Consider the following 114,341-nt stretch of genomic DNA (forward strand, 5'->3'; position numbering starts at 1 on the left):
GCCCGTTGACTTCCACTGGTATACGGAGTAGGCTGTCGCGAGGGCGGACTAGCTGGTTTATCTGCGGTGTGGCTGCTTCCGCGGCGGGTGTGGGTTGGCTCGGGTTACTCGGAGGCGCGGGTTTTACCGCCGTGCCCCCGGGTGGGCGTTTCCCGACGTGTTGGTGAAGGGTGGTGTTTGCCGGCGTGGGCAGTCGACATGCCAGTGGAGGGTACCTGCGGGGCAGCCCAACTGGCATCGCGGTAGTGGGGGTTCCTGCTGTGTCGATGACCCATCGGGCCTACCAGGTGGTGGTGCGTCCTCAATGGCTCGTCGCGGGCGGTCGGGTGGGTAGCCCCCTGCTTCCCGGTTCTGGACGCTGGCTATTCTCTGACCCATTGGGCGTCTGGCCAGGTCCCGGTCGGTGTTCGGGGGGTCGTAGTGTCGCAGTCCCCGGATGTTCCGTTCCGTGTCTATGGCTTGTCGGACGTAATCCTCGACTTCCTCTGCGCGGTAACACCGCATGAACGGTTGCAGTTCATTGTGTAGGAGGGTGGTAATGGTTGCGAGCGCGGTGGCTGGCGCGGCGCCGGGTGCTACTCGATTGAACAGTTGCATTTTCTTGGCCAGAAACTGCTCGACGGGTTCGCCGTCGCGTTGGCGTTCGCCATAGAACTGTGTCGTGCATTGGACCAGTGCGTGTTCCGTGTCAAATCGGCGGTTGAATGACGTGGCAAACTCCTCCCAGGGCATGCCGAAGCGTCCCCAGATGTTCCACCATTGGCGGGCGGTCCCCTTCAGCTGTTCGCTCGCTCGCCCCGACCATTCATCGGTCGGTATTCCGGACCGTGCCAGTCTAACCTCGCAGTGTGTTAGGAAGTCTCTGGGTACTTCGTGCCCTATTCCGCTGAACTCGGGTAGTGCTAACTTCCCTGTGTAGCACGGGTTGCGTGTATGCATCCCCGTGTTTGGTCCGGTGATTGCGCTTGGTGGTGGGATGTATTTGGGTGCCAGATTGGTCCGGGCACTCGTGAGGCCCATAGTCGGTAGTATGCCTCCCAGTGTGACGTTAGCTTGTGCCTCCGTCTTAAGCGGTGCCCATGACCACGGTAATTGGGTGTGCGGCTCGCCGGGTAACGTCTCGCTCCAGGGCTTGCCCCAGGTCTGTTCGGTGACGTTGTCCCGGGTGTTCGCGCATTGGCATGTCCTGTACCACGGCAGTGATCCCGTCAATAGGTCTATTTCCCTTGGTAATAGGCAACGCGTGCACACGAGGTCTGTAGGTGGTGCCTGCATGTTGAGCTGTATGTTGTACGTTCAAGTTCGCCGTCTGTGACGGGCTGTTCGTAGTCTGGGCGCGTGTTGTAGCGCGCGGGTTTGAGATCGGCGGCGGGCAGGTGCCCGGACAGCCGCACAAAGAGGAGGCGAAAACGGTCCGCGCGGAGTGGGGGTATCAGGATGGTTGCCCGAAGCGGAGAGCGTGAAGCGGGGTGACGAGGTGGGGGTAGGTGCCCGGACAGCCGCACAAAGAGGAGGCGAAAACGGTCCGCGCGGAGTGGGGGTGGTGACGTCGCTCCGTTGCTCGCCTCGCCGTGATGACGTGCGGGGGTGGGGGTGGTTGGAGTGTCCTTTATCCGCTCGCCTCGTCGCGCCGGTCTGTCTGGCCTTCGACCCTTCCTGTGTCCAAAATGGCCGTTTCGTGTCTCCGCTGTCGCCTGTTGGTGAATTTATCTTGAAAATGTCCAGAAGGGGGAAAAAAAAATTTTTCACGTTATTTTCTGCCCCACGCAGCGGGCGCCAAATGCCGTCGTCCGGGGTCTCGGGCTCGAGTCCCGGTGTGGCTCCTAGTGGGAAAAGGCGGTTCTTGATCTGTGTTGTCCGGGTGGGCGCCAGACTAGCTCGTTTCTAGTCGTGAATTTGGGGTCGTGGATGTATGTGCCCCTGCGTGGCCCACTAGGGCCGGCGGCGGTGTTGCGTGAGATGATTTTAAATAAGAGACGTGGAGTTGAGGTGGCGGTGTCGTACCTTTTATTCAGAGGGTCGTACACAATACAACACTCTACAGAGGTCCCCGGGGGGGTTTTTACTTGTTATTTCGTGGCGCCGTATTGTCTGTGTTCCGCGTTACGTGGCCTCGGATGCTGTTATGTCTCAGACGTCTCACTGGGTACGCAGGTAACGTAATTTCGTAACACAAAGGCGGGACACAAAATACACTGAATTAAGGGGTGCGTGCAGGTTACGTGGCACTCGTTACTCGGGTAACGTAAGTTAGAAATACACAATACGGGATACAAAAATACACTGAATTAAGGGGGTGCGCACAAGTTCCGTGGCACTCGTTACTCGGGTAACGTAAGTTAGAAATACACAATACGGGATACAAAAATACACTGAATTAAGGGGGTGCGCACAAGTTCCGTGGCACTCGTTACTCGGGTAACACAAGTTAGAAATACACAATACGGGGTACAAAAATACACTGAATTAAGGGGGTGCGCGATTGGAGACGGCCAATCCCGTATGCAAATGTCTCGGCGCGGGTGTTGTGCCCACTGTGGTGAAACACGCACCGCAATTAAGTTTGTCCAAGTTCCCTTGCGGGTTTGTGGTCAGCGCCGTGCGCGTGACCTTAAATAAAGTTCTGTACGTTGCGGGAGACGGCCCGTGCCGTATGCTGAAGAGCAGCCCCGTTGACCAAGTGTGGTGCGGGGTGTCCTTAAGTTGATGCGGCCGGATTAGGTCCTGGACCGAAAAAAGGGGCCGGGTACTCACGGAGAGGTTAAGCAATAAAAGGGGTTTGGTTAATTAGTGACTATATTTACCGGACGTTACTTTCGATGTAGACAAAGGATGTTGCCTCTCCGTGGGACGTAGGTCCGCCCCGGCCCGTGAGCTGCGCTGAACTGCCGAACTGGCATGGCGTCCGAGGGAGGCTCGGCCTCTCTCGCGCCAGGCGTGACCTCATTACGCTAGACTCCAAACGGGTGTGTCTGGAAGAGATTTTATTGTCGCTAAAATCCTAATTTAATGTTTTAGGAGGAATGGGTACGGTTCTTCTCTTGTCTACTCAGGTTTCCGCGGCTTTGTCTTTAATTGCTGTTCGGGTCGCCTGACTCGGGTGGGCCATGGCCAGGGGTGTGTTCCGTTAGCGGGAGCGTATACTGGCGGGTGCAGGTCGGGCTCTGGGGTGGTCGTCGGCCAGACGACGTCAAAATTGTGGTAAAGAATTGACAGTAATTTCTATACCACTTATATGCATTATTTATTTGTGGCCCTGGATGGGGACTGGCTTTTTGTTTTCCAAGTAAGTTCACTGAAAAATGAAGAGACACAACAAAATAAAATGTTTCACATACACCTATACGAATCCAGAAATGAAATTTATTATTAATTTTATAATATGTGTAATATAAAGTTAATACATAAAGTTCCAGTAATCAACATACTTAATGGGAATGCATAAAAGAAAAAAAAATGATTTAAACCCCAATACTTACAGTTGCCCAGGTGTTTATTACATACAGACCTCAATAAGAACACCCAGGTAAATCATCAAGAGGAACTGCCAGTACTTCACTGTCTCCATCTACTTGCTGTGTCGTAACCTCAAATTCTTCGCTGTCACTGTCTTCACTTGAACTATCCTCGCCGAGGTGGATGATGAGTGGAGGAATGGTGCCGCTGTCTATGTGGACTTCTCTCTCCCAGTCTGCTTGAATTAGCTTCTCCACGTGATCCACACACCTCGCCCATCTAAAAAAATTAATGTATACAGTAAAACCTCTATATAAATGACCTGTTTATAGCAAAAACCACTCTATAACAAAATATGTTTGTTTCTGTCAAAACGGCATAGTAAACAATGCATGGCATGCTCTTTATTACATACAATTTTGAACTCACTCCACAAGAAACTATTTTTAAACACAACAAAACTCATTTAATGTGTTTTCCTCAACTATCAAAGCTATTATTTAATACTTGAAGTAACATGTTTTGTTTTATGTTATCTGAAAAAAAAAAAAAATTTGAGTGGTTTATTCAAGATATAATAAAGCTGTAAATATTTTCTGTTATCAATAAAGGCTTAGAATGCATATGATAAAATATTTATTTCATAACTTTTGTGTTTGTTTTTGGTTAAAATTTGTCCCAGACAAAAACAGTGAGATATAGCGAAAATTTAATTTTTTGAATAGTTTTGATGATTTACTGTATATGTATTTCACTATAATAACATAACTTTTGAAAATACTAATGTGCAAGAACTACATGTGTAAATACCTATTCAAGTTCGCTAGATGAAAATATTCAAAATTCTCTACGTTGAAATTTTATCTGAATATTGAAATCTGCCTACAGCACTGAACCAAATACTGTAGAGGGAGAATACAGGACAGCTCTATACTAATAGCACAGCCGCGCGGGCGAAGAGCGTCAGTGCTGCTACCTAGCGGCTCGGCGTGATAACAGCACCCACGGCCATGCATTCCAAGCCTAAAATGTATTAAATTCAACTCGTCATTGCACCTAGACTAAGGGCGCGGTTACACGGGAGTCTGAACTACTTCAGGTGAACATGTTCAGCTGTTGAGTGCGGTTACACACAGTCTGAACATGTTTCGTTCGAGGCCATTTCCCATTTAACTTAAACAGGTTGGCAAAGTAGTTCAGATCGACATATCTTCTACATTAGCCTCTGATTGGCTGTTTAGAATATAAACAGTCTTTTGCAGAAATTCAAGATGTTAAGTGTTTCTGGCACAAGTTCGAGTAATATTTTATTGAATGCAACAAAAAAATCAACAGATAATTATATATATATATATATATATATATATATATATATATATATATATATTTTAATTGATCCTGACCTTAATTTTCTTAAAACTTAGATAGGTACTTTCGCTCAAAAAATAATAAAAAATAAGTTTAAAAATTTTACTGTGCATGTTGTTTGCATTCCCGATTTGTAAAAAAATATTGAGCAATATGTAAACACATTCCATTTCTGCTGATAATGCTGTATAAACAAGTGAGAAAATCCCGCGTTTTCTGGATACAATTACAAAATAGAGATCAACAACACAGTCATTCGTTGACAGTAGACAATCGGTTTTAGAGCTAAACACACTTTTCAGCAACTACCGTGTAATCGTACACTTTCGCGTTTGTAAACGTGTTTACTTAAACATGTTCACCTGAAGTAGTTCAGGGTCCCGTGTAACCGCGCCCTAATCAAAAGATTCTTTTGAAAAAAAATTGTGTTGACCCTCGTATTCTTTGCGGCCATGCAGATGTAAATTTATTTGCTGAAAAGTTAGTTGCTTTCGATGTGAAAAATAGTTAACAATGAACAGCATATTTTCAAGGAAAATTTAAGTAAAAATTTTCAAAGCATTCTCTTGCTAATCATCGTTCATTTAGGGAATTATCTAATGAATTAATTAAATCATCCAAAATTTTTAGCCACTAAATACTATTGATTTTCTATCGTTCAACGGCCTATTGGTTAAAAGTTTTTTTATAAATATGTGCAATATGAGTACAGTCGTTCATATAGTGTATAATACGTATATAATAATTATATGTACAGTTAACAGAGATTTGAACACGATATTATGAAATTAAATAACATGGACATTATATAATATTGAAAATTAAAGGGAGATGAAAAAATACATAATTTCAGTATGACATAAATATGTAGAAGTACATAGCATTTGACACAATGTAAATAAACAATATAATCCTTAAATTAGAACTTACAATTGCACCATCTTAATAAGCTACCATAAATATTAAATATGTATTAATACCTCGTTACTTTAAAATAATATTTAAATAAATGCATTATTACAATGGTACGTACCAGAGCTAGAACCAGTTTTACAAGATTCACTTTCATTGTAAATGAAAAAGGCAAATAATATACAAGAGACGAATATGCTTGTAAAATTTTATCCAGCTGTACCTAAATAGGTAGCAAGAAGTTTATTTTCCCCGATCATACCTTATTATAACCACTGATATGCTAGATATTCCATACAATTTACATGTGCATAACTTTTGCTTTTTTGTTTTCTTTATTCCGGGTTCTCCCACATTCATCGTAAAAAAAATATTTTAATGTCATAATCAATTGTTTTATAAAAAGTGTAAACGATGCTTTTGCGAGGAAATACAGCATCTGAAAAGGAATTGTGTGAAAATAAGAAGAAAAAAACAAAGCATAAAATCACTATAATATGAACAAAACAAGAAATAAGGCATATTTAGTTAACAATGAAAGCGGGAAGTGGGAAATATTACAACTCACGATAGTATGTTTTTCTAAAATAAATATTTTGACTTGGGGAAAATTTTTACGTTCTTTAAGGCAATAGAATTAAAAAAATATATATATTTAATAATAATTCCTTTCAATTCTGACGGTTACTCTTTGTACTTCAGCGAGTTTAGTTTCAGAAGTTTTCGTATGGCGCGGCCGTGGTCGCGGCAGCTAGGGGTAGTCATCACGCCGGGCCGCGAGAGCGCAGCACCGTCGGTTTCTCGCGAAAACGAGCGAGCTGTCCTGTATTCTCCCTCTACAGTATTTGACTGAACCCACCATAACTTTAAGGTCATTGACACAAGATTAAGCATAACATAAAGTAATATCACAATTACTAATAAATACAAAACTATTTATGGAAATGAAACAATTGCAAATGGACTGCAATTACAAAAAAAAAACCTTGCAAATAAGTCACCACTGATAGATCTAGAAACTACACAGATATGTATGAATCACATGGGAATAAAATTACAAACACAAACACGAACACAAACACATACATGCAACACATTTTCAAAACGACAACTACACAAATTCAAACCACTTATTTTTACCAATTGTTTTAAAACTGTATTACTGGTATATGAATATACACAAAATGATAATCACACTATACACACACTGCCGTCGTCCGCGGTCTCGTGTTCGAGTCCGGGCGCGAGTTCTAGCGGGGTGGCTGGTCTGATTAACGTTTTATGTTCCGGGAGGGCGCCAGGCTAGCTCGGTGTCTAACCATGAGGGTTCGTGGTTCGTTGCCCCAGCGTGGTCCGCTATAACCGTCGGCGGTCTTGTCTGGGAATTTACGTTAAAGAAGAATGCGTGGGATTGCCGTAGTAGCGACGTGCCTTTATTCAAGGGATTGACGTCACACCATACAATTACTGAGCACAGACATGCCCCTGAGGGCTACTTGTCCGTTGCGAGGTGCAGGCCGGTACATGTTCAGTGTTTCGTGGCACTGGTTTCTCGGGTAACAGTATGCAGGCCAAGTACACTTGGTGCAAGAGAGGCGCGCACAGATGACGTGGCGCAAAGTTACATTAACAAAGTACACTTAATGAAAATTAGGCGCAGCACAAATGACGTGGCGCAAAGTTACGTTAACAAGTACACTTAATGAAAATTAGGCGCGCACAAATGACGTGGCGCAAAGTTAGGTTAACAAAGTACACTTAATGAAAATTAGGCGCGCACAAATGACGTGGCGCAAAGTTACATTAACAAGTACACTTAATGAAAATTAGGCGCGCACAAATGATGTGGCACACAGAGTTTGTGGGTGACTGGAGTCGGCCAGTCCCGTAAGCGATTGTTTCTACGCTGGTGCCGTGCCCACTGGGGTGGTACACGCACCGCCACTAAACTTGGCGAAGTTTTCCTTGCGGGTTTGTGGTCAGCGCGAAGGCGCGTGGCCTTAAGAAAAGTTCTGTGGTTTGCGGGAGACGGCCCGTGCCGTATGCTGAAGAGCGACCCTGCGCACCAGGTGTGGTGCGGGACGTCTTTACGTTTACGCGGTCGGATTAGGTCCTGAACCGTAAAAAACGGACCGGGCACGCACGGAGAGGTGAATAGAAAAAGGTTTGGTTTATGCTAAATGACTATATTTACCGGACGTTACTTGCGATGAAGACAATGGTTGTGGTCTCTCCGTGGGACGTAGGTCCGTCCCGGTCCGCGAGTCGAGTAGAACTGCGGAACTGGCATGGCGTCCGGTGGCGCGTCGGCCCCTGCCGCGCCAAGCTTGACCTCATTACGCTAAAAACTAAATGACTGCGTCTGGAAGAGACTTTAAGGTCGCAAAATTCGTAATTAATTGTTTGAGGGGGAATGGGTGTCCACTCGGATTTAGTGTGCTTTATAATAATAATGTCTGGTTTGGCCGTTCGGCTCGGTGGCTCGCTCGACTCGGGTGGGCCACGGCCAGGGGTGCGTTCCGTTAGCGGGAGAGTATACTGGCGGGTGCAGGTCGGGCTTAGGGATGGTCGTCGGTCGGACGACGTCAAACGCCCCCCCCCTCGAGAAGCCCGACCTTGCGCCGCTTATGGTCCCGCCACGTGGTAGCACCCCTAGCTCCGGCAGCCCTGTCCAGTTGCGGTTCGCGGCTCTGCAGCTGATAGGCCCCGCGTTCTGGAGCAGGTGTGCGCGCCCGTGGGTCGGCAGCTGGTAGGGTCGGCGCTCTGTACCTGCTGTGCACGCCACCCCGGCTGCCGCGGTGGTGGACCGGCCGGAGGCGGCGTCGTGGCGCCTGTGGTGGCCAGCGGCTGATATGGTCAGCGCCCTGGATCTGATGTGCTCGCCACCCCGGCTGCTGCTGTGGCAGGCGGGCCGAGGGGCGGCGTCGTGGTGCCTGTGGGGGCGGCGGCTGATAGGGCCAGCGTCCTGGTCCCAGGTTGTCCCACGTCGATTGTACGGGTGCTGGCCTGTTGACGTAGTCCCTCGGCACCTGGTACGGCGTGGATGGGTACAGCCTCCTCTCCCGTTCCGGTGTGCCGGGCGGGTTTGGAGTAGAGGCCTCCTCGTCCTCGTCGTCCAGTTCCGTCACCATGGGGTGGTGTCGGCGTGGTCTTCTGCGGTTGTGCCCTAAGCACCTCCCCGGACTCGTTCTCGGGGGTGACAGTGGTTCCGAGTGTGGCTGCGGTGTCTCGCAGCGAGCGGCGTTGCGGTGGTGGCCAGGGTGCCGGCCGGCAGGGGCGGCGGCGACCAAAGTCCGGCGGTTCTCGGCAGGCGGGCAGTAAGCGCGGGAGGTGCTCGGCACGGCCCGGCTCAGCCTTGCCGACATGCGGGCGTTTCGCGGCCCGTCGTGCCAGACGGTTGACAGGTGTCATCGGCCGAGTGGCGGTCACGTGCGGTGGTGGGGCGGTCGGGCGTCCAGGTGCCGTGGCGTCGACCTGCATTGCGTCAGGCAGATGCAGGGAGCTCAGGCGACCCGGTAGCCGCGGTGATGTCACGGTGTTGTGGCGCGGCGCCTGTGGCGACTTGAGCGCGCGTCGTCTCGGCGGCTGCTGTGGCAGGCTGACCGAGGGGCGGCGTCGTGGCGCCTCTGGCGGCTTGAGCGCGCATCGCCTCGGCTGCTGCTGTGGCAGGCTGACCGAGGGGCGGTGTCGTGGCGCCTGTGGCGGCTTGAGCGCGCGTCGCCTCGGCGGCTGCTGTGGCAGGCCGGCCGAGGGGTGGCGTCGTGGCGCCTGTGGCTGCTTGAGCGCGCGTCGCCTCGGCAGCTGCTGTGGCGGGCTGACCGAGGGGCGGCGTCGTGGCGCCTCTGGCGGCTTGAGCGCGCGTCGCCTCGGCGGCTGCTGTGGCAGGCCGGCCGAGGGGTGGCGTCGTGGCGCCTGTGGCTGCTTGAGCGCGTGTCGCCTCGGCAGCTGCTGTGGCAGGCCGACCGAGGGGCGGCGTCGTGGCGCCTCTGGCGGCTTGAGCGCGCGTCGCCTCGGCGGCTGCTGTGGCAGGCTGACCGAGGGGCGGCGTCGTGGCGCCTGTGGCGGCTTGAGCGCGCGTTGCCTCGGCGGCTGCTGTGGCAGGCCGGCCGAGGGGTGGCGTCGTGGCGCCTGTGGCGGCTTGAGCGCGCGTCGCCTCGGCGGCTGCTGTGGCAGGCCGGCCGAGGGGTAGCGTCGTGGCGCCTGTGGCTGCTTGAGCGCGCGTCGCCTCGGCAGCTGCTGTGGCGGGCTGACCGAGGGGCGGCGTCGTGGCGCCTCTGGCGGCTTGAGCGCGCGTCGCCTCGGCAGCTGCTGTGGCAGACTGTCCGAGGGGCGGCGTCGTGGCGCCTGTGGCGGCTTGAGGGCGCGTCGCCTCGGCAGCTGCCGTGGCAGGCTGTCCGAGGGGCGGCGTCGTGGCGCCTCTGGAGCACAGAGTGCGTGTCGCCTCGGCGGCTGCTGTGGCAGGCTGACCGAGGGGCGGCGTCGTGGCGCCTCTGGCGGCTTGAGTGCGCGTCGCCTCGGCGGCTGCTGTGGCAGGCCGGCCGAGGGGCGGCGTCGTGGCGCCTCTGGAGAACAGAGTGCACGCCGCTTCGGCAGCTGCTGTGGCAGACTGTCCGAGGGGCGGCGTCGTGGCGCCTGTGGCGGCTTGAGGGCGCGTCGCCACGGCAGCTGCTGTGGCAGGCTGTCCGAGGGGCGGCGTCGTGGCGACTGGGCCTCGAAGCCAGGCGGGCACCGCGGGGCGAATCCAGGCGGCGGGGCCTCGCACAGGCGTCTCGGCGTCGTGGCCCTGGGCGTTGCCTTGTCCAGCGTCCCTTTTGAGACCGCGTACTCATGTGGCAGTGAGGACGGCTGCATGACGTTGAAGCTAGGCGGTGGCGACGGTGTGGCGCGACGTGTCGTTGTCGAGTCTGGTGGCGTCCCGGATGAGGCGGGTGTCGGAGACGATGCGGGTTGCGTCGGAATGGTCCTTCGCGGCACGGTGACGGTGGTCAGGTGCGGTGGCGAGGCCATCCCGGCGTCGTGAGTTGTCTCCGACACCAGGCGGGTTCGGGACGTCGTGACAGACTGCGGTGGGACGGTCGGCGTCGTGCGTTGTTCGGTCGGCTTCGGTGGGTCAAGCGTTGTCACAGTCATGTTGAGTGGCGTCTGGTCTGCGAGGGGTGTTGAGGCTGGTGGCTTTGGGCCCGGAGGTGGAGGGAGCGGGATTGGCGGCGAGAGGTTGACGAGCGTCGGCGTCGGGACGGAAGGCGTCCTTGGTGAGGCGTAGTGCGTCGGCGTGAGTGGCGTCAGGTCTACGAGGGACGCCGAGGTTGGTGGCTCCGGAACAGGAGGCGACGGGAGCGGGATTTTTGGCTGCAGGATGACGGTCGTCGGCGTTGGGACGGTTGTACGTGACGGTGCGGATGTCGTCGGGGCGTGCGTTTGTGATATGTCATGCGTCTGCGTGAGTGGCGTCTCGATGTCGTGAATTGTCGCGGCGTATCGTAGGGGAGGAATTATTGGCGTTGCTTCCGGATACTGCACTTGGGTGGCTCGTTCTGCGGTACATCGCGCGCACGTGAACGTGAAGGACTCGCGCCTCAAAGTCCCTTCACGCTCGTTGGTGCAGTCACGATGCCATAGGCTGGCACACTCGTCGCAGTGGTAGCCCCTGCTACTTCCTCCGGGACACGACAGGTTTCCACACATCGTCATCCCGTATGTGCGATACTCTTGACAATAGCCACACTCGTACCCCGCGGCGATCCTGCCGTTTAAGTACCATCTCGGGTAGAGGTGGTAACACCCGCTGCATTCATCTGCATACATCTCTTGTTATCGTGCGTGTTCAGCTGTGTCGATTCGTGTTTTTCACTCGTGGCTCTGTGCGCGCTGTGCAAGTCTGCGCGTGGGGTCGCGCTCGCCGGCTGGGCAGGTGCCCGGACAGCCGCACAAAACAGAGGCCGAGAATGGCCGCGGCGCGGGCGGGGTTGCGGATGGGTTTGCGAGGCGATGGCCGAGAGCGCCCGGACAGCCGCACAAAGCGGACGGGTGGAGGATTGAAGCGGGGGGGGGGGGGGGGAGGGTGTTCGGTCCTTCACGCGAAAGAGAAAGCGGGATGGTGCGGAAGTGGAGAGGGGTTGGGGGTGGCCGCTGGGCTGTGATGTTCGCCTGCGTCGCACGCTCTGCTGGAATGTCAGCGCTGGGGGTGGGGGTTGATGGATCCTTTGTCCGCCGCTCTTGGTCTCTTGCCCTTTTGATCAATTTTCACGTTTTTTTGCTTAAAATTTTGCCACACGCAGGGGCGCCATTTGCCGTCGTCCGCGGTCTTGTGTTCGAGTCCGAGCGCGAGTTCTAGCGGGGTGGCTGGTCTGATTAACGTTTTATGTTCCGGGAGGGCGCCAGGCTAGCTCGGTGTCTAACCATGAGGGTTCGTGGTTCGTTGCCCCAGCGTGGTCCGCTATAACCGTCGGCGGTCTTGTCTGGGAATTTACGTTAAAGAAGAATGCGTGGGATTGCCGTAGTAGCGACGTGCCTTTATTCAAGGGATTGACGTCACACCATACAATTACTGAGCACAGACATGCCCCTGAGGGCTACTTGTCCGTTGCGAGGTGCAGGCCGGTACATGTTCAGTGTTTCGTGGCACTGGTTTCTCGGGTAACAGTATGCAGGCCAAGTACACTTGGTGCAAGAGAGGCGCGCACAGAAGACGTGGCGCAAAGTTACATTAACAAAGTACACTTAATGAAAATTAGGCGCAGCACAAATGACGTGGCGCAAAGTTACGTTAACAAGTACACTTAATGAAAATTAGGCGCGCACAAATTACGTGGCGTTAAGTTAGGTTAACAAAGTACACTTAATGAAAATTAGGCGCGCACAAATGACGTGGCGCAAAGTTACGTTAACAAGTACACTTAATGAAAATTAGGCGCGCACAAATGACGTGGCACACAGAGTTTGTGGGTGACTGGAGTCGGCCAGTCCCGTAAGCGATTGTTTCTACGCTGGTGCCGTGCCCACTGGGGTGGTACACGCACCGCCACTAAACTTGGCGAAGTTTTCCTTGCGGGTTTGTGGTCAGCGCGAAGGCGCGTGGCCTTAAGAAAAGTTCTGTGGTTTGCGGGAGACGGCCCGTGCCGTATGCTGAAGAGCGACCCTGCGCACCAGGTGTGGTGCGGGACGTCTTTACGTTTACGCGGTCGGATTAGGTCCTGAACCGTAAAAAACGGACCGGGCACGCACGGAGAGGTGAATAGAAAAAGGTTTGGTTTATGCTAAATGACTATATTTACCGGACGTTACTTGCGATGAAGACAATGGTTGTGGTCTCTCCGTGGGACGTAGGTCCGTCCCGGTCCGCGAGTCGAGTATAACTGCGGAACTGGCATGGCGTCCGGTGGCGCGTCGGCCCCTGCCGCGCCAAGCTTGACCTCATTACGCTAAAAACTAAATGACTGCGTCTGGAAGAGACTTTAAGGTCGCAAAATTCGTAATTAATTGTTTGAGGGGGAATGGGTGTCCACTCGGATTTAGTGTGCTTTATAATAATAATGTCTGGTTTGGCCGTTCGGCTCGGTGGCTCGCTCGACTCGGGTGGGCCACGGCCAGGGGTGCGTTCCGTTAGCGGGAGAGTATACTGGCGGGTGCAGGTCGGGCTTAGGGATGGTCGTCGGTCGGACGACGTCAACACTAGCACACAAAGTTATCAAAAGGAATGGTAGGACCAGGCTGCTAGGCAACAATACTTACGTATTATGTAAAAATGTATGGTAAGGGTTTTGCTGAAGCTTGAGGAATGTTCTACAGGAAAATAAAACAATTTCTACTTCAAAAGGAATACCCCATTGGTCATGCAACATGAAAATACCTCTCTGGTGTGGAAGCATCAAGAGCCTCTTTCCAGATGGCTGCAACTGCATTATTGTCAAATCTCTTGGCCCGCCCCACGTTACTATTGTAATGGTGTTTACATTGAGCCCAAACTAGTTCGATTGCATTATAGTGGCAGTGATAGGGTGGGAGTCGTAGAATTTCGTGGCCATAGTTACGAGCCAACTCGTCTACCTCATATCTGAAAAGTGTGTTAGAACAAGGCGTATACGTCATTTTTTGCAACTATCTCACTTTTAAAGAAATGCTGTAAAAAAAACGAAATAATATACCGTATTCGGGGCTTGTTTTGTTTAGCTATTCTCAGCAGCTCCACTTTCAACAAATTATTTTCATGTTTTATCTCATTCTTCTCCAGCCACGCGATCAGTGCATCCTTGGTCCAGTTCGTTGTAGGTGTTTTCTCAACCTACGTTATGCCAACATTTAACTAAATACTCAAGTAGCTGATAAGAATTCATGACAGTAGAACCCTGTTACAATTTTACTGCTTATAAAGTTTTCCTGCCTATAATGTATTATTTTTCAAGTCCAATATTTTCCCTATAAGGACAATGTATTTAATTCCTGGATATAATGTTTCACAAATTATGCGTTTCGTGCTTGTAATGTTCACTTCATAAAATTTTAGAAGACGAAAAAAATTAAAAGCCTTTGTCTATACTGTCTATGTATATGTGTATGTTAGCAGTTAACTGCCTGTTGACACCCTTGGAAAACAAATAAATTCATAAATTTTTAGCCATTCTGTGTGTTTTCAAATGTATTCACTTAAATCACATGTTCAAGTGGCAAAAGAACTGGACTTAAGCATTTCCATTGTAAACACTGTCGTGAATTATGACAATTATACAGAAATGAGACAATTTTACAGCAATGAGACAATGTGTAAGTAAAGACAAAGCAGATAGAAGCTGGAAGCACCATGATGTTAAAGAAAAATTGTTTTTGGCTTGCTACAAGCAAATTGGAGCATCAAATATATCTTTATGCAGCTTGTTGAGTCCATTGGCAATAAATCCACACTAAAAAGTACTAAATTGAATTTCCTGCTTATGTTTTTTTTTTCTTGTAGCCCCTTAAAAACAAATTATAACAGGGTTCTACTGTACTTATGCAAAGCAAACATGTGTTTTGGCATATTGTCGTAATGAATTTCTAAATTTAACAAAGCATGTTAGTTTAGTGACTAGAAATTTTTTTGAAAATATTATTTTAATTTATTAAGTAGGGCAACAGAGCATTCATAAAGTGGGTCCTTTTACCAAACAAGTAATTATGTCATTTTCAAATGCTATTTGCAATAAAAAAAATTTATTTGGTATTTCAAACCCTCTACTAAATTAGTTTGCACTATGATGTAATTCAATTACATTATATATATATATATATATATATATATATATATATATATATATATATATCTGTGTGTGTGTGTAATCAATTTCAGCTCAAACATTATAGTTTATAAAAATGTAGTGTAGGCATACTATTAAGATAACAATTATTGCTGGCAAAATGTATTACCTAGTCTCGAATATTCGTACTTATACACAATAATAAATACATGTAAATTTTTCACATTACAATTTGAGCAATAAAAAGACACTGCTTTACCATTGCACATACCTGGGTGCTGTGATATGAAGCATTGTCCATTATGATGACACTGGGTTCCTCAAGATGCACCAACATGTCTTCAAACCACATCAAGAAAGTTTCCCCATTCATCTCGCCATGGTAGTCTGCAGTCTTCTGACCTGAAACAAAAAGTAATCCTGCTCCTGGCACAAAGCCAGTGCGCCCTCCAGCATTAACAACAATAAACCTTTTACCATCTCCAACAGTACGTCTCTTCGCAGATTGTAGACTCTTGTCCTGCCATGACTTTGATACAGTTCCTGAAAAATATATGAAATGGAAATGAAATACTTTGTATTGGACCACAGAACAAATTTTCAAATAAATTAATGCCTTGCCTCTCTGGAAAATCCATGTTTCATCAACAAATATGAAATTGGCACCTCATTCTTTTTCTTCTTTATACTTTCTCAAGAAATCTATTCGCTTCAATACTATGTTTTCATTCTCTATCAAAGCTTTTCGTCCATCAACAGTTGTCCATGAAAATCCCATCTTCTTTAACAATTTATGAAGACTTGATCTTCCACCATAATAATCTATTTGTCTTTCCCTGATTTCTTTCAAAATGGTGTCGACTGTAACATTCAAACCTGTAAATTTATTGCATACATTAACAAAACATGAAATAACAGAGGTACACAAAACTAAGCGAAACCACAACCCCGTAGAAGATAATTTAAGTGCACAATTTACATTTATTAAATAGTTTTAATAAACTTACATTTCAAAAATACTTTTAAATTAATTTAAATTTTGTAGTTTGCTTAGAGGAATTCTACATTGCAGTATTTTTGTCTGCAATGATATGACGATTATATTGCGCGTTTGTATTGAAGTTGTGTAAAACATTAGTATTTCAGCATTCAATTTAGCAATCAATAAGTTACAAGCTCTACACTGTGTTATAGGTAAATGTTTTGTATCGTGTATCCCATGTGATCCCTAGATCTTTATGCATGAACCTGTACATCCTATTGATCGTGTGGTGCATGCTTTTTTTCATTTATTCAGATCAAAGATCCTGAACATAATCAAATATTGTGGTATAGCAAGAATAATTATCATAAGTTTAATAAAACATATATGTTTTCATTATTATTCAACTTTAAATCATAACTCATTACATCATCACAGGTTTTTAGTTTTGGTTTTGTACAGGATTTTTAAACGTAATAAATTAGAAAAGCAAGCATCATCAATCACAGGATCAATATTTGCAGGATCATGCGATCAGGATCAATGTATCGAATCGGATACGCGATACTAAACTTTTACTGTTTTATAACCTTCTGTTACTTCATACACTAACACACAGTTTTTCTGGCTAAGTTGTGTTTTCATATGATACTTCATTACAATGAAGTAGGCCTATTGTTTATAAAATAACAATACCCCTATATTTTCTAAAGGGTTAGGCGGGGCATGACACTATTTTGCAATAGAATATATATTGTACTGGACCCTGCCACACAGTACAATTTAGCCAATTAAGTATCCCAATTTTTTTTTAATAACCATGCTTGCTTAGACCACAACTCACTAATTTGTAACCAATTACTGCTAAAGCGCACAACTGGATATTATTGATACTGGAAATAGTCATTATTTAACCTTCTGATACATCATAAAAGTTGAGGTTATTTAATATGTATACTGTGTATAACGATATAAACATTACTTGTAGTTTTAGAATGTAACAATTTTCTTTCTATCTTTAACCTAACCTTAAAAGGACGTGTACCTATTTCATATGTTGCACAATATTCTATATATCAATACCATATCAATAAAGAAACCTAACAAACCACCCAAAAATGTTAAGTATTTTTAAAGGACAGATGATATCGGGAAAAAAACTGAACCGGTCAATCTGCATATGGATATATGAAATGAATACAATTAAGTAGGGCCTACCCCAGTGATATTGAAACTACTCTTCAGTATCAAATTTTTACCTTCAGCGTACATCCTGTAAATTGCATTCCTGATTGCATTTACTGTGAAATCGTCGACTGTGTCAAGTGACTTTCCTTCCTGTGGCCTTTTTTTTCCTCTTTTTTCCTGGTGTTGAAACTTCTTCAATGTCTTTCTTGTAGTACCTAACCAAAAAAAAAAAAAACATTTGTCATAACACTTTTCCGGGGACCCGTTCACAATACGCAGTTAGGCAGTGTTCCAAATATGGCATTTTGTCACAAATATTTGCTTTGTGGTCACTAAATGGAAACATGACAGACTTTGTCCACGAAATTAATTAAGTGTTTTTTTATTTATTTTGTGATCTCCCAAACAGATGAAAAACTAATTAAATGCAAATTATAAAATCACTCCCTTATGTTATAGTTAAACCTATCATAAAGTTTATAAACATCGTTATAAACAAACGTGTATCACACCCATAAAAATACTTGAAAGTGCCTATATTGTTATTGTTAGGACCTGAGTAGGCCTAATATGATTTTAGGTTAACTTTTCAACAGAGACGCCACATGGCGGTGTTGTCTCACACCAAAAAATATAAATTGGAAATAAAACACAAAAAACCTCGTGAGTTAAAACACAGGCCGACAATACTTAGGACACAGTCGATATTTTTTTTACGTGCATGAAAACGAAAAAAGCCTACTTACTTGAGAACAGTTGACTTTGCGATGTTGAGAAGAAACGCGGTCGTCTGCGTAACGTCACATTTCTTCAAGTCGCCTTTCCTAATTAAAACATATAAGTTCTGAGCGACGTTAATGATGTCCATCTGACGCTGCGAAGAAGTAGCTTTCCCCATCCCGGAACCAATTACCATTACAGCAATCACAAGAACCACACAAAATATCAAAACGATAACAAATTCCATCATTACAATAGTAGATAATAAATAATATAACAAAGTTAAAATACACAATATTAACACAAAATCCTGAAACACAAACTGTACGTTATTTCACGGTCAGTAATATATTAAAACACACTGCAATATGGCGTAATCTGAAAAGACTGCAAACGGCTGAAAGAGAAAACAAACAAGTGACTATTAACATTATTAATGCGCGACCACGGTTTCGGCACGTAATATTTTTTTACCGTTAACATAACGTTTTTATTTCACCAGAGATTTAAAAAAATGTTCAAACTTAACAAATACCCACACAAATTCTTAAATACATGCGGAAAGTCAAAAAATATATATTTTGGCTATGGAACTATTTCGTTCTAATCATTGCCAACACACCACTTCTCTCACTGTTTCATTTACACACATGCGAGATCATTAATATTAATAATATTGTACATAGATAGTTACTTTTTTTGTAAAATTTTATTTAACATCATTATACGGTAATTTAGTGTTAATGCATGTTTAATATGCATATGATGGAAAGTATTTTTGCAAACGAACCAAACATGCTGCATCCTGGTGTGTTTTTTCAAAGGTTCGTTTAAAAAAGTAGGAGGTTACCGTGGATGGACTATATTTAATATCTGTAATTAATAATTTAATTTTGTGAGAAATAGTAAAATAAAAATTTAGAAAAAGAAGGTCCTAACAGTAATTGAACCTAAGCCTGTAGATTATCAAACAATGCATTTTAACACTATAACACTGTTGAGATAAAAATTTTAACAAAGTTATCGGTGAAATAATATCTTTGCTCAATGAAAACTTTAACTCTCAATTGCGGCTAAGTTACAATTTACTGTGATGTATTCAGGGGCGCAACAACTAAATTTTCAAAGGGGGGGCAATATACTTTTTTATAAAGAATCATTGATCCCCCCCTATTGTAGCGGGGGGTCCCTCCCCCGGGAAAATTTGTATTTCAAGGTAGAAAATTGTGCTATTTAAGCAGTTTTATTATCTAAAAATTGATTACACAGCTAGTAGAAATAACATAGCCGACTTCTACAGCACTTTCTTTGCCCCCGTTTGCCCCCACTTCAAGGTTTCAGAGGGGGGGCAAAATACTCTTGCCCCACCCCCCCTCCCACTCATGTTGTTGCGCCCATGGATGTAATCAAACCCCTCAAAGCTTCTAAATATATTTTAAAAGGGTGGTTGTCTGTAAAGTCGGTTTACGAACGATAATTGACATGATAATGTCATAAGAAAACATTGATGAAAAATTGCATACTTTTTAATTTTCAAATATTATTTACAGTTTTTGCAAATTTAATTTAAATAATATGTTTAAAAATAATCACAAACAATTATTTATAGAAATACACTGAAATCAAATTAGTGTCAATAAAATTGTTAATTTGAAATGACGAAATAGGACAAATAAATCGAATTTTTTAAATGGCTGCTTTAAAAAGTCATCCTTAACCTTTTTTTATATTATGGATGATTTTCCCGCACGGTGGTTGGCCGGTTCTTGCACGCTTAGCTCAGGCAGAACGTGAAAATGAGTCATGGTTTTTCGTGCGTGCAGCTGGCGTTCATCGATATATAAAACGTTATCATGTCAAAAAACCTGTGTTCCTAATGTAAAAATAGTTAATGGATTGGTCACATCAAGCGACATACGATTTTCATTTTCACTCGAATTTTTAAAACTATGTATATACTTTAAAATTTAAATACCACATTTATTTTCCTTCCGCCATATGTTTTCCATTCACAAAATTTAATAAAGATACTTGCTGTATATAGAGTTTGTAAGATTAACGTATAAATATATACCACTTCTTTTGTGGGCTTGGCACGATGCGATACTGTTTCTTAGTCCTCGCAACGCCTCTCCTCAGACAGTCTACAACAGGCCGTGGTCTGGGGCAGATGCGTTGTCCTGCATGAAGTCATCACCATTGTTTCTTTGATCACATTTTTTTCTGGTAATAATAACTTTTCAACCTAAACCTTTTTACTTATTCCTTCCGCGCATCCCCGCTTCACCCGCCATGTGACCCTTCTACCACTTGGTTTTGAACTTACAGCACTGGCCAGCTCCAGAACAGAACTTTGCTTAAATCAGCCACTCATACTTCTGCTGGCTTTTTAAGTAATATTGTTTCAGCCAAGTTAAAGTATAGCTTCTGCAGCCACTACAGAGACAAAGCTACGTGTTTTAACCACCCTCGTTTATCAGAAAAGACTGCCGCAAGGACTAAGCATAGAGTATCACTGTTGCTAAGTTGTGATTCGTAATTTCATTCTGTCAATTGTTATAGAATTTTGCTCACATACTGTAAATCTGTAAACTAAGTCACGTGTGATTAAAACCATGTTGTTTCTCAAGATGATCCATTTTTATTTTTCCAGTTTCACAAGAGTGTACCAGTTAAGTACCAGCATACTGGGCTGAGCAGGGAGTGTGTAGCTGTACCGCAGCTAGGGACAAGCACTCAGGTGTTTCAAGTTTAGTGGACCATACTTGGGGCCGACGACCCACACCACATCAGTGGTTAGATACCAGAGATGGCCTGGAGTCCTCCCAGACAAAAAATACCATAACTTCATTCCAACCTCCACTAAGCTCACCCTTCGTCTCAGTCTTATGACTGCGGTGATGGCATTTACATAGTCTGCACAGAAATGTGAAACACGGAATGTTAGATGTGTGATTACAATGGTGGAAAATGCAGTTTCCTTGCTGAAGCCTGGGTAGAGGTATCCTGTAGGCACGTCCCTCATGTGATCACTGCACAGCCCACCCAAAGTCCCAGGTAAAAGATTGCACCCGGCCTCTGTAGAAGGCCCGGGAAGTACCTGACAGGCGCTACGGGCGTCGCGGTGCTGCTGTTGTCTGGGGGGGGATGTGGGGTTGCCAAGCTAGTAGGACACTAGGCCGTTGGTGATGGGTCGTGGGTACTCTGCCCCCGCGTGCCCCACCAGGTACGTGGCTTGAAATATATCCTGAACTTCCCTACTTGGCTGTGAGGACGCTCGGCTGTGTGGAGGATGGAGTGGTTCGAAATAATCGTAAGCGACACTGTTTATGTTAATTGCGTTTAATACACGGCTTTCTCCGGTGGTACGCATGGGTACGCGGTACTCCTTATGCATACACTACGCAGTGTCAGAACCACTACAAAAACTATGAGAATGCGCTATGCGGCGTCTGAGCCGTTGTACAGTTACAATAAAACACACTGATAACAGAACAAAACACAACACTAACATAAAACTATGAATTTGCCGCGGCAGTCTCGCGAGGCGCGGTTACTAGGGCTCTGGAGACGGCCAGTACTGAAAGTTAACTGTCTTATGGGGGCTCAGTGAGCGTGATCCTAAATTACACCTTACACTGGTTTGAGGTTGCAGCCGGCAGGCGTATGTGCGGCGGTCTTGGCGAAAGCGAGTTGGCTGGAGACGGTCAGTGCCATAAATTGCATGGTCCGCAACGCGGTGCGGAACCACTAAGGAAAACGGTCGAGATAAGTCCGGGTCCACGAAATACATGCCGAGTCAACGTGAGCAGCAAAGAAGTAAAAAAGGTTTGAATATTAAAGCGAGTACAGAATGAATAGTCGGTGGAACAAAATTGAAGGCTGCTCACGGACACGTCTTGGCCCGGCACAGAGTGGTAGGAGACTGCCGAACATGGCCGCCTTGCATGGAAGGGAAACTTTCACCTCCTATGTGAGTCGGCACCAAAAACTTACATTGACTTAATTTGCTCTATTATAAGCTAAAAACACGTTCCAGGTGCCCATTTAAAAGTTAGCAACTAGTCATTGGGTGCTTAAGGCTTAACAATTATTTTAGAGTATTTAATTATTTGAATTGTGGCATCAAGTTGGCGACTGTAAATTTATTAACATTTTGTCTCCCTGTGAACTGTATAAGTGGGATTTCTCCAAATCTGACTTGATCATTGTCACAGGCACTTTAATTAAGGCCAGTGGCCGCGGTGACTGTTAATGAGGTTCGCTGTCTGCTCCATGCATGCAGTGCTCGGACAGAGTGGCTACGACGCACTTGTTTAATGCATGTGAATTAATAATTGTGTCCTAATGTCTTGTTCCTTAATTGTTTTATGGGGTCGAGCCCCTGGGGTTTCATGCCCTTAAGTTTATTTAAGTCTAGTGGTGTCACACCCGAGGCGTTCGCCTGACTCATTCCCGCTGAGCTAGGGGTGCGCTCCGAAAACGGGATCTGGTACTAGTGGTGCGGAGCGCGGGCTTAGAAGCCATGGTCGGGACGATGTCCAGGTGCATTATGGTTAGTTTACACTGTTATAAAATAGGCAGCCCAGTGTAGGAAAAACCTCGTGGCTGGTCCACTTTATATGAAGGCAGATCCACACCTCGTGGCCCATCTGAACACAAAATAATTACATCGAACGAAAAACGTGTCCTAAGTCACAGATAGTTTTGTACCAGGCCTATAGAGGCCGGCCATGGAGAAAGATGTCAATAGATTAAATAAAACTTACTCTCTTGCATCTAACTCAAACGAGGCAAGATGATGTCTCTGTGGTACGCGAACACGTCTGTGGAGTAAATACAATTACTGTGGCCCTAGAAGGCGTCATGCTGCCAGGGCCTCATTTCACACGCAAAGTTTGCAGATAGTGGGAGACAACTCATGCTAGGTTTCAAAACTAATTGCTTAAGAACAAGTCTCATTTATAAATAAATAGAAGTTGGCTACAAAAAACTTTCTTTGAATTGTATTTTAACCAATATTAACCAGCAGAGCTACGTACATGGAAATTACAGTCGGCAGACAAACACATGCACTTGACAACTGCTGATAGCCGCGTGTGTGGCTGTCGAAATATCGATGGCAGGGGCCACTGCACTGCATTGCATTGTGGGCACATTCATTGCACATGCAATGCTGAGGTGCCGATGAGGCATAGTGGCCTGTGCGACCAGAGGAAGCACCGATTAATGGCATCAGAATATGCGGCTATGATCTGGGATCTCTATCTAGTGACAGGTAAGGTAACTGGAGAAGATGCAGCATAGAGAGGTGAGGTAGGTGATATTTAATATGCCAGAGGTTGTGAAGGGATGGCTAAGGAGGTTGACGCCACTCCCGCTGCTTGTCTAAGTTTTTTAAGTAGTTATTATTTTGAAAAATTATCTCAGGGGTTTTAATGAGGGTTCGGCCTCGTGGCTGCAGGCAGGAGCACATCGTGAATCGAAACCTACCCGGGCTGTTCAGGCCATCCAGGAAGCCCTATAAATAAATAATAAACTGGTTAACACGACACTGCACTTTATTCAGAACCGATACACCTATTGGTCCAGGTACTGGCCGCGTCTGTTGTCTGACCGCTGCGACACGCGTATCTCTCTGCGTAAGCGGTACGCGCGACCAGGATAGGGAGCAAATTGGTGTACACGGACTTATACAGTGGCCGATTAAAAATGTGAAAGGTGCGGCGGATAGTCACGGATCTCCTGTGCTGCAATAGCTTCTACAGGCAGTTATGTTAACATGGAAAACAGCACATACAAACGGACATTTCAAAGTTATTTGCAATCTAACCTGTGGCAAAATATTAGGTCCCGAAAAGTACGTAACCCGGTAAGCTGGAAACATACACATTACAGTCACTTATTAATTAGAAATTAGATTGCCCGTTACAAGTTACTCATTTACAGACGATGAAAGTTAAGAGTCGTAAGTTAACGAGTATGAACTCGACACACGTTGCTAAGAGTCTTCGACGATAACAATTAATTGGCTGTGGAAGCCGGAAAACTGCATACCTCAATTACGCTGTCCTTAGACTCTGGACATGGAAATACATAATGAATGCAAAGCTCCCTGTTGGGATAAAATTAATTAGTTAATGAGTCGCACGAAATATCTTGCGACTGAGTGGGGTCGGCGCAGAGCTGGTAAAAAGGATTTTAAGAACTTACACTATTGCTGAGACTTGGATGTAGCGCGAAAGTTGATGGCTCTGCGTTCGCGGAGCGTCCGACCCCTGCGAGCTCCCGACGGTAACTGGCGCGAGACCGCACTGCGGCCTCGCGCCTCGACACGTGAAGCACGGGAAAACATCTACGACCAGTTTTGGACTTAAATGACATATTTCACAATATATGGTTATGGACAATTGTACATAATTTCCCTTGAATTAAATATCTTTTAAATTGTTATTAAATTGGTTGTTTTTGATTTGAACAGAATAATTACATATTTAATTAGGCGCATTGCCACACCCGGTCGGGCTCTGTCGTCGCTTTGGTGTTCGTCGCAGCGCACTTTTACACACTCGGCGGACATCACGCTCGGGGGTGTTCGATACACTTAAGAGTAAGTGTTTTGTGACATAACGGCCTGTGCGAACCACAGGGAGCACCGGCGGTCGGCGTCAAGGTGAAATGCATAGTCCAACAGAAATGATTAAGGTGTTGGTGTTGCCGTCACCCGACCTCTGTGAAAGGTCCGGGGGGTACCTGATGGGCGCTACGGGCGTCGCGATGCTCTTGCTGTCCGGAGGGGCGCCAGGCTAGCGGGCTGCTAGGCCGTTGATGTTGGGTCGTGGGTACTCTGTCCCCGCGTGCCCTGCCAGGTACACGGCTTGAATGTAACCTGAATGGTTCTCCCTTGGTTGTGAAGGCCGCTCGGCCGTGTGGAGGACGGGAGGTTACGGAAAATGATTGTATACGAGTTGGTGAGAATACATTTAATTTAGGGGTTTCACCGGGGGTCCACGTGGGTACACGGTACGCTCTATGAGTCCGCTCCACGGTTCAGTCCCGCTACTAAAATTCTCACCAACACTTGCTGACGGCTAGCGGTTACTCAATTAACAAGAAAAAACACAACACTACGTGACACTAAAATGGTTACCGCGGCAGTCTCGTGGGACGTGGGTCGATGCTCGCTGGAGACGGCCAGCGCCGAAAGTTAACGGGTGCAGGGGGGGGGGGGGGTCCGATAAGCGGGCTCCTAAGTTCGGCGAAACACTTACGTGAGTGATACGATACGCAGCGCGGTATCACGATGAAGACGGTCGGGATAGGCCCGGTTCCGAAAAATACGCGCCGAGTCGACGTGGGCAGCGGTGAATTAACAAAAGGTTTTAAATTTAAAGATTTAGTACAGAATAAAAATAATCAATGAAATAAACTTGAATGCTGCTTACGGACACACGTCTGTTCCCGGCGCGGAGTGGTTCGAGACTGCCGAACATGGCTGCCTCGCAAGGAAGAGAAACTTTCTCTTCTTTGTGAGTCGGCGTCAAAAAAACTTATATTAATTGAATTTACTCTATTACCAGTTAAAACATGTTCCAGGTGCCCAATTAAAATGTAGCACCTGGTAATTGGGTGCTTAAGGCTTAACAATGGTTTTAATGTATTTAATTATTTAAATTGTGACATCAAGTTGGCGACTGTAAATTTACTAAAATATTGTCCCACTGCGAATTATTTTAGAGGGATTTCTCCTATTCTGACTTGATCATAGTCACGGGCATTTTAATTAAGGCCAGTGGCTGCGGTGACTGTTAATGAGGTTTGTTGTCTGCTCCGTCCGTGGTGTACTCGCCCGGAGTGGCTACGACACACTTATTACATGTCGGTTAATTAGTAATTTCGTACTAATGGCTTTTCCCTTAATTGAATTATGGGTTCGAGCCTCCAGGGTTCCGTACCTTTAAATTTCATTATGTCTATTGGGGTCACGCCCGAGGCGCTCACCTGACTCAATCCGGCTGGGCAAGGGGCGCGCTCCGAAAATGGGATACGGTACTGGCGGTGCGGAGCACTGGCTTAACGGCCATGGTCGGTACGACGTCAGTGTGGAAACCACTACTTAGGGTAGAGAAGGGGGGGGGATAGTTAAGTTAGGCTGTTTAAGGTTATAAAGCATAAGGGGGGATGTGTACAATTGGGAGCTAGGGTAAACAGATGTGTTTATAAAGGTGAAGAGATTTAGGGTGAAAGTTACAAAGGGTATGGAACTGATTGGAAAAAAGGGAGCTTTGCCTTCCCTGTGTAGACAGGGAGGGAGTGAAATGGGCTGGAGGAAGGAATCCTTGGGGGTGAGAGATGCAGGGAATCTGATGAGATTACTAAAGGGGGGAGTGGTGAGTGAGAGAAAGGGAGGAACTTATTGCCACTGGGTGAGTGTAAATCAATCAAAGTAAATATGTGTGTGTTTTTAGATGTTTCTGAGGTAATATCCGAGGCCATTGAAATGAGGGAATACCTACATGGTTTTTGAGCCCCTCAACCCTTGAAGTAATTCTACACGATTGGTAGATTTAGAAACCTACCCCAAACCCTGGAATTGCACTACATAGTTATTTGGTAGATTTGAGAATATTGCCGTGTCCTGCACTTGGCCTCGACCTACTGGTGCGAGTGCTACATGCTCCTCCCTCTGAAACCTACATTGCCGCCTCTCAAAGAAAGCCGTATCCCACAGGCTTCTCTACACCAGCCTTGGGGTATAGGCGACGAGTAGTGCCGCAACCCAAACATAGATGGCATTAAGCATTATTGACATTTATTACAGTGCATATGTATTGTATAATTAATGTGCAATGTAAGATGTGTGTCAGTGCTATGTGTTCATAATAATTAAATAGTATCCTTAATTGCGGGTTACTGGGGAGGACAAATGATGACCTGTGTGTAGAATATGTATCGCTTGTATCAGTAACCATTGTATGGAGGAGTTCTATTTAAGCTAAGTATAAATTTACCTAGCCTATATGGCTGGCTGGCAGCCTGGCGGGAAACGACGAAAGTCTCCCCCTAAAAACAAGGGTAGTCGTGAAACGACTGCCCTTAGCAACAACACCAGAAGAACTCCAGGAGCAGCTCATCAACGATGGTTACCCCGTCTCATCGGTGGTCCCGCTGAGGATCGTCCCAGACGCGGACACCAAGCCATTCTTGGTGTCCAAAAACAAACAGGGGAGGCAACCCAACTTCTGAAGATCAAGAACCTTGGCGGCTGGGTGGTCAAGGTGGAGAGGTACCGCGGATCAGGCCGAGTTCCGCAGTGCTATCGATGCCAGAAACCCGGCCACCGCTCCATCAAGTGCGACCGTGTCCTCCGGTGCTTCAAGTGCGCCGGAGAGCACTGGTCCCGGGATTGCACCGCCGGCCCCGAGAAGAGGAAATGCTGCCTCTGCAGCGGAGGCCACATTGCAACGTCACCCGAATGCCCGACCCTCATAGCCTACACCCGACGCCACCCACTCCGACCTACAGCTGACACTCCCACTCCCGCCGCTGCACCCCCCCCCCCCCCCCGCCCAGACACATCCTCAGCCCGAACCTTTCCACCCCTCAAGGGAAACGCCTGGACCAAACCACCCACCACCACCACGCCACCACTCTCCCCACCAAGTACAGCTCCCCCTGTCACAAACTACCCAACCACCCCCGCAGAAGCTACCTCCCTCACCGAAACATTCCACACCATCATCTCCTGGGTAAAAAGTTACCTTCCCATCATCCGCCGCACCATGACTGCTCTCTCCCAAGCCCCTACCAAAACTGAAAAGTTTGAAATCCTCCTTCAGGCCCTTCTCTCATTCTTCGAATGAATCCTACACCACCCCTCAAGATCCTCATCTGGAATACCTTTTCCCTCCTCCCCAAGCTCCCAGACCTCCTCCACCTCATCCAGACCCACTCCCCCGATGTCGTTTTCCTTTCAGAAACCTGGCTCTCTCCCACTGACCTACTCCAGATCCCCGGCTATGCCACCCACCGCTCCGACCGGAATGGAAGGGGCGGAGGGGGTGGCACTGCTCCTCCACTCCAGAATCTCCCACCATCGCCGCATCACCCATACGTCCCCCGCGACCGAGGCGGTTGCTGTGCGACTGCACGGAGGTCCATACGCCCTCACCCTTGTATCCCTCTACCTCCCCCCACAACACCCCTTTCCCACAGCTGACATTGTGGCCCTCGGCGGGCTGGACGCGCACGTCGTGCTTGCGGGGGACCTCAATGCCACACACCCATTCTAGGGCTGCGTAACAGCCAACAGGAGGGGCAGTTCTCTCCGTCAGCTCCTCCGCACCTCTCATCTCTCTCTTCATGCCCGCCCTACTCCCACTTTCTATCCAGCTCAGCAGAACAGGCACCCTAGCATAATAGACCTCGCCCTCTCCTCGGCACTCCCCCTCATCACTGACCTCCGCACCATCACTACAGGCACATCCGACCTCATTCCCGCCATCGGTTCACTCCATTACCTCCCCCACGCCAACCCCCACCTTCCACGCTTCGACTTCCCGAAGGCGAACTGGTTCGCCTTCCAAAACTCCCTCTCCGTCTCTCTCGATCTCACGACCCCCTTCAACTCCCCTGCCGACATTGATGCCAATACCCTCACCCTCACCCGTGCAATATCGGATGCAGCCTACACCCACGTCCCCCTAGCCCCCCAACGCTCCCTCCTGATCCCCTTCCCGCAAAACATCAGAGACGCTCTGTCCCTCCGCAACCGCTTTCGCGCTCCCTGGCAGGCCAACCGGACCCCGTTGAGCAGAAGGATCTACCTCCTGCTGCGGGGCTGGTGCCACCGGTTGACGGCGGAGTGGAGAGCCCGGCAGGAGACACAGCACCTCGCCTCCCTTTCCACAACCACAGGCTCCCTCTGGTCCTACCTCAGGCGACTCAAAGCCACCCCATCCACCATTCCACCCATCACCACTCCCACAGGGGTGGCGGAAACGGCCAAGGAGAGATCCGAGGCGGTGGCCGCCTACCTGCAAACCACCTTCACCTCAGCCACCACCAACTCCCTGTCCTCAGACTCCTCTGATGACGAGGCCTCCTCCCTCTCCCGCCATGTCACCCTCCCCCCTCTCCCTGACACCCCTACCTTCCCACTTGTCACCCCCAGGGAACTGCAGAATATCATATCACACTTCCGCCTCTCTGCAGCACCCGGCTCAGACTCAATCCCCACTCCAATCCTACGCCACCTCCCCCGGAAAGCCATCGTCTTCCTCACCAAACTCCTCAACGCCATGTTCCTCCACTGCCATTTCCCCACATCATGGAAGACAGCCATTGTCTGCCCCATCCCCAAACCTGGCATACCACCGACCCTCCCCTCATCTTACAGACCAATCTCTCTCCTTCCAATCCTATCCAAGGTCGCGGAGAGGGCCATCCTACAACGCCTCCTCCCAGAAATCTCTGCCCACAACCTTCTCCCCAATCACCAGTTCGGCTTTCGGCCCCACCACTCCACCTCCCACGCCATTGCCTGGGTGGAGCTGCTGGTAGTACAGGGTTTCTCCCGGCGGCAACACACGGGCATGGAGCTCCTCGACCTTGCACGAGCCTTCGACTCCATCCCACACGCACAACTCCTTCACCGCCTATCTGCTACTGCAATCCCACCACACCTGACCCGCCTTCTCTGCTCTTTCCTGGAGGATCGCTCCTTCCGGGTGCGAGTGGAGAACATCCTCTCAGACCCCTGACCCATCCAGGCTGGCGTCCCACAGGGCGCCATCTTGAGTCCCCTCCTCTTCACACTCCACATCTCTGACCTCACTCCCCCTCCCGGTACCTATCTCGTTCAGTACGCTGACGATACCTGCCTCATCGCCTCCTCCGTCTCCAAGCAGTTGCTTGGGGACCGCCTCAGCCGAGGACTCACCTCCCTCAACACCCAATTCCTTGCACACGGCATCGGACTAAACCACACTAAAACCAAAGCTATCCTCTTCTTCCGTTACCACCCACACCACGATCACCCCCCCAGAATCAACCAGCACACCATACCTTGGTCACCCACGATCCGCTACCTGGGCGTCACATTAGACGCATCCTTCACCTTCCTTCCCCACCTCAATAACATCCGCGCCAAAACCAGGGCAGTCATGGGGCAACTAGCCCCAGTCATCCGTCCCTCCTCAGGCACTTCCCTCCAAAACCGAATCACCATTTACCGCACCCACATCATCTCCAACCTCACGTACGCTTGCCCCACCTGGTCTCATTCATCCCTCTACAACCTCAGACCCATCACAAGAACATTCTTCCTTGGCACCAGGCTAATCCTAGGACTCCCCCGCGCCACCTCCCGACAAGAACTCCTACAACAAACCCAACTCCCTCACATCCATGACATCATCTCCAAAACCACCACAAAATTCATCAAAAAATGCTCCACCAGCCTCAACCCCCTCATCAGACAGATCACCAACCTTCCCCCCAACTCACCTCACCCCAGAAGACCACTCTTCACGACAGACCATCTCCAGGAGGAGGACTCCGCTGAAGAGGACATCGACCCAGCGGGAGGGGCCGGCGGCTAACCCTGGGGACCCGCACTCCTACGAGAAAGCACTGCGGAACCAAAGACACCACGGTACTCCACCACCCTCTACCTGACCACCCCACCGAACGAAGATCCCAACACCGACCGCAAGAACCAGGCCCGAGCCAACGGACCCGGCCTCACCATCACTTCACAACCACCAACACCATTTAATGTAAATAAAACACTCACATCACACAAATCACCTGTCCCCAAGGACTTTAATGTTGGAAGGGGCAACGTATGTATGTATTTATCTATGTTTATTGTAATTCTCATTTGATGTAAATGAATCAAGTTTTTCCCTCCATGTAATTACCCTTGTACACTCTTTTTAAAATTGAGTCATTTTTTGGCGGGGTGGACCCCCTGGAGTGGGTCCCCCATTTAAAAAAAAAAACAAAATGCGGACAGAAATGACCAAGCGCCCGCCCTTGCTTAGTAGATATTTTCTACTCTTCCAACTCTTCTTCCTGAGCCATCCTTCTACTCCCGTAGCCAACCCGCATGTAATTAATGCATGAATTTTGCATCCCGCATGTAAGTGCCCAGGGTTTTCCCTGTGTCTATGCAGGTTTTACCTGGGCCCAACTTATCTAGTTTTAGTCTAGAATAGTCAGTGAGGGGAGTTAGTCATGGCGCCAATCGCTGCCATCGCTGGCCAATCCTGTCCTAGCACACGATGCATGCACCCTCTCCCGCATGGCTACCCCTGCATGATTAGAGCGTATAGGCTTCGGCCTGAGACGCACTTAGAGTCTGTCCCTAATCCAGACCCCTCCCAAACACACTTAGTTTTAATTTAGGTTAGGAAAAAAAAAATAATCCTAGCCTATCTTCGCTCGGTAGCTCTCGTGGTGTACACATCACTGGGGAACAAGTTGACTGCTCTGCCTGGAGGTTCAATGCCTCTGACAGCGCGGAAAGTGTGTGAACCATTTTGTGTGCATGGCGAGTGCCGAGAGGCAGCGACCAACTGCAATCGAACGCGTCCTGTCGGTGGCGAATATAACGGTCCAGCTGTGATGAGCAGCTGGATTTGTTGGAAATACATAAATACCAAATCGTGGACCGTCTGGCGGGAGGGGCGGTTGCTTTGGTGACTCGCCGAGGATCGAGTGTCGGCGGAACTTCAAGTTGGACGTCGCGCTAGTCCTGGAGTGTTGGCACTGCTGGCGATGCAGCAGTAATCGACGAGTCGGGGCGTTACACACACTTCTAAAGCTGCACATCGTCGGCAGGAGGGAAAGAGGAGTAGTGACCCTCGGAACCTCGCGCCATGCATGAAAGGTCCCGGCGCGTCGGCTGATGGAGAGAGAAACCTGAACGATTGAATCGGTGAGGGACTGGAGCAACAGTCAGCTTCGGGGGCTGCGCAATCGCGCGGGGCACTGGCTGTCTGCGGGAGCGGACTGACAGAATCCCGCGTGGTTGCATGCTTAACAAACCTCTTTCCCACAGCGGAACTCTACACTATTCACGATTATATGCCTCCTCGGTGACTGGCCGGGCACATACCTGTTGGGGGGTCACTGTGCTGCCGCGCGCGGCCTTGGATCTTAACACTACACTCACACAACGAGATTAACTAGGCCACTTTTGACACTACACTTTACAAGCCTCTAAATACAGACATCACGACACTTTCATACATCAGTTAGCTCACCTAACTGAGGGGGAAAGGGCGACCTTCCCCCCGCCTGACATCTACACTAAATAAATTAAAGCCAAGCACCACAGCGACAGCTATTTAATTACTTGCAGGACCGTGAGCCACTATTAATCTTAAAATCGCACACTTCGCGCCCCGCCGTCGTTTCTAATCATTCGAATAAAGTGACGGGGTCGCAATCTTGAAATGACTTCCCACATAGCGAGTTATGGGAACATAATAGTTCCTGGTATCGCTGTCACATGCTCCCAGCCGAGCATATGAAGAAACGGCGAAACCTAGCCTATCAGTGCCAGCTGCTACCGACCGTGTCCCGTGGGTGGCGAATAAGGGAGTCCAGCTTGAAAGTTGCAATCTCGCTGGGGTGACTGTGAATAACCAATAGCAGTCAGTGGACCAAAGACCAGCCTGTGAAGTCGTTATTACAGCTATCGGGGTGAAAAATATCCTGAATGTAGCTCGGCGCGTGACAGAAAGCAGTTCTGTCGGTGAAGGCACCGCAGGGAGCTCGATGTGCCATAGTAGCGAAGTTTAGACGAACTGCGGGCTGGAACTTGCGGAGCGTTGGACTGCTTGCGCACAATGGAACTGAAATGCATCAGAACTCTGAAGAAGACATCAGGGACCTTCAGCTGGGGCTACTGTAGTTGTGGCAGTAGTAGCCTCAAGCGGCACGACCTTCAACCGTCTCAGGGATTTTGGGTGGCGAGGTTGGTTCCCTCCCCCCACCCTGGCTTGAAAGGTACACTGCTGTTAACCTGAAGAAGTAAGATGAAGATAGCGCAACATCAGGCTGCCTTTCGCTCCGTGCGCCTGCAGTTCGAGCCGGTTTACTGGCTCGTCTGCCCACTTCTGTTTTAACTGTGGCTGCCTGGGCAGCTGGGCTGGGCTCTCGAGTGAAGTCACCCGCCCCTGGGGGCGCATGCGCCCCTGTTTAATAATAACCCAGGAGTTCCCAACCTTTAAATGCGGGCCGCAAGGTCCAAGCACCCAACTCCAGCATGGTTGATTTTTCAGGCCCTCCAACTCTTGTTACCTGGACCCTTCTTCCCTCTTGTCCAGTAGTTACCTGCTTGCTTAATGCATGATATTTGATCCCCGCATGACCCGGCCCAGGGTTTTCCCTGTGTCTATGCACGTTTTACCTGGGACACATTAGCTAGCTTTTAAGTTAGGCGACCAATGGGGCGTCAGTCATGGTGCCAATCGCAGCCATGGCTGGCCAGTAAACCCCAATAAGCACATGATGCACGCGCCCTTGTCCTGCATGGTTTAAAACCCTCATGGTAGAGTGTATAGGCTTCGGCCTGAGACACACTTAGGTCCTCCCCTAACCTGGACCATCCCCTACACACTTATAATTAACTTAGGCTAGGAAAAAAAAAAGCTAGAGCTCTTCACCAAGTAATTGGTTTTTAAATTTGGTACAGTGAGAATATTACAGAGGAAAGATTTTGCTCTCATTCCCTTCTCTATTCCTTTTCTGGAGCGCACTTCGGGAGCTCGCTCTAGATTCCCTCCCCTGGAGCAGCCCCTCGAGAGCTCGCTCTAGGATCCCCACTTCCCCCCTTGGAGCAGCCTTCGGGAGCTCGCTCTAGGGCTCCGGCTAACTTCCCTTCCTCGTTTCTTACCTTACCCCTTCCCTCCATAGCCCCACTCAGCAATGGGCAATACCCGCCTGCAGGAGCTGTTCGGCGACAACATGTGAGCGCACTACGCCCAGGGGGTCTTTCATCACACCTCACACCACTCCAGCACTGGATGCTGTTGCCGGGACACGTCAATACTTTTGTATCTCTATACATACCTATGTGTTTCGAACCCTTTAAACAAATGACTTCTAAAGCAATTAATGTTATGGAGAAAGTTAAGAAATATTATAAAAAAGTTTTATAATGACATATGTAATCAAACATTTTTTAGGTTATCATTTTTGATGGCGAATTTCATTAAACTCTTTTTCCTTGAGCTTCTAAAAAAAACGGAACTCGTCTGGGAGAGGAAAATAAGGGGAAGTTGTACAGAACAGGGATGGGATAAAGCTAACATGAATATGCGATCATGTGAAGCTTGTGAGCCTTGACCTTAGAATTTACTTTAAAATAAACATTTTATATCTTTAATGGTATTTTGTTAATTTTCTTTTAGTAATGTTGGCGTCACTAAAAATATGGAGGGAAATCTCATTGTTATGGATTGGTGACATTTTTTGTTGTTATTATTTTAATTAGTTTTATTGTTGAAAAGATAATAGAATAGCATTGTTTAATGAGCATTAATGTCATCACCTAGGTTTAAACGTATAAATTGTAAACATGTGGATTTGAAAATCAGTTATGTCTGTTCCAAACGTTGAAGGTTATACAATTGTCGGGAAAATTGGTTCAGGAACTTATTCAACTGTATACAAAGCATTTAAAAAGGTATTGCGCCATGTACTTGAAATTTGTAAATACATAGATCAGTCCTTTTTCAAATTCACTAAGGTCATGCTCCAATTAGCATTTTGTGTTGAATTTTTTAAGGCTTTCAGATTAAACTAAATATTGTAGCAGAACTATATAGGAAAGACGTAAAAAAAAAAAAAAAAGAGACATGCAGCGCATTGTAGCGGCATGGCCTAGCGTTATGCGCACTTGAGACAGCGTTATTGAGCTATTTTTAATGTATTTTTTTCTAAGGTTTCTGTAGTTCTAGTTATTTTATGGTCGGAAAAGTTCGTTCGTTCGCGAAGGCTGGGTCCATGCGAAGGCTGGGTCCATACGGAGTGTGCAGGACTAGAGGAGGGGGAGCTGGGTAGTCTGGGGCAGGAGTGGATGTGTAAGGATTGTGACAAGGATAACAAGGGTTCAGGAAGTGTAGTGGCAATGGCAAGAAGCAGTGGTAGCCAGGAGATGGTAGGTGGGGTGTCAGGAACTCAGAGGGAAGGAGGAAATGTAGATGTGGGTAAGGACTGGGCACTCAATTTCATTGGTGATATTCTGGGAGGAAAGATTGTTGAGGGTCTGAGTGGGACAAGGAGGGAAGTCGATTTGGAAGAAGGATTAGGTGAGGTGTTGTACAGGAAGGAGATGGAAATAAAACATAGATTAGAAAGGGTAGAGGAAGAAGTAAAAAGGGAGGATGGGTTGAGAAGTGTGTTAGTAAGGGTCGAAAGGCTGGAGTGCGAGCTGAAGAGGACAAAGGAGGAAGTTGAGAAGGAAAGGCAGATGAGAAAGGAGGCAGATGTGGAGGTAGATAGGCTGCGCAGGAGGGTGGAGGAGCTGGAAGGGAGGGAGAAAGTAAGGACTCAAGCTGTTAAGGCCACATATGCAGAGGCATGTACTGGGGAAGTTCAGGAAACAGGTGTCAGGTTGCAGAATGAAGGGGTAGCAAGGAGGGTGCGGGAGGAGGCCGGCAGTAAGGCTGTGGGTACAAGCAACGTAGATGTGAACAGGCATGAAGAGGGCAGGGATACGAAAAGGGGTACAATAGTTAGACAGGAGCCCGAAGTGATTTTCCTGGGCAGCTCTATTGTGAAGGGGGTAGAATTGCAGGGGGTGGGGAAAGGAAGTATATATAAAGCTGCGTTTGGGGGTGCAAAGATTAGGAACTTGGGGGAGAGGGTAGGCTGCATGAAAGGAAGCAGTAAAGTTAAGGTGGTGGTTGTTCATGTAGGGGGATATGATGTGGCTGGTAGAGTGGTGGGGAGGGAAGTAGAGGAGGATATGAGGGGGCTAGTGGGCAAGGTGAAGGAGAAGTTCCCTGTAGCCAGAGTTGTGGTCAGTGGGGTACTAGTAAGGAGGGGTATAAACTATGTCAAGGCTGCGGCGGTCAGCGAGGTGTATGAGAGGGTGTGTAGGGACTTGGGAGCCATGTTGGTAGATAGCAGGAAATGGGTGGGGCAGGACTGTGTGGGCAGGGATCAGGTTCACCTAACAGAGAGGGGAAAATGGATGCTAGGAGACCTGCTAGGAAGGGAGACTTCTGGCCATTTGGAAAGGGCAAGGTTTGAGCAGCAGGGAAGAAGATAGCAACTAGATAGTGAGGAAGGTGGAGAGAAGGGGGGTGATTGTGAATATAGTGCTGATAGCAATGCTAGGGAGGAGGTGACAGCTAAAGTCAACAAAACTCAGATTGGTTGGACGGGGAGCGAGGAAGGAGGAAAGAGGGGGGTGGAGTTGGATAGGGCTGCAAGAGTGCTGGAAATCGGGGTTCTAAGGGGAAGGGGCACTCGTATCAGGGCGGAAGGGACAGAGGCGCAAGGGGGAAAATGCCAATATGTAAAAGTCGCAGTTATAAACTGTAGAAGTATATATAAGAAGGTGGAGGAGTTCTGGGGCAGGGTGGAAGCCTATGGGGCGGATATCATTGTAGCGGTGGAGACATGGTTGGACGAGGAAATTAGAGATGGGGAACTGAAGAGAGCACACTTTGAAATATTTAGAAGGGACAGAAACAGGAATGGAGGAGGGGTAATGGTGTGCATGCGAGAGGGACTCTGTGGTAGGGTTGTATGGGTTGGGGGGAGAGCGGAGTTATTGGAGATGCAGTTCCAGGTAGGAGAGAAAAATGTACGGCTGATTGCGGTGTACCGGCCACCAGGGCAAGGGGATGAAGCCATACGGGAGGTGCAGGACAGGTTGGACATGCTAGGGGAAGGCAAGTGGGTGATAGTGGCGGGGGATCTGAACATGCCAGGGGTGGCATGGGAAAAGGGGCCGGAGGGGATGGGGTCAAAGGAACAGAGATGGGCATCTCAACTGGCAAACAGAGGACTGGAGCAGGTGGTGACTGAAAGCACCAGAAAAGGTGCCAGGAGAGGAGAGCAGGATGACGGGAACCTGTTGGATGTGGTACTTGTGAGACCAATGGAGGCGGTCAGGGGAAGTGTGGTAATGGAGGGCATCAGTGACCACAGGATCCCAGTAGTGGAGTTAGACGTGGGCTAGAGGGAGAAAAGGGTAAGGAGGGGAAACGTGGTAAACTGTTGGGGTAAGGCTGATAGAGTGGGGGCAGAGGCATTCCTGAAGGGGAAATACAGTAGATGGGTAGATATAGAGGACCTCGAAGGTAGATGGGCTGCCTTAAGAAATATTCTGCTGCAGATGGCTACACGTTTTGTACCTCAGAGGAGGGTAGGCCAAGGAGGTGACCCTCCCTACTATGGAAGGGAGTTGAAAGTGTTGAAAAGGAAATGTAGGAGGCTGCATGCGAGGGCAAGGAAGCTTGGGGGAGAGGAGATAGAGGCGGAAATGAAGGCGCTTGGGAAGGAACTAGGGAGGAAATCGCGGGAAGCAAGGGATGCTTACATGGAACAGCTGATGGGGGAAGGGGGGACGGTAAATGGGACAGAGCTCTACAGATACATAAGAAGAGTAAAGGGTGAGGAGGGAATAGGGGTTCTCAGAGGAGGAGGGGGGCAGGAATATACAGAGGACAGGGAAAAGGCAGACTTACTGCAGGAGCAATATCTGGCAGTATTTACAAAGGGGGAGGCATGGGAGTGTAAAGAGGACGACAGTTTAATGGGCAGGAAGGCCTTTGAGCTGCGACTGACAGATGTAATTAAGGTGATCAGGAGGTTGAAAGGGAGAAAGGCAGCTGGGCCAGATGGTATAGGGAATAGTCATTTGAAGTTGGGTGATAGGGAGATTGGGAAGTACCTGTTGGAGGTTTTCAAGCAGTCTCTGGAGGAGGGGAAACTACCAATGGAATGGAAGGAGGCAGTGGTAGTTCCCATCTACAAGGGGGGAAATGATAAGGCGGAGCCAGGAAGTTACAGGCCGGTCAGTTTGACGTCCTGTGTAGGAAAAGTGATGAAGAGGTTGGTAGGAAGGTACGTAAAGGGGGAAATGGAAGATCTGGGGTGGGTGGATAACAGGCAGCATGGATTCAGGATGGGGTTTTCATGCGAGACCCAGATGGCTGGGCTGTTGGAAGACCTGGTGGAAGCGGTGGACGGGGGGAAGCAGATAGATGCAATCTTTATAGATTTTGAAAAGGCGTTTGATAAGGTCCCCCATAGGAGGTTAATGGAAAAGGTTGAGTTGCTGGTGAGGGATGGAAGGGTGGTAAACTGGGTGGGTGATTTCCTGAGGAATAGAAGACAAAGAGTGAGAGTGGGTGAGGAAAGCTCCGAGGAGGGGGAAGTGACGTCAGGGGTGCCACAGGGGAGTGTGCTGGGGCCTCTGTTGTTCTCAATTATGATAAACGATCTGGGGGAGGGCATGAAAGCCAGATGGAGGCTATTTGCAGATGACTGTGTAGTGTATGAGGTTGTGGGGGAAGGGGGATGTTTAGCAGAGGACTTGATAAGGTTGGAGCAATGGACGGAGAAAAATGGAATGTCCTTGAATGTTGGTAAGACAAAAGTTGTCAGATTTACAAAGAGGAGGAAAGTCACACGAAATGTATATTACTGGAAGGGGCAGGAGATAAGAGAGGCAGCAGGATATAAGTACCTGGGGGTGACACTGAAAAATGACCTAGGATGGGCGGAGCACATAGAGGGGGTGGTCAGGAGGGGAAGGCAGGCGCTGGGGTTGCTTGGTAGGACCCTGCAGGGAGCTGGGAGGAGGACAAAGGAGAAGGCATACTCCACATTGGTCAGGCCAATGTTGGAGTATGCGGCGGCGGTCTGGGACCCCTACCTGGTGACTGAGGTGAAGGAGCTGGAAGGGGTACAGCGCAGAGCGGCTAGGTGGGTAATGGGAATGTGGAGAAGGAGGGAGGGGCAGGATGGGAAACTGCGTAGCCCAACGGAAATGATTAAGGAGTTGGGGTGGGAAACGTTACAGAGGAGAAGAAGAGTGGAAAGGTTGGTCAGGATGTTCAAGGTGCTGAAGGGGGAAGGGGGATGGGGGCAATTGGGAAGCAAAGTACATAGAGGGGAGTACAGAGGACGAAGAGACCACAGATGTAAGCTCCAGAGGGTGTGGAGGCGGACAGAGAGAGGGCGGAACACCTTCCTGGTGAGGACGGGGAGGGAGTGGAATGGGCTGGGGGAGGAAATGGTGGAGGTCAGGGATGGGAGGGAGCTGAGGAGAAAGCTGATGGAGGGGGGAGAGGGGAGTGAGTGGGAGTTCCTGCCACCGGGTGAAAGCCCAATTGCAGGTTAATAAGTAATAATAATAATAAATGTTTGGTTGCATCAGTTACGATGTAGCTGTTTGCTCGTAGTCCTTTTTGAAGTTAAAATTGGTTAATATTCCTTACCCCCGTTGGTGCCAAAGTCGTTTGCGTGCGACGGCATTATCCGAGGGTCATAACAAGCATATTCGTGCCAAGAAATTTCTGTGATAGCAAAAATGCATAATTATCAGACTTTAGAACAGAAAGAAAAAAAATTCGGAAACATGGTTTTCACACACTGCACACATCCTTAAATTTCCTCTGAGGGGATGGTATTGTAATTCCTACTAGTTTGTGAAAAAATTAAAATTTTATGTCTTACATTACAATACCTTTGCTTTTACCCTGCTTTATTATTCATTGTTTACCAGCGATAAATAGTTTTCCACATACTCAGGGCCGGCGCGTCCATATAGGCGAACTAGGCAACCGCCTAGGGCGCCAAGTAGCTGGGGGCTGCGCAGCACGACACACAACAGCTAATACAATATGTTTAACGATTATTGAAACTAGATGGAAATGGATTTTTGTAACAGTTTGGAATGTTTATATTGATATAAGTAATTATTTAAAGTCCACGGTGACCTGTTCATGATTTGTAATAAGTAAAATAGTAAAAAAAAAACACAAGCCTGCTTACATTTGATTGTTGACAAAATCTTAGGCTTACGTGATGTATTTTGAGGCAAGGAAAATTTTTTTTTTGGGTGTCCGGCCGGAGGAGGGGGGGGGGGGGGCATTAAAGTTTTTCGCCTAGGGCGCCAATTTACCTTGCACCGGCCCTGCATATACTAGAGAAGTTCCTGAATTAAATCTGAAAGGAAGGTTTCTTAATTACTACTGGTTTGTGAAAAAAATAACCATTTACAGCTTACATTAAACTACCTATGTATTTATGGAATTGTCAACATTAATTTTTTACCTGTTTGTGTTTTTTTTTTGAGAACTTTAGTTAGTGTAGGTGTTGTAATAATGAAATTTGTTGAAATAATGACTATTGCATATGTAAGGAATTTTTAATGCATTTATTTCATGATTGTTGTTTTATTAGAAAAAGTAGCCTAATTGTAATACAAAATGTTTGAAACTTTAATTGTTAACGTCACTCATTTTCTGTGAGGAATACGTGTTGTGCACTGAATTAACTTACACATTGAATTTTGCAGTTAATTCAGGGAATTCTTTGGTTAGTCGTATATTGTGTGTTAGATATGGTTGGTGTTTCGTGTATAGAAGTTTATCCCTGCATCCTAAAGGCCGATCCTTATGTTATGATCCTGTGGCACATGATGCTTGAGTTTTAATTCAGTACGATGAAAGAGCTTGATGGCATGATCCTGTTAGTTTGATCCTGTGGTAGATGATACTTTCTGTTTTACTTCAGTACCATAATTCTGTTGGCTTTTCCCTGTTTCCCTGTATACGTGATGCTTGCTGTTTTAGTTCAGTAGGTACGTCAGAAGATCCTGTACATGAAGGAAATTGCAAAATAAGAAAGAATTATGATTGTAGGTTGAAAAAAAAAATTTTATTCTACTTTAGATCATAGGTAATTCATTATTAGGGCCTATATGACAATAATTTTTATGTACAGGATCTTCCGACATACTGAACTAAAACAGTAAGTATCATGTACCACAGGATCAAGACAACAGGATCATGCCATCAGGATCAAGCCTTTAGGTTCCAAGGATAAACTTCAATGTATGAAACTGAAGAATTAGCGTATTTTTAACTCTCCACAGTGGGCTTCATTTGTGCTAAGCAAAAAGATACACAATCGCAGGTAACAATGACTGCAACAGCAGTGTGAAAATAGAGGTATTGTAATGTAAGCTTTAAACTTTTATTTTTCATGAATCATTAGGAATTAAGATACCATCCCTTCAGGGTAAATTTAGGGATGTGTGTAGTGTGTGAAAACCATGTTTTACAATTTTCTTTTCTTTCCGTTCTCAAAAGCTGTGATGTATGATAATTATCCAAAAATGTTCTGGAATACCGTTTATAAATTTTAATAGTCACACAAAGAAATGAATAGCAACTTAAAAATACATTATGATTTTAATATTACTGCATTAATAACACAGTGTTTTACAAGTTACAAACGATGTGTTTACTAGACACTAGTGTTTACTTATGATGTACTCAGGATCGAAACCCATAAATTTCTGTGTAAATTTTTACATTTTCATATATGACTCACTAAGTATTACTTTTTAACTCCACAGTTACAGAAAATCATATTATTACTTGTTATTGTTAAGGAAGTGCTATAATAATAACTGTGTATGCATAGCCCATTCCATTGGTTTGGCTATTTTACACTAGGTATGCATATAACATTTATTTTTTAGTTACAATAAAATTAAATCTTATAAACATATTCAAAATGTTTGATTGGGTGTACGTGGGTATGTGTATGTACATAAATATAAAGAAAGTTTATGTGTGTTTGTTTGCATGTTTTTTATACAAATTTTAAGTTTTATTCCGAGCTTGATGAAATGTCACAGCCTACATGATATTCCTGAAAACCACTCCCATTACCCTTTAGCACCCCTTAAAGAAGAATTATGATATACTTTGCTTTTTATTGTAATGATTTGCTGACTTTGTGGTAAATAAACCCCTATCTATATCTTATATTTACGTGTTGGGTTGTTAGCTTATGTTTTTGTGTCTCTTAACATAACTTTTTAAGTATTGCTTGTGTTTCTTGGTTCATAAATAAGAATGGTGACGTTCTTTTTTTTTGTAATTTTTGTTCCTGCCATGAATCTTTGTTTGAAAGATCTGGTGCAATAATGTAGCCAGTGGCGCGAGCAGAGGCGCACCCAGGAATTTTTTTTTTGGGTTGGGAAGGGGGGGGGGGGGGGGTTTTGAAGGGGTTTTTTTATGAAGGAACACTGGTTTCAAAAATAAAGAGGGTGGTCCGGGGGTTCTCTCCCGGGAAAATTTGGATTTCTAGGTGAAAATTGGTGCTATTTAAGAAGGTTTGGTATATAATTATTATTGAATATACTGCTGGTAGAAAAAAGAATAATTTTTAGTACAGTACTAAATTTTGTTTTAGATAAGAATCAAACAAAGATAACTTTATCAAACCCAGGGTCTCGTCCGCTCAAAATCAGTATTATTTTAATACCATGAGAATCATAGGATGCATTAAAGTCCACATTCTGTGCAAATTAAATCACTGACAATGATGGTTTGCTTTTTACTGCATTCACACACACAAATTAAGTTCACTCTACGAGTAAAAACAAAGGGTATAAAATTCATGCATATAATTTATATTTAAAACTGCAAAAAATACAGTCCAAAATTATGCAAAAATTGAGATAAACGTAGCGCACAAACAATTCTTAGTTTTTATATAACACAACCTAATTTGTAAAAAAATTAAAGTAATTCACAGTAGCAGACTACAAATGTAATACTAACACCATAATGTATACACTGATGTGAAAACATCTCACAAAGTTTGGTAGATTGAGCGCTGTCCATAGACCATCGTACCTATTTTGCTGGGACTGGGAATGTTTTTACTTTTTCCATTCTAGATTTTTTCTTCACATTTTCGGAGGGGGTTTAAACCCCCAAAAAACCCCTCCTGGGTGCGCCACTGGGCGTGAGATGAGCGAAAGTGAGAAAGCCAGAGCCCGGAGACCGTGGGAATAGGCACTAGTGTTCATCAGGCCACTGTTGCCATGCACCATGATTGGCTGGTAGTTTTAAATTGTAAATTTTGAGATTGGTTAAAAAAATGATGTCACTTATTAATATGACTTTCATTGTGTAATCTTTGTCAAAAAATAAAATGCTTCGCTACAAGGGGTTGTAACAACCCAGATTACAGCCTTCCAGCATGCAATCCAGTAATAATGATTAGTTATAAATTTTTTTGTCAAATTTCAGGTTGGATGTAAAGTTTTTTCCTTTTAAAAGTTATTGTAAACGTAATTTCTGGGTTGATTGTTTTTATTTTTAAAATTCGTAAGTTAATTTTTTTTAATATATTTTTTTTTGCGGTCTTCTTTGTGTGGGAAGGCGTGCTGACGTAATTCTCCTTCGTTTTTCCACGACCGAGGCTTTGTTTCACACGCTAGGCGTTTGAGTCACGGTCACGGGAGTGTGAGAAAGAGACAAAATCGCTGAGTCGTGGGAACAGAAGTAAGCATTTCGTGGGAGCTTCTGTTGCTATGCTCCGTGATTGGCTGAAATTACGTCGCCGAGCCCAGAACACTGCCCGCACAAAGGGAAGGAAGGCTGTAAAATTCAGTCATTGTCTGAGCACCGGGCCGAGCGGTCGTTGTTTGGGCGGTGGGCCGAGCAGGCCGTGGTCGGGCGATGGCTCCGTGTATTATTTTTTGTATTTACAGTTAGTTTTTTTTCTTGTGTTTTCTGTTGTACGGAATATGGTGTGATTTTTCCATGAATTAAAAAAAAACAGGTAATATATCGAACATTGTGTATAAATTTCTTCTTTCTTCGTGACCTTCTAACCTGTATGTTCCACTCATCACCTAAATTGAGCTAGCCGGAGGTGGTGAGTGGTAACAGGGTAAGATATTGTATCCTGATTAAGGTTTGATGAGAGCTGTGCTGTGATTGGCAGGAGAGGTGCAAACTTGCAGCTTCAGTCAGGCGGAAGCGACTGCGTAGCCTCTTTCACTAGTATTTGTCTGGATGAGGTACCGAGTAGGTCGTGGCCAGGCGAGGGCTCACAGTTATGAAAATATGTGATTTTATAGAGCATTTCGCGGCTGTGGTCCATGTGCCACCAAGTAAGATCAACCTATTTTTTCATGTTTTTGGTTTTTTTCAACTAGAATCTCGATCACAGTCGTTGGTGTAGCCCACAACAAGACTTTTAACTTAGTTTTTCGCCGTTGTTAAAAGTACAGTCTTTTGGCGGTACCGTTAGTTTATGAATAACCACAGGACATCAGTATGAACTTTCTTATAAATTAACCTGCATCTTCCGGTACCTGCGAACAGTCAACGTGTTTGTTGTTTTGAAAATGGGGAAGAATTTAAGTGCAACTTGTTCATAAATTTTACATGTAATGTTTTTGTGTGCTAGCAAGATGGCTGATAATGACTGTGAATTTTCTTCAAGTATCCATAAAAATACGTTAAATTCAGTTTGGTGTCTGGGAAACATTATTGCAGTATTTAATCGATGACAGTAACATTTTATTTTGAAATTTAAAGTATTTTCGAACCCAACAAATTATTCATGCACATTTTTTAGGTTTGTCCACTTCAGACCGAATTTTGAGCTAGCTGAAGTGGTCTGGGGTGTGAGTAGTTTACCAATACCTAGTTTACTGTTTTGAACACTTGATACAGTTAGGTTAGCTACATTTAAAATGCTGTAAATTGTTGTAAATAGTTATTATTTTAAGTTAGTCACATTTAAAACACCTAAAAAGTGTTTTCGGGCACAAGTATTAAAAAAATACAATTTTCAAAGTTTTCAATTTTTTCCCCCAGATCAGCACCTATTCTAAGAAATTATCATTTTTATCATGTCGCATGGAATTATTTACGAAATAAACTATTTACAAAAATTCAGTTTTAAAGTTAAGTATGTTTCATTGTTAAAAGTTGTATGATATTTGTCCTTTTGTCATTATGTTTAACTCGTCATTGGTCGCGCTATGAGCATTTTGCTCACCCTCAGAAATAATGTTTTACTGTTATTGTTTTTATTGCTGTGGGGAAGTGTCCTTTTTTCTAGCTGAGTTTTGAACCTTCCTTTTTAAGTCACTAGGTGGCTGACAGAATGTAACTAATACTTGGTCTTGATATAAGATATAGTTTACAGGCATGCACGCCGCATGAGCAGTTTGCTCACAGTGCGACCAGTCGCGTTGCTACAATTGTGACGACAGTTCGGTTTGCAAAGTGCTGTGTTTAGTCTTGGAATATATTCTCGTGAGACTAAATCTAATGATTCTTGGTATTATTTATTGAAATGAATTGGGAGAAGAACATTGTGGCTTTGGCTCTTCAACAAATTGCTGAATGTTCCAGAACAGGTAAGTTATGTTATAATTATCAATATTTTGATTGAAAATACAAAAAAAAAAATTACATAAAACATCAATTTTAGTAAACCTTATCATTTTGTTACAAAATTGTTGATTTTTGCATCAAAATAAGTAATTACTTTTGAATACGTATGCTGAAAAGCTGAATTTGCATAGAAGTTAAACAAGATTTTATAATTTTGAAAAACTCTTAGGAATTCCAGAGGAAGATATGTTATTATAGTCTTTCCATAGTTTTATGAATCTATTTTATTTTTTACTAGAATTTTCAGTAATGTGATATATATTCTGTGCTTTGTATTTACAGAAGTTCCACCATGGTTGCCGTAGAGTTTACCACCTGAAAACCAAGCAGCCGCCATTGATAAAAATTTTGACCAAAATGTTGAAAAAACCTAATAGAGTTTATATGTGTTATAAAAAGTAAATTTCCATGAAAGCAGTTAATTTTGAAATAGAAATTCTCTATTGCATAATGTGTGTTCTATTAGTCATAGTCTCAAATGTATAACATAAATTAGTGTGCCCTCAAAAGACTCAGTAGATTTAATTTTTTTTTTTTTTTTTTTTTTTGCTATAAAATGATTAAGTAGTAAATAATGTGTGATTTTCTGTTTTGCTTCCAAAACTATTGCATTTATTGTTGATGTATTCATAGGCCGGACGAAGGAATTTCAGTATACAGCCAAATAGTTTATTCTGATGATGATTTATGTAAAAAAAAAAAATTAAAAATTATGTGATAATAATATTAAATATTATTTAAAAAAGCAAAGTTGTTTCATTTGCAATAAGTAAAATATTTGGCCTTTTAAAAGTGGTTAAGCACGACTCTAATCGTAAAATTAAGTCTATGAGCAAAATGCTCATGCGCGACCACTGGTGTAACATTTTACAATGCGACCAATGACGGGTTAAAATTAGGTCATTTTTTTATGATCTTTAAGTCAATATATTTTTGTAGTTTGTGAAAACATGTTTCAATCATGAATACACTCTTTTAATACAGATATTTGGGCAGTAAATTCATTTCACAATGACAGCAAGATTTCAAAAGATGAGAGAAAGTCTGTGCCAAGATCGCCCATTTTAATACACAGAAATTTCAATATCGCAGGTGTTCTTCAGGCCAAGCTGCTAGGATCGCTGCAGTCAGGTGTAGCCAGCATTCGCCATGATAAAAGACATGAGTTTCCTACATTGTTCTACTAGAATATTTGATAGAATGCTTCAACTGTCACTTTTGCAGCTTACACTGCCACTTAGCAAATACAATGTGAGTTCAATAAAATTTAAAGTAATTACATATTATAAAATAAGAACACCATAACTCATCAAATAAAATATTAGGTTTTTAGGCATTGTTGTCACGTTATGAAAGCCTAAACTTATCAGGATTTTAAAAGATTTAAATTATGTATGTATTTATATTGAAAAGGTTCTATTAATTAAACAACTGCTATAATTTATTCATGACAAATTTTTCATTTTAACTTTAAATATAAAATTTATTTTATTTATCCAGTCAGGGTAAACTAAAATGGTAATTATTTAGTAGTTGGCAATTGGTAAGCTTTGAAATTGACAAAATCTAAAACTTAAATTACAAAAAATTTTGACAGATTTAGTTGAAACACTTGGGGTTACTTTACCATTTTTTTTGTACAAAACATGCCAATGTAGCAAAACTGTCTGAATGCAATATTCTCAGTAAAAATTAAGTATTAGAGATTTAATGAATTTAAAAAGAAACTTGTGTTCAGTGCCTTCAGGCATGTCAGTTTCACGCACCATAATTTTTATTGTACAATTAATTTTTTTACTGAAGGGCAGTTACTGAAATTTTAATGATACCTCTCTTTTGTTACGTCACTATAATTTTCAAAATATAATCACTAAGTGTGGTATAATTGGTGTAAAAAGTGGTGCAAAGGTTTTTAATTATTATTACTTGTGTCACCTTGACACCCGTGATATTACACTTAGTAAATAGCGTTTGAAAATTTGAGACTGAACAACTAATGCAAGGTATTATTGTAAATTTCAGAAAGAGCCCTTAAATAATATTAATTTGATCTCTTTTTTTTTTTTTTTTTTTAAAGCTGTTATTGTCAAAACTACGATATTGTTCAGCAATATGGAATAATATTAATTCATCTTATACTGACAAAATTGAGAATATTCAAAAATAAATTAATCAAACTAATTTTGTTTTTTAAACTGTTATAGTTCCAAAATTTATAGTAAATGTGCCCTGGATACTACTGGTTAAAGAGTTCCACAATTCCATAATAGTTTAACATGTACCTACTTTATGTGCACTTAACTGAAACAATAATATTATTTTTAGACTAATAAATAACTACAATAGTTTTTATCAACTTGTAAATAAAGTTAATTATAATTGTAGTTTTCTTTCCAGTAACTTATTTAGTCATTGCCAATAGTGACTTTGACTTTTTACATAAATATTTATTTTCAATACTTATTCAATAGATATGTATGTAGGCACTTATATATTATAAAATTCATATTATTCTCAATTAACTTTTCCTGGCTGTTTTAATGATCTTTTTTGTCCTTGTCCATTAATTTTTTTAAATGTGTTTTTTACTTTTATTTGTGTTACTGTTATTTATCTGTCATGCACACCCCTGCAGTCTCTTGAATGAGAGTTTGTGTATATGTTACAATTGTAATAAATAAATAAATAATTCTAAAAATCAAAATAGCGTGTGAGATCGAGTCTTAAAATACTGTAATAAAGTACTAGCAACAGCAAAAATACGTTTATTATTTGTTCGCCTCAAGAGTGCATTACTGTTGCAATGGATTAATGTGTAACAATGTTATAATTAAACCAACAAGATTTTAAGATACCAACAAAATACTACAGTAAAACTAACCATAATTATTTGTTAGGGAACAACTGGTTTTTTCTAAAAACGTGATACCGGTGAAAATAGAATTTGTTTTTGCGGGAGGTGTGTCTGTCAGTTCATTTTCTTTTCTAAAGAGAAACAGATTAAATGTACTACTACTCTTGGCAATAAGCTACACTAGGATAAATAATGTCAAGATAATGACTGCCAATTTTTTGTTGTAAGTTCCTAAAGGACAAGCTAAGAAGTTGGGGTTTTGTGCAGGGCCTACGAAGTAGGCTTTCATTATTCATACTAAACAACTTCTTTGGAATATTTGGATAAGATGTATGTTTTGCAAAGTGCATTAGGATGGATGGAAGCCTGGTTTCACTTGTGTTTACCAGTTTAAAAAGTTCACCACTTTACTTCAGAGTTAGTTATTATTCTTCTGACACTGACAGCTAGATTATAGTGGACAAGTCTGTATTTGAGTGAGAAGGTTTCCTATAGCAAAGCATCATTGTTTATGTGTAAATTTTTTGGTTTCCACCTTCATAAGTTTGTCCACTTCACGCTGGAAGGTAGTTGTTACTGTTCAAATGTTGCAAGTAGGTTGCAGTGTGTAGACACATTTGTAAATACATCTTGCAAACAAATTAAAGTCAAGTGTATGTATCGATTTGTTGTAAGGTTGGATGTCGAGAGGTGGTCGCTATAAAGTGTGTGGAGAAAGCCAAGCTGTCCGGCTCGGCAGCAGACAATATGGTCACCGAGATAATGCTTCTGAAAAAGCTGAAGCATCAGTTCATCGTTGAAATGAAGGACTTCCTGTGGGACGACAGGTGAGAGAATGAAAAGTTCAACTTTGGATTTTACTTTACTTGACTGTGCCTTGAGGTTCCAGCCTAATATTGTGCAAATTCACTCGCAGCACTTTGACCAATTTATTATGTCATTATTTCTGCATGAGGGCATCCTATTAAAGGCATGAAAAGACTTTTCAATCTTTATCCCTGCAATCCTCATCAAAAATATATAATTAGGCTATATGTTAAAAATTACATTATGTAACTTTTAACACCTTCAAAGAGAAAAAATATATATACGTGGTTTTGCATCATGTGGGTACATTATTTCATAAAAATTAATATCAGTAAGAAGCCCTAGCTTAAAAAAATTGCCTGTCTGGACTGCCACCCAATGACATTTAAAGTTTCAACTAAATATGCCTTTTCAAAACCACTCAAGATTCTGCTAAAGTGTCTGATTATGAATAAAATTTAGAGCCGTTACACCTGCCTGTAAAAGTTTCTATTTTTAGTTTAGTTTTGCATGGGTATTTTTTTTGAAAGTGAATAATTTTTAATGAGCTTTCCTCAGGTAATTTTAGATAACCAATGAATAAATTGGTAAAATTTGTTTTAAAGTGATATAAGCTAGTGCAGGGACCATTCATCTTTAATATGCCACCATCGAAATATAAGGTCACCCATTAAAGTCTCTGATAAGCTTATAACTAAAAATAAAAGGCATGATAGTGTGCGTATAAGCAGAGAAGCACCTAATGCATGAGCCAAGGTTGTTCCCTTATCACTCTCATGCTTCTGGACCTTGTGAGCCCATCCAAGAGCCCATTATCATGTTTCTCCTCTCCCCAATTCCATTTACACACTTTAAATTACAATTGCATATAAACGTATTCCCTGGCTGTCTGTGTCAGAGTATCCATGTGATGATGGTTGCTTAGTATTCGTGTCCAAGCATGGTGACCCCAGATTTTGCCACAGTGGTGGAAGTTGCAGTGCACCAGGTGTTTACCTGCCAAGGTGAATCGGCGATGGTTCGACATTGCCCTCTGCGATACGGAGGTGAAGGGACAACACAACCCTCCCTTCTGGACCCAGATGTAAAATTCCTCGACCCGGTCGGGAACCGAACGCAGGACCTCTGGCTCACCATCCAGAAGCTCTTGATTCCCGAGCCGATGGGTCGGGCGATGCACCAAATAGGGCTTCCTAGTGTCACCCCTAATTAACTAACACTCGAGACAACAGGCCCGCCCTTGTAGTGGGGCTAGAAACCACTCAAGTGGCACCTTGCCCCGTGAGCCTGAGTGCCAGTGGGCATGAAGGTTACCTTTAAGAGACTTGGGTTGCCGAGGGTGTATTTGTGTTAGTGAGGCGGAATTATAAGTGCAACGCTCGCAGGGGTCTCTAGCGCGGTATCTCCTCTACGTGCAAGGCTCGGAACTGGCGTGCAGTCTACTTGTGTCTCATGTGAGATTTGAGCAATATGACACAAAGTCAGGATCTCATCTTAATATTTATATTCATACTTTGGAAGGATTTTCTGGCCAGATAAAATCAAATGCTATAAAAGTATTTAAGGAATTAGAGGGGAGCTCAGTTTGAGTCAGTTAAATATTTCAAACAGATACAAACTCCTGTTGTAAAGTTATTGTGAATCATTTATTAAGTGGCTTGGTAACATCAGAAATCATAAAATAATTTATTTTTTACGAACAATGTCTGCTTATGTTCCTGTTTTCAATTTGGCTTTATGGAAGAGTCACCCAATTTGAAAACAAATTAATAAGTTCACACAGGAATAACCAGTCTGTCTGTAGTTTATTACTGGTAATCCATTGAAAGATAAACAAAGAGTGTCATAAGTACATTTTTTTTATTTGTTTGTTGAATAAATTAGGCTTACTAGTTGAAATCTATAAAGGCTATAAAAAAAATATGAATGGCCGGCTGATGTACAGTCATATTGTTACTTTGCATTGACTCAGATTATTATAATTATATTGAAACAGATAAACAAATAGAAATTGTACAAACTAAACTCGACCATGATGTTCTTGATAATTATTTTGAAGCAATATGTCCTCACATTAGGTAGTTGCTAGTGAGAGAGGGTTATGACTTTACAAATTGTGTTACATGTTAGTAGAGACATTGTCTCCCTGCCAGCTTTGGGGAGAAGAAGACCGTTACACTGAGATAAAAAACAGGAAGCTGATGATGAAAGAGTCCAAAGGAAAAAGGCCCGGAAATCGTGGGTTAACAGGAATCCACTCCAAGATGGAGAATTTGGCTGCAGGCCCGTCGGAGGAGGTGGACAATTATGCCATTTGGAACATGCTTAATCTCTGAATAAAATATTAAATTCATAACAGGTAGCACTATCTATGCGGAAATGCAGGGACTATCTCAACAGTGCTCTCTATGTTGCTGGTTGAACAAGAAGGAACGCGAGCGCGCTGGTAGCAAATATAAAATTCATGGTATTCCCAGCTGACTGTATAGGATACCTACATATATTTTCTGAAACAAGTACATTCGCACACACATTGTGTTATTCTTTCGGTAATCTAACTCTCTCGTTTCTATTTTTTTTTTTTTGGGGCAGGGGACAAAGAGGAGAACAAAAACAAGCCCAGCAACATATATAGCATATTGCTTTCTTTATAATTCTTTGGACAAATACCTGTTCTCTGTCCTTTTCGCATCATATACGTTTCACTACAATGTTTCACGAAAATGTTGCATTAAAATTTGACCTTGTAATTTTACTCTCATCGGGCCCAAAGAAATTTCACTTCAAAAAGATATTCGTGTAATATACCACATGTTACTATGTAGGCCTTTTATTTCATAAAATATTTCAATAAATAAAAACTCGGTTGTGAAAAAATAATTTTAGTGTATGTGAAAAGTTGATAACAGAGCAGAGGCATGTGTATTGAATAGCTTACACTGGACTATAAACTTTGGCCAAATCCATTCATGCATAGGTAGCTGAAATTTCATATAAATTCCCTATCGGGAATCTGAATTACATTAATGTCATTTCTGTAACAGCTTCGTCAATTCATTTTACAGTCATGAGTGAACAAACTAAAAATAATGCAAATGATTATATATTATTTAAAATATATATATAATATATATATGTTTGTACATTATACTGGATTGTTATATGTTGTCCACTTCAGATTGTTTTCAATTTAAGGTGATCAATTTTCATTAGTTCATTACATACTTTAACTGTAATGCATTGAACCATAATTTTCCTGCAAATTCAGCAGAAAACTCATCTAAACAGAGTACCGGTTGCAAGTGGTACTTATTTAATTCACCTCTTCCGCAGGAATATTTACATCATCATGGAATACTGCAACGGAGGGGATTTGTCGTGCTTCATCCGTAAGCGACGCAGGCTGCCAGAAGCTGTGTGCAGGAAGTTCCTGCAGCAACTCGCCCTAGCTCTCAAGTTCATGCGCTCGCACAATGTCTGCCACATGGATTTGAAACCTCAGAACCTTCTACTCACTACCAATCCTTGTCTCACCCTTAAAGTTGGAGGTGGGTTGTGCAGTATGATTCATTATACTATGCTTTTTGTGTTTCTGCTATTTAAATGTATAAATGAGAGCACTTTATATTGACAGGTTCATGCGAGGCACTTAACTGACGTTCAACACAAATTATTTAATAAAATAAAAAATAAAAATTTTCCCTAGAGAACTAGGCCAGCCAAATATTTACCAGTGTGTTTCTCATAAATGATGTAAAAATATTCTGCTCTCAAACTAAAAATGTTGATAAAGTTATCTGGCATATATAAGTGTACTTGTTTGTAGGATAGTAGGTTATAACATAATTGGTTCTTTCTGTGCTGCGTTTAATAAAAGTTTTCATTTCAACAATTTTAGTGGGGGAGGAGGGGGGAAATACCCTGTCCATCATTTAGATACATCTTTATTAATAAAGCTAATTACAGTAGATACTCAATTGACTGAGGTAACGTATTATCTGAGCCAACCTAAAGTGCCATTACCAGCAAATACTGTTGAATATATTTGCTTGAGAGCCTAGAAAATGATCTAACTGTTGTAAAAAGCCAAAAGAAAATTAACTTAAAAAATGCCATTTAGTGGTTAGGCAAATAAATCATGGAGTGAATCTGTGTTATCCCAGATTTACTCGGTTAATTGAGACTCTACTTTACTATTATAAACTAAATTTGCATGCAATTAAGCTTCGACAAGTTCAAGATAGATATCACTACTGTAGCCCACCTCATCAATTAAATTGCAATGGATGTAAGATTTAAGATCAATTAAATTAGATGTTCTTATAATATCATAGTATGTTGCAAGCAAAATTATTATTTATACTAGCTGCTTGTCACAGGAAAAGACTGGGGGTTCCAAACAACCTGAAAATGTGTAAGGTTGGATCAGGTGGGTTTGGAGTAGTGTGATGAAATGCATTTGATTTGGTTTGGGGGGGGGGGGGGGGGCAGTTCCCCTGGCTCTCACTACAATGTCCGCCACATTTCTGAACTTGAAGAAAATCTGGGTGTGATTCAGCCAAGATTCCACTTGAACATTGTGACCTCTGGGCGTGCATATAACGTATGCAAGTATTTCCTTCTCTCTAATGACCTGAAATGAAGAGATGTAGCAGTAATGCTCAACTTAATTTAAATATTGTTTCGATTGTTTCAAGTTGGATTTTAATTCCCCCCGCCCTTACATATACATATATAATAGGAATATATACTTACATTCTTTGTACTGTTTTAACTGTTTTAAACACTTCATGATAAATTATAATAATATAAAATGTTAGTGATCACAATGCCATATAAATATCATAAATAATTGAAAACTGCTAGTTTATGACTTGCCAACACATATTTTCATGCTAAACCAGTGGATGTCAAACATTTTGAATTTGGGGTGCATTTAAAATAAAAATAAAATAATTGTAAATCAAAAATTTCTGAGAAACATGCTATATAATAATTAATGCTTCACAGATATAAACTGATAATCAACTCAAGGCTTGTTTACAAACAGTAAAGAGCAACGACAGCACCGCACTGAACTAAATCACTGTTCGAGTAAAACGTGTGTGGTTGTTCAAATAACACATAATGATGTGCTAACAAAAAGAGCAACATATCCGTAGTGATATGGTTTAATAGAGGAACTATGCTTATTTTTATATCTGGACACATATTTCTCTGGAATTACACAGGGCACACCCGGAAGTCTTTTAAGGCACACACTTTGAGAATCACTGTACTAAACTAACAATCAAAATTAAATTATATTATACTTAGTGGATTGCGTTTGAATAGCATATGAAAATATCATTTTTAATACTGGTCCAATACATATTGACTCTAAAATAATATTATAATGTGTACTTTTTTCGTGGGAGTTTATTTTCACCCAAAAATTATGAATGTTAAATGTTAGCTGTAGTGTAAACACCTTTCAGTAAATGACTTACTTATAAACCACCAAAAACCTTTTACATTGAGCTATTTTTCTAAGTTTTCAGTCAATAAGTTTCAAGATACGTGAATAGATTACAAGTTGCAGTTGCAATCTCATCCAACTTTAGGTTTTTTTCCCTCCACCAGAGAACTTCATAGGCTCCATGGAGAAACTACTCTACTCTTCAGACCATCCCATCATGTGTTTATAGTCTCTCTGTCACTCTCTATCTCTCTCTCTTGTGCTGTCTCTCACTTGTTCTCTCACACTATCTCTCTTGCTCTCTCTCTCTTTTGCTCTCTCACTTCTCTCTTGCTCTCTCTCTTTTGCTCTCTCACTTCTCTCTTGCTCTCTCATATAAATTTTATTGTAAATGCGTAACATGATTGGCAACAGCTCATAGTTTATTTTATGCTACAAAATTTTTCTTTTAAGAAATGGAAATTGTGTACCTACAGAAGTTGACCAGTTGAAAGGATTATGTATTTGATCTGGAAGATTTAATGCTAAAATTGGATGAGATCGTTGTTTGTATGTAAGTTGGGTTGGGTGCTTACGAAAGCCTTGAAAATGTTAATGTTTAACTCAGATGATCAATGAAGACAGTATGTTTGGGAACATTCAGACAACCCTGGAAGTCAGCACACATGAACACAGTGAGACTGCCTTCGAGGAAACAATAGTGATGTTTCAAGAACTGAAGTCTGTACCCGTCCACAGGCAGTCTGCCATTTATTCTGTGGTTGGTGTGTGATCATGTGTATATACGTGCATCTTGTGCGTTTTTGCAATTTAAAACAAACCCATAATTTTCCATTCAATCAGAGACATTGTTTTGTTGTTTAATGATTTCATTTATTAGTAGAGTTTCTCCGATGAGTGACTGTGAAGCAAAGGTTGTTGTTTCTTTCAGACTTTGGGTTCGCCCAACATCTCTCCCCTGACACGTTCATGAGCTCGCTGAGAGGCTCTCCGTTGTACATGGCTCCGGAAATCCTGTTGCAGCAGCATTACGACTACCGTGTCGACCTGTGGTCGGTCGGAGTCATCATGTACGAGTGTCTGTTTGGCCGCGCTCCTTACTCTTCAAACAGTTTCAGCGAGCTGGCCGAAAAAATTAAAGCTCGGGCGAAAATTGAGGTACGCTTCTCATCGGTGTGATAGTCGTAAAGGTGGAGTCGAGTGGGAATCAACATATTGCATGCCCCCCCCCCCCCCCCCCAACTTTAATGGTGTTTTACATTACATTAATGTCATGGAGAATAAATTTGCTTGCATAAATACAAATAAAAAATTATCTGCCATATAAATATTTTACCTGAAATATTGCAAGAAAAGCTCATTTAAATTACAATATATTTTCCCTTCTGCAATTTGAAATAAATGTCTTGTTACACTCCTGAAGAGGATTCACATAATTTGTCAACCAGTAGAAGTTACGAGATAGCTTTTAGGTTCAGACTAGGACAAGCAATAAAATAACCATTTAAAGGCATGCATCATATCTTATTCCTGGCATCTGCATTTGTGTGTAACTACGAAGAGAGCAAAAGGAGGGGACAAAAATATGTTGGTTATCACGCTTCTCCACACCATTCATGAGATGAGAGCTTTTGTTCCTCCTCCGTGCCGGCCTGATGGAAGGCTAACCTTTTCGGATGCTATCGACGTGTTGATAAGCAGTGCGAACCACGGTGCTACGAACGCATTGCAGCAATTCACTCACCAGTTTGTCTTTTTTTAAATTATAATACTAAGTATAGTCTATGTTACAGATGTAAACATAGTGGTACAACACTCTCCATTGAAACAGTTGTGATGCGGAACTGGGAACTGGTAACTAGAAACCAAAACATAGTAGAGGGTATTAAAATTAATATTATATATTTTTTTGCTTATTTTTTTTCATAATCATTATGCACCAAGCAGAAATACCACAAATAATTTTGGCTTAATAAAGAAATTGTTTTCGTGATATTGTTGTTTAATAAGGTGCCTAATTTATTTCCTGGAACCTCAGTCATGTTTTATCATGAGTTCTTTTATCATTCCCAAAGTCTTATGTGTTTATCAATAGTTGTGGGTGTTGGCTCGGTTTGCATGTGAAACTAGTCATGAAATAGAAGAAAAATACCATTGTCATTTATGCCTAGTAGTTTTAAGCTCATACTTAAATGTATAACAATTTATGAGCAGATGTATATGTTTTAGCAAAAATAAATTGATTTACTGCATTTCTCGAAAGTAGTAAGTGGGTGTTACGTTTTATGACCAAATCATCAAAAAAAAATTGCAGTAAGTGTCAAGCCACATAAATGTTTCTAAGGATGCTAAAGAAAAATACTGTTTGAAACTCACAATGAAAATCTTTATTTTCAATAAAATGTTTAAACCGTTATTATTTCTTAAATCCAATACATATTTAATGTTTGTGCAACAAACCATGATTATTCATGTGGGCCATCTGGATTTGTGAGTCTATCGCACAACTACTGTCAAAATCTAGATAGTTAAATAAATAAATTGTTGAAATTTCAACAAATTTAGCAACACAACAGATATGTAGTTGAGTTTCCTGTGAAGTATGAAGTTGCCATTTTGCCTAACGCAGGATTCTTCAATTTACACAACAGCATGCATACATACATACAAGTACTTATTTTACTGTGATATTAGTTTTACAAACTTAATTGATATTTTTATATAGAAATATTAAAAATAATCAATTAGTTGTGAAACTGCTGAGAGACATAGCTGCTAGATACCTGTATTTGTGTAAAACTACAGTTATATAGTGTTTTTTTAAAAAAACAATATTGTACCTTTTAACCATTAGTTATAAGTTATAGTATCACATAAGTTGCATAAACGTACTCAATAAAACCATTTATATGAAAATAAAATTTGTTACAGAAATCCTATTTGAGGTTCAGAAATAAATATGTTTATATTATAGATATATTGAACCAATAATAATGTATACAGAAACTAATACAAACACGAAAGAGTTTTTTTAATTATTAATTTTCGCATTGGAAATGTGTATCAGCTGAATTAGTGCAGAAATAATCCCCAAAAGATTACATTTATCGACATAATGTGCTCAAATTATACTTACTAAATCAAACAGTATTGAAACACAGTCAAATAAATTATTTTCCATAAGAAATTTGTGTGCTATAGAATTACAACCACACATTGCTTTTCTGTGAATGCCATACAATTGTTGTGGTAGGTTGCTTGTCCATAGCATTTTACATACTTTTAAAAGTATATCCTCACATTTTCTTTCATTTTCACTGCTAATTTTTTTTTTTGGTGCTTCAATTATATGTCATATCTATATGATTGGCATTGTTTGAGGCTGCCTTAGATCAACCAGTTTAGGTAGCATGCAGGTTATGTAACTATGAATAAAGATGGTTATTCATATTTTCTAACAGACCTGCCATCCCTCACAGTATTAACAACGTTTTTACCTAAATGTTTCAACATGCCAAACAGTCAGTAATTACATCTAGTAACATGAAATTGTCCCTTCACCTTGTAGTAATATTTATGAAAGTTAAGCTGGTATATTCATAGCTCTTCTAGCTGGCGATACCCAACTCATAAGCACATGACACCAATGACAGTTCATTGTCAGGTGAGTTTAATGTAGACATTTACTTTGTATATTAATAAAATTACACACATTGCACTGAAAGGTGAATGTAGATATTTTCGTATATTTTTGTTCCTAAAATATCTATATTTTTAAAGTGCTCGCAAAAGGACAATTATCAATCACCTAATTCTTTTAAAATCTGGGGAGAAAAAAGTTGGCATTAACTATTGGGTGACTTGATAAAATAAAAACTGAGCTTTGTGCCTTTAATTTAGTTCCCAAATTTGGCATAGTTTTATTGGCTGTCAGGGCCATGGTGTTTGAATGGTTTAATCTCTAACCTCCCATGAATGTGATCTGGAGTCAAATCAGAATTTTTGTAAGTGGGAAATGTGGTAGTCGTTGCCTTTTGCTGGTAGGTTATTTCAAAACACTCCCGTCTCCCCCACCCATTTATTTCATCAAGACTCTATTCTCATATTCCCACCCTCATTGTCTGTAAAGACTCCCAAGTCAACGAGACATTAAGTCTTAATTTATTTATTTATTCTTTAGCAGTCACTTCTGTGGCATTAAACTGTGCTTCAAAATTTGTTTCCTTTGGCTCATGCAACAATTTAATGACTTTGATACATTCTGCTCAGTAGGTCTATCATTAGTACCAACATGATCATGACTTTCACTGTTTTCTCTCCAGCCGCAATTTTAGTGATATGCATCAACTAGATCTACTGCTGATAAATACTCCAGATTTTAGTGGCATGAAGCAGTATTGGCACTGCTTTGAGTTGTGTCAGCTGTCTCAAAAGCCAGACAACCATTTACTTTAAAGGATATTTAACTTTTATTTACTGAGGAAAACTAAGTCACAAGATCCTGACTTCTGGAACTGAAATGTAGAGTAAGATTAGGAATGTAGAGAGTAAGAATGTAATTCTCTTTGTTTGTCTTTATATTATTTAAAATAGTCTGTAATGAAACCTTGGATCAGTAAGAAAACAACTTCCTCCCAACTTTTCAAGAATGTTTTTAGCATTTAGGCCCCTAATTAATATTATTTAATGTGTAGGAAATATTATGGTGGTATTAGCAAATAACTTCCAATATAAAAATCAAAGTTAAATATTTCTTGTATAAAAGTGGCAAAACATAAATATGATATTGTTATTCCTACAAACTTATTTCTGCCTTACCAACTATATATCAATGCTTTTGCAAAATTTAAATATTTTCTGCTCATTTGCAAATTATTTTTACTGATGTTATTCCAACCTATAACTGCTGTTATAACAAATGTATAAATTCCTTATGTTTATAAACTTATAAATACTAATTAAATGTTCTGTAAATTAAAGTATAATGATGGCCCGTTGTTCATATTCTCTAGTACATAAATGTTTTGTTTTAACCTTTTTTCCTCCAATCCTCCCAAGTATGAAAGTATTTTCCATTTTCATGTTTAATAGCTTGAAAATAACTCACTAGGAAGAATCATAAATATGCCATCATGTAGTGAATATTGCTAAAGAACCATAATACCACACTTCTGCAAGAAATTAGGGTTAAACTTCATTATAACCAAAAATTGTTTTGCTATGCAGAAGTAAAAAAGGAGTTAGAGGTTGTCCTCATTTTGATTTCAATTATTAAAATGGCAAAGATTGTATACACCAACTCTTACTTCTTACCTTAGATCAATCTAAAAAATTCCATGTTTAAAACACGAGGAAGGTCACTGTTCAGATGAGATTTCAATAATGCCAACCCTTAAAGCAAAAATTAAGGTGGCATGTGAATAGTATCAGATAATTACCAGTAAATACTTTGTCCGTTTCTATTTGGTCCAAATAATAATGGTGGCGTGCAAGTCGAGAAAGAGATAGAGAGATAAAGTGAGATATATATATATATATATATATATATATATATATATATATATATATATATATATATATATATATATAGAAAGAAAGAGGGGCAGAGTGGTGGGGTGAGATAGAAAGAGTGATAAAGAAATACAGAGTGATGGAGATAGCTATAGGTACAGTAAGTCCTCGGTTTACGTCGGGGTTACGTTCCTGAAAACCGCGACGTAAATAGAAACGACGCAAAATGAGCCATGTTTCATGCCACCGGCCGACCACGGCCCAAGGTCGGCCGGAAGCGCTGGCATACAGACGTGACAACGGGCAATTTTATCAGCAAATGACAACCGACAGCGTGGAAACAAGTCCAACTAGTACTTCTCAGCTTTATAGAATGGTTATTTAACCAGCTGCTTTATTACCTTTATTGATTGAAATATAAAAACAGATATATAGTCGTTTGGAAGACATCTTATGAAGAAAAAATCATAAATTGCAGTGAGCTGATACTGTAGGCCTACTACAAACGCATTTAATCACGATAAAGTTAACAACGGCACGTTTAAAACTCCGGCCAACTCAATGATATCATAGCGACTGAAGTGTAGAGCTGTAGCAAACCGTATGTATTCGTTACTGAGTAACGGGTGCGGCATCTAGTAACGAGTAACGAAACGTTACACACGAATGCATTTCGTTACTCGCATTTTTCGTATGTTTTACGCATGCGCGCGCTTTTTCGTTACAAAGAACGATGTTTGTTTATTAAGACAAAGTAGACAAAGTTTGAGATTGGAACAGAAACAACGTAAGAAAGTATTTTTTACAAATTATAAATATGTATGTTTTTGTTTTTTATTATCGCGTATTTTCACGTTTTTTTGTTCTTATCTTAAAAGAGATATTATAATAAAGCTGCTCTAATGAGATTTTATTGTTTCTTGGTTAACAAAAGCGGTTAATTATCAAATACTTTTAATTGTTTATATTTGATTTATTATTATTTACGCGACGTCATACTGTACGCGTACGAAATACGACTAGATTCGTTGCTGTTACATAATATAGAATGTTATGCGGTATCAGAAGTCACGAGTAACGATACGATAGTAACGAGTACTAATTGTTATAGTAACGAATACATACGGGTACACTTTTTTTAGTTACTTTTACACCTCTACTGAAGTGCCAAGGAGTTGGACGAACAGGGATAGGAGAAAATGCTGTGTCGTTGCGGGAAGTAGATAACACTTCTACGTGCGAGATACGTGGGTGGCCGAGCGGGCGGGCTGGTAGTATTGCATCACCGCGCGGAGAGCAGGAAGCATCCCTCATGATGTATGATAAGATAAGGCGGTGAACGTGTAGCGTACGCTACATAGCATAAATTAACTACCGAAGGAAACAAAGAATTATAAACGAATTATATTGTGCCGAATCAGTGCTACTTTAGGCACGATTTTTTTTATTTTCTTATTTTTACAAAATTTTAAATTTTTTTATTACTTCAATTTTCCTCCTTCACCCGCTGCTTTCGCCCCCATCCAAACTTGTTCGGTCGAGTGTACCGGCAGGTTAGCTTGTTGAGCAGTATAGTGCTCTCACCGCCGTTTCCCACCAAATTTGCTGGGTCTAGCCGACTACAGGGCTACCATCAGCAACGGTATCCACTGGCCGTCGCGTCTCGTCACGAGTTTAGCGCTACGCGTGACGAAAGTAGCCACCCTAAGCTTCCCATGGTCACCCCCACCCCTTCTCGGAGGTGTGCTGAAGTTTGCGGTCTCTAACACGTTTTGGTGTCCTTTTTTTTAAGCAGCGACGCACGTCCCGACGCCTGGCCGGCGAAGTCTCCCAGGGCAGGTCATTCACCGGACATACCTCCCCACCCCTCCCTGGTCCACAGCGGTCATCGGCCAGCCGCGGCAGTGACCGATCTCAAGGCCAAAATCCCCCCCACTTGCAAAATGGCGGCTACCAAGTGCCGCGATGGTCTCTGCTAGACTCCGATCTGCATGCCCACGCCATCTAGCGGCGAAAGGACGAACCAGCTGAGAGCGAGAGTGTACTACTGACCATCGTATCCCCACCAGGAGAAACAGTCGACCTCACACTCAGTCGATAGGTCGCCGGAGCCCTTTTTTTTCTTTCGGAGCCCTTCGGAGCACTTCGGGTTTCCCGATCCCCTCCTCCAGAGGAACAGACGACCGGACTTAATTTTAAGTTAGCGTCCCGGCGCCATTTCAGGGATTTTGAGGGCAGCTCTAGTCCAGCGCGCATCTTCGCAACAGGTCGCAGTAACGACCAGCAGCTATCGTGATCCGCTTTCGGCAATAATGTAGTTGCTTTCTGAGCCAGGCCATGTCGCCTAGCTTTTTTTAGTTTCTTTCGTAGCTGCCCAAATAGTTAAGTTTAACTTTAGTTTTTTTTGGTTTTCTGCATAATTATTTCTTCTATGGCTACCACGAGCTCCCGCGATGCGCTTCCCCGGATCACCCCCAGGGACAGCCACTATCTACTTCACCCTGCCAGCTAAGGTAAGCTGCACTTCGTCCCACACAAACCTGTTAGGTTGCCTTTTTTGGGGCTTAACTTCGCCCGGCATAAACTGCCTGCTAACCAAGCTAATCCAGGTGGATTATTGGTTATAGGCAGGGTTCCAGAATCCCAGAGGGTTCCAGAATCCCAGAGTACTCAAGAATTCCAGAGTGCTTCAAGGACCCCAGACCAGTTCAAGATGGCGGCCCAGTTCCGGCGCCACATTTTGCACCTCAAAATGTAACTCGTGAGCCTCTATAACGGAGTCTCCCTCCATCTTTCGGCACCCCTCAAAAAGAAGTGAAGAACAGCTTTATAACTCCGCCAGTTTTAGGACGTTTTCCTTATTATTATAAAATATTGTATTTTAAACACATATATTTGTTTTATGAGCCTGCGAGCTCAATGTTCCTAAACAGTTGAACTTAGTATAGCATGAAATTGTGTTCCTCCCCCCCCCAGCCCCCCTCCTTTTTTTTATATTTTATTCGTTAGTGTACTCAATGTAATGTATCAAAAATAAGACTCTGACATTGTTACCAGTTTTGTTTGTAATGGCTGTAATGGCGTAAGATATTTTCAAATGTAAGAAACCGGCAATGAAAAGATACTAAACTACTAATCAACAGTAAAAGCCTCTAATGAAACCAAACCATACGATTGTTTTCATTTGCTGCTACTTGAAACCACAATCCACGTAACCTTTCCTTCTGTCAGGGAGGTTAATTTTAAATTGTGTTTGTAAGTGGGCTGTGCCCCTCTGGCAAGTCCTTTTAGATAATTAGCCTGACGCTTCCACCGGACATTTATTATTAATAATTATGGTTTTATCCTGAGCACAGCACCACAATTACAATATACGGTGTTTTGGTTAAAATAAAGATTTACGGTCATTGTAAACGACTATTGTGAATCGGCGACAACTTAAATTGAAACATGAGTACTCAAACATTAGCGACGTTAATCCGAAACAACGTAAATCGGTACGACGTAAATAGAGGACTTACTGTATATAGATATGTAGAGAGGCATGGGGCCAGAGAGATATAACCTTGATTAACCGGGGTAATAAGGGGGAATGTTAGCACGGATAAGCAAAAATCACGGATAATCAAATTCAAATGTATTTAGGTTATTCAATACAGCAACATTTCATAAGTACTTTATACAAAACAAATGCACAAGTATTACTGGCACTAATTATTAATTTTTCAAAATATGTATAAATGAAATTATTTTTAATGAGTGAGTGTGCCAGGTTTCACGAAGGGCAGGGAGTGATTCTAGGAAGGAAGGGCAGTTGTTCCTGCCTTGTAATCCAGCTGAACCCGGACTAGTGTTTCTTCTCATGTGCAATTCTAGTCCGTTTCTTTGTCTGTTCATTTCTACTTTTAATACGTAGTATTTAGTTTTACTTTTCTATCTTGTCCCTTTCCTAATGAATTACACTTCGCAGACTCTCTCTCTCTCTCTCTCCCCCCCCCCCCCCCACCAGTTTAGTTTAATTTTTAGTTGAAAACCCTGTTAACCGAATACCCGGTTAATCATATCACGGATAATCAAGACTGTACTCTGTATTTAATTTCCAACACTGCAACACCGTGCCAACATATGAACAGAATATATATCATAAAATAAATATTTGAATTTAAAACAATATTCATATTTCTTAGAAGAAATATTTTGTTGTACAATGATGGCCAAACATAAATTATAGGTCAGTACCATTATGAGCAATATTTTAACTATATTGTTATAGCAAATTTTAAAAGTTTCCAATGCGATTTTTGGATTTTTTGGAGTCATTCTCTGGGGTTTATTAATTTATCTTAACAAATTTTTGTGACAGAAAATTATTTTAAGAACATTACATTTTGTTGCGCCACAATCGTACTTAACGTACATATTCCAAACCAACATATGGCTATTATTTGCAACCAATTACTAATTATCAACTGTTAGGCCAACTTAAGTAGCTACTGAGGATTTAATTATTTTAATCTGTTTTTTAAATGAGTTGGTTTGTGCCTTATGATGGGAGCAGATACCAGTTTTCGAAATGTTGTAACTGTTTCCTAGTATAAAGCCTACTATGCTCGCCTTCACTGTCGTTGTGTCGTCATGATTATCTCTAGTTTGATCAGTAGGTTCGTCTGAGTGTCGCTATGTTGGACAAAGCTATTTTTCTGTACTTTCTGGTCTGGTTGCAACTGTCTTGTCATTGTCAGCCAATTGTCTTCGTTTATTCTTTATGTATTCATCAATGTTGTCCACACCTGAGGTTTTATCCATGACAACCAGCACAATTCACCATTGGTGTATGTCTGAGAAAATCAATTTTCCTCATTGAAAGTGTAATTCAAAGAACACCATATCTTCACTATTTCTTACTAATTCTAATAATAAAAAAGTTAAAAAAAGATCAAAATTTTATTTTTAAGTTTAGTGGCAATTGTGAATTATTCCTACTAAGTAAATTGAAATGGACATTTTTTTTTAAGTAGGATATGTCATCAGTGAACTTATTGTAGACATTGTAAAATAACTATTTAATTACTTTATTGGAGATTGCATTGCCCATATGTATACTAATTACAGCTGTAATGGAGTAAATGTAGTGTGTTTGTAATGTGTGTATTAGCTATGGTAATCAGTTAAAGAAACCACATATAAATAAATTTAGCACAGCAATGTGCAACAAATAATTCATGCATATGTGGAACTCCTTGAGTTTATACAACTAAAATTTTTCCATATTTTAATATCTTATCTGGATCAACATTCTGCCTTTGCTTTTAATAATAGTTATATATGTACATTAATTACTAAGAAAAGACTTATTATATGAATGAGCATACAATTCCATATATCTACCTAATAAAAAAGGGCACTTCCTACGGCATTCTAATGATATATCCGCATAATTACTAGAGCATTTATGTAAATATATAATTTCATGCCTTGCAAGTATTGTCTTAGTCTGAGAAGTGATTTTTTTTTAAGTTTTGCTTCTTATTTATGTAGTTTAGGACATTTTTTGAGTTTTGTCAAACATTTTTTCACTCGCTCACCTTGTCACTGTTACACATTTCAAACGTGAATCGTTACAAATTAATACAACAATTTCTATTTTAATCCAGAAGACTCCCATATAAGTAGCCTACATCTGCAACGGCATTTATCTGCATGCTTTACAAGAGCATGAACCTAAAGCCTCTTGCACGGAGAGCCAGTGTGCACACGACTATGCTATGAAGGTTGAAAAACACAACTTTGTAAAATTCACAAACAGATTACAAATAGCTAGTGATTCTTACAGGTCCACAGCAGAAACTTCACAATATGTGGAGTGCTATTCAGTTTTGTCCATCATACGTAGGGGCATGCCAATTGATGTTTTCTCAGTATGAAGTAACCGTGTAACTAAGGACATCAATATATGTTTAGAAGGAAACAACTCTGAGGATAAAATGTACGTCTACTTCAAAATAGATGCAAGCAGTCAAAGCAACAAATGAAGAATTATTATTTTAACACAGTGTCAAAATATTGTGTATTATATTTAGCTGTTGTTATAAAGTTATCCTGGTGCCAGTTTTCTTTTTAAATGTGCAGATGAATGAGTATGTATGGAGTGTGTAGGTACTTCGTCGTTATAGCTCTCTCTTATCGCTGCAGTGGGCGAGGGAGGTAACATGAGCGTTCTTTGTCTCCTCCTTGGAGCTTCTTCGTATCCCAAGCCACGAGTCTCTTTTTGTCTCATCCTTACACAGACATGACAGTCCCACACGCCCAACAGTATGCTATAAATGTGTGCAGTGTCTTAGTAATTGGTAGATTTTTCAAAATTTGTTGTGGTAACAGTGGGGGCAAAGCGGCAAAGTTTTGGGTGAGGAATTACACTTTGCTCATATTAAAACAGAATTATAATTTGCGTACAGTGCTTATATACAAAATGTTTGAAAATGGTAAAAAATTAATTTTATATGCTCTTTTAAAGAAAATATTAATTCTTATTTTCCCAGTGTTTTGTAATGAAAACATTCATAAACACTTTAACTCCTTTAATGCTTAAACAGAAATGCTAAAAGAGCAAAAGCATTGGCATAATATTCTGAATCCTGGTTGACTGTATCAGAAATTCGAACACCATGTGATGTACACTCTTGACAAGCTGTAAATTAACAGAAACCAAATTAGCTGCCTACTTAAAACACTCACATGTATGCATGGTTAATAAACTGACTAAACAATTGTTCATTCCTTTCACTATTTAGATTCCTCAAGGAAGTGCTATTTCTTCAGATTGTAGAGATCTGTTGACAAGGCTACTGCAGCATCAGCCTGATAAAAGGATTGACTATGAGGAATTCTTCGACCATCCATTTCTGGACTTGGAACACTACCCTTCACCTGAGTCGTTTCAACGAGCTGTTGATCTCATCAAGCAAGCCGTCCAATCCGATGCCGAGGGACTTCATGTAGAAGCATTGTGTCACTACTGCGATGCGCTCAGGTTTTTTGTGCCTCTAGTCACTGGTAACTATCTGATGAATTGTAGTCATTCTTCAATAGTTTCTTGATAAGGATGCATTCTTGTGAATGTAATTGATGGAGCCAAGATTTTATGGTGTTTTTAAAAAAGCTAATTTGATCATTAAAAAAGTGGATATTGTCTTTATCATTAAAAATTAAAACACACATAGTAATAAGTACATATCAAGCACAATTACATTGATCAATTGCTTCAACAATTTGTAATAAGACACTTAAAATATTTACATAAAACAATACTACATATACTGATTAGAGTGAGTTCAACAAAAAAAAAACATGCCCACCAACAGCCGAGGGCTTTAGCAGTGGGTACAACACATATAGACAGATAAAAAACAAAATCAAAGACAATACAAAAATAAAACATCAAAAACAAAAATGGTTACTGCAAATACCTGGACACACTCCCTCGTCGGCAACAAGGTAGACAAGCACTATCTGAAGAGAAACTGCAGGTAGGCACACTACAGTTGGCCAACACACAAAGACAAGCATACCAGATACTTAACAATGATCAACAAAAAGACTAGTACAACAGGAACACGACACACAATACATTATAAAAACATAAAAATTAAGGATAGATTAAATAGGACATAAATAATATTAATCATAATAACAACAAAACACTAAAAGGAAAACTCTCAAAGGAAAAACCCTCATAGCAGAAAAGACTGGCAACTCCAGTCTGTACGGTTTGACTGGGTTGGGAAGTCAGAGCGACCTCCCTGTATTTATGTACATTTCCTTGTTATATTTTCATGTAGGCCTTAACCTGTCTTTATAATATCGGCTATCGACTGCTTTTATTTATTATTAGAAAATCATAGATAGAAACTAAATAATAATTTTTTACTTACTACACAACAGTTTAGGTTTTTAAATAAATAAAATCAAACTAAAGATTTATGAAATATATTTTAGTAGCTTAAATGAGGTAATGAGGTGAATTTTGCTGCATTCAAGTGTTATGAAGTGTTTCTGACTTTCATTTTGGTTTTTGGTAGTGTATTGCCTTCCATTTGTGTGTTTAGCATTGTATTGACTTAATTTTGCTGTTATTTCTGTTTTATTTCTAGACACCATGTAATCTTGCCTCTAGTAATTATTGACTAATACACTTTACTCAAATCCTAAATTAGAAAATCTGAAAAAACTTCAAAACTTTATTTGTTTCAAAATTTTTATTTTTATTTTTGATGCTCTATAGCAGGGCTGTCCAAATATGGTCACATGTAAAGTCCGATTGTTTGGAAGGCTGCATCTATGAAACAAAATTGGCTGGTAAATGAAATGAAACTGAGAAACATGTTCTGTTTTCACTTTAATTGACATAACTTGATAATGGTAATAATAGTAAATAGTCTTATTTTTTAAATTTGTTCAGGGTTCACCTTTTAGCCTAGTTTGTGTAAACTTTTGCACATGGAATTTTGGTCAATACTTTAAAAAATTATGTATATGAGAATATTAATAATTATGAATTACAAAAACTAGCATTTTATGGGATATTTTTAATGACTTCAAAAATGTTAATCATATCAAAAATTTATTTTGTCTTTATTTTTGTTAGATTCAATACCCCTCAAATATTAATAATTATTATTTTAGTAACAAATAATTGGGAATTTGTACTCGTATGTACTTACATATTTATTTTAACCACTTTTGCCATTTGCCAAACCAACTTGGGAATTACTTTTTTAAATTTTAAATTTGACAAAGAACTCAAAAATGTTTTAGTATCCTGAATAATTCATTATATTAAAGGATTATAATATTTGGGACTACCATTAGTTCGTAAAATGTTTTAATTTATATCAGTATTCATTTTTATTAATTAACCATTTATCTGTAGACTATAAAAGTATTTTAACATTCTAAGTAATGATTATTTGTTGTACTTATTCTTTTTAAAATACCAATCATTTAACTAAAAACATGAAACAATAAAAAATAGAGAAAAGGAAAAATGAATAAACTACTTTCTAAAAAAATATTGTTAAACAGCATTTTAGACTAACTAATAGTTTCAAATACATACATGTGATGTAATTATTACATTTTAACAAATATTATTCACATACTTCTGGAAGTTTCTTTTTTTCTTTTTTCTTTCTTGGACTTCTTTGAGCAAGCAATTATGCCATAAAATATAATATTTTTGTGCATTTTGTTTATTTTTCATGTAATTAAGGTAAATAAGATAGGTTTCAGACCTTTCTCATTTCATTAGTTTTGTTTTTCTCCCGTGCAGCTGAGCCAGATGTCAAAAAGAAAGCTGCATTAAGAGCTAGAGTACATGATTACATCAAGAGGGCAGAGGAGCTAAAACGTTTGGTATACAAGGAAGAAAATCCTGGCTCGTCAGAAGCTTCGTGTTCGCAAACAAAAATTTCTAGCGATAATTCAGAACTTTGTAAGTACTATAGTGCAGAAATTAGCATTTTTTATTTTATTTATTTATTTATTTTTAATGGAGTAGCATTTTGAATGTTTTCAAGAGTGAAATGAGGCCACAATAGTTTAATAGTGTCCAGATCATTCAACCCCCCACAAGGTGATCTGAGTTTGATACCTGAAGAGGTCAAATGCTGACATTTTGCACTTAATAAATATTAGCAAATAGTGGTCAAATTTTTGCTTAATAAAGTCAAGTTTGTAACTGTTATACATGAAAGAGCAAGAAGATATTCAGTAACTCCCAAGATCAGAGAGTAAATATTGGTACGACTAGAGACTGCCAGTCTACCTGTTGCGCGAGAGACTCGATGCCCCAGGTGATTGCTCAGCGTGCTACACTGGCTGCCTCTTGGATACTGTACCCGTAGTGATCACTGTACCCTTAGCATCCCAGCTCCTGTTCGTCATCACGCAGCAGCGCCCGCGCCTCCACATTTCTGGCCTGGAAAGTGCAACCTTGAATGCTGCGCTATTCAGCAGTTTCTAGGCCACTTATGAAATAAATTTGCGACAGCACAGTCGGAAAACTTTGAGATCTTTCTTCCGCCACCCCGACAGGTTTTATATATATATATATATATATATATATATATATATATATATATATATATATATATATAAAAGTGCTTCAGCCAACCAGTTGAGTCAGCCTTTCAGTTTAGCAACACGTAAAGTGACGAGCGACTGTTGGGCTTGCAAGAGTGTCTTGGGGGGGGAGGGGGGGGGTTTGTATAAGAGAGAACGGCAAAGTAGTGGTGTTAGCAACATGACATGCAAATGGGTAGTGTTGTGAGAGTGTTAAGGGACAGTAGTTCACGGACTAGAACCAATTAGTATTCCTTTTTTGGACAGACCTTGGACTGACTAATATATTTCAAGATGTAGTATAGCAATGTAGTGAATGAATAGACATGGACTTTGACTATTGGGCTATCCTTTGAACCTCATATTCCTCAATCATTACTATATATTAGCGCATCATTTTTACAAGTGTACATTTACCATTTTGATGATAAAATGTCCAAACAATTGCACAGTAACCATTTCATTACTCTACTCAATAATAATTGTAATGAGAAACGGAACATTTTCTTTGTGATTCTTGTTTGTATCCGGGTGTAATAAATGGAACACGATTTTGCAACACACATGGAGAAACAAAACATTTCATAGTAGAAACTAAATTAATTTTATAACACATTAATGGAAACAGAACCATTCCACTTCTAGTTATTGTGTTAATCACATTTTATTAAACTCCTATGTTATCCTATTAGGCTATTAATCAAAATACTTAAAATTGTAATATTAATGATGTATGTTCCTTTTCTTTGATAAAAGTTTTTAATTTTCTTAATTTGACTACATGTTTTCTACTTATGTTAAAAATTAATTGTGATAGTGAAATTCTATAGCTTCTATACTATAGCTTGATTTTCTTCATTTAGGACTGTCTCACATACCATGTTGGAAATTTGGTTTCTTGTCGTTGCTGTTGTTTAAGCAGGGGCGGTTCCAGGGCATGGCAAGCCGGGCAATTGCCCAGGCCCCGCTATTGTCTAGGCCAGTGTCAGTATTTTTCATTTTTATTTTACTAGTTTGTCTAGTGTCCTGCTAAAAATATGGACATTAATGTGAAAAGGAAAATTAAAATTTTAGTAGCACATAAACTGAAGTGCTGGTGTATACATTTTTCAATTCATGATTTCGTATTAGAAAAACTTGTAAAGCATTTATTGCCATGTACAATAAAGCAATTCCACCAGATTGTAAGCATTTAAAAAACTGACGGGAGGATAATTTACCAGGAAAGTATATCAACATTTCTTAAGATAAATTATCAAAACCATCATCAAAATTTAAATTTGAAGTTGTCTTAAAATTTTCTTTGAAAGTGTTAATTTTTCAAAGTTTCCAGGGGAGGGCCTCCATAAAAGTAAATAAACCAGGGCCCCACGAAGTCTAGAACTGCCACTGCCTGTAATTTTTTTGTGATAGCTCTCTTGCAAATTATGTTTCATCACAAATTTCATCATCTGATATTTTCTAAGTATTTGTCTAAGAGTAGTAAAACTTTGTACAAGTGCTCATAATTATGGCTACTCACATAACAATTTACAGCTATCAAAAAAAAAGTTTAGTACGTATCCTGTGTCTAAGTTTTCCACCAAACATCATACGCAAAAGAGATATTGTGATAGATCGACAGGAACAGCACTTGAACTCTAGTGCAGTGAAATGTCTTAAATCGGGCATGTTCTGGACCACGGCCGTGCTGGATTAGTAGTTTTTCCTGATTGTTGAACATTGGTGTAGTTTTAAAGGCAATATCAAGTGTGAAAATTTGAAATGTGACCTACTAAAAAACTGAATTGAAAACCCACAGTAATGATAAACTGTGAGCAAACTTAACACGCCGGCATCGCAGTGACGCGACCTGGCCGCTAAGGTCAACATCTGAAATCCGCATGAAAAATCTGAAGAGGAGCCTCACCTCTCCTCAGGGTATTCTTAAATGCTTTTTGTAAACATACCCCACCCTGAAATCTTGAGCTGTCCATAAATTGCATGTTTCTTTCTGAAGCTCTGCGCACCATAATTGTGCCCAGGTAGGCGGGGTCCCATTTAAAAACTTGCCCCTGTAATGACAGTAAACTCAAATAACCAAAATGGCATAAGAGACATAGTCTTAAGTTTGAGTTGCAATGCCTATTTCCTGCAGACAGGCTGTGCGCACCCACTCCCAGCCTGATCACGGCACTGGAGATTGGCACGGCCGCACAGCAGTACTTGGCAGAGGGTCAGTATGGAATAGCACTGGAGAAGTTTCAGTCTTGCCTCGGGCTGTTGATTCCTCTTCTCCCGCTGGAGCCGAAGGGAAGACGCAGAGATTTACTGTACCAGCAGGTAAGGTTGACATTTATAACATCTCTCTCTCTCTCTCTCTTTTAATATAGGCTAAAAGAAATGTATTCTGTCCAAAAATTGTTGAAAAAATTTAAATAACATTTTCTTAAATAAAGTTATTAATATGTAAGCTCTAAAGGCAACATTTGTCATTCTGTTGATGCAAAAGTTGGAGAATATGAACATATGTGTAATATTTCGTATAGATTTAAGTGTTATGTTAGTTAATAGTTATTATTTATTGATTTTAATTTGATAATTTGAAAATATATTAATGTTTTAAAATACTATACCAATGACATAGAGATATATAGACTGCTAGTGGGAAGCCATCTTTGATTCCTACTGAACCATTGCCGGCGGCTAGGTTAATGACGCAGTTTGACAGCTTGGTGGGCAAAACAGTGTTTTAATAATAATCCTTGCCAGCATAAAAGAGGCAACCCCGAGCAGATAATGTTTGTAAAAATTTAATTGTGGCAAGTTGATGAAATAAATGAAAAGATAATGTTTTTAAGTATTTTGATGATTTGGATCATGTGACTTTTTGTTCAGGGTCAGCTAAAAACTTTAAGAAAATACCAATTTCTTACGTGGCATACAGTTGCATAATCAGAGCATCACATGGCAATGGACTTCTGTGATAAATTTTTGTAATTAGGGCTGTGTGCACAGGATTATGTAGTGTTACTGCAAAATATTGGAATAAAGTGTAGTTTCTTTTGGGAGTTGTTATATTATTTTCAGAAGTTTGTTTACATTAATAATCAACGAATGTTATCACAGCTCTTTACGAACGACAATATTGATAAACCAACAGTAATCAAAACAACAATGATTGATTTTGGCTGCATATACATAATTAAGCTTTATTTAAATATTTGTACGTGTGTTGAAAATTAAGGATTTGTATTAATAATGATATGACAAGTGCGAGTGTTGGGGTCGTGAGATTATGTACTCAAGCGAGTGTTCAGCAAAAGGAAAATTGAGTTCAAAAAATGTGCAGTAAATTTTATTTTGCTATAGATAACTATAATTGGTGCTTTACAATATCAGTTAAAAATTTGGACCCCTTAGTGATATATATATTTTTAAGATGTAAGCCAACAGTTACTTTTTTCCAGTAAAAGTTCTGTTTTTACATACACTTAACATAACTACATTGTAGCTTGTGTAGTTTGTGGATTTCAGAAACAGGAGCAACATCTGAGGAAGAGGGATGGTGGGAAACACCTCCCCCCCCCCCACCACAAAATCCTTAAAGAACTATAAAAATATCTATAATTTCCACCCTATCCATGGCCCTTTTCCCAGAAAAAAATTGTCTTTTTATGCTTCTGGTCAGAAACTATCTTGTCATGGTTTCTACCAACAAGTCCTTGGTAGAATCTAGAAGTATGCTAATCTGTTAGCATAGAAATATTCAGTTCCCAAATGTGATTGTTAATTAGAGATATTACCCAATGTGATTACAATTGAGTATGTAAGATAAATTACTCAGTTTGAAGTATTTACAACAATTTATTGTGTGGCAAGAATAACTGTTTTGATGTAATATTGGTTGCCTTTAAAAATAGAATTCACATAGATAAACAATGTTGATAAGATCATTAACACTGTCACCAAATTTTGAAATATCTATGTAATTGCTAGAATTACATTAACACATATAAAAAACTTATGTAGGAAAAAAGAGTAAAAATTCTGTATCATGTATATAAGTTTATCCCTTGATCCTAATGGCTTGATTCTGTGGTACATGATCCTAGCTGTTTGGTAGATTTATAAGATGTACTCTTTATTGTAGCCGTTACCATGGTGCGACTTCCAGAAAATTTTTATATAGTTTTTAGTTTCATGGTTAATAGACCCCAAAACCATCACCAAATCAAAAGTTTATATATATCACAAATTTATGGACACAATAACTACCAAAAGTTTTCACAAATCACTTCCAAACTGATAAAAAAAACCTAGTAGTGGAAAATCTCGGTTGAGTTTGTTAATGGGCATCATCAGACCAAAGGGATAAAATTGGGGAAGGTTTTTTGAAAAACAGAAAAATTACTGTTACTCCCATAGTATGGAAAACATCACATCCGTTTGAAAGTATTATAACTTGTAGGAGAAATACCAAAATCTTTCGTCTGAATCTTTTTGATACGACCAAACATAACTGCAAGAGGTTGAAAAAACAAGGGTTGGAGGGCAAAAAAAATCATATCTCCCTTCATAGGCACAACATAGAATTTGAAAAAATTTTTTGTTAATCTTATAATTTTCATCCAATACTTTTGTCTGAAACACCTTTTTGATTAGACAAACCATTGCTGCAAGGGGTTTAAAAAATGAGAGGTAGAGTTTAAAAAATAATCATATCTCCCTTAGTGTGTAAACTATCAAATCCATTCAACTTGTTTGTAAAACTTGTAATATTTATCAAGAACTTTTGCCTAAAACAATATTTGTTAAGACGAACCATTGTTGCAGGGGGTTGAAAAAATAAAGTTATATTTTTATAAAATCGTTATTTCCGTACCATGTACACTATTAGATTTGTTTTGTTTTATGTTAAAACCTTAAATTATCATCTATAACATTTGTCTGAAATAATTTTTTATACGACCAACCATTACTGCAAGGGGTGGAATAAATAAGAGTTGAATGAAGAAACAAAATTCATAGCTCCCTTCATAGGCACACTATCAAATCCGTTCAAATTGTTTGTAAACATTATAAATATTATCAAAACTTTGTTTGAAATAATTTTTGATACAACAAACAATTGCTGCAAGGGGTGGATAAAGAAGGGTTAAAACAAAAAATAAAAAATAAATCATTCTCTTAGTAGGTATACCATCTAATTGTTTGTAAATCTTATAATTTTTCTCTAAAACTTTTTCTGAAACCATTTTTGATAATACAAACCATTACTGCAGGGGTTGAAAACCTAGGGTGGAAATAAGAAAATAAATAAACTTGCCTACCATATACTCTATCAAATTAATGTTTATATTAGTTTAACTTTTTAAATATTGCTGAAAACTTTTGTATAAAGTAATTTTTATGTAACAAACCATTACTGCAAGGGGTGGAAATAACAAGGGTAGCAAAACAAAAAAGTCATCAAATCCATTATAATTCATCTGAAAGCTTTGGCTGAAATAATTTTTGATGAAGCAAACTATTACTGTAAATACAGAAGTTGAAAATTTAAAAAAATTAAAACTTCCTTAGTATTAAATTAGTCAGAATTTATTTTTACCCGCAATATAACGGAGAAGGTATGTGCATTTAGGGTGAGAGGTTGTGTGTGCACAAAACAAATGTTGCCATTTATCTTCAATTTTGATACGGTTTTCTGTAAAAGGTTTGTGATTCATCGGTGATGGTTCTTAGATATGTGTTATGGTGTTAACTCGCCAGCAAACGCTGTAATAAATATTTTATATATAAAATTGTACGTTGGTATGTATGACGTTGATAAACTCTGACACCATTTGACTAATCGCTTTAATAATTGGCACATCGAAGTGTTTTTTTCATGGAGAAGGTTTTTATGCTAACCATTGTAACTCATCGCTAGATGGCAATGCAGCACATTAACTTCTAAACAATTCAACCGATCATCATAAAAACTAGCATACATAAATATTTGAATACTTAGAATATTTTCGTGATATCTATTTTTCTATAACACACCACTAGATAGCACTGCAGTGCATCAACTTCTAAACCGTTCAACCGATTGCCTTGGGTAAACAGAAAATCATAAGTCATAGACATACAAACAGCTATTGTGTGTCATTTCTCTATGTCCACCACACTATCCATTTTGCTTTAACTCGTGGACAATATATCACCCTGTGTTCAGCCCGGAAAACACAGTGTACTGCAGCTAGTTTATTATTATGTTGTTCATACAATTATATATTCTTACACAAAAATATAAAACGGTTGCAGTTTGCGGTATCTTAAAAGATATTGTGTTCATCAAAACAGTAATAGGCAATTCCTGATAGGTAGTCCAAATATTATATGGGTGTTTTTGCCTGTAAGCATATTCAAAATTAGAACTTGTTAGTGTTTTTTTTCATTAATTCACAATAGTTTAATAACATAAAGTTACGTATTATCACATGATACAAACTTTTACCTCAATTTTGTTGCTTTAAACTGGTGCATCGACCTGTGTTTAATATGGAATTTGTATTTGATTCATGATTTGGAAGGTCCAAATATGGATGAGCCAGGCAGAGAACACTAAATCACTTATAATGATGGCAGAAATGGACGAGTCCGACACACCAGAAAGTCGAGGTATGCTTTTAGACACCACCATCTCACATCTGGGCAATGAGCTCATACCAACCTATCACATATGTTTTGTCAAAGTCCCCAATGTATGCCCCCTTAATTTTATCAATATTTGTAGTAAAGATGATCAGGCACAAGTTAATGTGTTCAGAAATAATTCATGTAAACTGCAACATTTCAAGAATTTGCAGCTTAATATCGGATATTCATTCATCACGAATTAATAAAAAAAATTAAAGGTAATATCTGCTGAAATGATAAAATAATCTTTGCATAAATAAAAGAATTTTATTAAGTTAGTTTATATTTGACTTCTTGTTGTACTAGATTTTTGATGGCTTATATTTTGTTTCCATAATAAATAATTTCAGTATACTTAATCACATATAAGATTAAATATATAATTTATTTCCCTCAACATCTTTTATGGAAAAAATAAATAAATAAATTCACTCCCATTATGAGCAAAATTACAATCAACAGAATTATTGAAATATGCAAAACCATTGACAAAACATAATTTAGTGAAAAAGTTAAATTATTACTGGAAAATATAGTCATCAAAACCCTATTCACCTCTTATTACCCATGAGATGTAGTGTAATGATATATACTGTTCCTTATGTTCAATTAAGCTTTAAGTTAGCCATCAAAAACATTTTTGACTTAGCAGAAGTTGTTTCTAAGTTATACAATTACCAATTGTGCAGCCAGACAAATAATTTTATACTTTTACCAGTAGTGTATATTAATGGCAAGTCAAGTCAAGTACTGTAACAAATGTAGTACTTTCAAGTCACGTAGTTAGGTTTGTTTTCTTCTTCTTCATTTTTCTTTCAAGCTCAACAAACAGGATTTTAATAATTCAAGTGATGGCATTATGTACTCCATGTTTTTGAATCACTGTTATTGTACCAGTCCATAACACAGTATTTATATTTTCGAATAATGTTACAACTTCAATTAACACTTTAGTTTTTCCTGTAAACTAGGCCATTAGAATTTACATTTTCAAAATATTTCAACAAGCTAATATTAGTAAATGTAAAATTAACTCTTTAAGTGTATTATGAGCACCAAGAAAACTAAAATACATTTGTGCAGTTGTTTCGAAGTTAAAAACTTAATTTAGGGATTTGTAACATTAAAATGGAAACTTCCATACTACTTTCATTTCATCATACAAATATTGGATAATACACTAAAAACAATTATTGTTGCATTATTATTTTTGGTTTGGTGGATGCTAAACAAAATATGTGTATTTTGTACGTCTTTTTTCTTTTATGACACACTGTTCAACTAATGTCCGAGTAAAAATAAAGTATACTGTAGCCCATTTTAAGGACCATTTATTACTACTGAAAAATTTACCTAATTATGGGTACGAACATAAAGTTTACAAACAAATTAAACTTTTGTGTCTTTAAAATTGGTTATAATAAACAAAATAAATGTAACTTACATAAACTGACTGAAACTACATCTCAAAATAAATAAAACTCATAATCACAGTACAAGATAGTAAAAAGAAAGCAGCCAAAATATTGCAGAAAAATAATAATATTTATTAAAGTAAATTGTAAATAACAATAAAAATAACAATGAATCTGAAATACTTAATTTGTAACCAATGTATATTTCTGTACCCCAGAGATAAAATACACCATGTTCTTGTTTTCTTACTAAACGTTTCAAACATTAAATTATTATTTTCATCTAATAAGGAATACCAAGAATTATGTTCTTATTATTAGCAAAAAAAACCTAAAAATTACTTTAAACAAATCATAAACTTTCGCTACTGAAAAAAAAATTACAATTTTGTGAGATGGTCAATTTTACAAATTTAATAATTTTAGTATCAACTTATCAGTTTATCAGGTTTTCTACTGAACTTCATTGTTGGAGCTTTACAATCACAAAATAGTTAATCTCATGTCACTCCTGGATTATAACAAGGTTTCATTAGTGTTTTTCAGTTGTTTGCCTGGAGCAGATGTTAAACTACTAAAATTTTTCTAGCTTTAAAATCAGGCATGAGTCAAGTATTTAAAACTTGACTCAATTTATAAATTTGTTCGTATCTACTCGTTCTACCTTTTGTTTTTCTCTCTCCACCTTTGATTCCTTCATAAAATCTATCTTAAATGTATTTTGGGAAAATTATAAAATTACAAAACAAATTTCTGTTTGATGCACGCATGTACACTTCCCCCGGGCCACACACACAACACGACCCTCCCCCTCTCCTTTTCCCCCCTTCAGTTTGAAACGATTTGTATTTTTCATCCTACAGTACTTTTCTTATGTTGTGCTGGTGGTGATTATTTTTTTCAGAAGTATGTGTCATCAGTTGATTACAAAAGGAAAGAAAAATTCTCGAGAAACTATTCAGTGAGCTTTGTGCTAAAACATTTTGTATGCCAAGCAACATCGAAATGCACTTACCTACATTGTATTTTAACATTTGTTTAATCTGGTTGTGTGATTATGTAAGTAAGTTAGTAAAAGCATTTTCTTGCACATGGTCAAGTTCCTATATAAGTTGTTTATATTTCATATTTTTGCTTAATATTTAAAACTACAACTACATACAAACAATGATTGGTTGTACTAGTAGGTTGTTTTGGTATGTAATAAATGTGTGTGTGTGCATGCGTGTGTGTGTGTGTATATATATATATTAAGTTTATTGCTGTTTTAGTATGATTCTAATTGCATCTACTTTGTTAATTGCTTTACATCCACTTATCTAAATCAAATTATTTAATTTTGTGCTGTATGTGTAAAAATCAATTTTCACACAGTTCTGTTTTATATGCAAACAATACATACAGCTTGTGTAAAGTATTTTTTATGTTTTTATTGGATGGATTTGTTGAAAGTCATAAATTAAATATTGTTACGTGAGAGAAACAGAACATATTTGGTATCTTTACTTCACACCCAGACCTGAGTATAGTTTGAAGCCTCAAAAATGTCTGTATACAATTAACCTACACAATAATTAATATTAATAAATTTGATAAACTTTACATGGAGTCTTTTTTCATTCAACTCAAAAATAAATAACAAATTTCCAATTATCAGTGAGATATGGCTTTAATGTAAGTTCTGCTTTAAAATTTAACTGTATGAACTGTAAATATTGATGTTATGGTATGTTATTCTTAGAGATTAATTTTAAATTCAAAGTTTAGGGTTCTCAAAAAATATCCCTACAAAATACCAGTAATAATTTAATTAGTTCCTTAAAAACCATATATTGTTAGAAAAAAACATTGAGACTTGGAAAATATAGTTCAGTTTATTTGATTCATTATGTATGTATTTGAATTACCATGGGCATAAAGGGTAGAGCATATCAGGATATAGCCCTTCGCAAATTTCCACAAGTATAGGTGCTCTTAGCTTTTGAAATCATACTTCAAATACTGGCACTAAAAAATTATGTTGAAATAAAAGTATTCCGTCCCATAAGAAAATTCTGAAACAATTTTGTGTTCATTGCAACATTTTTTTTTGTGTTTTTGGCAATGAACTTAAAAAAAAATATTGTGGTAAGTTTACATTGACTATTAGTGCTTATCAACAGTTCCAGAATCACTTAATACACATAACAAGACTGGAAGTGATTTAACTAACCCTCACATGCCCTTTTATGTACATCTGTACTTAATTTACTTGCAGCACGTTGGTAGTTCTTGCTCGTCTGATACCTGGGTGCTGCAGTTAGGGCAATGCAGGCACTTGTACACCTGAGTTTAGGGTTAGAGTTTGCTTATTACAAGAGGACACTTGAAACAACTGATAGCAGAAAAAGAATACAAAGAAAAATTTTTAATAGTATAATGTTATGTTAATTTTATATTTTCATTTTTTTTGCATATGAGCATAAAGTTAAACGGTCATATCTGGGTATTTTTTCAGAATGCACATTGCAGGAAATTAAATTTAAAAATAAATATTAAGTATAAAAAAAGAAACCATTTTAAAGGTAATACAAATCAAGTGACATGCAATAAATTGTAGTCATGTTATTAATCATAAGACTTTTAAATGCATCTGACTCAAGTCTGTCACAGTAAAATGCTTTTTTTTTGGACACATTTACAGTTTTTTAATATACTACTTTCTTAAAAAACAAGAATGGACTGTTGCCAAGACTACAAAAGGAGGATGTCTGGAAGCCGTACTAGTTTGCTTGAGGTACTTAAAGGTTAAGCAAACTGAATTCTTGATGCAATCAATGCTCTGCCAATTGGAATTCCTCCACTAGTAGGTAACCAATGCAATGATGCAGCCTCAGGATATTGGAAAAGCAATCTGCATAACTAAAGACAAGATTATATGGTGAATTGCGATGAAATCAAAAAGCACTTAACTTTTAAATCATAAAAAAAGTAATTGTTTAGTATTTTAAATTCAGGGAATGTCATTTCAGGACAAAAAAAACATACCAAAGTGCATGGAGCAAAAAAATTAATTTAATTTGATATATTGTGCATCTCTTATTGAATCACTTTCTAGCCACAAATGCTTGCTAATATATTTTTCTTATTCTGAATGTATCTATTGTAGACAAATTTTACTTTTGGTAAAAGTTCAGCATATAAGTTTTACCACTATTTTGGCAGAGTACATATTACAAAACAGCTTTTATAAAAATAAAACTAGTAACACCAAAATTGTCTGTTTTAAAAAACTAAATTGGACTTAATGTAAAACAATAAACTCTTATCTCTAGCCATAGCATATCGTAAAGAAACCAGCCCAGCATTTGTCTGGAGCAATTTAAGGAAGACCAAGGGAAACCAAAATCAGGATTGCTACACTGGATTTTAACCCAGGTACCACCTCTGTCCCAAGTGCAGCTCCAGAGGAAGAGGTGGAGGGGGGGGGGGGGGGGGGGGGGGGGTGATGCCCACTTTCAAGTGGGAATTGTATTATTCTGTTTTTGCAGGTATATTTTTTACATTCAGTTAAATACTTAAGTTCATGTGTTAAACATTTTTTCATCAAATTTATATGGAACTATTATAGTTCAGTGTTTGAAAACATATTCCAAGGCCAATCTCAGACTTATTTAATGTCATGTTTTGCAGCTGCGTCCTTTCTTTGTACGACTGCCCCTTAGGAAAAGTCTTCCTGTAGCTAAGTGTGGCTCAGTCAGAGGGTCGTGACTAGGTGACTAGGTGGAATCAGTGTGTTGGTTAAGAGAACCAGATTTTACTTGAGATGAAAACAACAGCATCTTAAAAAGCCTTTTTTTTTTTTTTTTTTTTTTGCGTTGAGGTAAATTTTTCTGCTGCAACTGAAAGAATTGTTTAATTATTATTTTTTATTTAAAAGAAGGCACAAAGAATACAAATTTTGGGATCCCACGCCTCTGTTTAAATCAACTCTTGTTGATTTAGGAATGTTTGTTTTTTTGAAAAGTATTTTGATTTTCCCCCTAATAAACAACATGCCTTAACATTTGTTGTTTTTAATTTTATTTGGTTCTTTATACAGGGTGTGGCAGAGAGGATGGACGTTTTTGAGATGGGTAGTACTCTCCCCCTCCGTCTACGAGAGGTGGTGAGGGTGCCGTTTGACTCGTGAGTTCCTAGCATTGTTTTACCAGTTGTCGTCATGGAGCTTTGGACGGTGGAGCACCGCGTTTTCACCTATGATTGTTTCGTCCGAAATAATGAGTCAGTCACTGTCGTACAGCGTGAGTTTCGTCGCCACTTCAACATTTATCAATAGAGTGTTCCCTCTCGAAACACCATCCTTCGTTGGGTTGAATCACTTTGCAGGCATGGTGAACTGATCAACAGAAGACCAAGAGGAGCTCCGCGAACAGTTCGAACTCCATATGCGATTTTTTCTTATGGGGACACCTCAAGGCTAGAGTATACGAGAACAAGCCCCGAACTCTGGACGAATTGAAGGACGCAATTCGCGTGGAAGTCGCCCAAGTTGAGAGAGCGATGTTGGAGAGAGTCTACGCGAACTTCAAAGAACGCCTCCAGCACTGCATCAACAATTTCGGCCACCACATGCCTGATGTGATTTTCCACACTTGACTGTCTCAAATGCTATTTTCTTGTGAACCTGATTGCATCAATAAATTTGTTTTTGCGTAAAAATTAACTATTTTGTGATTTTTTTAAAACCGTCCGTCCTCTCTGCCGCACCCTGTATTTCGTGGACAGCGAGAGCAGAGAACGGACACATGCCATGAACACAGGGCTGGCAAACTAAGGAAGGTATTGGCCATGCCCGTTGGCCATAATCATCACAGCGTTTGATTGGAGTGCAGGGTTGAAAAAAAAAACTTTTTTTTTGCATTAAACTAATTTTTTTATTATTATATTATTTTGGTCCTCACCAATTAAAACTGAAAGCCATACAACATCCCGCTTTCTGCCACTCATGTTGAACCAGGAAAGTTATAACATCAAAAACTTGAAGTTCAGCAAATCTGCACATCTGACTGGGACTTCACTACAGAAAGGGTATTTCCCCACAGGAGGAGGTTCTCAATAGAATAGGGATTTACAGTCCTACAGAATAAGATTTTTTTAATAATAATATATATATATATTATACTTTGACGAAAATTCTCAAATTGTGTGATTCACAAATATGTGTGATAAGCTGAGAATGGAGAATTGAAGGAATTCATTATTGGGGATGCGAGAGTACCCCAAAAAAACACATGGGCTCGCAACATCAGCTACGTTTCCAACTTTATAAGAATACATTCATGATACTTGCATCCTTACTATTCTCAACTATTATTTCTCGTTATATTAAAAAAATATATTAGTAATTTATCTCTATAACTAATAAGCAAGAAGTTTCACTTCTGTCGCACGTGGACTCCACGCGCACATTTTTTTTTAAAGGATTTTGAAGCACTGGAGATTAATTTTCCCCATAAATCTGTACAATGATTGAAAAACATTGTTTCCTAACATAAAATAGTCATTTACGTTGTCAAAATATTGGTACCAAATGTATTAAAGAGATATATTTTTAATGTTATGTAGGTAAGAAGTACCGTCATGGATCATACTGGGCATGGAAGTGTGCCATCTATCTTACTGGAGTTGTCTGGTATTGGTCTCCAGTGTATTTGGCAGTGCTGTGGCTAGCATTGCTGCCAGCTCCCGCACTCTCTCGCCCGGCGTGTTGTGCAGCTTGGGGCGTCGACATCTGCTGAAATGCTGCTGCTGGAACTGCTGTGCTACGCCTCTGCCTCGATGGGGCTGGTCACGGCCCCGAGCACCTGAGTGGCCTCTCGGTAGAGGCAGTATTGCGCCCTGTTGCCCGGATGGTGATGCGCCAGCACTTCTCCGGGGGGGTGTCCAAGGACAAACTAAGTAGTGATGTGTCGTTCGTGAACGATTCGTTCAATACGAACTAATCTTTGAGCGAGCGAAAGTATATGCTTCGATCACGATGTAGGGAATCGGTTCTTCGAGAGTCGATTACTTGAAAGCTGGACACGATTCGGGAGAATATAAAAAGCAGAACGAGAGAAGTGAACCGGCCAGTCCGATTCGTTCCTAAAACGACTCATGACGTCGAGGGCCAGAGTAATCAATCAGCTATCGCAGCTTGTGCGTGTTCGCAGAGCAAGCGATAACCAATCAAAGAAAATAAGTTAATATAAAAACGGATGGTAGTGGGGTTTAGCGACCCAACAAGTACCGCGTTTAATAAATTGATCTGTGAGAGCTTTGAAATATGTTCAAGACATTTTTTTTGTAACAGTCAGTGTAAAGCTAAACGTCTGTAATTTCAGCTACCTGAGCCGACGATATTACGACAAGGCAATTCGCCCAGACCAAACGATTACTCGAATGAGAGAATCGAGTCATGACTCTTTGAGATGTGCCAGATCCCGTTGTCGGTGGTCAGAACTAAAAGAACAAAATGAACGAATCTTTTCAACTAATCGTTAATACAGAACTGTTTCAAATTAATCGATTTAGTCAAGTGAATAGCCCTGCCCAACACTACAACTAGGTGCCAGGTTCCCCCCCCCCCCCTTATTTCCCCCTCTTCTGCTTCTGCTGCCGCCGCCGCCGCTGCTGCAGTCGGTTGTTTCTCTGCCCGTGCAGCTAAGACCGTGTCTGTGTATTCCACAAGGGCGACAGTGGCGCGCGTCTCGGGGCTCGATTCTGAGTCGGGGGTAGGCGTGAGTGTTGTCGGGTTTCCCAGTTCATTTGTGTGGCCAGTGATTGTAGCCTCGTGCACAGGAGCTTGGAAATAATTGACGAACTGTTGTCATGAGCGACGAGCTACAGTCGAGCTCCCGCCTGTGGCTTGTTTCCCCTTCATAAATACTCAAACTCAATGTCGTGAAGGAACATGAGCAGGGTGGTACGAGAGAAATCTGGCAGTGATTCGCCACTATTCACTTTTGCTAAAATTATATTTGTGAATACCACGATCGGCCCACAGACGGAAGAACCCGTCATCGCTTCCGCCGAACCGAAGTCGTCAACAGACTGTATGTAATGTAATAATGATGTATACACAAAATTTAAATATTAAATGCAATGATAGGGTGTAAAACATGTCTTGGCTTTCATGTTTCGTTCATTGGCACCGTTTAATCACAAATTCTTAAAGTTGTGTTTATATCATTTAAATTATCTAAGTTATCAAAATATATTCATTTGACACCAATATTTTTGGTACGTTTCTCGATGTCCAAAAAACCCGAACATATGTGGTTGCGTGCTGCCACTAACAGTTACAGCCATAGGCGTGCGCACGGTAGGTGCCACAGGTGCCTTGGCACCACCATTAGGGTTAACGTTATTTTGTTTTTTACAAGCAGAAATAATACATACTTACAAAAATCCGTATTATTTCCAAAAAAAATATGTTTTCCAATCGTGTCGAGTTACAGATATGTGCTCATAACACTATCAGTATATCAGTTATCAATCGAACCAACTATACACACGGAAACAAGCCAGTTGCAATTACTTGTGTTGTACACGCGGGCCGCGGCAACGAAACTTCTGAAATGTAAATATTTCTCATAGTTCTCCTCGAATTACATAGAATGCGTGCTCGGTGTCCACTGTTCACTCCATTCGGCAGGCGCACGGAATAATAGCCGCCGTCCGCCAGGGTTTATTTAAAAAAATAGAGAGTTTAGTTAGTTAAAAGGATAGGCTTACTCGATGACTTATATGCAGTCGCCGACAAAACATTTTTGATGTATTCCAAAAGTTAAAACTTTTGCCCACTCTTATTTGTGTATTTTTATTATTTTAATATTTTACATATTTAAGGTATGTTACAAAAACTCTCTTGATTTGTTGATTTTAAAACTTAACATTTGAGTTTTTTTTTCTAGCTTTTATTTGGCATCTTCAGAAAACATGTAAGTACGGTTTTTCAAAGCCACCAGCATGAATTCCGTGCAAACAATTTGTGCAATTAACTTTATGGCTCAACAAAGCTTAAAACTGTAAATAGTTTAGTAGTTTTCCTGGTGATTATAACGTTCAAAGCCATAATTTGTCATAAAAAAAATTTTAAAATTTTTACATCTGTGTATTTAATGTTTTTTTTCGGAAACACCTTAAATAGCACCATTTTGGGCTTTCAAATCCAAATTTTTCCGGGGGAGGACCCCCCGGACCCCCCCCCCCCCCCCCCCCCAACACTTTAGGCTCGGGGTTCGTGAATGACAGGGCTGTTGTGTATCTGGCACCACCAATACTTAAGTCCTGCGCACGCCTATGAGTTACAGCAGAATGTAATAATGCTACTTCCCAGCATTCAACACTTGTGGTACCGCCTAGTAGTCCGCACTGCTCAGAGGCTACAAGTAGGCGTGAGTCGTGATGTCGTCTTCCCGTGTGTTTGTAATTTGAGAATACGGATATTGTCGCAAGGCGGGTTGTCGTGAGCGGCAATCACAAAACGAGGCTAGTGCATTTCAGAATCGAGCCTTTGGTCGCGCCACATAGTGGCGTGGAGCTTTCTACACGGGCCACTTTCGGTGGCGTGTCAAGATACTACTGCTCTGACGCTCTCACGTTCTTGACACGCGCAAATTGTTTTACAGTGGCTTCTTTGATTCACGCAATGTTATCTCAGCAATTGGGATTCAATTATTTGCAAGAATGCCAAAAGAAAATTCTATGTAGCGTCCTGCTCGCGAAAGTCGGTAATTGGATATTGTTAAGAACTGGGAAGTAGCGCCCTGGCGCATGCCAGGTACCTGGGCGGGTCTTCCAGTGGTAGTCCGGCCCGGGCCTTGCCCGCGCTCCATCCTTCCTCCAGGTACCTGGGCGGGTCTTCCAGTGGTAGTCCGGCCCGGGCCTTGCCCGCGCTCCATCCTTCCTCGGCGCTGTGATCTATCCCTTAGCGGCCTGTGAGTTCTGCGGGCTTACTGAGGCCACCGCGTGGAGTGGAATGAATAAGCGCCGCTATTCTGGATGCTTCGAGCGTCGGGTCGGCCCGGGATGACGCGACACGTCACAACGACTCCAGTCCGTTCCAATAAGACTGCAAAGGGTATAAAAGCGGAGATGCTTGCTTCCGCGGGAGTTCCGAGAGTTGAGTGAAGAGCGAGTTCGGTGAGGACGCGAGAGACACCCTCCACCCCCCCCCCCTCCCTTCAGCAAGTGCGACCGTGTGGCGCGAGACTGTGTGTGTGGACAGGCGCGAGGTAAGGGGCGAACCAATGTTGAGCTTAACTCCAGTTAAGAGTGCGTACTGTGGACTGGACAGATATTTAGTAATTTGTGAGTAGACATTTTGTAAGTGCGAGTGATTTGTGAAAATGAAATTAAGTGTGGTGATTTACTTAGTGATATAAATATTATAAGTAAATAAAAATGTATAAAATTAATTGGCTTATCCTTACGAACCTGTTTCCCCCACTCTTAACAATATTTTATTCCGTGTGAAAGATTTTTTTTATCGCCATATTGTAACTGCTTGTGGGTGGAACTGTCCGCTACGCAACCGTTCTGATGTAAGTGCATGCGTCCATAGTGATCGATGTTGCCCAGACGATGCCGAAGACGTACAAGGAGAACAAGAAGAATATTTCCTCGTCGGAGTCCGTGACTAAACTCAGGGTCCCGCAACTAATAGGCGGAATATTTCCACAAAAAACTGTGCTGTTGAGAAATGCCTACATCAAAAATTAAAAGAATTTTGCTAAACATAACTTTAAAAAAGGGGGTTGTCTGTAAAGTCGGTTTTTCGGACGATAATTTTACGAGATAACGTCATAAGAAAACATTGATGAAAAATTGCATACTTTTTTATTTTTAAATATTATTTACAGTTTTTGCAAATTTATAAAATAATTTGTTTAAATATAATCACGAACAATTAGTTAAAAAGCCCGCCTTAACCTGTTTGATATTATAGAAGATTTTCTCGCACGGTGGTTGGCCGGTTCTTGCACGCTCGGCTCAGGCGGAACGTGACAATTTTTCGTGCGTGCAGCCGGCATTCATCGATTTATAAGACGTTATCACGTCAAAAGTAATTTTACAAACATTCTTAGTTCATAATTTATGGGATTCTGTATTAACTTAGTGGTGTATTGAGTATAGTTACAAACTATTATATGTACTTTGAAATATTTTTTCAATGTTGAATTATCTTGGTAGCAATGAAATAAGCATGGCTGCCATGTGCAGACGTGAGCACGTGTGTATTTTTTGCAATTGAAACCGCGGTTATAATTTTCAACACTTATAAGTAGGTAATTATAGTATGTATGGGGACAGGGGCTGGGGGCTGGGGATTCGAGGCGGCCATCTAGGATTACGTCACTTCCGGCGGCCATCTTGTATTACGTCACTTCCGGTGGCCATCTTTGATTACGTCACTTCCGTCGGCCATCTTGGATTACGTCACTTCCGGCCACCATCTTGGATTTGACCTTTGACCCCTGTGGCCATTTTTTTCATCCGCCATTTTGTTTTCTAGATCATTCCGCCATTTTGAGTTTCGTCTACCATCTTGGAATCATTTATTTATTATACGATTTTAATGGAAAAAAAATTAAAATTTATAAAAATTTTAATAATCAAAAATTTTAAAACAAAATTTAAAAAATATATTATTTAATAAAATTTTAATTTAAAAACCTGCACATCGAACACCCCACTACTCTACATTATGAATACACCATCTAGAACCCCACTCCTCTGTTACAATGACATCATCATCGAACACCCCACTCATCCCCGTTACAATTTTTGGTTACACCGCATGCTTTAAAATAATTTATTATCAAAATAAAAATATATATACCATCGTCTGCCGGTAGCAGCCATCTTATATAGTGGAGACCACCATCTTGATTTCATCTGATGGTATCATCAAGTGTTTTAAAGTACGCCAGTGTATGTAAGGCCGAGTTCCTATCCCGTACCAGCATTATTATGACCCTTATAGACAAAAACCACAAAATCCACAGTAATTTTGCTGTTGTAACCACCAAATTTTCTTAAAGTCCTATCATTTATAGGTTTTAACTAAAATATATGTTATCAATACTATCGTTGTGGATGTGATAGTTAAAGTAATGATAATTTAAAAAAAAAACATTTATTACTCCATCTTAGCAGACCAGAAATTTTTCAGAGTCCTAACTCACAAGTAATATTCTCTTTTATGTTTGCGTACTAGTGTTTAAAAAGCTGCATGGAAGCAGATATTTTAATGCCTGCCTATAATTACATTCCTAAACAAGTTCATGTTTGCATACTCGTTTTTAAAAGCTGCATGGAAGCAGATATTTAGGTGTTTGTGTCTAATTACATGATCATTTTACGATATCAAATTAAGTATAAGTACCTTGAGGAATATAAGGCATGAATTAAAAAATAATAAGTGGTATGTAGGTAAAATTATATTTATTGAATTAAAGAAATATATTGTACAAAACAAAACCCTCAAGGAGAGAAAAATATACTCGTCAAACAAAGCTATAAAAAAAAACAGAAACTATTCAACAAAAAAAGAAAAGCTATACCTACACGACAAAACAGAAACTATATACAAAAACGAAAACTGTTTACAACATAAGGACTGGAACTATACAACAGATAATTCATCTCCAACATAGCCATGGGGGACCGTATGGATTCCATCCTCACATATTCGGCGCTTATCGTCCTCCCACGTTATGGCCAGCTTATTTGTGCTCTGACTATAGAGCATGTGCTGCCTCGAGCGTATGGCACTAACTGCTACGCGTCGTGTGTGGTGATCGTGCAGGGCATCCAGGTAGTCACTAAATGTTATGCGGTTTTTGACCACGCACCGCTGGATACCCTTGGCCTTCTTCTCAACTTTGTCACTACACATGTATGCATACAGTTTGGCCCGTAGACCGACAAACTCACTCATCACTTCCCCCCACACACTCATCCTTAAACTTTCCGACAACCTTTTTGTTGATGGGGGAGAAGCAAGGGTGGTCGGAAGGGTAGCAACTGGTGTCGAACTTCATCAGTATAGGGTCGGCTTTGAGGTCATGGTAGAAATCATCGGTTTGTATCTCGTATACGAAACTATCGGTGTCCATGTATGCCAGATGAATGTTTTCAGAATATTTAGGCTTCATGGTATTGTAGTGGAAGTCGTACATGAGAGTCCTTGATAGGTCAAGTACTGCGAGTCTGGCATAGATTGGCTTATCGAAAATTATTGTTTCATGATTAAGGTGGACAAGCGTCAAATTCGGTTCGTACATTGTGCGATCCTTGAAGGATGGACGACACACCAACTTCTTGAACCTCTTCTTGGAACATACCAACTCCATTTTGAGCCTCCGCCTCTTGTTTTCCATCAGTTTCCCGAAAGTACTGTTTACAGAGATCTTAAAGAATTCCTTCTTGAATTCGTTGGCTGCTACTTTGCGCTTATTGGTGTTGAGCTTAATGTATGGCTCCAACCATGCCGACTGCTCAAACTGGAGGACTCTGTGTACCTTAGTAACTATCAACCCATGTGATACTGCTTGCTGGAGGTTTCTGTAGTGTACAATGTAATGTTCCTTAATTTCTAGTGTTGTCATGAGCTTTGATTGTTTGGAGCCGGGCGGACATTGATTGATAGGGAGAAACGGAAGGTCTTTGTGACTTTCATGGAGTTCAGTAGGGTACTCCACATCACATTCGATAATGTACCCGATAGGAGAATTTTCTGGAATAGTCATGACATCAATAGATGTGTCTGAAGTAGTATATAATAGTATTTCCTAGATCAGGATGCAGGATGTGGATTGTGATTGTCGGTCCGCCATCTTGGATTTGTGTCGTCATGACGGCAAAAAATCCTCAAAATTCCTCAAAAATGACTCAAAATTTCCCGTTTTAAGAAAAAAATTCCCGTTTTCGAGGGAAAAATTCCCGTTTCGAGGGAAAATTTCCCGTTTTAGTCCTTAAAAATCCCAGCGGCTAGAAATGTCCTAATAGAGGCTTAAGCATCCTTAACTCAAGCCTCAGTTAAGCCTCTATCAGGATGTGACCTTGACCCCGACGGCCATCTTGGATCCACCATCTTGGATGACGTCATTTCGTTTTCTCGAACATTCCGGCATTGTGTTATCCGCCATTTTGAATTATGACGTCACCGTTGCAATTTCCGTTACGGCCGCCATCTTTAAATTTATTATCCGATTTTAATGAAAAAAATTTAAAAATTATAAAAAAATTAAATAATAAAATTTTTAATAAAATATAAAAAAATGCATAAATTTCTGGCTTGTACAAGAACTCTATCTTTGCTCAACAATGATAAGTTTACAAGCTAGCAGAAACTGTTTATGCATTTTTTTATTTTTTTTATTTATTTTTATTTTTATATATTTTTTCTTGTAATTTCATGATATCAAAGAAAACATGTGGTTTTCTCTGTGTGCTTCCGATTAATCTGGCCAATATTATGATGGTTTTCTCCGTGTGCTTCCGATTATTATTGTTAATATTATGGTGGTTTTCTCAGTGTGCTCCTGATTATTCTTGACAATATTTTGATGGTTTTTCCCGTGTTCTTGCAATCATTCCTGTGGTTTCTTCAAGTGTTTCTGACTATTCTGAGAAACCGCTCTCTGCATGGATTTTTTTTGTTCTAATGAGACATGTCATTTTATTTGGAGTTACATTTAATTCGATAATTTCTGCTACTAAATCAAAACTTGCAATATTTTTATCAGGTGGAATTAACAAATATCATTACTCAGTCAAATTAATATTACGCCATGAGACATCTGTGGAGCACCAACATGCAAGACGAACTTCCTTTTCCTTGGAGTCTAACGAAGCCATCCTTCTTTTGCGATCGTTAGTGAGCATCCCGCATCCCGCATAAAATAACTAAATATTATTTACCTGCAAGCAACATGTGGCGACATCTGTTGTTGAAAAGCAGAACTACATGCATAAAGAACTTTTGCATGAGATATATTAATTCTCGCTGATGAAATATGAAAAAATTTCTATTTAAGTATTGAATCTAATTTAAAACACTCAATTGGTATCTGGCATTAGTCTCAGTAACTAATATGAATTCCGATTTGGGATCTGACGCTGTATCGAAAGAACATAGGTGTAAGTTTTGCAGTAAAGAGTTTATCTTGAGAAAGAATAAAAGACAACACGAGAAGAATGACTGTGTTAAAAATACACTGCGCAATATGATAAGTTGTGTTCGATGTAGCAAGTCGTTTACGCGGAGAGAGAGCCTAAAAAGACATGGCAGAACTTGTAGCGCCAAGCCTGCGTACAAGCTAGAGGACAACGATGAATCTACTAGCCTAAGGAAGAGTGATCTGCATTACGACAATAATTTTCTTGGCTCTTCCGATCTCGACAAAGAACTTAAATTGAAGAAGGTTGATGATTTACGGAAGAATGAAGACAATGGAAGAATCCTTAACGTGAAAAGTGAGAATATATTCCAGCCGAATTCAAGTAGATCTTTCCTACTTTGTAAAAATGATGGACTCCTAAAAAGGAAGCATGAAGACGATGAAGACACTTCAACATCATCAACATCGAATTATTATGGTAAATTGGGTGAAGACGATTCCTTCTACGGTGATTGTTACAGTGACTCTGAGGCTGTTGACAAAGACATAGACTATGATGAAACACCTAAAGCAGCCAAGATCGAAGAATGTGGCGGTGTCCTGAGACCGAAACGATGGAAACGACGTGATATATTAAATAAATCTGATCAAGCTTGTGATGATCACCGTCTCAAACATGAAAGTTACCCTGAGGTTGGTGGTAAAACGGAAGACACCAGAGATCATAATATTTATTATAAAGGTGCAAGGAAGATGGTGGTAGAAGAGAATGATTACACATCATGGAAAGATCCAAACATATTGGATGACCGGCTAAGACTTCTACATGGTTCGCTTTGTGCAGGAAACTATTCGTGCATCAAAGAAATATCCTTCATACTCAAGGAACTGAGGAATGCTGGCTACATACAATATTGACTTGTTTTACTTGCATTTGTATAATGTAAAGCCTAAAATAAATAATTTAAATTATAAGAATGTAATGTTTTTATTTCTTGTATTATGATTTCTTACTAAGACTTTGATCTCGTAACTTGTGCTTCCTTTTTGCCTTTTTTAGTTGATGGAGCTTCCAAATGTGCTTCCTTATTCGATGATGCATCCAAAATGTGCTGCCTTTTCGTTGTCGGTGCTTCCAAATGTGCTGCCTTTTCGTTGTCGGTGCTTCCAAATGTGCTGCCTTTTCGTTGTCGGTGCTTCCAAATGTGCTGCCTTTTCGTTGTCGGTGCTTCCAAATGTGCTGCCTTTACATTGTCGGTGCTTCCAAATGTGCTGCCTTTTCGTTGTCGGTGCTTCCAAATGTGCTGCCTTTTCGTAGTCGGTGCTTCCAAATGTGCTGCCTTTTCGTAGTCGGTGCTTCCAAATGTGCTGCCTTCGTTGTCGGTGCTTCCAAATGTGCTGCCTTTTCGTTGTCGGTGCTTCCAAATGTGCTGCCTTTTCGTTGTCGGTGCTTCCAAATGTGCTGCCTTTTCGTTGTCGGTGCTTCCAAATGTGCTGCCTTTTCGTTGTCGGTGCTTCCAAATGTGCTGCCTTTTCGTTGTCGGTGCTTCCAAATGTGCTGCCTTTTCGATGACGGTGCTTCCAAATGTGCTGCCTTTTCGTAGTCGGTGCTTCCAAATGTGCTGCCTTTACGTTGTCGGTTCTTCCAAATGTGCTGCCTTTTCGTAGTCGGTGCTTCCAAATGTGCTGCCTTTTCGTAGTCGGTGCTTCCAAATGTGCTGCCTTTTCGTTGTCGGTGCTTCTAAATGTGCTGCCTTTTCGTTGTCGGTGCTTCCAAATGTGCTGCCTTTTCGTTGTCGGTGCTTCCAAATGTGCTGCCTTTTCGTTGTCGGTGCTTCCAAATGTGCTGCCTTTTCGTTGTCGGTGCTTCCAAATGTGCTGCCTTTACGTTGTCGGTGCTTCCAAATGTGCTGCCTTTACGTTGTCGGTGCTTCCAAATGTGCTGCCTTTACGTTGTCGGTGTAAGGATCACCTAGTTTGTTTCTTCTGGTGCATTAATCACGTAATTACCTGTTCTTGCGAACTCGATGGCATCTTTACCGACTTTAACGACGAATTCGATGGAGGTTGCACCATCGACTGCGGGAACCATGACGTCAGCATCGACGATGGTGGAGCAGATCCCGTTGGCAACGTCGATGTCAACACTGGAGGAGACTTCAACAGACGTGGTACCGCCAGCAGAAGAGACTTTAATGCCGCTAGTGCTGGCTGCACAGGGAAACTCGGCGAACGCTGGTTCGCCATCAATCGAGACTTCAATGGATGCCGAATCGGACAACAACTAACGAACATCGGTGCTGTTACTGCGACAAGATTTTCTCAAACAACAGCAATGCTCGACGACATGAGAATAGAGAATGTGCCAAGAACCTATATCGTAAAATGTTTGTTTGTGAGAAATGTCATAAGCAGTTTGCCAGAAAAGATAATATGAAAACGCACATGAAGGCATGCAAAGGTCCTGCTGTTCGGCAGAAAGTAAAGGTTTCGGCGCAACAACGATGCATTGATGTTCATAAGAGTATGCCTGGAGATGGTGCAACTGCGGCAACGTCAGTATCTGGATCGGGTCTGAAAGGTTCGTCTTCATTACCACGGTATCCTTGCAGCTACTGTGATACGTCGTTCGCATTTGCTCATGATGCACGAAGACATGAGCGGAGCAAATGCACGAAGAATCCATCTCGCATGAAGTTTCTATGTGATGAGTGTCATGAATGGTTTACTCGAATTGATAATTTGCGACGACATGCGAAAAACTGTAAAGGTGAAGTCCGTGTGCCTACTGCTGAACTACCTGCAGAAATTTCGACTCCTCGGTTTAGGTTGAAGGCTCGTGAGCGTACAAGCAAGAAAACCGATGTGCAGCAACCGATTGGTATGACGTCTGAACAGGAAAATAAACCTAAGACTGTGTTCGGCGCATTACAAGTGAACGATAATGGCTTCTACTTGGCGCAGTCTGCATTTCGTGGAACATTGAAGGACTACTATTATTTAAATACGTTAGGTGAGTCGAAAGACATTTGTAATTTTCTTGATGATATCAGAGAGTACATAATCAATCAGCTTACTGATGATGTAGCAACAAACGGACCTTTGAAATATAACTTGTGGTTGGACTGTATATATGGAAAGCCATATCCGTTCGATGACAGAGTGAAGAAGTGTGCATTCAAGACATCGGCTGCAGTAATTTACAGTTCTAACGATGTGAAGCAAACTGTTAAAAACGGTATCCAGAAACTCTGTCAAGAAGAGGTGGACTATGTCTGTAAAGGTTCTGGCTGGACTCTGTCTAGTATAAACCGATTGGAGCTAAGAATTAGTCATTTCACATCGCTGCGGAACTAAATGATTATAAGATTGCTGGCTTTCGCAAATGATCCTGTAGTAGAATAGAAATTATGTAATAAATATTATGTTTGTAAAAGAACTTGTGGTGTTTAATTCCTCGAACCTGTTACTATTATGTTAAATTGATGTTATATTTAATTTTTTTTGCATCGTCCTAGATCGTACCAAGGACCTTAGAAGACCTAATCGATCAGTATATAGATTACAAATTTATTTAATGAATTTTGGAATTTTTCCCGAATTTCTAGCTAAATAATTATAGATTTTCAAGATGGCGGCCAAATGACAAGATGTCGGGTGTCACAGCAATAATAAATGATTACTGCACTCTAGCGGATAATAATTAAACTAACATGGCGTCAGCGCACTCTCGCCGACGATACACTGATGATGGCTTCCAGCAGACGAGGACAAGATGGCGGACATGACGTCATACTACCTGACGATATATATATATATGCTTTGAAAAAAAAAAGTGGAGGGAGTCAGTATGCCTGCAGCCACTGCGGGGGAAGGATCGGTCGCCATTTTTATTTTTTTTGCCCTCACCTGGTTCCAACCGAGGACTCCGAACTCCGTGTCGTAAATGTTTGTTTTTTAAATATTTTATTAAAAATTTTATTATTTAATTTTTTTATAATTTTTAAATTTTTTTCATTAAAATCGGATAATAAATTTAAAGATGGCGGCCGTAACGGAAATTGCAACGGTGACATCATAATTCAAAATGGCGGATAACAAAATGCCGGAATGTTCGAGAAAACGAAATGACGTCATCCAAGATGGTGGATCCAAGATGGCCGTCGGGGTCAAGGTCAAAGGTCAAGGTCACATCCTGATAGAGGCTTAACTGAGGCTTGAGTTAAGGATGCTTAAGCCTCTATCAGGACATTTCTAGCCGCTGGGATTTTTAAGGACTAAAACGGGAAATTTTCCCTCGAAACGGGAATTTTTCCTTCGAAAACGGGAATTTTTTTCTTAAAACGGGAAATTTTGAGTCATTTTTGAGGAATTTTGAGGATTTTTTGCCGTCGTGACGACACAAATCCAAGATGGCGGACCGACAATCAGAATCCACATCCTGCATCCTGATCTAGGAAATACTATTATATACTACTGTCTGACCATTTGAAATGTCGAATCGGAAGCGGCAGCGACATCGCCCACCCGTACAAATTATTTGCATCAATGTACTGTAGATATGTGGATGGCTTGGACACATCATGTGTCTCAGGAACGTATTTTTTGTTACCCACACAATGACGTTTGATGCTTTGCGCTACACCCCCACGAATACCTGCTTCCACAAACATATACATATCGTAATCTGTCAAAAGCTCGAGTTGTACTCCTGTGGTGCGAAGAATCGCATCGAAAGCGAACCCAGGACAGGAAATGTAGTGAGACGGATCTAGACTATATGTCTCCAAACATATAGAACGGAAATTCTCGAATACATCTGCTAGGATCAGAACATCTGTCTTTAGGTACAAGTCAGCATACTCCCCCAAAGTAGCACACTGAAACTTGTCCCAGACTTTCACTGCATGAGCATACTCCATCTCTGAAATCCCAGAATCAGTCAGAATATTAAAGAAATCATCAATCGGCGGAAGACTCGTATCGTCTAGTCGAGCAAAAGAATCAACGAAGTCGTAGGGGAAGACTCCCTTGCGAGTAACCAACTCCAACTCATCAGGAGCGAAAAACTCAGCAGTACTTATAAACTTGTCTGCAGGCAAGAAATCAGCGAGCGAAGCAAGACCCCGACTCATAAAACGGAACGTATCAACAAACTGGATGCTGAACTTATCATGCAACTTCTTGGAAAAAGTTATCAGCTTCTCTTCCGAATTCGGAATTATGAAAATATCTTTAGTGTCGTACCCCAACTTCCTGATAATGAAGTTCTGATCGTACACCAGGTTGTGGAAGAACAGAATCAACTTTTTCGGTCTGCGCCTGAGAAAGTTGCAGTCATTACATGCAAGCCCAATAAATTCACCAGTGAAGCGATTATGATCACGAACTTTCTTTGTGACCCCTCCAAACTTTCCTCCACAGTAGCAACACACACTTGCTTGTAGAAAAGCAGTGTTCTGTGCATTTGTGAGCAGAGTCATAGGAACAGACGTAGAAAAAATTTTTCTGTACGTCATGTCCAATCTCCGCAATGCGAGAAATGAACTTATCTTCTGTATCACAACCACGATACACTTCAGGCTGTGAAGGAAGTGAAGAAGTGAGGTGTGCAGGAATGACGGCGTTATCTGCTTTCACGTAAATGCAGTAGCTGTATGCCTTATGCTTTTGGTACTGCAGCGTGTATGGCTCATCAGGATTCGGGTGACACGTATGGATTTTCTCCAGAATAGCTTCAAAGTCGCAATATACCACGATGGGCATATTATCACTGTGATGGAAGTTTTTGAACTTCAGAAAAGGTGGCTGGCCGTTTTCATCAAGCTGTGGCATCTCCATCCTAACAGCAGCATGTTGTTTGCAGAGCTCACTGTGTTTTTCCAAACACTGAAGACCAGTGAGCCCGCTAACCCTATCCTGATCATCGTAATGCTTGAAGCATCTTTTACAAACATGAATAGCCTCAGTGTGTGTAGTGAGTTGGGACCGAACCAGGGCAGAAATTTTTTTAATGAATGTGAAATGGGACGAATTGTCATTGACCAAGAGCAACAGATCGAAATGATGTTCTTTCTCTTCAGGAGCGACTCTTGCAGGAACAACATTCAGATTCTCGTCGATGCTGTAAATGTTGATGGAGACTCCGGGGTTCTGTTTTTCAAACAGAGGTATTTGCTTGGTTGGAGTAGGGAAGTCAATGTTGTTGAAGTTGAACTTCCCTTCCAAGTCATGGTACCGCTGGTTGACACGTTCAGGATGCTCACCTTCCACGTACTTCACAAGAATCGACCACTTAAAACACATGTGGTCTTCGAGGTTTTGCGGATTGATCACTGCGTATTTGTCTTTGATGGAAGTAGGTAATTCGATGTAGGAGCTGGCACGGAGTGGATCGAGCTTGTTGATTCGTAGTTGAAGTCGCTTAACTGCCGACAAAGTCCATCCGGACCCCTTCCCTATGTTATCTTCCTCCTCCTTGCAGATCTTGGAGATGGAATCGACAACTGCTTCCTCCACCTCGTGAACTGCGTAGAGGGGAACATTCATGGTTTTGAATGCTCGCCTGTCTTCGCTGGCATCCATAGGTTTTTCGTAGTCTCACTCCAGCATTATGTTAAACTTCAGCGGCCCATTCTCTTCAATCTCCTCCATGAGCTGGCTTATAATATTTTTCTTGATGGAGTTGAGGTACGTACAAATGTACTTGGCAGAGCTTGATGTGTTTTCTGCCACGTACGTCTTCAAGATACCCTTGAAACCTACTTCGGCAGTGATGAAGCCATGGGTATTGGCCAAACCCATACCGGTCACCACCTTCGTTCGGCAGGTCGAAGGCTTGGATGTAACTACAGGCTTAATTGCTGCCATCCTCTGCTTCTTTGTAGGAGGTGGAGCAGGTCCCTTGCATACCTTGATGTGGGCTTTCAATTTGTCAGCCCTGGCGAACTCTTTAGCACAGTTGTTGCAGGAATGTGCTATGCGGTTAGGGTTGAGCCCGCAAGCCGACTTCTCATGCCGTCTGGCATTAGCACGGGCGAAGGCCTTATAGCAGAAACTGCACCGCATGCCTGATGTCGTGGCGACAGCACCGGTACATGATGCGAGGTGCTACTGCATCTTGTCGCTGCGTGCGACCATCTTGCCACACAGGTGGCACTGCTGGTAGTCACGATGCTGGTTCTCGGCACACTGTCGCTCGTGCCGGTAGCGGTTGTGGCCCAGCGAAAACACAGCAGGGCAGAAACTGCATTTCTGCACGGTAGACGTCATCTCGAAATCGGTAGTCCGGTCTCGACGTACGGAGAACTATAACAAAAGAATTAAGAAAACAATGTAGCTAGATGTTACATGAAAACAAACATACCCTCAAAACTCTAGTCCTCAAGCTTACTAACCTAAACTGATAGCGAAGTTATATGTTACTAAATAAAAAAGTTGCAAACATAACCTCAAAACTCTAGCTGTCAAGCTTACTAACCTAAACTGATAACAATGTAACTAAATAAAAAAAGTTGCAAACATACCCTCAAAACTCTAGTCCTCAAGCTTACTAACCTAAACTGATAGCAATGTTACTAAATAAAAGTTACAAACATAACCTCAAAGCTACTCCTTCATGTACAATCCTAAAAATGGTAGAATATTTAAAGTACTGATAAAAGTTAAAGCTGAAAAAGTATTCAATGTTAACTAAACATGTTCAAAACTAGTCTAATACACAACCCAAAAATGCTAGAATATTTAAAGTACTGTTAAAAGTTTAAGCTAAACAATTCCTGGCTACCCACACATAAGTTTAAGTCCAAGTCCTGCTGACATACACTAAAGTTCAAGTACAGAGAAGTAGTTAGCTGATAGCCTACAAGAAGTTTAAGCTGATACTCTACACAAAAGTTTAAGTACAGAGAAACAGTATAAAGTCAACGGTTGTACTTTATAGAAATATTTATATTGATCAATTTTGGTGGTTGCAGAAGTCGAAACAAAAAATTGTTTGATTTATGATATGCAAATCTTTACAAATTTTAAATAAGCTAAAACGTTATTTTGTCTCTGGAAGTATGCTTATCTTTGTTTTTTTTTTTTTTAAAAAGGTAGTAAATTTGTTGTTTATTACTATATTTGTAAAGAATAGGAGATTCATTTTGATTATATTTTGCCTGCGTTAAAGCATTGATTTTTTTTGTTGTTTAAAGAAAAATTGTAGAATCGCGTGTTACAAACAAGGACAAGTGAAAATATTCTTTTAGAATATTCGGTTTTGTTCCATTTTTCGGTCATTGATAATATGCGTCCGTAATTTTAGCAGCAAACTGGAAACTTCGTATGATTTGAATTAATACTTAAAAGAGATATCGAAGAGCTGTTTTAGTAATGATTTCAACACTAAAATTCACGGAAGAACATTCAACGAAACTTTTATACTAGAACGAAGATCTGCATAATTATGTTACCTTAATCGACGCAAAGAAGAACGGTTAAAAATATCTTGAGGATTTGAGAGAGAGACAATTCAATTATTCAATCGACGACGACTGAACCACGTTAAAATAGGAAAGGCGCTGCAGTTTTGACGACACGAGCTAATAAGAAGACGTCTCGGGAGCCTAGCAGGAGGACAACCCAGCAGTCCGGTCCGCGAGAAGGACCGACTCGACGGCGCAAACTAAGAAGGAGACGGCTCACGAGCCGAGCAGTAGAACAGCCCAGCAGTCCGGTACGAGAGGAGGACTGAGTCAACGACCTACCAGCTATCCAGAGCAGGAGAGCCAGCTACACGCGGATCGTCGCAGAGTCCTGGTCATCGAGGAAGTCAATACGTCTGTAGAGGCTATAACTGTCACTGAGGTCGGTTTTTTTCCAGTCCCCGTCCAGTCGTCGATTTGGAACGTTTCCCGTTTGTTGAATTTCACGAACATTATTTTTTTTATAAAAACATTGATTTCCGCCTGAAAGACTTACCAGCGTCATAATTTAAATCCAAATCTGAATCTCTTGTTCTATAATTATTAGAATAACTAAACTAATTAATTTAAATTAACTCTCGGGATCCCAAGACTATTGAATAGTAAATATCTGTTTGGAATTCTTTCAAGGCATTAAATTTGATATAAACGTTAGTCTCTGATGTAGTAATGTTTCACCAACACTCAGTGGTCCACGCTCACCGAGTGCTTTCAATCCTGGCTTAATACATAATTTTTACTTAATTTGAACTTACCACAACTTAACTTTAAACAGAAACATATAGAATTATTGAATCGTTTACATGATATAAAACAAATTGTTGATATATTTACACTACACTAACTTTGAATGAGGTTTTTTTTTTTGTTTTGTTTTGAACTGGATAAACTTGTTATCTACATACACAAAGAATTCCAATCATTCTAGAATAAGTTAATAGTATAGTAGGATAAAAATGTGATCAATGTATGTATATAATAATTGTACACTGCAACGGCTCTGCCGCACTCACATTAGGTCTAAAATACACCTACTTTAGTTACAGATGCAATTTACTTTTATTTACGACACATAAACTAGTTACATTGATTTACCTTGATAATTTTAGCTGTTTTAACCAAGAACATCTAATTCATTTTTTTTTTAAACTGACGGAACTCGACGGTTGTGAAAATTTGTTAAAGAAACATAATCAATTTTTTTTAGCTTCACACACCCGTTGGTACGTCAGTTCTGGCGCCCAACGTTTAGGCCCGCATTTAGGTGAAACACACTGACTACTACACTGAGACGTGGAGAATACGAACGTTAGGACACATTCAGTCTGGAAATCGAAAAATATGCCATTTGAAGAAAATAGAGAACCATACTTCCTCAGAGGAAATGCGCTAGAAGAGAACAGTAGCACACATTCAGAAACGAATGCTGAAGAAAGGCTAGAAACGGGAGAAATAGGAGCAGAGACGATGTCGGAACTCCATGACAATACGAACGTCCCGAATAACCAACAGTTACAACGAGGTGAGGAAACGACTCGAACAGAAAATGAACACCAAACCGTGACACTGGAACAAATGTTTCGAGTGCTACAAGAGGAAAAACAGGAACGTGAACGCGAAAGACAGGAACGGGAACGCGAAAAACAGGAGAATGCCAATAGACTAGACAATATTGTACGAATCTTGAATACGACGTTAAATAATTTGACTGCAGAAACGGAACAAATTAGGACGGAGGTTACACAAACACAACGGACCATGGAACAAAACTTTTATGTTGTACACGAGCGGATTGAAACCCTAGAGAATACGGTACCGCTGTTAAAAGAAAATGTCAGTCAAGTACAGAAGGATTTAGAAAGTAAAGTAAACCGAGTAGAAATACGAGTAGAAGAAATCGAGAGGAAATTTACACAAAACACTGCGTTGAATATTACTAAATCAACTGTCCCCAATGAAAATAATAACAACAGAAGCGAAAACATTAGTGTAGCTAGTTCAACTGGGATAAGTGTAGAACCAGTCACTATAGTTAGAAATAATGTTCCGTTAGTTACTGATTCCATGTTGACCCTGCATCATCCTGCTCGAAAATGGCTAGATAACGTACCTAGTTTTGCCGGAAAAAGCACAGAAAATCCCAGAAAATTTATTAACCAGTTCGAAGAGTATTGTAATACGTTTAACCTATCCGAGACAGACAAGATGAAAAGCATTGGCCATTGTCTAAAAGACACCGCATTCTATTGGTGGGAATTACTGAAAGATTATATCACTGAATATAGTACATTCCGTAAGGCATTTATACAACAATTCTGGAGCACCAGAATACAAAGCAATTTACGTATTCAGTTGCATTCTGATAAGTTTGACCCTAAAAGAAGCCAGAATCTAGAAGCACACATCAACAACATGTATGAGAGAACTCGCTATTTGAACTGCAACATGGAAGACGAGGAATTTATAGCGATGATACTATCACAGCTACCCGTTAGATATCAGTTACAGTTAAGCGGATGAAATTACAACGGAATAGTAGATTTTAAGGAACAGTTACTGAACTACGACAGGCTAGAAAAACTAGACCGAACTAGCGTGAATAAGGAGACGTTCGAGCGGAAGAACAATAATCCACCCGCACCATTGTACCAAAATTGGCGAAATAAACCTACAGCCACGAATAACGAACAGAGATCACCTCGCATAAACGCTTTTAACGTAGAACAACCTAGACAGCAATGGTATCATAAAGGATACAGGGGACGATACAGAAACTTTAATTATTGGAATCAACCGAACCATACTAATGGGAACCAAAGACAACAGGGTAATTACAACCGGGAACAATACCCTAACCAACGACGGGAAGGGGCCGTTTGGAGTTCAGGTCCAAAAACTAATACGTATCCGATAGAAGAAGGATTCGCATGTGACCGGAATGCATCACACGGACAATATCGAGTAGAAGCACAGATTTTTCAGCCGACAGAGAAAGCAATAACGACTGTAAACCACACCGAGCAAGGAACATCGCGAGTTGAAAATAATCGACAATTTATTTCTCCAAGTAACTGTGATAATGACACGAAATGGCAGTGTAACCGAAATAATGATGGTGTTAATTTTAGTCAAAGAGTGGACTCAAATCATACTACTTCAGAGAGGTCTGGTCGAATTACACCAACATGGCAACCTGACCAGATACCTCGACTTGTTAACCGCAGGGAAAACTAAGCAGGGAGGGCGTATCACAGCTCCTATCACCACTCCCTAATACGAATTTGGAAGGGGCTAAACATCACCGTGAACCTTGTCTAGAAAACCAATCGAACACAGTCATCACGAAAAGAATAAATACCGTAATATTCAGAGAAAACGAACGCGACTTTCTGTTAAGCTAACCGTGCATCGAAGCCGGGAATGCAAAAGAAGCCTTGTGTCCTGAAATAACACTTAGCATAAATGGGGTCAAATCACCGGTTCTACTAGACAGCGGAGCAGAAGTTTCATGTATTAGCGAAGATTGTATAGAAATGATAGAAAGTACAGGAATCAAATTACCACGTATGCCTGTCCCGACCATTAAAATTTTAGGAGTAACGTCAAGGGCTAGTCCCATTATTAATAAACAGACTTTGCTAGAAATTGAAGGATTAGGTAGCGTAAAGCGCGTACCTGTTTTGATAGTGAAAGGTTTGGCAAAACCAATTATACTTGGAATCGATTTTTTGACCACATACAAAATTATCATGGATTTCGGAGGATGGATGATTACGGCTATGGATAGCTTAGAGAACCCGACCACCACGGAAAAATGGGAAGTGACGGACAACTGCGTATCACTCCTTCGTGACGTAAATTCGTATGCTATGATATGCTCTACCATGGCAAGTAATTTAAATGCGACCGATGACGATTTGCGTAATGCCATGAGTGAAATTACTCTGATTAGCGACAAGGAGAAAACGGAACTATTTCAAGTTTTAAAGCATTTCCAAGACGTATTTTCCGACAAACCTGGACTAAACAAATTATACCAAGCTAGCATAGAGGTGAAACCAGGCGAGCCATTTCATAGAAAATCATACCCGATTCCAGCCAAATTTTTGAGTGAAGCTGAAGAATACTTACAATTATTGATGTTAGACTGGAAGGTAGTTGAACGAGCTCCTAGCCCATACACCAATGCTATCCTGTGCGTCAGAAAGAAGGACGGTTCCGTACGCCTATGTCTGGATGCGCGGGAAATTAACAAGATTACCATACGAGACCGAGAAAGCCCACGGCCGACAAATGACATTCTACGCTTATATCAAGGAGTAAAATTTCTAACAACTTTAGATTTGTCAGCCGGGTATTGGCAAATTCCATTGAAGAAGGAATCACGGAAATACACGTCCTTTTTATTTAAAAATTTCCAGTACATATTTCGAGTCATGCCTTTTGGGTTATGCAATGCCGTGGCTGAATTCACGAGATGTCTAGACCAAACATTAGGACCGGAATGCAAAAACTTCGCTCGTGCTTATGTCGATGACATACTTATAACTTCGACATCCCTGGAAGAACACTTTATCCATATCGGCATTGTTTTGACCAAGCTACGTGACGCTGGCATGACGGCAAAATTGAAGAAATCTGTGTTTTGTCGCCAAGAATTACCTTTCTTAGGCCATATTTTGACACCAACCGGCATTAAAACATCACCCGAAAAATTACAAAGTATTGCTAATTTTCCAACACCAAAGAACGTCAAACAATTGAGAACTTTTCTTGGCGTGATCGGATTTTATCGTAATTATAGTGATAAGATAGCTAAAATAGCTGTACCACTTTTCGGTTTATTAAAGAAGGGACAAACATGGAAGTGGTGCGATGAAGAAAAGAAAGCATTCGAGGACTTGAAGAAAATTTTCATTGAAGAACAAGTATTGCATCACCCTATTCTAGGTAGAGTTTTTTTGTTGTATACAGATGCTTCCGCTTATGCGCTAGGTGCAAAATTAGCGCAAATCGATGACGAAGATATAGAACGAACAGTCGCAATGGCAAGCCGAACACTAAATAGTGCCGAAAAAAATCATACAGTCACAGAACGAGAAACTTTAGCAATTGTATGGGCCTTACAAAAATTTAGGGACTTATTGTTGGGTGAACGTGTAAAACTGCTTACTGATCATCAATCATTATTATTTCTTAAAACTGGCAAAATTTTGGGTAGTAGGCTAACTCGATGGTGTCTACTTATACAAGAATATGACATTGAGATTTGCCATATTAAAGGCAAATAAATGTGGCAGCGGATTACCTTAGCCGGGTACCGGATGTCGTGGAAAACGAAAAACCGAATCATCGTAACCCGAAAGAATTCTTAGTTGCTCATCTAGTGGCGGAACAAATGGCCAACAACGATGTTATCAGGAATGCTTTCCTAAATTTAGCTCAACTTCAAAATGGGGATGAATTTTGCCAAAATATTAAGGGAAAACTTCAAAACATAGTACCAGAACATAAACTCAATACTAAATATTGCATTTCTAACGAAGGTATTTTATTTTACCAAAAGAAACTATGTTCCCGATTCGAGGATTTATGGAAACCGGTCGTACCTAAAGAATTAGTAAAGAATATTGCATGGGAAATACATCATAACTGTGCCCACATTGGTTCCAAGAAATTGACCGCTACCTTAAGTAGAAAATTATACTGTCCGAACTTACCCAAAATTGTAGTGAAAATTACGAGATCGTGCGACCTATGCCAAAAAGCAAAACATTCACAACGCAACTTAGTTGGAGAAACACAACCGATAATTCCTAGAGGACTTTTGCAATTGTTGTCGGTAGATTTACTGGGACCATTACCTCGCTCAACTGCAGGAGTAAAATATGTATTTGTAGTCTTAGATGTTTTCTCTAAGTACGCCAAGCTCTACCCAATAGTACATGCTTCCGGCAAGGTCGTCCTTCAGAAAATGAAGAGATTCGAGGCTGAAGTGGGTCACCTAGAAGCGGTTATTTCAGATCACGGTACACAATTTACCAGTTCGATATGGCAAGAAGGATTAAAGGAGATGCATATTACACCCACCATGTCTTCGGTTAGACATCCCCAAAGTAACCCGGTAGAACGACTAATGCGCACGCTAGGCAACATGCTACGCACGTTTTGTTATGATGCACAACAAAGTTGGATGACTAAATTACCATTTATTGAATGTGTTATTAATCATACCATCCATAGTTCTACCAACACCACGCCATACGAAGTGCTTACCGGAAAACCGTCCAATATCATTCCAGAAACAATGGTACCAAAATTACAACATGATGTCGCTGAGGAAGAGCAAGACGAACTGAACGAAATACGACGGGAAACCGAGGAGTTAGTTAGGGCGAAACTAACCTCCGCTGCTGACATGAGAAAGAAGCATCAGAAATTATCCGGAAAAACTACTTTCGATTGCGAAGACCTGGTACTAAAAAGAACCAATCCAACCAGCCAGTTCTGGCAATACGTTACCCGAAAGTTATTTCTACTATTCGACGGACCATACCTCATAACTAAAGTCATTCGGAATAATTGTTATGAACTCTCAGACCTTAACACCAGGCAGATTATAGGACATTACAACATTACCCAACTGAAAGAATATCACAAACCTGTTGTGACCGAAAATATTGAATGATTTATACATATGTTTAAAATATCCTTACGTTGACCTAGCATTCTTTGTATGTTTTTTTTTATTTATTGCAACATGTATGTAATATATTCTTGTTAGGATATTATGAGTTTAGTCATTAGTCTTAGTAAATGTAGGAATATGACAACCTCGTTTGGTGGACGATAAATAATAATGAAGTTGTAGATTCTGTTATCTATGTGTATTAGAAATGTCATTCTGTTTGTTCTATGTATGTTTAAACTGCACATAATAGACATTTCTAAGAAGGGGCAATCTATAAAGTCAACGTTTGTACTTTATAGAAATATTTATATTGATCAATTTTGGTGATTGCAGAAGTCGAAACAAAAAATTGTTTGATTTATGATATGCAAATCTTTACAAATTTTAAATAAGCTAAAACGTTATTTTGTCTCTGGAAGTATGCTTATCTTTGTTTTTTTTTTTAAAAAGGTAGTAAATTTGTTGTTTATTACTATATTTGTAAAGAATAGGAGATTCATTTTGATTATATTTTGCCTGCGTTAAAGCATTGACTTTTTTTGTTGTTTAAAGAAAAATTGTAGAATCGCGTGTTACAAACAAGGACAAGTGAAAATATTCTTTTAGAATATTCGGTTTTGTTCCATTTTTCGGTCATTGATAATATGCGTCCGTAATTTTAGCAGCAAACTGGAAACTTCGTATGATTTGAATTAATACTTAAAAGAGATATCGAAGAGCTGTTTTAGTAATGATTTCAACACTAAAATTCACGGAAGAACATTCAACGAAACTTTTATACTAGAACGAAGATCTGCATAATTATGTTACCTTAATCGACGCAAAGAAGAACGGTTAAAAATATCTTGAGGATTTGAGAGAGAGACAATTCAATTATTCAATCGACGACGACTGAACCACGTTAAAATAGGAAAGGCGCTGCAGTTTTGACGACACGAGCTAATAAGAAGACGTCTCGGGAGCCTAGCAGGAGGACAACCCAGCAGTCCGGTCCGCGAGAAGGACCGACTCGACAGCGCAAACTAAGAAGGAGACGGCTCACGAGCCGAGCAGTAGAACAGCCCAGCAGTCCGGTACGAGAGGAGGACTGAGTCAACGACCTACCAGCTATCCAGAGCAGGAGAGCCAGCTACACGCGGATCGTCGCAGAGTCCTGGTCATCGAGGAAGTCAATACGTCTGTAGAGGCTATAACTGTCACTGAGGTCGGTTTTTTTCCAGTCCCCGTCCAGTCGTCGATTTGGAACATTTCCCGTTTGTTGAATTTCACGAACATTATTTTTTTTATAAAAACATTGATTTCCGCCTGAAAGACTTACCAGCGTCATAATTTAAATCCAAATCTGAATCTCTTGTTCTATAATTATTAGAATAACTAAACTAATTAATTTAAATTAACTCTCGGGATCCCAAGACTATTGAATAGTAAATATCTGTTTGGAATTCTTTCAAGGCATTAAATTTGATATAAACGTTAGTCTCTGATGTAGTAATGTTTCACCAACACTCAGTGGTCCACGCTCACCGAGTGCTTTCAATCCTGGCTTAATACATAATTTTTACTTAATTTGAACTTACCACAACTTAACTTTAAACAGAAACATATAGAATTATTGAATCGTTTACATGATATAAAACAAATTGTTGATATATTTACACTACACTAACTTTGAATGAGGTTTTTTTTTTTTGTTTTGTTTTGAACTGGATAAACTTGTTATCTACATACACAAAGAATTCCAATCATTCTAGAATAAGTTAATAGTATAGTAGGATAAAAATGTGATCAATGTATGTATATAATAATTGTACACTGCAACGGCTCTGCCGCACTCACATTAGGTCTAAAATACACCTACTTTAGTTACAGACGCAATTTACTTTTATTTACGACACATAAACTAGTTACATTGATTTACCTTGATAATTTTAGCTGTTTGAACCAAGAACATCTAATTCATTTTTTTTTAAACTGACGGAACTCGACGGTTGTGAAAATTTGTTAAAGAAACATAATCAATTTTTTTTTAGCTTCACACACCCGTTGGTACGTCAACAGCTAGCAGATAACCTACGAAAAAGCTGAGAAACATAAAAATATTAACGAAACATGTAGCATACCTCAGAAAACGGTGAAGTGGAGCTGTAGAAGGCGATGTAGCGTTGGCGGTAGGAATCGTCGTAGCAGCGAAACTCACACACGAACTAACTCACTCAAACTCTAAAAACACACTGAAGCTCCGACCCCTAATCCTGCCCTTTTATAGTCAAGGAACTCCTTTTTTTAGAACAGCCAATAGGAACAGAGTATTTCTGTTGTATCCACCAATAGGTACGAAGTACATGGAGGGATAGGAATGTGGAGTAGCATCATCATCTTCGGAAAAACCCAGCATGACTTATGCGCAGGTCGTGGCAGGTCTGTGAGAGGTGTGGAGCAGATGCCCTACCACTCACGAGTCGGGTAAAACCACTAATGACCTAGGTGATTAGAGATTAGGTCGCGAGGCACTGCCCCGCATCGTGACTCATCACTCAGGAATGTCGTCTCGCAGTGTCGAGGGGGCCCCGACAATAGACTTGACTGTGCATTCACAACAGGTACATTAGACGCCCGACTTTGTGGCGCCATGAAGCGCTCAGGTAGCAGTCATGGTCTGCGACAACAGACTCGTCAAAGTGTCATCACGAAGCACTCGAGCTGTAGTCATGACGCGCTTGTTACAACAGGTCTGCGACTTCGTGGCGCCAAGCTGCGTTCGAGGAACATATACATCTAAATACTCATTATAGATATGTAAGGAAATAAATAAAAAATAAATCAGGTAAGTTTAATACATTTATTAAAAGTAAGAACACATTACAAAACTATAACATTAAAAATTTATTCTACATTTATTATCACTGACATACTTTTTAAAATTTTTTGCATTTCATTGCATACAATCCGTTGAACATCTACAGTATGCAGGCTCGTTGGTTCGAAGAAAGTACTTGTAGTTTTCAAATTGTTTTTAGCAGGCTTGCGAGGATTTTTTCTTTCTGGTACACTTTTCGCACATTGGAAATTTTTTCTTTCATGGTTTGAATACCCACTTCACTCGTAGTAATACAGTTTGTTGCAGGATTGTAGAATTGTATAGTAGCACACTCAGGCGAATGAAGAGGTATGTAGTCTTTCTTGATTCTTAGCGAACTCAATTACTTGATCGATAGAACTGGGCAGTACAGTTTTTTTCCCTCATGTAATAAACAGGGCACTGTCCGTAAATTTGACAGCTAACAATATTTTGGCAATGTTCGTATGAATTCAAGTCATCAGAAACTATAGTATGAAATAGTCCGTCACATGTTTCTGTATAGCTTTTTAAATCACCGCCATTCCAGTAAGAATAGCTTACCTGTGATAAAGCTTGTTTCACACTGACGTACGGATTAGCAGGATGAAACGTCTGCATGCTGAGGCTTCCAAACTCGTACTGATCAGTTTTTTACACATACCATACAGCCTTTACATAATCATGACAGGCTAAATCCTGTCTGTATGACTCATCGTTTAAAAATATATGCAAACTGTCGACGAATGCATTCACAGAAACCATGGTAGTGGTGATGACAGTTACAATCACAATTAATTTCTGTAGAACTTGTTTCTGTATTAGGTACATTATCCGAAGAATTAATAACAGGGCATTTTAAAGAATCGCACATTTTAGTTTCAAATATTTTTATTGCTGATTTCTCTCCATGTAAATAACCAACATGGCAGCCATCATTACACTGTTCGGAGAACACAACATATCCATCCGAACTATAAGTAACAGTTTTATATCCCTTTAATAAAGTAACATAGTTTGCATCCTCACTGTAGCGTAACATTTTACAGACTGAGACATTATTCGTTAACACACATTATTTAATCATGTCCGTGAAGTTTCTTGCACCAGCCACGATTGTGTGGTGTTGAAGGCATGTCTTCATTTTGTCCGAAATTCGCGTAACACTCGGTGCACGGCAGACAATCCACTATGTCCGGATCATTTTTCAAGTTGGCAGGTAAGTATTCGAATACCCACTTTATTTGATTGGCTGCATACACCAGCAAAAATTCTTTAGGTAAGTAGGGTAGTTCGTCTGTCTTATCAAGTTCAGTAAGCACACCACACCTTCCAAATGCTAAAATGGCACACATTGTTTTTTCATGACTCATTTTTTGCATCAGATTAGCCCGACACATCCATGGAACTGCAGGAACTGGTGCTGTCCTCGTCGTCCTCATCACTGGAGACAGCCCAGCTCGGCTTATCGGCCAACCATTCGTCCAAAGCTTTCGAGTTACACTCTGCACACTGCAACCTCCTTTTACGTCGCTGGCATTCATGTAATTTATCCACATACTTCACAACAAGGTATGCAAGCGGCGGGCAGCAAAATTCGCTTTGTAGGTCGACAATATTAACACTGTCTACAGTACCTACCTCTGCAAATTTTCTGCAACCACAACTTCTGCTGATAGTCGGCGACATAGATTGTTCTAGTTAGTAGCTCTTTAATGGTACTACCGATCTTGTGGAATGGAAGTTCACCTCGATGCCATCGAAGCCCATGTTGAGTGCAGGCTAGTCGAATGTTGGTTTTCTTGCATCGCTGATGTAGGTAATTCCAGTCGTATGGTGGTTTGAATGTTTTTACTATTGTTACTCCGTCTTTACCAGTAAATGCAAGTTCTTTAACAACGAACCCATTTTGCGAGTTTAATCCTTGCACATTACACGTCATTCTGATTCTGACTTATCTGCGCTGAATTCGCTTCCTTAGATAGCTTCGGGGACTTTTTTTGTCCACATTTCCACATAAGCCATGTATTCATCCGCGAGCATGTTTCGACTGGACCATGGTATTCTTTTCGAAGTTGCGCAAGCGAGGGACAGTCATACTCCATCTGAATATCTATTACATTAATTTCCGGTTTACAGTACTTATTTAACATACGTTTTTGTTCGATTCCCGACACATACACATCGCCAAATAATATCTCATTAACATACTTTTCAATTTCTTTATGTGAAATATTACCATCGTCCCACCTGATATCATGTAAATTTTTCGTTAACCATTTGTTTGTAGACTTTGATTTTTTGTCCAAGTAATTCCATGCAAATTGAGGCTTGAATACATACATTTTCCATCGCCGTAAGTTACGCTAAGTTCTTTCGCTACAGTACCAAACTGGGACCGGAAGACTTGAATGTTACAGTACATGTTAGCTCGAAGGTTAAGACACGACTGACATAATTACATTAATATCTTAACCATTTTGTCCCTAGAATTGTAAGTTGCTAAGCAGTCATGGATTATGAGAGCGTACGCTTTTGTGTCTTTTGGCATATTTTCAGAGGCTGTAATTTCAATCCTACAGTCGATTATATTTGAGTTAATGCGATCGTCTTGTGCCGAAACATCAAAAACGAGAAGAGGTGCCATGGACTTATAATTTTCCGGGTCGAGTGTAGCAGATGCTTGCCGACCAAAATAAGATTGTTGGAATCTCGAATACATCTGATATGCCATGAGAAACAAACCACTATTAAAATTAGTATTTAAATCCAAATATGGGTATGCGTGACTATTGAGAAATACTTTAACATTTTTTATATTAACGTGGTCGAAAATAGACTTATCGGCTGTTATCGTGTTTTGTCTTTCTTTCTGAAAACATAATATTATAAATCGAGGCCTCTCCGATCCGAATGTAGATTTCACGTTCCAATTTATGCTATGTGACTGAGGTAAACTAGGATAGATTTCCAGTGACCATGATCTAAAAGCAATTTCGATATCTTTACCTTTTTCTATAAACTTAAGCAGTCTTATTCGTTCTTGTGTTTTAACCTCAATGTGTGGTACCATCCACTCGATTGTTAATAAAGATAAAATCATATTTTCAGGATTTTCTTCAGATGCTAGTACGCTATTATTCCATGTGTTTGCAAGAGAAAATACTAGTTCTTGTTTCGAGTTGATTATTATATGTTTGTAGTCGTCTGCGAATCCTAGGATCGTAGCTAGCGGTACGCAAATTTCAAATTTCCCTCCTTCATATACATATACTTTAAAATCTTCTTCGATACCCCACCCCTCCATCTTTGCTACAGGTAATTCGTTTCTCGTAAGATTTAAATAATTTTTATTGTACATGTAATTCCTGTATCTCTAACAGAGTCCAGGTCGATTCCATTTAAGTTATAAGATATTCTAGAAAATAAGAGTAGAACACCATTTCGAATAATCCGCGTAGTTGTTGGGTGTTGACCATTATTCTTTAAAAGCACGCCTCTTATTCGTATGAAAGACTGGCTCGGAAGAGTATACACATCTTCGTTCTGAATAGTTATTATAACTTCGGAAGATTGTAAGTACGGACCTGAAATATAAGGAGAGTAGCTATGTACTTCCGACTTTGTGATTGAATCATAAAAGCTAACTCCCTCAATAAGATTGAGGATTTCCGACTCCATACTTTCTTACTGTATATCCTAGACTGCGTAGAAAAGCCTGATTAGTAGTTGTTAACCCTCTGACCTTCTTTCGCAAACTAACAATTTTTTAGTTATGTGTCTGCTTTTATACATTCTGTTAAAATTAATTCCCATCTTTCTTCAAATGCAGTCTCAAAGTAATTTCTTCTCCTCTAAAATTAACTCAGCCTATTTAAAACATAGATATGCATATTTCAGACAAAACTCAGCTTATTTCAAACATAAATGAACATATTTCAAACAATAATTCATGCTTGTTGAATGATGATTCAAACACCGATCACGTAATAAATGATAGTTTAGGTTGTGGTATGAAAATTATAAAACCTGAT

General features: G+C 40.5%; 1 protein-coding gene and 2 long non-coding RNA genes across 6 annotated transcripts; 2 read left to right on the forward strand and 1 right to left on the reverse strand.

Moving 5' to 3' along the window:
- Window positions 1-3,446: 3,446 nt before the first annotated feature.
- Window positions 3,447-18,185, reverse strand: LOC134535281 (uncharacterized). 3 transcript variants are annotated; one of them, XR_010075603.1, is made up of 5 exons: window positions 17,883-18,185; window positions 17,208-17,351; window positions 15,444-15,842; window positions 15,238-15,368; window positions 3,447-3,735 (listed from the first exon to the last, which is right to left on the reverse strand). It is a non-coding gene; the product is annotated as an uncharacterized LOC134535281 (long non-coding RNA). The 3 variants fall into 3 exon arrangements; XR_010075599.1 differs by having other exon boundaries at window positions 15,238-15,842; window positions 17,883-18,183; XR_010075604.1 differs by lacking the exon at window positions 15,444-15,842 and having other exon boundaries at window positions 3,453-3,735; window positions 17,883-18,138.
- Window positions 18,186-34,322: 16,137 nt separating this feature from the next.
- On the forward strand, window positions 34,323-79,647 carry LOC134535295 (serine/threonine-protein kinase ULK3). Of its 2 annotated transcripts, XM_063374374.1 has the most exons (9): window positions 34,326-34,555; window positions 48,862-49,013; window positions 52,327-52,541; window positions 55,383-55,609; window positions 66,754-67,015; window positions 69,291-69,452; window positions 72,219-72,403; window positions 76,639-76,726; window positions 79,064-79,647. In XM_063374374.1, exons 1-9 carry the CDS (start codon window positions 34,469-34,471, stop codon window positions 79,081-79,083), a joined length of 1,398 nt encoding a protein of 465 aa, XP_063230444.1. In that variant the 5' UTR covers window positions 34,326-34,468; the 3' UTR covers window positions 79,084-79,647. The 2 variants fall into 2 exon arrangements, with proteins under 2 accessions (XP_063230436.1, XP_063230444.1); XM_063374366.1 differs by lacking the exon at window positions 76,639-76,726 and having other exon boundaries at window positions 34,323-34,555.
- LOC134535313 (uncharacterized) lies at window positions 61,456-63,125 on the forward strand. The gene is made up of 2 exons (XR_010075606.1): window positions 61,456-62,475; window positions 62,590-63,125. It is a non-coding gene; the product is annotated as an uncharacterized LOC134535313 (long non-coding RNA).
- Window positions 79,648-114,341: the final 34,694 nt, after the last annotated feature.

This window comes from Bacillus rossius, chromosome 1 (assembly GCF_032445375.1).
Source record: "Bacillus rossius redtenbacheri isolate Brsri chromosome 1, Brsri_v3, whole genome shotgun sequence".
Lineage (NCBI taxonomy): Eukaryota > Metazoa > Arthropoda > Insecta > Phasmatodea > Bacillidae > Bacillus > Bacillus rossius.

What these genes read in the sequence shown, in the direction of transcription:
- LOC134535295 (XM_063374366.1), top strand. Translation starts at nt 34,469, where the DNA reads ATGTCTGTTCCAAACGTTGAAGGTTATACAATTGTCGGGAAAATTGGT. An exon ending in AAGCTCGGGCGAAAATTGAG is followed by an intron (nt 55,610 to 66,753) that starts GTACGCTTCTCA and finishes TTCACTATTTAG; the next exon opens with ATTCCTCAAGGAAGTGCTAT. An exon ending in GAGATTTACTGTACCAGCAG is followed by an intron (nt 72,404 to 79,063) that starts GTAAGGTTGACA and finishes TATTTTTTTCAG; the next exon opens with AAGTATGTGTCATCAGTTGA.